This window comes from Malus sylvestris, chromosome 16, assembly GCF_916048215.2.
Source record: "Malus sylvestris chromosome 16, drMalSylv7.2, whole genome shotgun sequence".
Classification (NCBI taxonomy): domain Eukaryota; kingdom Viridiplantae; phylum Streptophyta; class Magnoliopsida; order Rosales; family Rosaceae; genus Malus; species Malus sylvestris.
In genome coordinates, this window is record NC_062275.1 from 13,100,002 (window position 1) to 13,219,796 (window position 119,795).

Sequence of the window (119,795 nt, forward strand, 5' to 3'; positions counted from 1 at the left end):
AAACAAGTAAAAAATTGGCTTTGGGCCGAGAACAAAAGGCAACCTAGCAAATGATTGATGATCATGGCTGCACGGGGCATCCCATGCAAGTAGGCAAGCTGCAATTGCAGCATGAAGTGGGCCAAGGGGAATAAACGGGCCCAGCAACACAGAAAGCAGCTGGAGGCAGGCCGAAATGTAGGAGCGAAGTCCAGAGGCTCGAAGGTTGCTGATTGGTGGGCAGAGGCTCAAAATAAACCTAGCATTTGCTAGTTTTGGTTTTGCGCCAGAAACCCAACGACGCACTGAGACATGGGCGGGAAGCCCAAGATGAAAAACTCAGGCAATCAGGCCTGGTCCAATACAAGCGCAACAAATCCAAACAGGGGCTGCTGATGTAGGACTGAAGTCGTCCGTGTCACTGGCTCAAGCTACAGGCTTGGCGTGGCTGGGAGCGGCGGCTTAATCGCAACTTCCCTAAATTAATATTTTGTTTTATTTTTCAACATCTAGGGTTTGAAAAACCCTAATTGCTTATAATTTATTCCAATTCTATACTTTGACTCACATATTTCACATAGCAAATATAATTGCGTTATGCATGAAACAAATAGATATATTGACAAATATATGAACATATACAATAAATATTGTAAGGAAAATATAAACATAGGGGGGTTCATGTATCATGGGGAATGTTTTCATGCTACAAGGTCATTTCAAATATCTTGCTTTATTTAAGCGTACCTGATTGGCAGAAATCAACAAAAGCCTTTGAATTTGTAGAAGATTCCTTTTGGAAAGCTAGAATTGCATCTCCAATGCGTTGTATCACGTTCAACACAGAAAAATTAAATTGAATCAATAACATGTATATCAATTCAATAAAATAATAAATTAATCATAAAAAGAATGATTAAAATGTAATAATCCCCTAGTTGATGCACAAAATCAGCGAAGACTTTGGTACAACAGAAAGTGTCAGGTTTTGTGACCTTCGCTTGGTTGCTTCGGTCACTAGTGAGGATAAGTACGTAAATGAATAGAGACAGAGAAGCAAACACAGGATGTACGTGGTTCACCCAGATTGGCTACGTCCACGGAGTAGAGGAGTTCTTATTAGTAGTGAAGGGCTTACACAAGTACAAAGGATCAAGCTCTCAATTTAGTGAGTTCTTGTGAATGATTTAACACAAATGGCATTAGGAAATATTGTGGGGGAATGACCCCTATTTATAGAAAAACTTGTAGCTTTGTCACATTGACATGTGTCATGTTATGATTGGTTCTTGATGTTGACACGTGCTGCGCTCTGATTGGCTTCTAATCTTGACACGTGTCGAGTAGTGATTGGCCTCCTGGTCGGAGGGGAACTCTTCTGGGTCCTTGACAGTATAGCGTTGGCCGGTGCTCGGTAGTTTCGGGATTGGTCAAGTATGGTACAAACAGTGCTCCCCTAAGTTCCCGAGTGAGGGAAACTCCTCGGTTGGGGACTTGCAAGATCCAATCCCTTGAGTAATCACGAAAATTCTAAGTACCGAAGTGTGGTCTGATCTTCATCTGCCCTTCTCTGGAAGTACTTTTCCTCCATCCGGGAATGGTGTATTTAGCTGATGTTGACGCACAAGGTAATGTATCAATTTCACTTGAAGCTTAGTTGTAGTTTCGGGCTTAGTCAAGTGTGATACAAACCCTATAGTAGGAGTCCCTCAAGTCGCCGAGTTAGGAGATCTGCCGAAAGAGGTGACAGACAAGGTAAGCAGTCAAACTTCCAAGTAAGCAACCCAGGATCAGAGGTTTGACTTCGGCTTCCGGTTGATTGTTCTCCTTCTCCTTGTCTCTCATTCAACTGCCAGGATAAGGAGAAGCAAATGGATAAGAGATGATATGAGATACTTTTGCTTTTGAAGAAGTAACTTTCCACAGGCTTATTCTTGAACTGTGCTGGAGGGTTTTCTGGTGCCCTTCAGAGTATAAGGCCAACTCAAAAATTTGAGGGTCAAAACAAGTCCATCAAATCTAGAGTACGTTCGACCTTGATGATATGGGATACTTTTGCTGTTGACGGAATAATGAATGTGGTATGGAAAGCTGTCGTGCTGTAGTGATCTGTTTCAGCTCACTGTTGAACCTTCTGCTTCAATCTTTTGCATGGCAGAAGTGGTGTGCAACCTTTGCATTTAAATGGTCCTTCAGAACATTCCTTCATAGTGACTCATCCACGCTTGGCAGCTTCAGTGTAAAGAGCCAATATCTGATCAACTGTCATGAGGTATTTGCCGGTGGAATTCGTGACCTTGACAGCAGTTGAGGATGAGTACTCGAGAGCAATGCTAAGTAAGCAACCAGGCAAAGGCTCCAGGCAGTCAGTTCCAAATTGGAGGTTTGATTTCAGGTTCCGACTGACTGCTCTCTTTCTCCTTGTCCTGCAGGTGTGGACAAGGACAAAGACAAAGACATGGAGAAAGCATGATATGGGATACTCTTGCTTTCGACCCTGATGATATGAGATACTCTTGTTCTTGGTGTGGCTTATTTGCTGAGGTATTATCGGGGGGAAATAAAGCTGAGTATTTCGAGAGGTTATGTTGATGGTGCCTTTTCGAATGCGAGAAAGGGTTGAGCATTTTTGCAGGTTTGCCTGTCCGTTGAGGAGGGAGGTCAATGTATATAGGGATTTCCCAATAACAAGTAGTAATGCTATTCCTTTACCCTTCTTGGTCACAGCAATGTAGTGGGAGCTGCCAGCTTCACGTGTTTTAATTTTGTCAGAGCACTTTGAAAAAGTGGTATGTGGTATCTGGAAAGCTGATGTTACGTGTGAAGATTACAGACAAGCTTTATCTAAGGAAATCTGGCTCTCGAAGTTCTGAGAGTTGTGCCTCTTCGGTTTTCGAACAAGCAATCCCGTCGAGGATCTGACTCTCGAGATTCGGAAAGCGGTGCTACTCCGGTTTTTTAGAAAGTAATTATGTTGGGAGTCTTTTCTCGAATGTGAGTAAAGGTTGGACGTTCTTGCCAACCTGTCTTGCCGCAAAACCCGGAGGTCGACACACATAGGGACTTTCCAGTTGTCAAGCAGTGGTGTTGTTCCTTTACCCTTATGGGTAATAGTAGGGTAGCTGAAACTTCGAAATTCTGGTGCCTAAACTTTGTCAGAGATCTTTGACAAAGTTATATGTGGTACCCGAGGAGTTGATGGTGCATATGGAGAGAGGTGATTGAACAGTAAGATTCACGTGCTTTCTACTTCACCAGAAATCTTCGACAGATTGCCCGTAATTTCCGCAAAGCTGAGTGTGCATGTGACAGGTGCTGACGAGGCTGAAAAAGCAGGTGCTTCTTCGATTTCTAAGATCGGCCCTCGTGGTCTCTGAGCAGCCCAGCTTTTGAGAAAGCAAACGCCTCTTCGATTTCTGAGATCGGCCCTCGTGGTCTCTGAGTAGCCCAGCTTTTGAGAAAGCAAACGCCTCTTCGATTTCTGAGATCGGCCCTCGTGGTCTCTGAGCAGCCCAGCTTTTGAGAAAGCAAACGCCTCTTCGATTTCTGAAGCTCCGTCGAGTGCAGATTTTTATAGAGGCTGGCATTAAGTTCCACAGCACACTTGAATCTCTACCAGTAGAAGCTCATTTCTTGCACTTCTAAGATCTTGATTTGTCTGACCTCTTCCTTCTTCAACACATTTGAAAATGTCTGGACCCTCCGACCGTCGTTTTGACTTGAACCTTGGAGAAGAGACAGCCACGCCTTCTCCAGACAACATATGGCGCCCATCCTTCATATCCCCTACTGGTCCTCTTACCGTTGGGGATTCTGTGATGAAGAATGATATGACCGCTGCAGTGGTGGCCAGGAACCTTCTCACTCCCAAAGATAATAGACTACTTTCCAAACGGTCTGATGAGTTGGCTGTTAAGGACTCTCTGGCTCTTAGTGTTCAGTGTGCAGGTTCTGTGTCTAATATGGCCCAACGCCTATTTGCTAGAACCCGCCAAGTTGAATCATTGGCTGCTGAAGTGATGAGTCTCAAACAGGAGATTAGAGGGCTCAAGCATGAGAATAAGCAGTTGCACCGGCTCGCCCATGACTATGCTACAAACATGAAGAGGAAGCTTGACCAGATGAAGGAATCTGATGGTAAGGTTTTACTTGATCATCAGCGGTTTGTGGGTTTGTTCCAAAGGCATTTATTGCCTTCGTCCTCTAGGGTTGTACCTGGTAATGAAGCTTCAAATGATGAACCTCCAATGCCTCCTCCTTCTGGGGTTTTGTCAAGTACTGAGGCTCCGGATAACCACCCTCCGGTGCTTTCTCTTTCTGGGGCTCTACCGACTGCTGAGACTTCCCCTAAGCAACCTTTGTGAAGGCTCCCTTTTGTTTGTTTATTTTGACTCATGTATATGTACATATTTGTGGCTTATCGAAAATATTAATAAATAAGCTTTGCTTCATTTCAACATATTGTGTTAAATACACCAAAGCCTTCTTCATAAAGTTCTTTGAATTTTTGCTTTTGTTGAAACCTGTATTGTTGAAGCTTTATGAGTGAAGCATGTAGTTTGAGGTAGTGTTCCCTTAATTTCCCGAGTGAGGAAAACTTCTCGGTTGGAGACTTGAAAAATCCAAGTCACTGAGTGGTTGTGAGACTGCCGAGTATTAAGGTGCAGTAGCATATGGTGGGAGTCCCCCAAGTCTTCAGGCGAAGAGAGTTGCCGAATGAGGTGTCTCGCGTGTTACTAATTTGTCAAAGTAACGAATTCTTGTTTCGATGTCACACATTCGTATATGCTTTATCTAAAAATATTTCCAACTTTTGTGTGTTTGATGCTGCATGCTATTGACTAGACAAGATCAAGTGCAATTAGTAGCTTTTCTCTCTTTTTCATCTTTTCTTTGGTGGAATTGCTTTTCGTTTCCACTAATCAGCCTGAGTGGATGCAAGATAACACCTTTCTCTATATCTCAGATTGCAAAGTCGTCTTCATGAAAGTTTTTCCTTATCTTGTGAACTACAACATATCCAAATTTGAGATCCATCGGAGTAGTACAACTTCAGAAATTCAAGTATGATGAGTAACTGTTCATCAATGTTCTGTTAATCCGTCAGACTTGTTGTGAGCTTCGAAACTCCATTTTCTCTTGTTCAGATCAACATACTTTCTTCATCGAAGTTGTTCCATAACTTGTGAACTACAACATATCCAAATTTGAGGTCCCTCGGAGCAGTATAACTCCAAAAATCCAGGTATGATGAGTGACTGTTTATCATTTGTCTGTCAACCCGTCAGATTTGTTGTGAGCTTTGAAACTCTATTTTCTCTTGCTCAGATCAGCATGCTTTCTTCATTGAAGTTGTTCCTCAGCTTGTGAACTACAACATATCCAAATTTGAGATCCCTCGGAGCAGTATGACTCCAGAAATCCAGGTATGATGAATGACTGGTTATTATTTTTCTGTCAACCCGTCAGATTTGTTGTGAGCTTCGAAACTCCATTTTCTCTTGTTCAGATCGGTATGCTTTCTTCATTGAAGTTGTTCCTCAGCTCGTGAACTACAACATATCCAAATTTGAGATCCCTCGGAGCAGTTATAACTCCAGAAATCCAGGTATGATGAATGACTGGTTATTATTTTTCTGTCAACCCGTCAGATTTGTTGTGAGCTTCGAAACTCCATTTTCTCTTGTTCAGATCGGTATGCTTTCTTCATTGAAGTTGTTCCTCATCAACTCTTTCATAACATATCAAAAATTCCGGATGAACTAACGGTTAAATATTTCCAGATCTTCGAAACATCACAACAGCTTCGAAATCTGCAAGAAGCCGACTATCATGTTTGGAGCTTCAACACTTTAATTTCCGTCGCTCAAACAGAAATGGTTCCTTCTTGAAAGTTGTTCATATGCTCAAGAACTATAGGGTGTCCAAAATTCAGCTCCATTGGAGAAGAGCAGAGGTTGCAGAAATTTGATAGATGAAAGGAGGCGGAAGAGGGAGAGAGAGAAAAAGTCTCTTGGGTTGGATTTCTATTTTGGGGCAGATTCCAATTTTTGTAGCACCTTCATTATTGATGAATTGCTTGTAATTTTGTCCATTATGAAACTTGGGACTTTGGCTTGTTGTTGGATCTATTATAATATGTTTGGGAACATATATAAGTGAATAAATAAGAAGGAAAATTTTGGGCCCTTGTGGGTGTAAAACAAAAAATGTTTATGTTTACCCAAGTGTTTTTGTACAAGTTCAAGGGCATCTTGGGTTTTGTGAACAAAATTTGTTTATTTGGAGCAAGGTTTTGTGTTGAAGCTTTGTAGGTGAAGCTTTGGTGTTGAAGCTTTCTAGGTGAAACTTTGATGGTGAAGCTTTGTAGATGAAGCTTTGTAGATGAAGCTTTCTAGGTGAAGCTTTGATGGTGAAGCTTTGTAGATGAAGCTTTCTAGGTGAAGCTTTGATGGTGAAGCTTTGATGGTGAAAGTATGTAGAGGGAGCTTTCTAGGTGAAGATTTTTTAGGTGAAGCTTTGTAGGTGAAGCTTTTTTAAGTGAAGCTTTTCGGGTGAAGTTTTTTTTTTTTGGTGAAGCTTTGTGGGTGAAGCTTTTTAGGTGAAGCTTTGTGGGTGAAGCTTTGGAGGTGAAGCTTTTCGGGTGAAGCTTGTTGGGTGAAGCTTTTTAGGTGAAGCTTTGTGGGTGAAGCTTTTTAGGTGAAGCTTTGTGGGTGAAGCTTTGGAGGTGAAGCTTTTCGGGTGAAGCTTTTTGGGTGAAGCTTTTTAGGTGAAGCTTTGTGGGTGAAGCTTTGGAGGTGAAGCTTTTCGGGTGAAGCTTTTTGGATGAAGCTGTTTTTTTTTTTTTTTTTTTTTTTTTTTTTTGGCGCTTGACACGGTCTTCATTTGCTTGTTTTGTAGTGACTGTGGAAGACGGATTGCTTTCTGATTGAGAAGGGTTCTGGCATCGCTTGCTATGAATGTAAAAGAGTGAGGGCTGAGTTGGCTAAATTACCTCTTTATTGAATTCATTGCCAAATGGCCTTCATTACATAGGATGCCGAACGGCTATAGCTCAACACTTGTACATCGTGAGTCTATTTGTAGTAGTACTTCAAGTGATCAGCGTTCCATGGATGGCCAATGGTCTTGCCATCAGAGCTTCTAAGTGTGTAAGAGCCAGGGCGACTGATGCCAATGACTTCATACGGTCCATCCCAGTTTGGACTAAGTGTGCCTTCACTCGGGACTCTGTCGCAGAGTAATCTTTTCTTTAAGACCCAGTCTCCTATTTTGAAAGAACGAGGCTTGACCCTAGAGTCATAATAGTTGGAGATGCGCTGCTTGTAGGCGACATTCCTCAAGTGAGCTTGGTTTCTGTGTTCCTCGACTAAATCCAAGTTGAGGGTGAGTTGTTTGTCATTTTCACTTTGAATGTAGTTCTGGACTCGGAATGTTGCTTGCTCGAGCTCAACAGGGACAACCGCCTCTGTGCCAAAGGCAAGTGAGAATGGAGTTTCTCCTGTTGAAGTCCGATATGAAGTGCGATATGACCAAAGAACTTGGGGTACAAATTCTGGCCAACAGCCTTTAGCTTTGTCCAAGCTGGTTTTCAAAGTGCGCTTGATTATTTTGTTGATGGCCTCAACTTGTCCATTAGACTGGGGATGAGCTGGAGAGGCAAATCATAAGTTGATGTTGAACTTAGAGCAGAACAACCTGAACTTCTTGTTGTCAAACTGTCGCCCATTGTCAGTGACTATCGCATTGGGAATGCCGAATCTACAAAGGATGTTCTTCCACACGAAGTCTTCTATCTTTGCCTCAGTAATGGTTGCCAAGGGTTCTACTTCGGCCCACTTTGTGAAGTAGTCCACTGCAACGACTGCGTAACAGACTTTGCCCTTCCCTGCCGGCATTGGGCCGATCAAATCAAGTCCCCACTGGGCGAAGGGCCAAGGGCTGATCATAGGAGTAAGAGGCTCTGGAGGGGAATGAGGAATAGTTGCATATCGTTGACATTTGTCACATGAGCGGGATATTTTGATGGCATCCTGGTGGAGTGTTGGCCAGTAATATCCTTGGCGAAAAGTCTTGTGTGCTAGGGACCGAGATCCAGCATGATCTCCACAGACTCCCTCATGTATTTCCCGAAGGACGATTTCCGCCTCGGCAGGCGTAAGACACCTTAAGTATGGCAGGCTAAAACCTCGCTATTGTGGCGATACCCTTGACGCGGGTTTGACCCACTGCATTGACTGCCTGGGGGCGAGCACTATTGTGGCGATACCCTTGGTTATCGGGATAGTGTCCCTTACTCTTTTTACTGAAAGGAGAGTGGTGAGGATGGAAATCCTTCCTCTTGCCTTGAAATTGATATGTCTGTTGATTCGGTGAAGCATTATGCAAGGCATGGGGAGGTGCCACTGCTGTTTGGAAAGTCGAGGTCATCTCATTTAGGTGAGTCTGGCTTCCACCTCCCACTTGTTGATAAAGGATGGTTGTAGGGGGTTTCTCCTGATATGTCTTTGCCTCGGCGGAGGCATGGTTATAAGCCTGCGCCATCACCTCAGAGTAAGTCTTCCAAGTATTGGCATTGATCATGTATTTAAAGAAACAATCACGTAGGCCTGCCGTGAAGGCTTTGAGGGCAGTCTTGTCGTCTGCCTCGGCACACCGGGAGTATTCATGGCTGAAGCGGCCAACATACATACGTAATGACTCGTCTGGTTTCTGGCGGATAGTGTACAAGTCATCTGCAGAGTGCAAGCGATCGGTTTGGAAAATGTGTTGGGAAACAAATAGTTTCCTCAATTCCTCAAATGAGTCTACCGTCTCAGGTGTAAGACGACAATACCAATTTAGAGCTCCACTAGAGAGGGTGGAGGGGAAGAGAAGACATCGCTCTTCGTCGGTGTGCATCCGGTATGCCATGGTGGATTCAAAGAGGTTAAGGTGCTCAATCGGGTCCTCTTTTCCAGTATAAAGTTGCAAGCCAAGCTTTTGCTTTGTCTTTGCTTGAAGGGGGGTGTTGAGGATCCTCCTTGTAAGAGGGCCAGGCCTGGGTTGGTTCCAGTCAGGTATTTCAGCCTGACGTTCAGCCTTCAACTTGTTTACTTCCTCAAGAAGTTGTAGGACAAGGGGGTCCTGAGCGGAGTTATGTGTCACTGGAGCTTTCCTTCGTAAATCTCCATCTCCTCTTGGAATTAGGAAGGTTTGATCAAGGGCATGTGATTTTTCCCTGGACTCGCTGTACTGGCTTCCAGGGTATGTCTGTCGGAACACCTCTGAGTCCCCTGTACCCTCATGTCTCTCTAGGACTTGTTGCCCCTTCCCCAAATTGGTGGCCGGCTTGGGCCGTGGCAGGGGACCGAGTCTCTCAGAAATCCTTGGGTCATTAATCTTTGAGCTTATATGGATGGAATTCTCTCGACATTGCTTCAGGAAATCCCGACAATCGCGAAAGACGGCTTTCGATCCTTCTGCCCCTTCAGCAAAGAGGTGTCTCCCTCCACTTCTCATGGTTCGGGTCGAAGCAACTGGGTTAAGAGAAGCCTCATGTTGATTATCAAGTCGAAGGGTAATCTGTTCCCTATCAGGGATATCTATGTCGAATGCATGTGACCCTCCATGTTGGAGGGCACCCAGTTGATGGTTGACTTCCACGGGGGCAACAAGCTCGCGTGTCTGAGCTTGCCTAGCTTCGTGGAGTGTCTCGAAGAGCTTCTCATATTGCTCCTGGAGGACCTCATTCCTCATTGCTATCTTGTTGTTCTGAGCTTCCAACTCATCGACTTTAGCTTGAAGAAGAACTCGTTTTCCTTCCTTCTTTCGTTGTTTCGCACTATGTGCAAGGGGGGTGTCATTCTGTGTGCTGTGGCTTCCTTCGCTTCCCATGTTGGAGAGGGATGCCTGATCAAAAGAAAGTGTACGAATGATAGAAACCAGCTTGACACAGCTGAAGAGAGTAGGAATAAGTGTCGTTTCCCACAGACGGCGCCAAATGTTGATGCACAAAATCAGCGAAGACTTTGGTACAACAGAAAGTGTCAGGTTTTGTGACCTTCGCTTGGTTGCTTCGGTCACTAGTGAGGATAAGTACGTAAATGAATAGAGACAGAGAAGCAAACACAGGATGTACGTGGTTCACCCAGATTGGCTACGTCCACGGAGTAGAGGAGTTCTTATTAGTAGTGAAGGGCTTACACAAGTACAAAGGATCAAGCTCTCAATTTAGTGAGTTCTTGTGAATGATTTAACACAAATGGCATTAGGAAATATTGTGGGGGAATGACCCCTATTTATAGAAAAACTTGTAGCTTTGTCACATTGACATGTGTCATGTTATGATTGGTTCTTGATGTTGACACGTGCTGCGCTCTGATTGGCTTCTAATCTTGACACGTGTCGAGTAGTGATTGGCCTCCTGGTCGGAGGGGAACTCTTCTGGGTCCTTGACAGTATAGCGTTGGCCGGTGCTCGGTAGTTTCGGGATTGGTCAAGTATGGTACAAACAAACTCTCTTTAGCGCAGCGTCAAGAGCGTGTTGATAACGTGTTGTAGGCATAATTTACTGAATAATTATGAAGGCCATAGAGAGAGAGAAAGGTGCGGCAATAGTAGAGAGAAAGAGAGAGATGTGTAATTGTGGGTGTGTGTTATTCCACCCTCATTGTGCTTTTATTTATAGTAGTAAAGAAGGTTAATTCATTACCCTTTTAGAACTACAACATTTAATACGTAATCTATTCCTAATAGGAATATAAGAGATATTCCAAGATATACTAGGATTTACACGATCACATTCCTAATCTAATAGGACTGCAACAGAATTAATTTACTTCTAATTGCAGACAGAATAGTGTTGTTAGATTTTCTTTCTTCCACGGAGCAAAAGATGCAGCTGTAAATCCTAGGAGGATCTTAGGGATCCTCCAATCACATTCGTTCATCGTACATTGTGCGATCAGAAATTATTGTAATTTTTTATTTAAAATTAAATATAAATAGTATCTAATAAAAACTAACCACACGATAAACGATAAACGAATGTGATTGGAGGATGCGACAAAGATCCTCTCTCTTGTAAATCGAAGTTAATGCTGGACTGATTCTACTTGCAAATAATTGGATTTTATTAATAAAATAATTATGAATATTGACATCATACACAGTTTATGTTACAAGTATTAAGTAAGGGTAATGTTAGGGAAACTATATTTGAAAACGAAATTTGCAAATTCATGTGTCACTAATAAAAATAAGCACATTTATCAATGTTTAAATAATAAATCAATCATTAACTTTCATATCATTTAGTTTTTAAAATTTTATCTCTAAATTTACTCTCTCTGCATTACTTATTAAGTAAGAGTAAACTGTCGATTTACTCCCTGAACTTTCACTTAACTTTCGATTTCCCCCTTGAACTTTTCTATTGGAAAATTAAGGACTCAAACTAATTTTTTTAGCCGATTTTCCCCCTACCGTTAGTTTTTCATATACTTCATCCATGTTTCTGTTAAGTGAGACCATATGCATAACATGTGAGGGTAGTTAAGTCATTTCACTCCTAAAAATGATTAAAAAACTAAAAATAAAAAACAAAAACAAAACCTTCCCTCTATTTTTTTTCCCGTAATTCCTATCCTCAATTTTATTTTTCCCTCTCATTCATATGCATGAGAAATGAACAAATTAATAATTTGACAAATGCTCATGGTGTTATTGTCTCCAAAGCAGTGCATTAATATAAGAAACATGTTCATAATACTCATAAAAAATGCTCAAGATAATTACATACTTTTCATAATGTCATAATAATCCCAATACAATTCCACAAAATGATCATTAAGAAGTTGGAAAACATAACACCCTCAACCTTACTCAACCATCAGAAATGAAAATAGGTTTAGGTACGAGATTCCAACCAAACGAGGAAGGGCATGTAAGTAGTAGTTGATCTCCACGTGTCATGTGCATTTCGAGAAGAATGTTTGTGCTCTTGTTTTGATAACTAAAACCTTATTTTGCTTGTGTTTGGTTAAGTGGAATGCCCTTATTTTGTAATCGAGATTCTATAGGTTATATACCTTATGGATGGTAAAATCTCTTATGTTTTCCAACTTCTTAAGGATCATTTTGTGGAATTGTATTGGGATTATTACGACATTATGAAAAGTATGTAATTATCTTGAGCATTTTTTATGAGTATTATGAACATGTTTCTTATATTAATGCATTGCTTTGGAGACAATAACACTATGAACATTTGTCAAATTATTAATTTGTTAGAGAAAATAAAAATTGTCACATCCCGACCTGGGCCCCACCACATCCCGGGCTTAACTCTGCTGTAGCACGATATTGTCCGCTTTTGGCTCTGACCACACCCTCACGGTTTTGTTTCTGGGAACTCACACAAGAACTTCCCAGTGGGTCACCCATCATGGGATTGCTCTCGAGCAAACTCGCTTAACTTCGGAGTTCCGACGGAACCCGAAGCCAGTAAGCTCCCAAAAGGCCTCGTGTTAGGTAGAGATGAGAATATACATATAAGGCTTACAAGATCCACTCCCATGGGCGATGTGGGATGTTATAATCCACCTCTCTTAGGGGCCCGACGTCTTCGTCGACACACTTCCGGCCAGGGATTGACTCTGATACCAAATTGTCACATTCCGGTCCGGGCCCCCACCACATCTTGGGCTCGACTCCGGCATAGCATGATATTGTCCGCTTTGGGTCCCAACCACGCCCTCACAATTTTGTTTTTGGGAACTCACACAAGAACTTCCCAGTGGGTCACCCATCATGGGATTGCTCTTGCGCGAACTCACTTAACTTCGGAGTTCCGACGGAACCCGAAGCCAGTAAGCTCCCAAAAGGCCTCGTGCTAAGTAGATATGAGAATATACATATAAGGCTTACAGGATCCACTCATCTGGGCGATGTGAGATGTTACAAAAATGGTAGTAGATGTTTCACGAAAAAAACTAACTTAGCTACTTATGATGACAATAACACCATATGTCATTTTGCATGCATAGGAATGAGAGGGAAAAATAAAATTGATGATAAGAATTAGCGGGAAAAATAGAGGGAAAGTTTTGTTTTTTTTTTCTTCAGTTTTTTAATCATTTTTAAGAGTGAAATGTCTTAACTACCCTCACATGTTGTGCACATGGTCTTACATAACAGAAATATGGATGGAATACATGAAAAACTAACGGTAGGGGGCAAATCAACTAAAAAAAATTAGTTTGAGTTTGTTGATGCATAAAATCAGTGAGAACTTTGGTACAACAGAAAGTGTTAAGTTTGTGACCTTTGCTAGATTGCTCCGGTCACTAGTGTGGATAAGTATGTAAATGGATAGAGATATAGAAGCAAACACAAAATGTACGTGGTTCATCCAGATTGGCTAAGTCTACGGAGTAGAGGAGTTCTCATTAATTATGAAGGGTTTACACAAGTACATAGGTTCAAGCTCTCATTTTGTGAGTACTAGTGAATGATTTAGTACAAATGACATTAGGAAATATTGTGAGAGAATGATCTCTATTTATAGAAGAGAGTTTCTAGTTTCATTCTGACATTGACACGTGTCGTGTTGTGATTGGTTGTCGTGCTGTGATTGGCCTCTTGGTTGGAGGGAAACTCAATGAGAGGGAAAAATAAAATTGATGATAGGAATTAGCGGGAAAAAATAGTGGGAAAGTTTTGTTTTTTTTTTATTTTCAGTTTTTTAATCATTTTTAAGAGTGAAATGTCTTAACTACCCTTACATGTTGTGCACAAGGCCTTACATAACAGAAATATGGATGGAATACATGAAAAACTAACGGTAGGGGGCAAATCAGCTAAAAAAAATTAGTTTGAGTCCTTAATTTTCCAATATAAAAGTTTAAGGGAAAAATCGAAAACTAAGTGAAAGTTTAGGAGTAAATCGACAGTTTACTCTATTAAGTAATAGCGCGGCGGGAGGGAGAGGGAGTGGGATTGAGTGGGGAGTAGACATGCAGGACACGCAGCATATAAAGCCTGAAGAAATGCAACCTAGCCCTGCTGGGCCAACATTGCATAGCATAGAACCCCTAGTAGCATTGTAGCATTGCCACAGAAAGTGAGAGCAGTTGAAGGAATCTATTGCAGAAGCTTTTCTTCTTCCAATTAATTGTTAAATTTACTATATTATATAAAAAGTAAATTAACCAAATTCATTAATATAAGTAGTTCATCTTTAGTACAGTGTCTTTTTTGTCAAACAAAATTACTTTCATTAATTAAACAAGAAATAGAAAGTTTAAAGACAATCTAAATACAAGCATAGCCTAAATGTAAATATAACAGAAAAAGATGATGCTATAGAGATCAAATTAATTTTGAAACCAAATTATGTGTCACTAATAAGCAATAAACATTTTACTCAACACTTAAATAATAATTCAATCATCAACAACCACATCATTTGGTTTACAAAATTTGATCTCCTTAGCATTACTTTAACAAAAAAACTCAAAAAGAGTAAGCTCACAACAACAAAAACCCTATATCTGGAAGAATGTAGACTCCACCACACTAGCTGGCCATCGCCAATCCGCCACCACAACCACCAAGAGGAAGAACTCATGAACAAACTGGATGAACGAAAAATGGAGGTGAGCAAGCCACCTGTGTAAAGACCGTTCTCATAATCCTACTAAATAGTGCTAAAAGTATTTTAACAACCACCCAACATCAAAGTGTACCGTAGAGGAAGGACACGCGATGAGCGGAGTATTAGAGGTTGTTGGAGGACTGATGATGGGGAGAAACATTGTAGGAAAAAAGGGATATAGAAGCCCATATCTTAGGCAATCTCAAGAAAGTTGGGACAAGGCTCTAGGGAACTAGAAATTAAAGACCAAAAGAAATGGATATGCAAAAGCCAAAAAACGCAAAAAAAGGGAGGAGACGAGTAAAAAGGGGGAAGCAAAGAAACAAAGAGGAAGGGTTCGGAAGGAAAAGGGAAAATCAATCATAGGAGAAGATGGGTGGGAACTGGGGAGAGGGAGGAGGGCTAGGAGACTTGAGAGGATGGAAGGCAAGCTAGCCGAAACCAGGGGTCGACGCCCAAGGGGCTTTCAAAGAAAGGGTTTTTGGGAGGGAGGGAGAAACATGGCTCCAGAGAGGAAAAAAAAAAAAGTTCTCATTTACACTCCTAACACTAGCTGATTGTCTAATACAGAAATTAAGAGATTGATTTTTTGTAGTCTAGTTTATTAAATAATCCAAAATTTACACTGTGTTAACATTCAATTCTTTGACTACTCAATGGTCTCGAAATATTGAAAAAAATAATTGAAAATTCACACTATATTTTATTACAATTGGAATATTGAAGTAATTAACCAAATTTTTAGTAGACTAATTTTTGCATAATAGAGCTTTGAAAGAGATCTAAATATAAATCAGTTCTAATTATCAAACACCACCATGCATGATAAAAAAAAACGTAAAATGAGAAGGTTTATAAAAAAACTTATGACTCTGACATTTTAATTTTACCTTCTCAGTTATCTTATCATCATGCAATATTATTACAATCAAAACCGTTTAATTTTTAAACCACTAGGATTAAAGACAAAAATGAATCCACGTAAAGTGCTGCTATCAAGAGATTTTTTAATATAACCAGTAGACAGAATAATACATAATATGTCATTATGTAAATGATAGTTTTATAGTTTCTTCGGCTTGGGCCGTCTTCAAATATATTCAAGTATTGGTGTCTTTTTACACACTTTTTTAAGTCAGTCTTCCACGTGCTCCTGGGGGTCTCTCTCTCTCTCTCTCTTCAGTGCCGTGATATATTATTTTCTCCCACTCAATTGCACCTTCTGACCATCTCTTCTTACCCTTTTCTCTGTTTTGTTTGCTTCCACCCCCCATCTCTCCATCCAGCACAGAAAACCAGAAAAACAAAAACAGGACCCCTACCCATTGTGTAGAAAGATCAAACCTACCTCCCCATAACGGAAAGATTTGATCTTGGCAAACAGATTTTGAAAGATATGAATGCTGTAGCTGATCAAGATCAAGACATGGGAGATGGAATGCAGTGCAGTGACCATCCGTACAGAAGCAACCCAGGTGGGATCTGCGCTTTCTGCCTCCAGGAGAAGCTCGGCAAGCTTGTTTCTTCCGCCTCCCCTCTTCCCATCCACGCTTCTGCAACCTCTTCTTCTTCCTCCCCTCCTTTTAGATCTGACATCATCAATGGCGGCAATGGAGCTGCTGCTGGTCCGTCCAACCTCTCCGTCCACCCAACTTCTTCGTCATCAGCAAAACCCAGAAGCATTGGTAGTAATTCCCGCCACGACGATGAGTTTTACAACACGAGGAGGGCCAGGATTTCTTTTCTTTTGGCTAAGAAAAAGAAGAAAGTGAATAATGGTGCTGCTACTACTGGGAACGGTGGTGCTACTGTTGCATCTTCCGATCGGGAAGCTGCTAACATGGTGTTTAACCGAAGCAAGTCTACCACCACCCCGCGGCGGGGCCACCATTTCCTGGATGGTTCAGAGGATTTTAGTCCAAGGAAGAGAGGCGGGTTCTGGTCGTTTCTGTATCACTCATCCACCAAGAACTCGTCGCACGCTCTGAACAAGAAGGCAATGGAGAAGTCCAGCTTCAGAGACAACTCCAACTCCAAGATCTCTTCCTCCTCTTCCTTCACGTCGGCGCAAAAGGACTCCAAATGCTTGGGCTCTTCTTCTCTGAGGAATAAAAGCGGACACCTGGCGGTCGACGCGGACGACGACAGCAACAGCAGCCAAGCCACCGCCGCCTCCGCCTCTTCCTTCGAGCGGAAGGTCTCGAGATCCAGATCCGTCGGCTGCGGAAGCCGAAGCTTCTCCGGCGACTTCTTCGAGCGGATCTCAACTGGGTTCGGCGACTGCACTCTCAGAAGAGTCGAGTCGCAGAGAGAAGGCAAGCCCAAAGCCGTGCACCGCGGCGGCGAACACAACCACCACAACAACCACTGCATGAAAGAGAAAGTAAAATGCGGCGGGATTTTCAGTGGGTTCATGATGACGTCCTCGTCTTCGTCATCGTCGTCGTCGTCTTACTGGGTTTCGTCCTCCGCCGAAGGGCCGCTCGTCCACGTCCGAAGCCGGAGCTGGGGGTGGGCGTTTGCGAGTCCGATGAGAGCATTCAGCAAACCTTCTTCGAAAGATGGGAAGAGGGAGATAATTAGACAAGCTTCAGATAAGAACACAGCTCCAAACTTGAATGCGATTCCTTCCTTGCTATCAGTCAGAAGTCGATTATCATCATCAGCATAATACACATTAAATTAAACTCTGCTAATTAATTACTTAATTTACTACTTGTTTATTATTAATTACTCTATTAGCGGCTCCCTGTGTTTATTTTGGCTTAATTTGTTGGTTGGTTGGTTGATTGCCATTCCATTAGTAAATGTAACACATTGTCTTGGTCTCTTACATCGTTTCATTTTTCTTTGTAGACATTATTTTGTCATATAAGCAATATTGTGCAATATTATGCGAGGCGGTCAGGACTCAGTTAGTTAAAAGCATTCACTCATGAACACACAAGTTATCCGTCGAATTGTACTTCAATATTCAATATTGTACAAGGAGCTTGGAGCTCCATCACTAAAATATATCACCCTCACATGTGGAGATTTTACATTACTATTGTGTTAAGAGTTTGTAGCTCGGTCGGTTAAAACTATTTACTACCGCTTTCGAAGGTCTGTGTGGCCTGTTGTACACCAATCTTTTGGCAAGGGACTTGTAACACATTGCGTTTAATTGTCGGTCTGAGGTCATGTGGTCGAATCTTCCCTTCTTAATAATCCAATAAAAAAGTAATTTTCAGACTCTCATTTTTTTCCCGACACTTCTCTCTCCTTCTCAACTTTTAATGAATAAGTCGAAGAAGAATTACAGGGTGTAAAAATCACAATTCATTTATATTTATTCTTTCTATAAAAAGAAAGATGAATATTGAAGGAATTGATTCCATGAGGAAAATACAGGTGAGTGTTGCACCATGGTGAAGTGATGGAGGGGAGAGAGCAAATGCTGATTTTTTTTTTTAACAAATGATATTATCTACATCAATGAGTATGAGAGAGTGGACTAGCAATAATATAGTTAAATTTGTCTTTTACGTGAATCAAATCTAATACCTTTCACTTACAATTAAAGATAAATATCAATAGACTGTAATACCAATTGGCAGAACAAATGCAGATGTTGACCATGTTGACCATCTTTTGATGAAATTTGGACCGTTAAGTTATGGCAAATGAAAGAGTTAAAAAAGTATTGTATGTGTTGTGAGTTTCAGATGTCACATGCACACATGTTTGATTGGGGTTTGGAGGAGCTGTAAGGTCTAAATAGATGGATACGTACAAATATCGGAGTGGCCCATTTTAGAGAATCCCCAGCACTATTTGGATTTTGGACTTACACTCCAATTATTTAATTTCTGTTATTTATGATGATCCTTTGACAATTATTATAATATACTTTTAATTAATTTCAATGGTCCCCACCTTCCAGTTTTTTTTTTTTTTAATTTTCAGAGTTTTTAAAGATGAAGATCAGAAGTCACTTAGTACTACAATTTAGTGATATTCATTTTCACTGATAAGTGAGAGGTTTTAGGTTAGATTTTCGCCAAATATGAATTTAAACCACATTATTGATAGCATATTGTGAGATTAAGCCCACCCCTCCTCTTTAGTATAGATAATATCATTTGGAAAAAAAAATGGAAATTAGAAATAATATGGTGAATGATAGAAGTTTAGAAAGCGCAAGTTTTTTCAATTGGCTAATTTTTAGACGGTAAATAATAATGCGTTTGTAATAGATTCTAAATTTTCAGGTCCAAGTATTGAAGTGGTGGCTTGGGAATAAGGTGATACCTCTTCTAACTCAACTGGAGAATGATTTTCAGAGAACGCAACTGCGATGATATTTCGAACTAAACAGATATTAAAAAAGTGAAACGTTTTATTTTTGAGAACTCACAAATATTGTCCACCACATCTCGAGCCCGTTCCACCACCGTAGCACGATATTGTCCACTTTGGGCTTACCATTCCTTCACGGTTTTGTTTTTGAGAACTCACAAGCAACTTCCCAGTGGGTCACCCATTCTAGGAGTGCTTTGGCCTCCTTCTCGCTTAATTTCGGAGTTTCTTCGGAACCCGAAGCCAGTGAGCTCCCAAAGGCCTCGTGCTAGGTAGGAATGGGAATATATATTTAAGGATCACTCCCCTGGGCGATGTGGGATGTCACACCTGTGGCCAAGTCCAATTTGGCTAGGAAAATCCTCAATTCGTCTTGAACTCGTCGGAAACCTTAAAAAGGGTGGTCTTCGATTCGACTTCTCCGGTGCTCTGCTGCCTCCAAGGTTGTTTGGGATTTGTTCCTAGGCTCAAGGAGAGTCTAATAGGGGTGGTGGTTGACGGACTTTGCTTCAGGAATGGCGGATCGCCGCCATGAGACCCAATTCACTTTGCACAATTTCCAAGCCAATTTCCGTTGGTTTTTTTAGTGGAAATGGAAGAAGGTAGGATGCTAGGTCGATTCCAAAGGGTGAGTAGCTTTAATTCGCTGGAAAAATCATCGTGAAAGGCATCAGGAATCATGGGTTCCTCCGGGTCGGATCACTGGTCGAAGGGGGTCCGGTTTGGCCGATTCCTCATTTTCTCTCTTCTCCCTCATTTCCCTCCCTGTTCTCCTTTCTTGATTGGGCAATCCCTTCCCCCATCTCTCTTTTCTTCCTCCTCTCATCCGTCTCTCTCTCTCCTTCCTCTTCTCCATTCTTTATCACAACTGTCCATGTGGTTCAATCAAATTACTCCAGAAAATTTGGAGCCTTCTAGAGTGAAGGTTAAATTTACTAAAATGCACCCGACTTTAAACGTTAATAACTCATTCGTTAAAACTCCAAATTACGTTCCGTTACGCTCACGCATTCGTAGTGACAAGCACTACGAGGATACACTAAAAGAATGTTTCCTACATCTCCCAATACAGTGGTCAACAAAAGTTGACACCCTTGCCTTTAAGGGCATTTTTGTCAATTCACTCATTTAAAATTAATAAAAACGTAAAATTAGGGACGGGTTGTCACAATAAACACATATAATTATCATGGGTACGTTCATAAAAAAATATTGGCACAAATTAAATAAAAAATATGGGTACATGTTAAAATTCAAAACTATGGGTACAAACTAAATTGAAAATATGGGTACATATTAAAATTCAAAATTATGTGTACAAATTAAAACTAAAAATATTGGTATAAATTAAAAAGAGGATACAAATTATAAATAGAAATATATGAAAAAAATACTAAAAATATTATATTTGAAAATGATTAATAATTTTTCATTTTTAAATTAACATATAATGACTTTAAATAATTTAATATTCAAATAATGACATGAAGAAAAGTCAAGGGACCTTGATCACAAATGAAAAAAGAATAAGGTTTCAATTAATGAGAATGAAAAATGAGAGATGAGAACCTAATCTATCCTTTTTTTAATATAAAATGTACCCATTTTTTTATGTAAAATTCATTCAATCTTTTCTCTAATCCATTTTTTTTATACTTATATGGGTACATTCTATTTCATTTATTTGAGAATGTATCCATGTCCAGTTTAATAGAAGAAATTTAATAATGTTATTAAGCCTATTTTTTTTTTTTTTTGAAAAATGTACCCATGTTTTAGTACAACAATTTTTTGGTTAGTTTTGATAAACGTACCCATGTGTGTGTACACACACACACAATATATATATTGGAGAGTATAATTCATCATTAATATTTTAATCTCATAAATTATGCGTTTTATTTAAAATCTCATTAATATAAATAACTACAAATTTCATTTTTAATTTAAAAATATAATAACCTACATAGAAATACATTATTACATTAATGTCAGAGACTTCGATCAAAAACTAAAAACCACGAAGGTTTTAGTCAAAGAACATTGGTAGTTAGGGACCGCATCCAAAATGTCCTAAAAAAATGATACATTTTTCATCTAACAAATTGGTATACTTAAGAATGGGTATATATAAGATTAAAAAATTGAAAATTTTTCATAAAAAAACTTAATGGGTACAAACTTATTCTAATTTTATTTTTTATATTTTGGAAATGTTTGAATTGAAAATTAATTAGGAGTTTAATAAGGGTATGAGTATTAAAACTCTAAATCAATTACTAATTTTTATTATAAAAAATATGTAACTTACATGTAATTCATTAATATATTAATGTTAGAGACTTTGATTAAATCTAAAAACTGATAAGATCTTAGTCAATAAACATTAGAAACTAAGGACCGAATACTAGTTTTTCCTTCTAACTTTTATTATATATATGGTTAATAGAAAGAGTTGTGAGACTTGAACATGAAACCTCAGATGCAAGGATTGATTGTCTTAATTAACCACATGCTTTGGAAAGAAATTGATTGTGTTCATGGACGGAGGCAGCATATGCCCACTGGTGGCAACTGTCCCCACTCAACTCTTTTTGTCATGAAAAATGCTCCAACTAAAATTATAAATTACCTATATACTGAGAGATGAAGTCTCAGTCCAAACACTCAACTCAAAATACCCTCTCACGTTCTATACTCTTCCTATCCTCTCACCCTTCCGAGCCACGTAATTTTTTCATTAGCTAATGGTTTAGTTTTACCGTTCTAAACACCAGTTGCTCAAAATTATGTTGTTGAAAGATAAGTTAATAGCATTATATCAAAATTTTAATTTAATGTTGCGCCACAAAAGAATATTTATGGCTCCGTCCATGATTGTGTTATCCCAAAACTGCCGTCACTCTTTCTTGGAAAACAGGATTGGGATGATTCCAAGTTAGTTGAAGATACAGTTATTGTCTTAAGACCAAATGGACTCGACACTGCAGGTGCCCTACCTCTCCACGTTCCATCTTCCTGTTACTTTTCCCACTGGACTTTCCATCTGCTTATCATGCACCAGCTGCTTATATGTGCCATGAAAATATCTCACTAAACTCTGCCATCATCCATCATCCATCATCCATGGCTAGGATCCAGGAATACGTTCATGTTTTCCCTGACCTCGTCGAACCCGCCACTGCATGTTATATGATGGCGGCGATTGCAGGCCTTGTTCTCATGTATCTTCTCCGCAAGAGAGAGCCAAGAATTTATTTGGTAGACTTTAGCTGTTACCAGCCACCAAAATCTTATAGGCTGACGACGTCCATGTTCCTAGAGAACGTCCTTCTGGACGGCACAGACCCTGAGAGCACAGCATTCCAAATCAAGATCCTTGAGAAATCCGGGTTCAGCGAGGAGACTAGCATTCCTCCGTCTCTCGCTTGCTTGCCTATCAAGAAATCACTCCAATTTGCGTTGGAAGAGGTCAAAGCAGTGATGTTTGGTGCAGTTTCAGACTTGTTCAACAAGCACAACATAAACCCTAGAGAAATTGATGTTCTGATTTCTAACAGCAGCTTGTTTTGTCCCACACCGTCTCTCAGCACTTTGATCATCAACAAGTTCGGAATGAGAAACAACATCAGAAGCTTCCACTTATCCGGGATGGGATGCAGCGCCGGACTTATTGCAGTTGGTCTAGCCAAGGACTTGCTGAGGGTTCACGAGAACTCATTGGCTTTGATTGTCAGCACTGAGGGATTGCATCTGAATTGGTACACCGGAAAAGTACCGTCCATGTTGCTGACTAATTGTTTGTTTCGGATGGGAGGAGCGGCCGTGTTGATGTCCAGTCGGAATCAAGACAAGAGCAGGGCAAAGTATGAGCTGCAGCATCTTGTCAGAACAAACAATGCACAAGATGATCAGTCTCATGCCTGTGTGTTCCAGGATATAGATCCCGAGAACAAACAGGGGATTTCGATATCAAAGAACATACTCCATGTTGCCGGAGATGTATTGAAAGCAAACATTGGTGCTCTGGGGCCATTGGTTTTGCCACTTTCGGAGCAGTTTCGATATGGGGTTTCGATACTCAGCCGAAAGGTATGGAGTGGGAGGAGGAAGATTCACGTACCGGATTTTAAGAAAGCTTTCGAGCATTTCTGCATACATGCTGGGGGGAGAGCAGTTATACAAGGAATAGAGAAAAACCTGGGGCTGAGAAAAGAAGACGTCGAGGCCTCAAAGATGGCCCTGTACAGATACGGAAACACATCGTCTTCTTCAATATGGTACGAGCTGAGTTACATAGAAGCGAAAGGAAGGATGAAGAAGGGCGATCGGGTGTGGCAAATTGGGTTCGGGAGCGGCTTCAAGTGTAACAGCGCGGTGTGGAAGTGTGTTTCCGATGTGGGAGCTGAGAGTGCAAATGTGTGGAGAGAAATAATCCATTCATATCCCATGGAGGTTCCAAACTGAGAGAGTATATGCAACTTTAGTGTTTAAAGCTCAAAGGACCAAACACAACATGTATAATGTAATGTAATGTAAGGAGCCTGTAGCTCAATCGGCTAAAGGCATTCACCCTTGGCACCCGAGGTGCGTAGTTCAATTTCCCCCTTCCCCATGTTTCCTAACATGTTTCTGTATCTGAGATGTTCAACGAGCTAAAAATGCTCGAGACACGAGACACGGGTTCAATGGCATCCAGATGAATAACTACAAACGTATATGCCCAGCAAACCCTAACTTGAAACCAAACCCTCCTAAAGATGCTGGCGATCGCCAAATTCTACAAGGGTTCAAAAACAAACTCAAACTGCTTATAAATTTAAGAACGCAATATCCTCTGGAAGAGTCAACGTAACTGTCTATCATTCCTTCATCTGTTGGAATGACTCGAGCCCAAAAGTCGAAGAATACGAATGCAGATGAAAGTGTAACTGCATCAAAAATCAAAGAAACAAAACAAAAACGACAACGATCCACCAAACGATGTTTTCTCTTCCATCTGACAAAAATGGTTCCCAATAATTTTCTGACTTTCCACATCTTGCCTATTCTTTAGCTGTCTTACTAGTTTTCTTGCTTTCTTCTGTCTTACCAATTTTCAGTGTCAACTCAAATTGGGCATGGTGGGACATCAAGGGTTGTTCCAGCTTGAATCTGACCCCAGCCAATAAGACGCCAATGCTTCTCAACACGTCGACTGAGGGCAATTTTCTCTCCTTTGCTGGTGCAAACTGGAGACGTGAGTTGCAACTTTGCCAAATCGTTCCTTACAGCAAGAACCCTAGCCCCTGTAGACATGGATCCTATATTCAACATGAGGATCTCGCCCTTGACCAGCTTTGAGACCTTTCCCTGCTTCTCAGACCCCTTTGTCCTGACCCCCAGAAGCCTTCTCAACAAGAAGAAGTTGACCTGTAAAATATACCACAATCTTCATCTACACCAAGGTTTTCAAGATTTGTCTCGTTCGGGATGAGAAAGAAGAAACAAAATAACTCAGAAAAATAAACATACTAAAAAGATGGATAAAGAATAAAGAAGAGAGTACAGTTAGAAGCCATGTCACATCCTCAAATGTAAAACAAAATGCACTGTCAACAACAAAAACACACAATTCCTCTACGATTGTTTGTAAAAGGAGCACTTGTGCGCGTGCACACGCACACAAAAAAGTTAGCCATTTTCTTAGAAACAGCATCCCGTCAAGCTTTAACAGTTCAACCAATTAGCATAATATAAAGTACTACAGCAGTATTGCTTACCTCAAGCTCAACAAATACTTCAGGGAGTGACCCAACTTCACCAAGAACTTGACCCACTAACCTATCAGCACGTGTCAAAGTGGGATCCATGGTTGTTCCAACACCAATAAGACCTCCTGGCACCGCAAATTGCAACTCATTTTGCTCAGCATACAATGAAACAATTCTAGAATATATTGGCGTGCACTTGATATTTCCACTCTCGTCTTTAACAACAATCCCAGGACGAACCTCAATAAATTGGTTGACTTTCAGAACACCCTGCCACGACCACATTGTAAAATACGTTATTCATTAAGCATTTAGGGAACTAACTACTTCAGAAACCTTCCCAAATTCCACAAATTATTAGATCCAAATCAAGAGCATGTGTTCACATTTTCACGACCCAAAACTTCTAACATTGAATGACAAAGCAGGACTAAAATTAGAAAAAAGAAAAAAGAAACCACAAATACCATGAGTTGACACCAAATGGGAATAATCAAACATTGTCTACGCTTTCGACAAAATACGACATTAGAAGACATACCCTGAGGATACTTCCACCAGCCACTCCACCTCTAATCTCATCAACCTCGTACCCAGGTTTATTGACGTCAAAAGAACGGATAACAATCATATTGGGAGGTGAGATAAAGTTCCTTTCTGGAATGGGGATCTTTTTTACAATGTATTCACACACGACGTCAATATTATACTTCAACTGAGCAGAAATTGGCACCACTGGTGCATTATCAGCTACAGTTCCCTGGTACACAAAATGCTTAACGATTAATGAACTGAAACCTATAAAACAGATGGGAAAAAAAGCTCCAAAGGAACTTACCTGAATAAACTTCCTGATTGCCTCATGTTGGTTAATGGCCACATTCTCCTGAATGAGATCAACTTTATTCTGAAGAATGATAATATGTTGAAGACGCATAATTTCAACAGCAGCCAGATGCTCAGAAGTTTGTGGTTGGGGACAGCTTTCATTAGCAGCAATGAGAAGTAATGCTCCGTCCATAATTGCGGCACCATTAAGCATAGTAGCCATAAGAATATCGTGACCCTATAAAAAAAGAATAACTTTTGAAGAAACATAACAAAATCAAATCAAGATAAACCACGAAATAATTTGGACAAGACATAGAATGTGAAATATGACAATCATTAATAGAGAAACCCTCTTGCAACTAATAATGTTGCAAGAACCCATAGGAAAAATCTAACTTCAATGCTACTAAATAAAATGTCATCCATGGGTATAACAAACAAAAAATATGCCGAGACAATATATATATATATGATCACGACAAAGTATCAGACTATCAGAAGCTTTTATCAAGCAAGGACGACCAGGTACACACCACCATTTATTCCCAACAATTTAGTGTAGTCATAAATATTATGGCATATAGAAAATGGTACAAACAATACAACACAAAGCCTTACCGGGCAATCTACAAAAGACACATGTCTCAACAATTTCATCCTGCAGTTCTCAAATCCAGGAACATCACAGAGAGGAGCATCTTCCTTTCCACTTCCATATGCCCTAATAAAGAAATGAATATGCATTAACAAAAAGGGTCGAATGTGATAAAAGACACTTATATTAACTGGATGCCTACTTGTAAGCCATCGGTCGAGGGCAGCGCTCGTCTTCACATATATATATCTTTGCATTGGCATATCCAAGCTTGATAGTAATGTTGCGCTCCAGCTCATTTTTAAAACGAACAGTCTGCATATCATTAATGTTTGATTTTTTATGTCTTAAAAATATAAACTTGCAATGGAATATCCAAGCTTAAATGTTCACAACACATAATTTGAGAAATATAGCTCAAACCAACAAACCAGTTATTGTACATGGTGCATGCAATGTTGGACCAATGTAATACACTATAGGCCCTTACCCAATAGCTTAAGGTTTTGGTATATAAAGTAACTTAGCAACAGTGAAATGAAAGAAGAATTGAAGCTCGGTCTATATCCACCGTTTACATAACCAAAGACACTATTAAATTTATTTTGATAGCAACCAAACTATCAAACCTATAGGGTAAGATTACATTTATCCCTCTTTTCTCATAATTTACAGACTATCATCCTGGAGAATATAGTCCATACTATAAGACAGCTTCCATTTTCAATGCTCCGCTTAAGAGTAAACATACATTCACCAAGAATAAAAGGTATATGATTCGTAGCCATCTGATACGATTAGCCACTTTTGTTAGTGAGCTGTAGAAATATGAAAATGCTCAACATCCTAAATTCTCTCATTCCGTAAACATAATTCATTAGTGTCCTAGAAAAATATTTCCTAATATATTTTCCTTGGCAGTGAGTGTGCATTCGTAGCTCAAAGAGAACAAGCAGCCATAACTGGATACAACTTTTTTACACCCTCGTGAGTGGAAACACAGGCTTGCTTGTCTTTACAATGTCCACACAGAAATAAACAGAAAAGATGCGAGCAGTATCAAATGCAAAATGGAAACAACTAATCACCTGAACACCAGAAATTGCTTTTACAACTGTTGACTTTCCATGAGCCACATGACCAATAGTACCTGAAAAACAACTCGCATAAATTGAAGCAAGCACAAAAATTAGGACCCCGTACCAACAAACCAATGATGGTCAAATCAATATAAGAATGGCCATAATAATCCCAGAGCAGTCTGAACATCAGAATGAAGATTACCAATATTGATAGTCGCCTGACGAGATATAACTTCAGGCGAGAGTGGATGCAACTTTGTTACATCCAGTTTACTCAGGTCTTGCTCCATCAAACCTTTCCTCGACATTTTGACAGTTACTTGAAAGTAAACAGCTAGCAACTGGGTGGTATCAAAAGTGACGAAATCAAAACTGTGAAAGACTGCATCAATTACCCAAATTGTTGATTAACATTAAGACTCGGTTGAAAACGGACAATAGTACACAAGTAATAGTATTTGCTGCAAAACCATAGAGGCATTTAGTGCAACACCACTTCAAATTTACCATGAACAAGATTATGAATAAAATCCTATCAACAACGAAGACGAAAAGATAAATGAAAAATTAGACTAGAAACATTCATTTCAGAAGAAAATTCCATGTCCACATCCTAAATTTCGACCAAAAAAACATTTTCTATAAAATGACCAGTAAAACAACAAAAAAGAAGAATAAAACCCTAATTTCCACCGAAATGAAATTCATTGACGGCGGCCAACAGTAAAACCCAAGATGCCAAAACCCTAAAATCTCCAAAAAGTAAAAATGCTCCTCTTTTACACCAGACAAACAACAAATTGATAATAAAATACAGCAACTCAAACAATAACACACTCGTATCAAACAGCTTGAAAATCTCACAAGAAAATAAAAATTAAAAATTAAAAAATACAAATGAAATACCAGTGGCTGTAGAGAGAGAGAGAGAGAGAGAGAGAGAGAGAGAGCGAGATTGGTACAGACCTGGACGATGCGATTAGGGCAAGACGACGAGAGTGAGCGAGGTTTTCTGTTGAGCTGGAGAGAGAGACCAGGTTTAAGGGGAATTCGCTGCTACCTTCTAGGGATAGTGTTTCGCTGCATCTTTAGAGCAGCTCCAGCGGGAGCTCCTGCTCGAGGGACAGGCTCTGGAACAGGGCTTGATTGCCCGAGGGAGGAAGTCCAGCGTTGGCTGGCGAGGGAGCCCGAGCACCCCCGAGCGCCAGGCCCGTCGATTCTCGCCGGCCCGAGAGCCTGAGGTGGGTCTGACGTTAGCTGACGTCAGACGCCTGTTTTAATGTTTTTTTTTCTGTCGAGCCTCGAACTCCTCCAACATCTTGCCGATCTCGTCCACTATCCCATCCTCTCCAGCTCCAGCGGTGGTCACGGTGGAGGAGGAGAAGGAGCTGACGGAAGATTCGGAGCATGCGATTTCGGCACCAAAATTGTGATCTGATGATGCATGCAAGAGAATGAGAGAGATTAAAGAGAGAGAGAGGTTTCAGAAATGAGGGGGGTTGCGTCGTAGAGAGAGAGAGAGAGAAAGGAGAGACAGAGGGCTAGGAAACATGAAGAGTGTTCTGGAAAAAAATGAGAGAATGGTTGTCGGTTGAGTTTGGAAAAATGAAATGGAAAAGGAATAGGAAAAAAGAAAAAGGAAAACAATTAAAAATGATTTTGTATTATTTTATAAATAAAAAAAATACTAATATTTTATTGCCAATTGCCCCGGCTATTCAGTGCAGGGGTGGAGATGCAAAAGACAATTGCCAGGGGAATGCACTATTTATTAAATGCGATTACTGTTCATTGGGTGGATTAAATAGTGAATAGCCTGGGGGGAGGGCTCCTACACTGGAGTTGCTCTTATGTTCGCAAATGGCAACTGAGGGTGTTTTCGTAATTTGACGGTTGTTTGGTGGTTCCTTTCTGCGTGGCTCAGGCCCAATATTTCATATACTTCTTCTCCAAGTCTTTCCAAGCCCCATCGGACAATTTTTATTTTTTATTTTTGGTAAATAGATAATTAAAAAGGCAATAAAACCAATAAAAAAAATCGTTAAAGCCACTTTAAAAAATTAGAGGAGCTGAGATTTCTGTTTGATACGTGCGGCCTAACTCAATTTCTCACCCTAATATCGTTGTATATAAAAAAAAAAAATGTTATGTATGACCATATTATATTTGTTGTTTAAACTCAAAGATTTAATAGTAGCTCATTTTCGTTTAGATGTTGTTTTTGTACAAGTTGAAGAAGAAGGGGTTTGAGCACTAGACTCGGGGGAAAGAACAATTGATTTTAACCTTTTTCAGATAACAATATATATTTCATTAGACATATATTAACAATTTTTAATAGCATGTTAGTGCGACATAGCGGGTACAAAAATAAGAACACTTAATTAAAAAAGAAATACACTAAATTAACAAGACAATTATTGGAATCTGGCAAAGACCAAAACTCTATAATATATAAGAATTGATCCCTATACAATTCTCACAATAATCTTCCATTGCCATATAAAGAGTAATTAACCAAGAAACTCCAAGTACATATAAATATTGATCAGAAACTCAATTTTATTCTAACTTTATTTTCCACAACTATATCTTCTTTTTTTCTTCTTTTTTTCTTCAAACATACGTAAAAAATCTCATGCAAAAATATTACATAGCGGAGCCCGCATCATTGACCTTGGAGTCACCAAAAATACGCTGCCGGAAGTCGTTAACCATGAGCGGCAGCCCCTTGCGGAGGGACACGGTGGGCTCCCACCCCAGAAGCTCTTTCGCCTTCGAAATGTCCGGCTTCCTCTTGTGTGGGTCGTCTTCTGTGTTGGGTCTGAACTCTATTTTTGCATTTGGATCTATTGTGTCTTGCACAACCTGCACATACAAGCAAGAGTAAGGGAGCAGGAATTCAAACTCGGGACCTCAAGTTGTGAATTGTTTGTTTGTGCAGTTAATGGGGTTGATTGATTTTACCTGAGCAAGTTCTAGCATGGTGAATTCGCCAGGGTTGCCAAGGTTGAAAGGTCCCACATGATTTCCTTCCATCAGCCGCATTAGACCCTCTACCTAATTCAACAGAAGCAATGCACAACACAAATTGTTTAGTAAATTTCAGTTTGATAGTTTGAATCAATCAAGAGAAGTGATATGCTTTATATTGCTACCATAAGCATTTTAAATTCTTAGTCGACACTACATTGTTTTCTTGTACAATGTCCGAGAATATTGCATTCAAACATTAGCCTGGTGGTGGCCTCTATCATGAGAAAAGTAGAGTGTCCGACCATGTCACTTGACAATTAACTTTCACAAAACTATGTGACCTCATATATTTTGATCTCATTCGACCTCAAGCTAATCCCATTTCGTTTAAAAGTTGCCCTAATCAGATAACTCTACCGAAGTTTTTCTCCTGTATCAGATCATAACTAAGAGAGGACACAGATATTCAAACAACTTTCACCTTAAAACAACATTGACCTAAATGCTAATTTAGACAAAGACATGATTTATGTAAGTTAATAATTGGAAATTCATAAACCATAGGAATAAAGGAGAAGAAATATAGTACCAAGTCAGAAACGTATTGGAAACTTCTGGTTTGCTTGCCATCTCCATAAACTGTCAATGGCTCCTTCCTTAATGCCTGTGTATTCCATACACATCAAACTTGCAGGAAATATTATTATGTGGCAGGCCAGAAGTACCAAAAGAAAAACTACAAAATTCCTCACCTGAGCTACAAAATTGCTAACAACCCGGCCATCATCAATGCACATACGCGGTCCATAAGTATTGAAAATCCGAGCAATCCTCACCTGCAACACATTCTATACATTAGAACCCTAACTGCAACTGTTATAATATTCGTCTCAATTTTGAGTTTGATCTGGAATCATTTGAAACCGAAGCACGTATAATGTAAATGACATGGAAAAGATTATTAGTATCGGAGAAAATTAAGGTGACCTCAATGCCAAGCCCTCTGTGGTAGTCCATGGTCAGAGTCTCTGCTGTGCGTTTTCCCTCATCGTAGCAGCTCCTTACACCTGCCAATGTGATTAGTAAATGTGGTGAAGTTTGATATTCTCGCGCAGAGTTCCATCATGTCGGGGTCGAGGGGAGACATAAGAGAGTGGGAGAGTGACTCACCGATGGGGTTGACATTGCCCCAGTAGGACTCGACCTGAGGGTGCTGCAAAGGGTCACCATAAACCTCACTGGTGCTTGTGAGCAAGAAGCGTGCGCCAACCCTTTTTGCCAGTCCAAGCATGTTCAGTGTTCCCACCACATTCGTCTTGTGAAGCCCCAACTCGCACAACAAATTAAGGACCCCAAGCAATACCACATGCACACCATATATATCTTTTTTCCTTCAAAATATCTATGTGATTTTCGTTATATGTATAGTATCTACTATTACAAGTACTTTTTTTACTACAAAAAAAAAAAAAAAAAAACCTATTTTATATGTGAAAATATTAAACATGCACTCAATTTTTATGTCATAATCAAATAAATTTTAGGTGTTGTTTTATTTGTGGTGTAGTTCTTTTTGTTACAAGGAATTAGATAAAAATACACTTTAGTGATAAAAATTCCAACATTTAAAAATCATTTATTTTGATACATTTTCTTTACCAGGAAAAAAATAAAAGAAGAGTGAATGTAAAAAGATTATTTTAGAGTGTAAAGAAGAGTTATATTTTTTTTCATACTAAATTTGAATATTCTTTTTCCTAACTCCATTTATACAAGAAATACAATTGTATATTTTAAGATAGTCTACAAATAAAAAAATTACATGTAAACTATATCATAATATTATAGGGATTGTTTGGAATTGCTTTTAACTGTTTTTTTTTTTTTAATTTCAAAAACACTTAAAATGTTTATGTGCTTCTTGTATAAAGCAATAAAATACTTTTTTAGGATTACATGTTTTTTAGTTCCAAAAACGTTTTCTTCAAAAGTGGTTTCAAACATTCCAAACAAGCTCATACTTATCCCAAATAAAGCATATAATAACCAAAATGCATATAAACACAAAAAAAAATAAAAATAGAAAGCAGAGAAAGGATATAATTGTCTTGACCGGATTGAACTTGTAATGCACAGGGGATGCCGGGCAAGCGAGGTGGTAGATCTGGTCAACCTCCAGCAGAATCGGCTCGACGACGTCGTGTCGAATCAGCTCGAACTTCGGGTTCCCGAAGTGGTGCACCAAATTCTCCTTCCTCCCAGTAAAAAAATTATCAAGCACGATCACGCTGTCCCCTCTCGCGATCAGACGGTCCACGAGGTGGCTCCCCACGAACCCGGCCCCACCCGTCACAACAATCCTCATGTTCTTCTTCTTCACCCCCAGCGGCACCTTCCCGCCCACATTCCGCGTCTCCAACAGCACTCTCCGGGCCGGGTTGGCCGGGAGATCAATACCCTGCCCGGCAAAATTCGACCCGGATTCAAAACCTGAGTTCTGTGCGGACTCTAATTGTGGGTTCGGTACCGGGAAGGTGGTGAAGAAGAAAACGGCGATGGCGATGCCGATGAGGACGAAGATAAAGCGCTGCTCGCGGAGCACGTAGCGAATGGGGTTGGCGGAGGAAGTGTGATTGGTTTGCTGTTCGAGAACGGGTTGTGATAGGTCGTCATTTTGTTGATTGTGGTGGGTTCTCTGAACTAACGACGGATTATCGGAGCTTCTGGCCATAGTTTTCACTTGGGGTTCTGTCTAATTTTCCCTCAGATTTTTTATGGGGAAGTTTTTTGAGTGATGAAAATTTGAAAAGGGTGGGCAGAAGAGGAGGGGCATGGGGGGAGGGAGAGCCGGAGAGAGAGAGAGAGAGAGTTTTTTGGGTCGAAGTGGTCGGTACGTGGAGACATTCATGCATGAAATTTGGCCGTATAATCGTTCTAAGGCGCGTGATTGGAGCGTGCATCTATATAGGCTTAGGCTTTTTAGGTAATAAGGTGGTGTGGATTTACTTGCCTACTTTCCCACTAAACTAGATTGTAGTTTTTTAACTTTTGGTAAGGTAATAAATAATGCTTTTTTAAATTAGGTAAGTAATAACTAATGAATTCTACTCATAAATATTTTCTCTACAAAGTAATTTTACTGTAAATATTTAGCAACTTTTACGTGAAATTTAAGTGCATCTTCAAAATTCGTTTATATAATTCATAAACTCTTATATGTTCCCTTGTCAAAATTATAAAAACAATTTTAATTATCAAAATATATTTTTAGCCATTTCAAAAATAGTACAAAACACACCACATTTTCTTAAGAGAACGTTGGGATTATTTCACGTCTAAACTCACTTTGGAGTTCATTTGTTCACACCAAAAAGAAGTTACCATCGTAAATACGCTACAAATTATGTAATAATAAATTGGGTGTTTCTAATATTATTCTTCTTAATATCCTAACCTCCGCAATCCCCATGCTATAAAATTCGTGTTGTGTATGGACAGGCGGTTTTGATGTCTTAATTTCTGTGAATTGGTCAAAAATTAAAGAAATTTTTCATTATGACCGGAATACGAATGGTACACAATGTATTTTTATATAAGTGGTGGAAAATTTTACTTTTTTAAGTTATTAATTTTTTAACACACATATTTCATCATTTGTATCATAACACGTAATGTATCACTCCGTGTTCCGAGCACACTGAAAAATCTCTCCAAAAATTCATGCAATGATACAGACATGTCATCTAAATGCATTCACAGAGCACCACGTGGCAGAGATGGAAGTGCCAAGTGTGCCCTTCGGGACACGATCTAAGGCTGGTTTGTAGTCCACTCCAAATAAAGTGCTCTAAACCTAACATTTTTACTCCCACAAGGATAGGAAAGAATGTAGCGTTGCCACATGCACAAGCTCACTAATTATGAAAAAACAACGTGTTAAATTGGATTGGAGGAAGAAATTTGCAGAAGTTGAGGTTAGGCTTCGCGAAGAAGCAAACGATATACATATCTCAGTTAGTTAAGAGAAAGGGCGGAATTAGGATTTCCTTTTAAAGGTGGGCTAATATTTCTTCTTTCCTGCAAAGATGTTAAGTATGTTTTTAACTTTTCTTTGTAAGAAGAAAGCTTCAATGCATTAGCCATGGAGGAGGTTGACTGGCCTTCCATTTGGGGAGAATTTTGGGTAGTGGGGTGGCTAATTTCTTCTTAGTAGGCTGGGCTAATTCATGCAAAATGGTTAGGAGGTCTAGAAATTAGTATATTCATCTTAATTTTCCAAACTTTTGGTCTTATTTTGGGTAGTGGGCTGTCGCTCAACATGTGAATCGCCTCCAAATTAAGGTTTTAATCTTGGCTCCAACGCATCAAATCTCGAGTAGCTTCGAGTTTTGCGGATGGACCACGTAGCTCTTCGTTTAGCCGTATTCTCCCCTCGTCCATGAGGCTGTTGAATCTTTTGAGGTTAAAAGAAGAACAGAAAACAAAAGTCCACAATAAATTGCATGATTTTCTAGCGCTCAAAAGAAAACCTCTGAAACTAATATAACGCATCAAAATTTGCACAGTTTATCTCATAGCAACGAGCAGCACAACCACCGTAACAAGCCCTCGCTAAACAATTAAATAGTCCATCACTTGTGAGATAAAATTAAGCACGTCACTGAACAGAGAGCAACTACAACGAAGGATCACCTCTAGAACCGTCGAATATCCTTAGGGGGCCTAAAGTTGAGAGGGTGAGTTTCCGGAGTGGCATTTTCATCTTGCCTCCACATCTTGATCGTCTTATCGGCTTCACAACTGACCAGCCTCGTACCGGTGACATCGTATGAAAGCGCATATATACCAGCTTCACTATCCAACGAGCCTGTAATAAAAGCATATTTAGGGGTTAGCATCCCTCCTTGCTACAATCAACCGCAAAAGTGGGGTAGAAGATATAAAATGATAACAGCGCATGAACAAAATAAACATACCGGGTTGTACAATTGTTTGGGATTGCTGAAAATTGTGGCCGCTCTTCCAATCCCAAAACCACATGCTCCCATTATCGCCTTCAATAAAAAAACAGGGGAAAATTATAATTACCAAGTTCTATGAGACGAAAATTGGAATAAAAGAAGTTTCGGATCATTTATTTGACAAAAGAAAGACTATCCCAGATTGTCAAGGCCTTGTTAGGCACATAAATATATTCTCCGAACTGTGGAAAAGAGAAAAGGAGAACACACTAAAATCATCCCCTTATTGTCCTTTAACATGTAAAGAATCCATACCTCCTGTGGCCAAAACCCCATCTTCGTTGACAGCCATTGCATTGATTATGGTTTTCTGCTGAGACCTGCCCAAATACAACCAAAAATTTTTGGAACATTATAATTAAAAATATCACTAGATATATTCATATTGATATAGTACACATTAATAAAATAAAATAAATACTCAATTCACGATACATTCAGTCTGTCAGGAAAAGGTACCAAACTCTAAATATATACAAGACAGAGACATCCATACAATTTCAAAGTGCTGCACTATAAATACTTTAATGTTAATAGCATGAGTATAAAGCTTAGCATGCATTGCTACAAGTATATGCAATTAAAGCCATGAGTTGGAATTATATAACACAACTTATCAACTGATGAGAAAACAAGTATACACATATCCAAGTAAGCGACACAAACCACTGCAGCATATGCTTTATGTGGTTCAAAATTGTGCAATTAACGAACCATGTGTAAGTTTACAGTTTCAATGGATCCATCGCAAGCAATGTAAGGTTAAACAGTTCCTATTACTCTGCAGATCAGAAGTTTTGCATTGCATCTTGACTGATGTGATGGTGCCTGTGTGTTGAGCAGCCTAATTGACTTGCCACAAAGGGAATGTGTGTGCCCCACAAAAAAGAACATAAAAAGGGGAGCACAATACCTTACGACACACAAACAGACACATTTGCCAACTATTTATCCATGACAAGTACATTACCTAACTGGCCTTGAGCAGACAAACATGCAAATCATCAATCCTAATATTGATTACTTGTCATTCTTCGAACAAAGAATACATCACAAACATACAATAGGAAAGGAGAGCAAATGGCAAATCTATCATTCCAGGAATATATGAAGAGAATCAGTCTATTCAAACACTCACAGCATGTTGTGTAAAAATTCGCCTCTTGGGAGGTTGAACTTCTTAATGTTATCAGCTGATGCAGATGCGAAACAATGCCTGAAAAACCAAACTCAATTAGAAAGAGCAAAGCATATAATTGCGCGTAATGACAAAGACAACTGGAATAATTCACTACACATGAAATACAAAGTACATGTATTGGCACATACTCTCTAGGATGCTGGGCCATTGCACGCACAGACTTTTTATGGTGTGTCAGAGTTGACATTGTTTTTACTGCAACAAATGCAAACTGATTATTAAAAAAGAGGGAAGTACCAAAACTGAAATGAGTTTGAGCTACTTATAGAACATAAATTACCATATCTAAGGTCCCAAAACTTGATTGTTGTGTCGTGAGATCCAGTGACAACTTGTGGATCCTGCACACAGTAGACAAGGTAACATAAGGAACATGGCCTATTTTAACAATAAAATGAGAAGTGGCTGGAAGAAAAAAAAAACTCAAAGTTATTATGTTTAGCGCAAAAGTAGAAATTCAAAGTGCCAGTGAATTCAATTCTCTGCAACTTATTAACTGCTACAGGGAAGAAATGAGAACTAAGGACTAAATATTACAAGACTAAAAAAAATTAAAAGAATGATATAGCACTGAAGGATACCTAACATAAACGTACAACAATTCTCACGAGATGCCAATATGAATTGCTAAACATTTGAATTTTTTGCCAGATGGGGAGACCAAGAATTAAAGGAAAAACTGCGACCCTAAATCCCAATCTCTAAAGAAGACATCGATAATATATAAGCTATTATGAATTGCTTGAATCTAAATTGTTGTCAGCATGGATACTCCACAATATAGTCAGAACACCATAAAGAGAACAGGAAAGAGTTTTTCATACTGTTGGTCGAGTAAAAACGGAGCAAACTGTGTTGTCATGCCCCGACAATGCATGAACTTGCGTCTTGCTTCGGATATCCCAAACCTGAAAGTTTTATTGCACCAAAACAAAGGTATTATTACCACAATACAACAACAACAACAAAGCCTTTTCTCACTAAGTGGGGTCGGCTATGTGAATCCTAGAACGCCATTGCGCTCGGTTTTGTGTCATGTCCTCCGTTAGATCCAAGTACTCTAAGTCTTTTCTTAGGATCTCTTCCAAAGTTTATACCAAAAAAAAAAAAAAAAAAAAAAAAACCAAACGTATTATTACCACAATACCACTCTGATACAAATTACAACAATCCCTTTGCCCAGTCCCCAAGAGTGCTTCCTCCATTATATTATGCAGGATTTGAATTTTACCAAGAAGATAATTACATACCCGGCATACAGAATCACGTCCCCCGGTAAGTAAAACATCAAGAGTCGGATGAAGAGCCAAGCAGTAAACGCCACTTAAATGACCATGAAATGAATGGATAACCTATACAACAATTTATATGATGTAACAACCAGCATTACTTACAGAACACAGTTACAATAAAGATCTGAAAATTATTAAGTAAAAGTATTAACCTTATTCTGTTCAAGATCCCAGCATTTAACTAGTTTGTCATCTCCAGCAGAGAACATAGAGGTATGCCTGCTGCTAACTGCAAGGCCTGCAAAAACCCAACCACTTGTTGTTAACAACACCATTAACCACAGCATGGTTAACCAAAATCAAACATAACGAACAGCAATAATTCAAGAGAAATCAACCTCGTATTTGCTCAATGTGTCCTGTCGCTGTCAGTTGTAGAGTTCCAGTTGCAACATCCCAAATCTGATCAACCAAAATCAGAACACAATCCAAAAGAACATAAAATAAACACTCAAACAATAAGAAAAAGAGAACACTAAATAAAAAAATAAATGGCAAGTGATTTAACTTCTAGAGAGAAGAAAACATAGAAGGAAAGTGGGGAAGGAAAACAACTCAGATAGACCAACTCAGACAAATGAAGCATAAAGTTACATACCTTGATAGTGCGGTCTGCTGAACCAGTGCAGAACCACCTATTACTTGGGTCAAAGGCAATAGATCGTACCCATCCCAAGTGACCGCTAATAACCTGCATAATCAAATGAAACAACATGGCTTATAAGAAACATTATGCATAACCATTTCCTTTCTTCGGATAAGATACAATAGCATAACAGCAAATGTAAACAACTCATGTTCAAGCATACAAGAGGTGCAGGGCAATCTTATCCACTCATTAGCCAAGAAAGAGCTAAACAGAGGACAACAAAAATTGAAAGAAGCACCCATATAACATAAACTCCCATGTCAGATCCCATTCATTTCCATCTAATAAGAATCTCCAAGTCACCCAGACAATATAATCCCAACCACTTTCCACACTGCACCTAACCATCTATCATAAACAACGCATTATGCTTACTCTGTAAATCTTCCAAGGAGCATGCCAATCGGGACATGGCCATCTGCTGGAAATTCTTTCCATCATGGCCGATGTTGAAAACCTATAGAAGAGAAAAGTAATAGTTAAAGCAAAAAATGGGATAAGTTTTCCTTAGTAGAATTATCAAGATTTGAAAAAATGCAACAAGATGGGATAGTGCATCATGCAGGTTGCAATTTTTAGAACATTCGGTCCCTCTATATGTCCCATAAAAAAGCCTAATAAAAACTTCAATCTAATAACATCATGAAAGCACAAAATATGATACATTTAATACAACTTCAACCCCACGTAATGCATGCAGATGAGGCAAAATGGTAAGGACATTCTTAAATTTCAAGTAGTGGAATAAAAAAACAGCAAAGAAAGAGAATTCAACAATATCAAAAGGAATTTATGACCAATGTAATACTTTACACTTAAAACATATCTAACTCTTTGAATATTTTAATAGGTCCTTTATGTTTCAAAAAACATTCCAAACAAGTTATATGTTTTCCTTACCAACCCTAAGCCAAAAATTCATAGTGCGCTAATTAGATGAAATACTAAAAGCTCTCTAATATGGAATACATTTGGAATAAAAACAAAACTGGAGCAGGCTGTACACATTGAATTTAAAGCAAATCAGAGGAGGACAAAACTCAAACCTGTGAGATGACCCTGGAGCAGAAACAGCTACAGTGTCTCTGTCCGAATTACCAACAGTATTCCTGAAAATAAAGAAAATGATTAAACAATTCAGTCCACAATTAAGGGCACCATGAGTACAAGAAATCAAAATAACCAATTTGCATCCCAGCAACATTAGAACAAAAACTCTGTTAATTTTGACAATTCACTCATACAATTCTGTTCAATGATCCAAATATTTAACCCAATCACTTTGGAAAAAAGAAGCTAATAATTGCAAACCATAGTCCGAGAATGTGGAAAATATATATCAAGAAGGATAAGTTGAAACATTGCAACATAGAGATATAAATATACACGAAAACAGCCATTAATGCACCTGCAAGCAAGAAACTACTCACGGTGCCCTTGGTGCAGATGGACTGACAACCAAATCGTTTTGAGCTCCTCCAGTCTGCATTTCCTTAGAATCTTCATGACACACATGGTATTAAACCAACAAAACAGTTTAGCAGGTTACAATTGCAATATAGAATACCCAAAAGGGACTTAACTTCCCTAAAACAAGAAGCTAAATCTTCCCTACTTCTAACTGATTATTAGAAATTTCAATTAGAACAAATAATACCTGTGAGGGCAAGGGCATTGGAAGGCCCTTCAGAACCACTTCCCAGCGCACCAGACTCAGCCCGGCGAGGCGGTTTTTGGCTAGCCATGGGTTGAATTCCTACATACTCCATGCTTATCTAATAATTCAAATCAAAATTTTCATTCAAATGCAACACTCTTCAAATCAATAACTCTTCAAAGCTTAAATTCACAAAAAAATACTAACAATTTCAACTCAATATGTTCACTAACCTTATGGCTTGTGCGAATTGTTTTACTGCAAAAAACAAAAAAACAAAAAAAAAAGAGTAGCAAGAATTAACGCACAAATTTTCAAACAAAAAAACCCACATTCAACTCAATAATTTCACAAACCCCAAAAATTAAAGAAAGTAAAGGCAACGGCGGTACCTCTCGGGGTCGGGAGGGGGGAGCTCGCCTTGGGCCCGGGAGAAGAGATCGAGAGATCGTTTGAGGGATTTGAGACTGAGCTTCTTCAGCGACTGCGGTTCCACTGGCTCCATCTCCAATGTGGGCCCCGGCATGATGTTCTTCTTCTATATACTGAGAAGGATTTGGCGCCGATGACTTCTCGCTCCCAAAAGCCCTATCAGTTAGGGGAAGAGGGAAGCGAATAGAGACGACAGAGGAGAATAGGCTAGTTCGATATACGGTTGAGGTTTTATACTTTGTTGGCCCGCGAAAGGCAGCCAGGCTATCTCCAACTAGGAATGGTATTGGTAGTACGATTATCTTACCAAAACCCATATACTAATTCTTATACCAAATTTTTGGTATGACAAAATCTATTACTATTATTATGCTAAACTTTTGATATACCAAATTTCGGCATGTCAAATAGTTTGGTTGGTATGATATGATAATGGTAATTACCATTTTATTTTGAGCCATTTTTTTGGGCCAAAATTTGATTTTTTTTTTTTTTCAACCCAATTCAAGGCCAAAACGTGTTTTGACCAATGTCTTTGGATTTCTAAAACTTTTTTATTTAATTATGAGAATTTTATAGATATTCATTTAAGAAACAAGAAGTAAATAGATGGAAGAATTGCTTAAAGAACCCAACATCCCCAAAAAAATAGTACAAAGATTCATAAATTTCATCTCTACATTCTTTAAAATTGTACAAAAATTAACTTGATAGACGAAGTCAGGGAGAAAGACATCTCAATTTGATGAAGGAAAAGATGAGATGGATTGCGAAGAGAGAGATAGAGTTGCCAAAATGGGAGCAACATAAATGAAGCCAATGGCTAGATGAGTGAAAAGATGAAGAGTCGCAACGCAAGAAGGCTTAGGTCTTTTTATTGGGAAAGTAGAGGCTAGAGAGTGAGATGATTGGATAAATGACTAGAAAAAAATATATAAAGTGCATATATAATGATAATAATATCTAATTATATAAATAAATAAATGATATAATATTAATAGTAGTGGTACAGTATGGTATACCACTGGTAATAGTTTTGAATACTGTTTATACCATACTTAGGGTCTCTGTATTTAGATATCGTATAAATACTCGGGGGACTTAAGTGTAAATATGTAATAAAGGAATTGGCAAATATGTAATAAGTGAGGAACCATTATTCTATAAAATGACTCCTGACTCTCCTCATTGAGGGAGGTCAATTCCTAAGCCTCCTTACATTCCCTAAGTTCTAAGCTCTCTCAAAGCTCTCACTCTCATATTCAGAGCTCTCTCTCCCTCAGAAATACAATATTAGTGTGGACGTAGCTCAAACCTTGGGGTGAACCACGATACATCTTGTGTTATTTACATTTCTTAAAGTTTCACGATCAGATTTACGTTGTTCCAAGACCTCTGATTTTGTGCATCAACATTTGGCGCCGTCTGTGGGAATCGACACGAAAAGTTATATCAGTTCTCTTTCATTTTTTTCACCTCCGCCATGAATCCGCATAAACCCAAGAACCTAGAAAACCTTCGCAGACTCTGCAGTTTTAAGAAACCATCCAAAAATCCATTTTCCATCTCTCTCTCAACAACACAGCTACCACTGCGTCTTTTCATGTCTCTGACTTCTTCTCTTTCCTATCCTCTCTCTCTCTCTCTCTCTAAACAATATAATCAGTTCTAGGTGTAAAGACAGAGAGAGGCCTAGGTTGGAATTTGTGAAAGGATAAGCAAGTAGAAGCAAACCCATCATCTTCTCCGGCAAGAGGAAGAGAAGATGAAGGAGAATTTCTGCACTACTGCCTTCAAGACCCAGAACCCAGGAGGAGCTCGATTGGATTTAACAGAGTAGCCTCGCAGTACTACCCCTGCGCTCCAGTGGAACCCTCAGTGGACTCCTGCACTCGACTGCCGGCCACCATCACTTTTTTCACCAAAATCTCAGCAAGCCACCAGCATCCATCTCTCTCTCCCGGCGAAGGACAAAAGTGAAGTCATGGAGGAGCTCGCAAAGACTGAATTGCTGACTTATAACTCATTGCTGACTCATAACTCGTTTGCGGACCTTGGCGCAAAAGGTTTGTTGCGACAGTAGAGCTGACGAAGGTCACGGCGGTGATGAGAGGGAGCGTGCAGAACCATAGGACGGTACAGAGACTGCAGCAGATGCTCGAGCTCGCCTTGGCGGAGAAACTAGATGAGCTGAACGGGGTCGCTGCATCCAAGCCAAGACTCGGTGATTCATGACGGGGAAGACGAGCTGCTTGCTTCTTGAAGTTCTATGATTTCAAAAAGGCTCCTTGCTCGCCCGAAGCTCGCCTATGACCTCTCTCTCCACCCCTCGCCTAAGGTTGCGGTGAAGGAGGTTATCGAGAAGGTTCTGGCTGGATCCATACGGCCTCATTTCGTTATGGCTAATATTGGAAGTGGGTTTGGTTTGTATGACATTCCCAAGTTTATTTGTTTCAACACACTTCTCGAAATTTGGAAGATGCTATGGTGATATTTTCCATGATCTAAACAAATAAACTACACTGGCATTCTCGTGTTGATGCACAAATCACCTCAACTGCATCATCACAGCCCTTCCACCATCTCAGCGGTTACAGTCCTCAATTCAATGTATTATTTCAACCGGTGAGACCACACCCCCTCCAAGGCTTCAGTCAGCATTCTCGCTACGAACGGAGTCTAATTCGCAACCGCGGAGGGCGGCCAGGAATGAGGAGGTGGTTGATGTTCTGCCACACGGGGTTGATGATGATAGGTATATGGTTAGGCACTCTCATATGAAGTATGAGCTCAAAGATACACCTGGTCTTGGTGGTTTTGCCGGTCGAGTCAAGCAAGACTGAAAATGCTCCGAGGAAGTGTGCAACTGTTGGGACTGTGCAGATCCCACAAGCAAGGAAACGAAACGAGGAGACAATAGTGTCGGCAGCCCACCAACCCCAAGGTCCCCAATTGCTCGACTTGGGCATCGTAGACGCTTAGCTGAGCTTGAAGGCGTTGGGCTTGTGGACCACATCCTAAGCGCCATTCACAGTCAGACATGTACCAACCGAGATCACATCACGCGGCGTTGACAAGTGTGTCCCATGACTGTCTTTTAACTAGAACAACTTTTCCTGTTTCAAGACGAACCAGCAGTGCCTCCACGTCTTGATATACTCGCCCTTTACTTCTTCTGCACCACCCCCAACGTTCTGTTCAACCAGAGTTTTGATGACAAGGTCGTCACCGTCGCGCTGGGATTGGTCATTGTCGTGGCACTGGTATTCACTCACATAGGTTTAAATGTGCTGGTGGCGCTGATCATCGCCGTCGTAATTATGGGGCTCCACGCGGTTTAAATGTGTTGTAAACCAGCAATGCAGCAGGAAGGGCTCCACGCGGTTTAAATGTGATGTAAACCAGCAATGCAGCAGAAAGGGCTCCACGCGGTTTAAATGTGAAGTAAACCTGCAATGCAGCAGAAAAAATGAAAAAAGAAAAGCAGTGGGAACAAAAAAGCAAAAAGAAAAAGGGAAAAGATAAGTGAGAATAGATAGGCACGACCAAAGCAAAAGATACCTTACAAAACAAGGTGGACAGAGAAGGAGCGGGGAGATCAAGAAAAGCATAAAAAAAAACAGAAAGAAAAGCATAAAGCAAAAGCAAAGAATAAACACCCCACCAGAATGATGTGGTTTACTTTCCTTATTTTTTTATGATGTAATTTATTTTTCGTATCTTTAGGAGATATTTGTATAAACCCATCAGAGGGTAATAAAAAAACAAAACGGCAAAGCCCAAAATAGCACCAACCAGGTGACCAAAAGTACGCCCAGTACTTATAAATTATACATGAGCACTACTCATGTCAATCAAACATAAACATTCATGAACGTCACTCATATCAATCATACATAAACATTCATGAACATCATTCATGTCAACATTCATGAGCATCACTCATGTCAACATTCATGAGCATCACTCATGTCAACATCCATGAGCATCACTCATGTCAATCAACATAAACATTCATGAGCATCACTCATGGCAATCAGCTTCAAAAGTTTCATTTACAGAGCTCTAGCTTCAAAAGTTTCATTTACATAGCTTTAGCTTCAAAAGCTTCATTTACATAGTTTTAGCTTCAAAAGCTTCATTTACAAGAGTTCTAGCTTCAAAAGCTTTATTTACAGAGCTCTAACTTCAAAAGCTTCATTTACAGAGCTCCAGCTTCAAAAGCTTCATTTACAAAAGCTCCAGTTTCAAAGCTTCACTTGCAAAGTTTCACCTACAAAGCTTCAGTGCAGTTATACAAATACCGCATCCGAACAACCGCCACTTCGACCCATACATGGATTCAATTTGAAGTCTCTAGCCAACAGACTATATTGAACGAAGACTTGGAGGACTACACTATGTACCATATATTGGACCTCAACTGGGCCTCATGAAAAATACTTGGGGGACTTAGCCCATCACTTATGTATTGAGGAGCGAGCCCTTATTCAATAAAAGGGACTCCCTCACCTTCAACGCCACAAGTCGAGCCAACCAAGGCAACATAAGCCACAAGCAAAGCAGCCTCACAACATGTGCTACTTCTAGTTGAGCATCATTTCACTTTGAGCACCGCCTCATATCAAGTATCAGTTCAAGACGACATCTAGTTACTTCGGCCAACACATGGACTGAATTTCAAGTCTCCAGCCAAAAGACTCTCTTGACTGAAGACTTGGGGGACTACTGTTTATACTATACTTAGGGCCTCCGTATTTAGATCTCGTATAAATACTCGGGGGACTTAAGTGTAAATATGTAATAAAGGAATGGGCAAATATGTAATAAGTGAGGAGTCATTATTCTATAAAATGACTCATCACTCTTCTCATTGAGGGAGGCCAATTCCTAAGCCTCCTCACATCCCCTAAGCTCTAAGCTCTCTCAAAACTCTCACTCTCTCATAAATACAATATCAGTGTGGACGTAACTCAAACATTGGGGTGAACCACGATACATCTTGTGTTATTTACATTTCTTGCAGTTTCACGGTCGGATTTACATTGTTCCAAGATCTCCGGTTTTGTGCATCAACAAATACCACTGGTAATATAAAGTGCATCAGTCAACATGAAGTTAGCTATATCGATAAAGAAGTTACACTTAATTTAATTAAGGAAGCAATTATGTATTTGAGAAAATAACATTTTAGTTAGATTCATATAGGAACAATATTAATTGGAATAGCAGGATTAACCAAAGTACAAGTAGGCACAAAAACATTAGTATACATATATGATGGTAGGTGGGATAATCACCAACAAGCAGCAATAGCAACAACTGAAGTAGACTTAAGTTCAAACTTAGCAGTCATAGGTTGTATTCCAAATTATGTTATGACGATTAATGAATTTAGTAAATATATTAAAGTGAGCATAAGAACAAAAAATTATAATATGAAAGGAGAGTATAAAAATTTATGTATTAGCTTAATGTATATAGGTAAAGTATCTGATAGATATAATCATAAATTTAACTTAGAGTTTCAAAATTTAGTTCAAACATTTAGTAGTAAACATGTAAATATGATAGAAGCAAATCTCGTAGATAATAACTTTTTAAAAGGAACTCAGTGGACATTATCTAATTTACAAGTAGCAAAAAATAGACAACCAGATAAAGTACAAATATATGAAACTAGTACATGTCAAGCAACAATTAAATTTAGTAATTACAAGCAACTAGAAAAAATAGAAGAGGATGAAAGTGAAATCGAAAATGAGAGTATACATATGACTTTTGATAATCTAGATATTAATTTAGTTCAGAATTTTTTTTATCATATTGTAGATAAGCTTATAGAAGATATTAACCATTTAGATGAAGAAAAGTACAAAGAAAAATATAGGACATATGATTTAGAACTACATAGAATTTCAGATAAAGAGATGAAAAAAATTAATTTTTAAAAAAAAGTAGAACATATTTTAGGATCAAAAGAATATAATAATTTATTAGAATTGAAAGAAGAATGTAATCCAGTAGAAGAAAGTAGTACATCAGGAGTAGAAAATCCAGGACACGCAAGTAGAATTGATCAACAATTTTTTAGATCAACAAATGAAAAATATAATGAAAAAGCAAAAGTAGATTACACATAAGAAATTATGATAAAACCATCTAGAAAAAATAGGATTCCATATTTAAAAGGGTTAGAGCAAATTAATATAGCTGGTAATATATTAAATTTAGATAATGTAGATCCACAAGATTAGGAAAGAACAATTGAGAGATGAGAAAAAGGATGCGTACATGCATTATTAATGTTAGATTTTAGTAATTCATAAAATATGTTAGATTACTTTGAGCATACTTTGGATGATTTAGTTTTTTATTATTTCTAGTAATGGAAAGTCCAAAATCTAGAACAACATCAGACAACTAAAACGCATTTTAATATTGATGGTTTTGTTACTTTGATTAAACAAGAGTTTTTAGATCATAATAGGTTAGATAATAGAAGCGAACAAGAACAAATAAGAACAATTAGAAATTTAGAACAATTACAAATTTGTGATTTAAAATATATAATTGAGTATACCACAAAATTCTTTAAATATTTAGGAAGAGCAGGTATAATTAGTGATATTAATTTATTAGATACTTATATGACAAAAATAAAAGGACCAACAGGAGAAAAAATTTGGAATGAATGACAAAAGCATCCAAAGAAAAATGATATTGCAATACGACCTAGAATTCAACATGTATATGATATACTTAGACAAGAGTGTAGTCAAATAAAAATTAAGAGACAAATTAGGAAACAATTTTACATGAGTGGTAAAAATATAGATTTACCACAACAATATGGTTGTCATAAGAAAAATAAGTATAAGAAAATATACAAAAAGAAATATAAGTCATATAAACCCTATAAACAGTATAAGAATTTCAGTTTAAAACCTTCAAGAACATATAAGAAAAGAAAATATATTCCAAAACAATTTAGAAAAAGAAGTGGCAGACCTTGGATTAGAAAATATAAAGCGCCAAAAGATAAGAGTAGTTGTAAATGTTATTCATGTGAAGAGACTGGACATATTAAACCTAAATGTCCAAAATTAAGTAAACAGCCGAGAGAAAAAGTACATTTGATGGAGTTATTTAAGTTAGAAGAAGATGAGTATATTCAATCAATATACAATTTAGATGATTTAAGTGATAATGAGAGTATTTATAGTATAGAGAGTATTAACATGATAAATTCAGACTCAGAAGATTCAAGGAGCACAAATAGTGATCTAGAAGAGTATATGTGTGCATTCATAGAAGAACAGCATGAAGAAGAATATAAATACATTAATTTAGGTTGGTCAGAAAATTGTCATAAGTGTAGTAAATTAGTTGCAAATAAATATTATAATACATATTCAATATTATGTGAAAAATGTTATAGTAATATGTTATTAGAAGTTAATTTAGCAGGATCAGTAGAATCACAAGAAAGTACTAAATATTAGGAAATATTGTTCATAGTATATAAAAACAAAAAAATTAGTTCTTTAATTACCATAAATTGTGAAATAGAATTAGCAAAAGAACATAAGATACAAACAGCAACTATGATAAATACAGGGAGTACAAAGAGTGCATAAAAAAAGAGTTAGTACCAGAAAAATATAGACAAAAATTAGTAAAACTAGTGAGAATAACACAATTTGATGAGAGGCTAGTTTACTTAACACATTGTATAAATAATGAGTTTATTAAAGTAGAAAAACAACAATTTAATTTAGGGTAAATTACACTTTTATACATCAGGTTTGGACTCTATTTCAATTCCTTACAACATCTTCAAAACATTTCACTTTCATACCTTAAGTACTATTTTATTTCAAAATAATACATCTGTTACATTTTTCATCCATGGATTCATTAAATGCTGACGTGGCTGTCACATATATGCCACATGGCTACCAAATGTCTGCCACGTGGCAAGTAAAATAATTTTTTTTTTTTTTAAACCTGAATTTTTTTTTTCTTCTTCTTCTTGCAGGTTTTTTGGTTCTTCAGGGATGTGGGTCGCTAGGGGGAAGAAGGAGGAGGAGAAGGAAGAAGAAGGAGGAAGAAAAGAAAAAAGGGAACGCGAACCCCCTGCAACCCCGAAGAAGATGAAGAAGAAGAAGAAAAAATAACCCCGAACCCCCTGCAACCCAGAAGAAGAAGAAGGAAGAAGAATAAGAAGAAGAAGAAGGAGGAGGAGGAGGAAGAGAAGAAGGAGGAAGAAGAAAAAGAAAAAAAAAAGGGAACCCCGTGCAACCTAGAAGAAGAATAAGGAAGAAGAAAGAGAAAAAAAATTTAGGTTTTTTAAAAAAAATTAAAAAAATATTTTACTTACCATGTGGCAGACATTTGGCAGCCATGTGTTATATATGTGGCAGTCACGTCAGCATTTAACGGATTTATGAATGGAAAATGTAATGGATATATTATTTTGAAATAAAATAGTACTTAAGGTATGAAAGTGAAATGTTTTGAAGACGTTGTAAGAAATTGAAATATGCCATAAACCTGAGGTATGAAAATGTAATTTATCCTTTAATTTACCATTAACATTTGTTTCACCAGTAGGATCATATCCATTCATTTTAGGTTTAAACTTTTTGAAAAGTTTATATGGTTTTTTTTATTTATGAACCCTAACATAACATTTTTCAAAAGAGGCATTACAATAACTGACCAAAGTGATACTGTAGAAGCATAAAAAAATGTAAGCATAAAAGAGTCTAGTGGCTAAGATAGTTATCATTTAGAAAACTCAAAAGAAAATGATGAGTGTAATAACGTAGAAGAGTTTGATGAAAACATATTTGAACATGAATAACCGATTTTAGAAGAAGGAAACCGTATAGAAATATTACAATTAAGTAAACCAATGAGTTTAGAAGAATTATTACAATTAGCAGAACAAACTAGAATTATAGGAGAATACCCATAGTTACATTGGAGTAAAAATAAAATACTAGCAAAATTAGATATAATTAACCCATATTTAACCATTAAGACGGCTGATATGTCTTGTAGTTTAATAGATAAATAAGAGTTTGAGCAGCAAATAAAAGAGTTGTTAAATTTAAAAGTAATTAGACCCTCTAAGTCTAGACATAGATCAACAGCATTTATTGTGAGAAAACATTCAGAATTAAAAAGAGGTAAGGCTAGAATAGTTTATAATTATAAGAGATTAAATGATAATACATATGAAGATAGTTACAAGTTACCAAATAAGGATGAGCTTATAAATAAAATTCAAGAAAATAAATATTTTAGCAAATTTGATTGTAAATTAGGATTTTGGCAAATACGATTAGCAGAAGAATCAATTGAGTGGACAATTTTTACTTGTCCAGAATGACATTTTGAATGGCTAGTTATGCCATTTGGATTTAAAAATGCTCCTTCAATCTTTCAAAGAAAGATGGATCAAATTTTCAAAAAAATATGATAATTTTTGTAGTGTTTATATAGATGATATTTTAGTACATAGTAAAAATAAAAATGAACATAGGAAGCATTTAGAGATAGTATTACAAGAATTTATCAATAATAGAATTGTGATTAGCAAAAATAAAATAGCATTAGAAAATCAAGATATAGAATTTTTATGAATGTATATCAAGTCAGGTACAATACAATTACAATATCATATAGCTAAAAAGATCTTAGAATCTCCAGACAAATTAGAAGATAAGAAATAGTTATAAGCATTTTTATGATTGTTAAATTATGCAAGAAATTTTATCCCTGATTTAGGAAGAAAAATAGTAGTATTACATAGTAAAACTTGCAAAACAGGACAAAAATATTTTAATAGTGAAGATATTAAATTAGTTCAAAATATAAAAGAAGAAATTACTAAACTTAAGCCATTAACATTACCATTAGATGATAGTTACAAGATAGTTGAAACCGATGCTTCATCACTAGGATGTGCATGTATACTATACCAGAAAAAGCATAAGGAGTATGACGAACAAGTTTGTAGATATTCATCAGGAAAATTTAGTGATGTACAGTCAAGATTACCATCAACAGATTTAGAAATTTTAGGAATAATTAATTCACTTGAAGTATTTTCTTTCTTTTTACATAATGTAGTATTTATAATTAGAACATATTGTCAAAATATAGTTTCTTATAAAAAAAAGATACATGCTAATAAACAGGCAGCTTGAAGATGAGTTAATTTTGTTGATTCAATTACAATAAATGGTTTTAAACTAATTTTTGAACATATAAAAGGTAATGACAATATATTAGCCGATATATTATCAAGATTAAATTGTTAAACATATATGGAATATTGTGGACCATCATCCTCAAATAGCACAAAATCACAAGGCAGAATAGCACCGTTCAGTAGCATAATGATGCATCATCAACCTCCACCATTTAGTGGATTCCAAAATAACATAAGTAGACCATCATCACCACCAGTACCTACTTTCAACTTTAATGGCAATATTGTTGAAGGAATCAGAAATCCAACTTTGAGGTATAAGTCAAAGGTACCAGGGCTTTCTGATAGACAACAGGTTCTCTTAGATAATTTTTAAAATATCCGAATCAAGCAGCCAAACATGAGGTTAAGTTATGAAAAATTAATTAGAGCCTTATAATAAGAGTTTGATAGTTTTAATTTTAATTTCCATCAAAGCCAATATCATATTCATTATCTTGAGCACAACCTTCAAGTCATCTCTAGGAACCATGAGTTATTACTTAATAAGTTTACCAAAATGAACCAAGAACTCAAATCTCTTATAATACAACAAAAGGCAAGTGACACCTTGAAAAGAGAATTGAAAATAGTTTTAGAAATTGATCATGATAAAAATAAAGAAAAATAGGTTGTTGAACACATAGAACAAGAGGCTAATGAGCCCATAGAAGAAATTAAGATTGAGCTCTTAGAATAAGACACTGAAATGGAGCAGCATCAGCATCTGAGTGACAAAGAAAAACAAGAAAGATATGAAAGTTTTCTTAGGAACATATCTTTAGACTTAATATTAGATGATATTTTATTGGAAGAAATTTCAAAATCAAAATTAAGAATAATGCCACCAGATATGCAAAATAATATCCTGAGCAGAGCATCACAGTCCATGAAGAAATTACAATTACAATTACAATGTGCTTTGTTTGAATCCATCTTTGATCCAAAACCAGAGACGAATATTATTACAAAGATGTATCCACCATGTCTTTGTGAAAGTACAGAGAATTGTATTTGTAAACCAGAGGTTAACATAACTGTGCCCAGGATTAACATGAGAGATTTTAGACCATGTCATTTTAGTTATAAGAATCAGAAAAAGCATAATGTAGTAGAAGTTACCCATGCCTTACTATTAGAGTTTGGCTATCTTGATAAAATATTCATTAACCGTATTTCCCAACTAGAATCATTTTCTGAAAAACTTATAAAAGTAGTAGAAGATTATTTGGAAAGGTGGAAAGAAATTTGCATAAGCTTTATTAGTAGTTATCCAGATTGGTATGTACATATGCATAAGCAAAAAGTTAGGCATATAGCTATGATTAATGAAGAGTCCTTTAGACTATCCCCTATTTCCTCACATAGGTGGACTCCTTCGTACAAATATATTTTGACATTTAGAGGGATCCAAATGTTTGCTTTAGATGAGTTTGAAGATTTTAAGTATGATATGATATTAGTAGCAGAAGAGGAAGATATGTATACTTACAGTAAGTCAAAAGCCAGTAATCAATCATACTTGAAACCTCAAAATTTCAAAGAAGAAACAACAAAAATGTACTGCAAAGTAAAAGAAGATAGAGAGAGATGCAGAGTTGGTAGAAGGCGATGAACAGTACTGGAATGATTTGACAGAAGAAGAGCTACATAACATTGACAACATGATGGAAGCTTGAAGAGCTGGCAACAAATTAGCAAAAGTAGCATAAGATGAATAGCATCATGCAAAATAATGTATTGTAATCAGACAAAAATATCAACATCATTATGGACCCAGCTACAATAATGAAATAATGACATAAGAGTAAAGGGAAATTTTATTTACATCCAACTATCTTATCTTCAAACCCAACTTAAATATTTTTGCCATTAAACTCTCCATTTTGCCCTGACGTTATTTAAAAAGTAAAAATAAATTAAAAGAACATAAACCCACGTATCTGCCCACCATTTTCCGGCGTCTTCTTCATTGACGCCGGCATGAATCTCTTGTTGCCAACACCTCTAAACCACCTCCTCTTTCGTATTATCTCTCTCCTTTATTTCCCACGCTCTTCAATCATAACGCCGGCATCGGAGCTTCTCACATATTTCTTGCGACCATAGCCTTCTTCACCGTACTTAGGACGCTCAGAATCAGAATCATCGTCGCCGCGCCTCTCATAACCACCAGGGCGGCGATACTTCTGCTCCTCGCTCCTCCCATAACTGGGCTTTTCATACTCCCTACTTTCCTAGCCCTCATAGCCGGGCCTCCCATAGCTTGGCCTCGGGGGTGGTGGCTCATCTCCATAGCCGGTCCTCCTCAGCGGCTCTTCGTCGTAACCCGGCCTCTCAAACTCAGTCCTCCCATAGCTCGGCTTCTCCTCATTTTCTGGCGTCTCATAACTGGGCCGCCCATAGCTTGGCCTTCTCGGTGGCTTTTCTCCATAATCACCTTCTTCACCATAGCTCGGCTTATCGGCGGTTTATCGCCATAACTAGATTCCTCACCGTAGATCGGCTTCCGACCATTCCCAGATCCGAATTCAGCTGGCGGTGCTTCAAACTCAGGCTTTCGACCGTACCCAGATCCATATTCGGACTCCGATGCCTCGTACTCGGGCTTTCTCCCGTACCCATATTCATACTCTGGTTCCGGTGCCTTATACTCGGGCTTTCGACCGTATCTAGATCCATACTCCGTTCCGGTGCCATATAAGGCGGTTGTGATGCTAAAAGAATTTGAATTGAAGTTTCCATGGAGAATCGCCGGTGAATCTTTTGTGGGGTTTGAGGTGGAAGAGAACCACTGGGTGTGGAAAGAGATTTCAGTTTTGTTTATTTCTTTTTTTTTTCAGTTTTAATCAAAGGGTGAATTAGGAATTTTAAGAAAATATTTTTTGTTTTGAGTGTAGAAATAGGTTGAATGAGTTCCAATAAAATTTCTCAAGAGTAAATAAAGAAAAAAACTTGGCCCATTATAGACTTTTCATACATAAAATATCTTTTTGATTAAAAATAAACAGTGAAATGCCCTTTTTATTAGAACTCCCCAAAAAAAGACCTTATTTATTATTATTTTCTGTTCTTTTTTTTCTCTTCCAACGAACCGCGAAAGCCGAAGCGTTTCTTAAACCCGCACAGCAAAACCGGTCAATGCAGATCCCAACTCAATTTGCATCGAAATTAAAATAGTCTCCAACTAAATTCAAATATTTCAAATAAAAAAATTGGTCTACCCACTTCCGTTCAGGTGAACACTCTGTCTGTCTCCACTGATTCTCTGGTGCGTTTCTAGGGTTTTGTTCCCTTCAAATCTCCAATAAAGACATTCTCTTCCCCCTTTTCCCCTGTTCATTCTCTACGCAGCTTACCCAAAACCCTAATTTTGGATTCGATTGCGTCACATTTAGGGTTTAAGATTCGCCAGCTGATTGTTTCCCTAACATGGTTTTCGTCAGATGAGGTGTGAATTTCTAGCGTATTTGAGCTCCGGGTCTGTCAATGGGAGCGCTAACCAGCAATCGTAAGCGAGGGGACGAGTGTTTGAGCTTCAGTTGTGCGCACCCATCTCTGAATTTGCCGAATTTTCAAAGCTCGAAGCGACCCAGATTGTCTCATATGAATCGGAGCCCGATCCGACTCATTATCTCGTCTAAAAGCCCCGGTTCAAGGCTCTCTCGGTACCCGGATATAAAGCCGCCATTGCCTAGAGTTCACGCCCCTTGCAGAACACAAAAATTCGGGTCCTTTCGCGATTCGAGTTCGAAATCCAGAGGGGTTCCTGGGGAGCGGTCGTGTGACGTAATGGGCAATATACTGAGTTACCATTTGGACAAGGCAAAGAGCGATGCCTTTGGTGCATTTCGGTATTCAAGCAAGGACAAGGAGGTGATTGAATCGGATAAGGAGGTTGAAGATGACCCGGTTTCCGAGGATTCGAGCATAGAGGAAGTTGTGGCTATAGAGGAAGACGACAGGGAGGGGCCTTCTGTGGTGGATTATGGGCCGGATTTGGATACGAAGATGGTGGATTGTGGAACTCAGGTTACTCATCCATCGGCTGCTTCAGTGGTTCCAGACTTGCCCACAACTACGAACGCCCCTTTCAAAGTGGACAGTGCAGGGAAGATGTTGGACTCACTGTCGCTGAATCACGAGGCAGGTGTGCCAAGTAAGGCAGCATACAAGCTGTTGATTGAGAGTGTAGAGAGGCGGACGCCGAAATTGAAACATTTGGATTCCCAGATTGACTTCCATTGGAAGAAACGGTCTATGCTTGAATCGCTGCGTCCACAAAAGAAACAAGAGGAGGTGAGTTTTTTTTATCGTTTTGCATTAACTTTCTACCTGTTGTAAACTATAAAATATCATTTTCATTTCTTTGGTTATCTGGGGTAAGCTTGGTTTGTAGTTTGAAGTTGTTACCGATTCTGAAGTTAAAAAGCTTGTATCAACCTGTAAGTAATGATTGGGAACGAATTATGTGCTCGAGAGTCTTAATATGCTGTTCCCATTTCTTTTTAGGTTGTGCCCATTGAACCATTTGTCGCTCTTAGAAAGGAGGAAGTGGCCCAGATTGAGCAAGCATTTTCTTCCTCCAACCGGTAGGGATTTATGCATATATATTGTTTCATTTTGAAATTGGTGTGTGGTAAACTCTTAACGGTGTTGGCGTTCCTTCAACAGGAAGAGGGTCTTGGTAACTCATGAGAACTCAAACATAGAGATAACAGGTGAACTTCTGCAGTGCCTTAGACCACGTGCATGGTTGAATGATGAGGTATTATTAGGTTACATGTTTACGTTTTTTTTTAGCAATGACAAAAATTAGTTTCATCATTAGATTTTGTTTTTAATGGTTGATGGGGGACTTATACGGGTTTACAAAACTAGTAATTTATTTTCTTGATAACGTGGACTTTCTTCCTTTTCAGGTCATAAACGTCTACTTTGAATTGCTTAAAGAGAGGGAGAAGAGAGAACCGCAAAAGTTCTTAAAATGTCATTTCTTCAACACATTTTTCTACAAAAAGGTTTGTAATTTGCATGTACTCTTTCTTCTTCCATCTTTTACTCGTGGTTCTCGGCACATATTCGTATATGCATATTCTGTTTAGTTCTCTTTTTTTTTAAAGTCAGAAGAGTTTGGGAAATATTTGTTGATGTCATTAGTTTGTCGTCTAGATAAGTGCGTACTGTTATGAGTTATATAAATTCTTATCACTCCTTGATTTACGAAACTTCCATGAGACAATTTATGTTTGGTGAAGTAGAAAATGTTAATAATTTGTAAAGCTCTAATTCCAGTTTGTTTCAATTGGTCTCATGGTGGTGCAATTTCATCGATCTTTAGGACAAGTCTCGTCTGAGTTGTGGCTGATCTAAAAAATTTGATTTGAAGTTCAGGATAAATCAGCCTGATATAAGCCTGACCCGATATGCCCCAGTCGTTTCTCTCATTGTTTACGTATATTATATTTTAATCAACTTTCGGCCTGAAGATTGGGCTGGTTGAGAGCTCAGTCATGTGCTCATTAGGCTAACCGCAGACAAGGCCTGTCAGCTCAGCCCATTCACACTCCTAGACTCCTAGTAATAATTTGCATAGATTGGGTACCATATTGCTGTCCGATTTAAGATATTGATTTGTTTTATGTGCTCTTATTTACTGAAATTCAATGTGCAGTTGATAAGTGGTAAAGGTGGCTATGATTATAAATCTGTCAGAAGGTGGACTACCCAAAGAAAGCTGGGATACAGCCTCATTGATTGCGACAAAGTAACTTCATTCAAACCTTTTGCCCTGGACCATATGCTCAATTCTACTGAAATTACATTTATTTCATAAGTGGTTTTCTTCTCAGATATTTGTTCCCATCCACAAAGAAATACATTGGTGCTTGGCAGTTATTAACAAGGTGGATCAGAAGTTACAGTATCTTGATTCACTCAAAGGAAGGGATACCCAAGTGATGAGAATATTGGTACGTTTTGTTGTCATCTTTTGTTTGGCTCTTGATAAAATTTATTGATGCATGGTGCTTGCCCTCGTCAACATCTGTTTGATTTTATTTTTTTGTGGTAAGTGGGTGTGGGACATTTACATTTTTTTATAAAACTAAAAGTTTTGCCATTAGTCGGTATGCCATAATTTTCTGCTACTGTTTACTGAACCATCTATATGAATTGTCTGGGTTTTAAAAGTGTATAAAATCATCTTGTTAGCCTTGCCGGAACTTGGGAAGAATATCCCTCCCTGCATTCTTGATGTGTTATGCAATATGCACATAAAATTATTGAATCCAAAGCCATTCTCTACTCAGAAACATTTTTGTCGTCATGCTGTCTGAGCAACCATTTCATCAATTAACTCTTCATTGTAAAAAATGTTAATTGGTGGCAAGTGATGTTTAAAGTAATTGTCTAGAAGTTTGAAGGCCGAAAAGTAGTGCAGACAGTACACTTCTCATTTCTTACATAGTCGAACTTAATGATTTCCCAACCAACCCTTTGAATACTATAGTTTATTTGCCTCATTTTGACGGACAAAAGAAAGCCGGAAGATACTAGGGTCACCTTTTAGTTTATTCATCTTTTTCTTTTTCCTTTTCTCGATTCTTATGGCAGGCCCTCAAAATGGTAGGAAAAGTAGCTAGTTCGTTCAATTAATTGAGTTGCAGCTAACGTTCACTGTGTATGTTGGCAGGCTAAATACTACATTGATGAAGTGAAGGACAAGAGTGGAAAGGATATCGATTTGAGTTCTTGGGAATTAGAATATGTTGACAACCTTCCTGAGCAGGAGAATGGGTAGGCTAACGTGTGCATGTCTTGACACTTGCTGCAAATAATTTTTATTTTCTTTTGCGAACTCTTTATAATCAATTGTTCTGATCAATTATAATAGGTATGACTGCGGCGTTTTCATGGTTAAATATGCTGACTTTTATAGCAGGGATGTTGGGCTCTGTTTCAAACAGGTAAAGCTCATAGAGATGCTTCTGTTGCTAATTCATATTTATTTGACTGCACATGCATTCAAACCATTAGAATGGGAAATCATAGCGAATAATTCTAGGGGGGAAATCTCGGGAATGGCTCCTCCTGTTTTATTGCTCTTTCCTCTCCTAGTAGTATGCCATAGAATGATGAGCAGTTGGATAGATTTCCATGAAAAACTTGCACTACCAACCATTCCTCGTTGTGCTGAACAACTTTTAATTAGTATGATTCAACCCTGTTTTTATTGTCAATGCAGAAACACATGCCATATTTTCGGTTGAGAACAGCGAAGGAGATCCTAAAATTGAGAGCAGACTGATTGTGTCTACGAAGCTAGCTTTTGACATGCTGTAGTATCAATTAAGAGAGCGATTAGCAACTAATAGATGTCATCAGGAAGTAGGTGTACCAATCAATGTGTACATTTCATTCATATAACGTTAATGCCAGTCACGTGCCAGCTTCGTATTTTTTGAATGATTTGAGAGTTGTCTAGGCGAGGTGAGTGAGTCCTGTAAGTCGAGGCTTATCAAAGCGTGATGCAGAGAGTTTCAAAAGCTTTCGGTATAACCTGAACACAAGTCCTAGACTGCAAGTTTCCTTTTGGTCCTTGTATCCTGGCCATTTGCCTTCTGTCTGTGATTTAAGTTGGTTTAACAATTGTAAGACAAGTTTCCTAAGGAATATCAAAGTTTCATCTGTTTGGGCCAATATTTTGGCGGTAAACTGCATCTACTAATTGCCCCTTGTGTATTTAGCTTGAATACTTACATGCATCTAATACAATCAGCATCTCGATGGTCAGATGACAATTGTATTAAATATATATTCGCCTCTTCCAAGATTTAGAAATATAAACAAGGCAAGGCACCTAGAGTAGCACTCGACCCCCCTCGCGAGGGTCCATCAGCAGTAATCGAAATCTCAAGTGGTTAAAACTGTAGGACCTGCAAAAGTAAACGCTCTTAATCATTTGAACTCCGAGTCCCTTGCAAAGCTCTTTTGACATGTCCACATTTTGGCTACTTAATCAATTGTGAGATCTATATTGGAATTGCATGCTTACTCAATGAAAAGCAAAAACGAAATAAGATGATACTGAGGACGGAGATGGAGCAATGAACATTCTATTTTCATTTTTTCTTTACTAGAAAATAATACATTATGCAATCAAATCTCCAGACACCATTACACAACGGCCGAAATCCACATCCCACCATTACACAGCGGCCGAAATCCACAACCCATTGAAACTCGGCAAGAACACATCGACCGACTTACCAAAGAACTACAAATGAGTACACAAGTCTGGATGTGAACAGTCAGGAGTCTGCAACGCCTCAAATCTTCTCCCACAGGCTCCTTCTTTGTAACTGTACCGGGACCATAACATGACAGTTAACAAGGACGGAGTTTACTATGAATCCTTTCCACCAGGGGTGCGGTTAAAAAATGAAAACGAACATATATGAGAGTTCAGATTACAATACAAGATATAGTGCCACCATTAGCGCAGCGAACAGAGTGCCTGCCTTAACGAGGTACTCTCTTCCGACTTAGTATTTCCTGTTCTTTTAGTCTATGCTGGAATCTTGCAAGGCGGGCTTGAAGGCTAACCAGACCAGCTGCCTTGCGGGAAAGAACAAAGCTCAACTGGGTCACATAGTTGTCTATGAGGCTGCCCGGTTGGTCCACTTCTGCCAACAGTTTCATTTCCTGGTAACCAAACACCCCCGGATGAGCACCATGTGAAAATATGAAAGAAAAAGTCATTCAAAATTCATATACGTACAAAATCAAACAATAACTTACAACAGAGAGTTTGGATATTATGTACGACTGACAATAGCAAATCAAAATATCTTTAAAAGCAAAAGACGAAAATTTTCACTTACTTCGCGAACAATTTCCATTGTATCCTCAATTTCTTTCCTATGGGCAGCAATTAGGGCCTCTTCTTCCTAGAACAGTCCAAAGAGATCAAAAGATTAGCTAAAGGTGCAGGAGACTTAAAAAATAACTACCCAATTAAATGACTGAAGCCACATGAGTACCAACCACGAGAATGGCATTGATATTCCCATCAGGAAGTTCAGGCTCAGATTGTCTGGATCCAGCATTGCTTGCGTTATAGACTCCTGTACTTTGCTGCTTAGAGCTTGCAGTGGAAAGATCCGATCCACCCTTTTTGAGCCAGTTACCCAACCTTTCTGATTTTTCATCCTTGGTTACTTTCCTACGAGGTGGTGACACCTTTTGTACTTTCTCTTCTGTATCAACTGAGTTTTGGGAATAAAAGGGCATCTTCTGACTATAATTATCACCGTAAGAATTATTCATTTCAAATCTCTCCCGGTCCACTGAACCAGAAGCCATCCGACTTTCTTCCCGGACATTGATGGGATTACTTGATGATGACTTTGCAGGCTGCTTGTTAAACTCTGGAGTAGGAGGGATATATGAGACACTTTCTTTCTCCAGAGCTCTTCTACCTGTATCAGCTACTTTAACTTCTTGATGTTGCTCACGGACATCCTCTACCTCAGCAGAAACCAGTGTAGAAGATGCTGATGAAACATCCTTATTAGCTGGTGGTAATGAATTTACAGCTTGATCCTTTCTAGCATTGCCACCTTTTGAAAGACTCTTCACCCTGGTCGTTTAAATTAATTTTTTAGTTTGAAACGTAAGCGTAATCATTAAGCACTAGTAAAGTAATGAGGGTTAATTAAGTTGAAAATAGAATTAGGCATACCGATCTGCATATCTCAAAGTATTAAGTGTATGCTCGCATGACCCTGCATTTGGAGAAATGCAAGATATCATGACAGTCCTTGAATTTCCAACAAAGGAGTCACGGAGCACTTCTGTGAGTTTGCTTCCACGGAAAGGTATATGGATCTGATCATTGTCCAGGGCACGAATGCACTCCTTTAGTGCCAAAAGGCTCTTATTAATTTCTGCTCCTTCAATTCTACAATAACCCATTTTAATTCAAGAAAATGCAGTTGTCAGTAAATCATCATGCCAGTATAAGACTTGCATTACAATGAATGCGAAAACAATAATGGTTTATTTTTATAGCCTAAGAAGCATTATCCTGATGGAAGAGGTACAGCCCAAAACAAGATAACTCTGAAGATTACCTTGTTTGTCGGTCATTATCAGTGGTGTCAGCACCTCTTTCACTACCAGCAAGATCAATAAAAGAGATCTTTCCCACAACCTTCCCACTTCTAGATTCATTTACATCAATGTTTCGCCTGGAATCTTTTACCTCACTGTGCTTTTTAACTACAAGTTGTAAAATAGCATGAGACCTAGAAGACTCCTCATTAGCACCAGTCGACCCAGTACTTCTAGCAGCATTCCCCCTTTCAATAAATTCTTTAACAATTTGTACATCTGAAACTTCAAATTCTTGCAGTCCAACAATGCAAACTTGTTGTCGTCCATCTTCTCTCATACATAGTTTCCTATTACAAAGAAATGAAGTCATTCATGTCATAATGTAGTTATAGAATTACACCACCAAGAACCAAAATTCACATCTACAGATAAAACATGTACAATATTATGTATATCTAAAAGGCATGCAAAGAAATGTGTTGCATATAATAGAAGAAGATGCTCAATGCATGTCAAACCCAGAATTGCACAAATCATCCATAGAATCTGACTTGCACCCAGTCTTATACTCATCTAGACAATTATAGTGCACTAACAAAGCCTATTCCCCAAGGTATCTACAAGCCTATACCTCCTCTAAAGAGGAGATCTTGAGTTCAAATCCCGTTCAAATGTAGTAGCAATTTAAACTTAAAATTAAAAAGAAACAAATAAAACAGTGAACTTAAATATGTTCATAACATTAAAATAAAAGAACCAATGAAGCAAAGAGATATACTTCCTATCACTGAGAAGGTCAAAGAGCTTTCCACCATAAATCTCAAAATAGCTAAGCCACAATTTGAATCTCTGGTTACGGTAAACTGGCTGATGTAACAATCTGACGAGGTCTTCTGCAGCTCTGATAGGTAACGGTTGCATTGTGAATGTCTTACCACTACCTATGATTCAAATCTCATTAGTTCTTTAATCATGCAGACATTTAGCTTCATTGAAAAGGATCACTTAGCAACAAGTAAAACCACTAATATAATGTCTCAAATCTAAACTCCGGTTTCCGTGCTCCTTTTTCTTTTATTGTTCCTTTACAAAACAAAATGAGTAGAGCTAATAAGCATGAACGCCTGAATTTTGTCCAAAGGTAACTTTCTAAAAGTATATAAAGCTAAAGGAAGGAGGACCAACTTAGCACTCAACTCAGTCTAGGAAGGAATACAATATGCTTTTAGAATTATAATTATTTAAGTACATATCACAAGGTTAGTATAATTAAGAACTCTACCAATGAAAAGATACTGCATTTTGATACTGTCTAATACGCATATGGACAAAGAATAAAGTATCAACAAGGATAAACTGATAATCACGTATTGTACTAAAGGAAAGATCATATGAACCACCTACCTGTTTGACCATATGCAAAACATGTAGCCTTTGTTCGCTCAAAAATTATGGGAATAATTGGTTCTACAGTAGCCCGATATACCTACTCCAGAAAGAATTTAAAATCATCAAACTTTTTCTATCCAACTGAGAAACGATCATAGAGGAAACAAGCACACAAGGAACGTGCCCAATATGCAACAGTATCCTAAAAATTAAAGGAATATTAGGTCAACGTAACTATGCAGTCTACATAAAAATATCAGTCTACTGAAAAACTGTTACCTCATCATTTGAAACTTGCTCGTTCAGTACAGCATCAAAACAAAATTCATGCTTCTCCACGTATGCAGTCAAGTCCACCTATCATATGAGAACAAAAAGTAAAACCCAAAGAGAATATGTGAGGAAAAAAGATTTCAATCCCAAAACAAAATTCAGCTAAAAGTTAAGTAGCATCTGGTGCCTCGTGAATGCTGAGAACAAACCTTTAGTTTGGGTTCATGGACTGTCAAATAAGCATTGTCATACACAGTTACAATATCCTCCTCCTTCCGTGAAAGCTCCTTCTTGTTCAAAGGTCTTTTGCGTACCTAATGTAACCATTAGAACACAAATATTTCAAAATTTCCATGAAAAGTAATACACATGTCATCCATCATATGCCTCCAAATCACACAACACGAGAAGACGCCAAAAATGATATATGATACAAAGCGTTCAAATAGAATGAGGAACCAAGTCATCAAAAACTTGATATAACCACACATATCCAACAACATTCAGCTGCCAATTGAACCACATACCACAACTTTAATCTTAGCCACATTATTTTCCTTTGTGCTCTCCTTTTCACTCTGGGCTAATGGAATTGATGGATCTGGATCAGGTAGCACCCTTTGCTGCCTATTACTTGTCAAATTCAACTCATCCTCAAATGCTTTACCACCAGGCATAAATGGTGATGGCTCAAAGGGTTCAGAGATGGCATGCTGCACATGTAAACAATACCACACTTTATCAACAAAGAAAGGAACGGAAATGGTGATGGCGCAAAGGGTTCAGAGATGACATGCTGCACATGTAAACAATACCGCACTTTATTAACAAAGAAAGGAACAGAACAAGAAAAAACAGAAATTATAGTTCTTTTCTTCCTATGGCCCTATAGCTGTAATCTTTGAGCACAACATTTCCAAAATAAGTTAGGATTTAACTCCTCTTGCTTCCTAGTCTCCAACAAAGGTACAAACTGTTTTTCTGCAGCTATAAAATAAATCTAAAACACAAACTAATAATTGATAGATAAAGGAAACAAAAATGGGACCGTGCTAGCCATAGAATCAAATATTGGCCATCGCATAGAAGTTAGACTCAAATGACATATTTGGGTCAAAATATAAAACTTTTCTCCAATGCCTCAAAAGCCCAAATATAAGTTTTTTGCTAAATCCAAACACAAATTTAGGTTTCAATTCATATAACACAAATTCATATGGTGGGGTAGAAATATAACATAAAATAAAACTTTTTCCTTGTCGAATCCAGAATTTAGACTCAAACCCCGAATCTGAGTTTAGCATTTGGGTACCCCATCAACTTTTGCAAGTGATGAATTTCCAGGGAATCCCATCAACCCACCTAGAATTTTCAAATTAGTTAAAAGCTTTTAGCTCATAAAAATTGGGCCATAAGTTCAGACCAAAATAATGGTGTTACAACTTGGTATTCCAAAGTGTGCAACCAGTCAGAATTCCAGCATATATCATTAAATTATAACATGGTGCGTCATAAGACAACTTCAAACAACATGACTCAATGTCACAGATTAGTTATCTATACCATCCTTGGACAATATCCTGTGGGCATGGCAGCTAATATGTACTTTTTTTTTTTTTTTTTTTTTTTTTTTAAGAATTTTACAGAACCAATTCATGTAGAACTTTCATGCTAAGTTAAAGGCACAATATTCACGAACTAGTTAATAAACTATACCTCGGTCAGAAGCTCTGTATCATCCATAGCATGAAGATCCAACAACCCAGCTCCGAAATCACCCCTGAACTCGGGAGAATATAAACCATCTAATGCAGCCCCTCCCGAAGATTGGGCAGTAGGCATGTAAGGCTCAGAACCAGACTCCCCATTGAAATTAAGATTTCGCATTAATTTGAGAAGCCTCTGTTTCTCTTCGGCAGATTGAGCTCCATAACCCTAAGGCAATATCAAACAGTTATGCGTCAGTCATCATGTAATTCCACAGGTAAAGATAGCGCAATCTTTTTGCCAATGGCTACAATACAAGTTAACAATACCTGCATGAGGAGATTGGGGAGAAGACGATTGTCGATGCCCGAGGAAGCTGGTGAGGCCAGATGCTGCAACCCGGCGGACTGGAGCCACCGGGCCATGACCGCGTCACCAGCATCGCCTGCCGGGCCTGCATTGTACAGAGGCCCCGCGGCAGCGCCAGTGGCATGGTTGTACAGAGCGGTTGCCGCGGCGGCATTGCTCTGCTGCATCTGGCCACCCATGTGGCGCTGCGACCGTCTTTGAGGAGCCAATTTTCAAGATCTATATACCAACAACTGCTCCACAAAGAACACACCACACGAATGCGTTTATATAAACACGTAAAACGGAAAAGGCACAAGAATTTCAACCGATTTAAAGCACGGTGATCTGCATGGAACTATAAATATACTCACGGGGTGGAGAAAACTCGAATTCGAAACGGGACATGAAAGTAAAACCAAAGGAAATGCGATTTCGAACCCTCAGAATCTGCAATTCGATCCAATCCGACCGCAGAAATTCCACACTGAGCAATGCAGAAAATCAATCAATTTCTCACATTCGCAATCAGACGAACCGAACCGGATGAAATCAACGCAACCAGGATCCGCGGCTTCTCAATTGATCATAAGAATTGAAATTGCGATCACATCCGCGAGTGAAATGGGAGAAAGCAAAACCCTAAATTTAATTGCAAAGAGGGAGGGGAGGGAGGGTTTGTTAGAATTTGGTTTCGGAGCAATGGGGTTGATGATGGTGAGGAGCTCCACGTAAGAGAGAGAAAGTGAGAGGAGAGAGAAAGTTTTGTACGCCTTGCTTGGATTATAAAGTAATTTTCCTAACGACAACAGGAGAGAGAAGTCGGACAGAGAGAGATAGAGAGGAGAACGATGTCGTTAATTCTCATTTTTGGTGGATTATAATTTTCAAAATGATTTTTATCAAGTTGGATCTGAAAATTAAATTTTACCTCCAAATTAACTTGGTACTTAAAATAGAAAATTAATTAATTAATTAGGTCTCTAAAAATGAGTTTGCAAATCAATTTGATCTCTAAAATGAGTTTGCAAATCAATTTGATATATCCAATTATGTTGCCACCTAGATTAATAATCATACAAAACGATTTAAAAATAAAAACTAAAAACTAAAAGAAAAAAAAAATCATGACTCATCCAACCTACGGTCTAATCGTGTTCCTCTTCACTAGTAACTGAGAAGTCTTAGATTCGGTACTCACTAAAGGAAAATTTGAACAAAATCATTATGGCAAACCCAGTGCGAAGCTTAGTCCAATCCTCTATCCATGTACACAACATCGTATGTATTTAAAATAAAAAAATTGTGTTCCTCTTCGCTAGTCCATCTCTTTTTTTAAGCTAGTTTATACATATATTTTTTTCACTATCTTTAGCATTAAAATTAAAATAAAAAAATAAATTGTTATCAAAATTTGTTTTTTTTTTGGGTAAAATAAAAATTTGTTTATATGCAAATCATGTGCGTACTTTCTTCTGCGCAGAGAAAAGAAAGACTCTACAGAAAAAGGGCAGAAAGACTTTTGCGGCCAACAATATCGGAGGCTTCGTATGAATATTATATGTAGATACTTTAATTTAAAAAATAATAATTTAAAACATTATGTGTGTGGTCTCCTGTCTTTTTCTTATAGGAAAACTAATGAAAATGACTTGAAAAACTTTGAGTTTTAATGATAAGGACAAAATAAAGGGTAAAGTGAATAGTATCAGGATTGACTTTTTAGTGTAAAAATGTGGTTTTTCGTTAAAGTGAACAGTACTGGGTGCTTTTCGTTAAAGTTCCATTTTCTTATTTGGCGAAGTGAATGTAATTCAATTTCTTTTTTTGTACTAAACTTAACTCAATATGTAATTATGTTTTGCTAGCCAGAATTTAAAAAAAAATTGTAGTGTTTTGAAACATGCGATACTGTTAAATGTTAAATTTTGATGGTTAAATAAAAGTTTAATAATCCAATAATTCTAAAAGAAATTTGTACGAATAATATGGCTGGATAATCACACATGTAATGTAAGATTCCACATCACCCAGGGAAGTGAATCCTGTAAACCTTATATGTATATTCTCATCTTTATCTAGCACGAGGCCTTTTGGGAACTCACTAGTTTCGGGTTCCATCAGAACTCCAAAGTTAAGCGAGTTCGCTCGAGAGTAATCCCAGGATGGGTGACCCACTGGGAAGTTCTCGCGTGAGTTCTCAGAAACAAAACCGTTAGGGTGTGGTCGGGGCCCAAAGCGGACAATATCGTGTTATAGCGGAGTCGAGTCTAGGATGTGGTGCGGGCCTTGGCCGGGATGTGACAATTTGGTAGTCCAAGGGAGTGGATCATGTAAGCCTTATATGTATATTCTCATCTCTACCTAGCACGAGGCATTTTGGGAACTCACTAACTTCGAGTTCTATTGGAACTCCGAAGTTAAGCGAGTTTGCACAAGAGCAATTCCAGGATAGGGGACCCACTGAGAAGTTTTTGTATGAGTTCCTAGAAATAAAACCGTGAGGGCGTGATCATGGCCCAAAGCGGACAATATTGTACTACATGGAGTCGAGGCTAGAATGTGGTGGGGCCGGGCCAGGATGTGACATGTAAAATGCAATGTGCTAAATATGATAATATAAGTGTATATGCAAATGCAGTTTTCTTAAAATGATGTTATTCACATACTTTTTTTTTTTGACAAGTTTTTTTAAATTTTTTGATGTCAATTTGAATGAATGGAAGAAAAGAAAAGTTCTCGAATTTTGAGATGTCATTGATGCTGGTCAAAGTAATTGGCGTGTGTCATCCAAAATACAACCGGCTAAACAAACGATCAATAAGAGTAAGAGACCGACAACTTATGAAATTTAGAAATCTTTATATATAAAGCTAACAGGCCCCTTTTGAGGTCATGGCTTCACCAAAAAATTTTGGACAAAAATGCCCGCAAGACAAAAAAAAATCAAAAGCAAACCAAAATAATGCAGGGTATTTTCATCATATAAACAATGTTTTTTTAATAATTAATTTTATTTGCACAGTTTTTTATTCTTATTTTTAATAATTAGTAAATCACAATGGGTTAGCAATAATGTGATTGAATCAATTATTTATTAAATATTATTTTCTCTATTTTTAAAGACGTTCAAAACATTTTAAGGGGTTCGCAGTGACAATTATAAAAAAGGATTTTCGCACACGCATAATAATATGATTCAATTAGTTGTCAAATGATTGTTTTTTTTTTAACGCTAAGGGGGAGGGGGTGAGCTTAGCTTCACAATTAGCTAGCAATAATATTCTTCAATAAGTTGTTTATTAAATATTATTTTCTCTATTTTTAAACACGTTCAAAACATCTTAAGAGACACGTACCACCGGCAATAAAAAAGGTCTTTCGCACATGCACAATAATGTGATTCAATCAGTTGTTCATTAAATATTATTTTCTTTATTTTTAAACACTTATGAGACGCGTAGTGTCGGTTATAAAAATAAATTAAAAAATGTCTTTTGCACGCTCATAATAATGTGATTCAATTAGTTGTCAAATGATCGTTTTTTTTTTTGAACAAATGATGTTATCTATACTAAATGAGAGTGGGTGGGCTGAGTCTCACAATGGGCTAGCAATAATGTGATTCAATCAGTTATTTGTTAAATATTATTTTCTCTATTTTTAATGTAAATTCAATATAACGTAGATGAAAATTGAAAGATTGATTTTATTATGTGAATTCAACTGTTTTGATTGGATTATGAGGAGTTTCTTCTAGCATGGTCTAATTATTCATTTAGTCCAAATAGTTGACTTTCTTTTTGTCATAAAAAAATGTTAAATCAATTCACGCATATAAATACATTTAAAATGTGTAAATAGCACGTAGCACGTCGTGATTTTAAAAATAAGCGCGTGCATGAAGGGTAGTTAACATTAAGATAATGGAATTTTACAAATGTACAATGGAGCCAAGACGATTAGGCTAAAAGGTCAAACACTAAGGTCTAAAAATTAAAACTTGAGACGTTGCTTTACCTTATTAGACAATTACACATTTTTAGGGTTCTCACCTACTCTTTATTAATTTCTGTCGTTTGATTTTCTTCAATTCATTCGATCAGACTATTAAAAATTAAAAATAGACGTGAAAAGTAAAAACAAATGTATGAATAACATATCTTTTTTATTGTCCGTAATTACCCCCGAAGGGAAGCTTTAGCCATTTGGTGGTGACACGTAACTTGCATGATTAATTATGGGTTTCTACAATCATTCATACACGTAGTGATAAAGAGGATGATGACAGCAAATATTATACATAAAACCGAACGCTGTACTTTTCTTGGTGGACTTTTTTGAGATAAAAATTAAATATAATTACGAAAAGACCTTGCTTTTCTAACTTTGTGTGTTCTATCCGAATATGAATTCAACATAAAATTAGTGAGTCACTTTTCCACGCGAATCTAAGCATCCACCATCTCTTATTTTCTCTTTCTTGTATTTAGTAGGGATCGTTTTCTCACTCTATTAAGGAAAAGCATTCATGGTATAGTCGTTTTCTCACTCTACTTAAGGAAAGCTTTCTGTGATTATGGTTGTAAGATGCACTCTGACTTTGTTGAGGTTGGTTTTTTTTCGTAGCGGTTGTGGTTTGTGCACTTGGCAGAAAATTATGAAGAAGAAGTTCGACATTTGTTTGAAGTGACTCGTATATGACTTATTTAACAGCGATGCATTAAATGGTGTTATGATATTTTTCTTGTGGTGCATTTACGTCAGTTCTCCAACTTACAAAGTTTAGTCATTGTGAGTGTTTTTTTTTTTTTTTAATCCTCTAGGGTTAAGAAATTATATTGTATTTCAATTTTTTTTTGTAATTGTGCAGTTGTGATATCAATTTTAGAAGTCGGGTGTGGATTCCAATTTTGGGAGAAAGAAGAATTTGAAAGCAAATTTTTTAGTAGTCAAAGAATCAGTATCAATCCTACTTTGATTTCTTAAACATTTTAATTACCAATTCTCAATCAGAATAAGGACATACAAGGTGATGTGGAACACAATAAGATTAATATATAATAAAAAAATGATAATGTTAGGTAGACTAAATTTGTAAACTAAATAATATGTCACCAATAGAAATAGAGCATGTTTATCAACGCTTAAGTAATAATCTAATCATCAACTTCTATGTCATTTACTTTACAAAATTTAGTTACCGAATTTAGTTTCCTTAACATTACCCGTATAAATATCATGAAACATACTTTTGGCTCTATATATATATATATATATACACACACTTAATTATCATAGAAATGATTTAATATCTAATAATCTAATCTATTAATTAATTAATTAATTAATTTAAGTTTTGTGGTAAATTGGATCTACAGTCATATGCTGGTGGACCTCCAACTTGAAGAACCCCAAACTTTCAAATCGGTTCCCCAACCCATCACCCTTGTGGTACACTTCTCTTTTGACAAAAAAGCTTGCTTTAATTTAAAGCATGTGATTAGGTTGAGATCCAGTGGAGGTTTTTAATTTGAATTAAAGTTTAATCAAATATTAATTAATTTCCACACCCAATTAGCTCTCCCACCATCTTTTCTTTTGGTGGTCAAATTTCATAATATTGGCTCCGGTGGACCCCTTTCTAATACGACAATAGGAAGGTGTTTTTTTTTGGAAACTAGGAAGGTGGTGTTATGTATAAATAAATAGTTCAACTACATTATAGGTAAATTAAGTGTTGTGAATAAAAAGCAAGCTATCATAACTTAAACACACTTATTTTTTGGGCAAACGAATTGGGTGTGCATTCATGAATTATGATTAAACATAAAGTTAGATGAAGGGGGGGGGGGACAAGAATCAAACTCTTATCATAAATGTAGAAATACATGTACTTTATTAAATTATTGTTGTAAATGCTCTATTGTTGCAATTAATAATAAACTTTCAATTTATGAATTCTCAAGATTATAAAACAAAGTTAAAGTTTTAATAAAAAAATAAAATCATGTATTCCACCATTACCAACACTATTGCTGTCGTTACCACCACCATCAGAACATTCTCCACTCCCTCACCATCATCAACCACTGCCACCCTTTTTGACACCGACATCACTCTCACCATCATGTGCACCACCACTTGTACATTTGCCACCACCACCACCGCCACCATATTATCCACCTTCATTACCCCAACCACCATGTCCATCACCACATTCATTGTATGACCTACGCAGCCATCATCATCACGACCACCACCGCCATCATGGCCACCACCACCATTATCAGATTCTCCACCCCCATTACCCTCACCATGGCCACCACCACCACTTTTACCATCTCTGCCACCATTGTGGCCACCTGCCGCCATTACCAACAACACTACTTCCTCCACCCTTGCCCTCTATTGTCACCACTACTACCGCTACTCTAACTATCATTGCTACCAACACCACTCTCATCATAACCACCATCCCTACCACTACCATTACTATCAAACATAAATTCACTTATATATTTTTTACATTTGGTATCAGATGCGTTTGTAGTGTTAACATTCTCAAAAATCATTCTCGAATTAAACTACCAAATACATCCTCAAATTATAAAAAATTTAAATCCTATTTGTCATTTTCATTTTACAAAACAATTTTTAAAAAATGTTATGTAAAACGTAGACGGTCTCTTATAGAGCATGCCCTAAGATTTCAGGGGCCTTGTGCGAAAGTGAATTGGAGGCCTAAAAAGAACTAAGAATTTATTTTTTTTATTTTTTCGTTCAAAAATATAATTTTAGTTTTCAATTGAGCTTCTATAAATTCTAATAGCACAAACAAATTTAACAAATCAACAAGTGGAAACGTGGCGTATTATTTTTTCTTAACTATTTAGAGGGTCAGGGTTCGAATTTTTATGTTATTGTGTGAAATTTTTATATTATTTTTTGGAAGCATATGCATTTAATAAAAATAAACTGAAAAAATGATGAAGATGAGTTTCAAACCCATCCCCTAGGCTGATGTAAAGAAGCAATAATAACACTTGCGCTAAGACTCAAGTTTGTAATATTCTACTCATACAGCTATATATACGCATATGCATGCAAAATTGAAAAATCAAGGGCCTCTTCCATTTTGGGGGCCTTGTGCGGTGGCACCACTTGCACACCCTCAAGGTAGGCCCTGTCTCTTAGTTTGCCAAAATGAAACCAAGTGGACAGAGGGTTTCACTTTTTCTCTATTTTCCCGTAGGTTAGAAAATCATTTCCCAAACATTAAAAAGACAACAATTTTTCATTGAGAAATGCTAAAGAGATTCTCTCAAAAGTGAAATTCTCCATAGACTCTCTACCACATCATATTTTTTGCACAATGTTCAATTATTTTGGCACGAGAATTAACGTTAAAACTGTGAAGTGGAAAAAGTCCATGAAAAAGCTCACTTTAAGAGAGTATGCTTAGCATTTCTCTGTTTCACTTCCAAGTTCATTTTTACACAAACAGAATCCACGTGTCCAAGAGTTTGAACTTCCTCCTTCATGGGATTGATATGTTGCAGGTTTCATTGAGTATCTAAAATGCAGTTGAAAGATCATAAATACTTTATATTTTGTAACCTTGACTTCCACATATAAAATGCGGTTGAAAGATCATAAATACTTAATTATGTTCTAAAATTTCAAAAATCGACCTCTGCTAACACTTTTGATTCGAAGTTTTGAGGTGCTACGTACACATAAAGCTGAGCATAAAAACACTTTTAGATAGTTGAACTTAAGATCTCAGCTATAATGATAAGTGTTCTTAACCACTTGAGTTATAAAACTCTCGTTTGAATTTTCGGATCGGTTTAGTCGGTGTGAATGTGAGTGGAGTTGGGCAAAAGATAACCAACGTCTACACTTGGGCCAAGACAGCCACTCAGTTGGACCTCAAACCATCTCAAAAGCCGGACAGTCATAGATCCGAGCCTAATGGGGCGCAACGAACGACATCCAAGCAGTTGCCAAAAATGTAGGCATGTATTACAGTATCAGCACTTGACTGCGGTGCATACGACCAGGCTTACGCACCACCAAGCTACCATCCACTGCATCCCTTACCACCACGAGCACACACTCCCAATAAATTAACCTCAAACACCACCTTCTAAACTCACATCAATTACTTTATGGCGGAAGGTGTTAACAAGAAGCCGTTGATGCTAGTCGCAGTGGACGACAGCGATCATAGCTTCTACGCGTTGGAGTGGACTTTGGATCATTTATTTGCTCAGGGCACCAACCATCCTTTCAAGCTCGTCATTGTTCATGCTAGGGCTTCTCCCTCATCTGCACTCGGCGTCGCCGGATTCGGTAATCTATTAGACTAATCTAAATTTATTAATCACTTTATTCTGATTCATTAGTTTGTGAGGATTTTTTTAATTTTCTGATTGAAATGCAGGGTCTGGGGAGTTTATAACTTCCTTGGAGTCGGATATGAAGAAAATATCTAGTAAGACAGTGCAGAAGGCCAAGGACTTTTGCACCAGTAAAAAGGTAGTTGAAGCGTTGCAAATAGTAAATACCGTTCATAAGTATCACTTGACTAAAAGCTATAATTGATACATCGACTGTCATATGATATGATCAACTAATTAATACGATTTATCGAGTCGATGAGGTTAATTAGTGAGCATGCAGGTGGAAAATGTGGAAGTGGAGGTAATGGAAGGTGATCCAAGAAATGTTATGTGCGACGCTGTGGATAAACATCATGCCTCCCTTTTGGTTCTTGGCAGTCATGGTTATGGAATCGTAAAGAGGTCCGTTTCTCCATTTCTCAGTTCTCATGTTTTGTATAAGTGGAAATGTTATGATCAAATCGTATAAATCGAGTTCACGAAATTCAAATGATCGTAACTAACTCACGTGCATATGGACGATTAATCTTAACACTTGTCTCATATAAACAATGTGTTAGATAATTAATCCGTGACACAGTTCAAATACATATTTGCAGGGCGGTTCTGGGAAGTGTAAGCGACTATTGTGCCCATCACGCAAAGTGCTCCGTGATGATTGTGAAGAAACCCGCCAAGCATTAAGCCATTTCTTTCAGCATTACATATAAATAAGAAAAGCTATTCGGCTCTAAGAATAGTGATACTGATAGGCCATATTATTTGGACTTCAATTTTTAGGGTAATTGAATGACGAATTGCAGTTTGTTTTGTAACCATCTATTGTTGGATTATGTTGCATAATATTGCGCTATATCTCACATTGCGGATGAATTTTTGCAACATAACGTGAAAATTATTTTTCATGCCCAAACCTCACTCTTCTCACATACACAGCAGCGGCGTCTCCTCTCCTTCCTTCCTCCATGCCTCTTTCCTTGGCGCCTCTGTGCCGGGTAGGGGCGGCGGTTTAGACCGAACCTGTTACCCAACCCAACCCACTAATTACAGTTAATATTTGGTGGAATGCTTAACGGGTCAAGTTGTTAACGGATGAACTTGTTAATTACCATTAACTAACAGGTCATTTTGAATTTACCTCATGAACACGTGTCATTTTGAGTTTCCCCACAAACACGTTAACACCTGGTAATTGAGAGTTTAATTTCAATAAAGGATAAAAAACTGTTTACTATTCTCATGTTTCGTGGTTTTCAACATTTAGTAGATCAAGTTTTTTTCGTCCCTGACTCATATCTAAAGTGTAAATTTTGGGATAGTCTCATACATCCGTTAGTTAAACTGTTAAATCTGACGTTAATTGTAACGTGGCGCTCATGTGGACAATGACTGGGCACCATGTGTCATCCACGTTTTGTAATTTTTTTGTTTTTTTTGTCTTCTTCTTATTCTTCTTTCTCTTTCTTCTTCTGGGTTGCAGAGGGTTGGGTTTTTTTAGGGGGGGGGGAGAGGGGGACGAAATGGGTTCATTTTTTAATTTTTTTTTTCTTCTTCTTCTTCCTCCGAATCTGAGTTGCAGATTTGGTTTTTTTTTTCTTCTTCCGTCTTCTTCCTCCTTCTTCTTCTTCCGAATCTGGGTTACAGATTCAGTTTTTTTTTTTTTTTCTTCTTTTTCCTTCTTCTCCATCTTCCTTCCCCTTCTTTTCCTTCTTCCTTCTTCTTCCTTCTCATTCTTCTTCTTCCTCGAATCTAGGGAAGATGAAGGTTTTTTTTTTTAATATATATATAATTAATTATTTATTTATTTTATATATAATTTATTTTTAATTTCCACGTGGATGACACGTAACGTCCAGTCATTGTCCACATGGGCGCCATGTCATAGTTAATTGTAGACTTAATAGTTTGACTCACGCCGTCACTCGCCACAATCCACCTCCCCAGTCCGTCGCCGCGATCCACCGCCGCATAATCTGATCCTCGTGGCTTTTTTCAGTCATCTTTTTTTTCTCAATTTTCGACGGAGATTATTTAGATTTGTGTTGATATTTGTTATTCCTCCAGCCTCCATGCCAGGTCATCATGGATTTTTCAATTATTTTTTCTTTACTCCTCCTGTTGTGTATGTTACATGTATCATGTGCTGGGTTGTTTGTTTTGTTGAAAAATATGTCAGATTTTGCTAACAAATGGGCTAAAGAAGGTATGGAAATGGACTTGGATTCTACATGAAATTCTTGAACTTTAATTACATAAATTTTGGTTTCTTTATTATGCATGAATGTGAAATTTTTGTTAATTAAATGTGTTTTTGGTGGAAGAATAGATATTTTTATTCACTTGTGCGAGAATTTTAGCTAAGGTCACACAATAAAGATGAATACCACTAAACAAACTAGGAATTTTGGCTAAAGCCACAAAATGATTAGGTACTCGACACATCAATCATCTTCCATGAGAGTCAGATGGCATTTTTGTAATAGAGATAAATACGACTCAACCGTAGTGCTAGAGTTTCTCAATCCAAAAGTCAGATGGCATTTTTGTAAACAAGGAAAAACAAGGCTCTGTACAAACTGAATGCCTGGTAGGGTTATGAAACATCCTTCTATTACCAATTCCAACTATTTTCACAACTGTTTGCAGACAAACGAAAGTAATTGATTTCAAACACAATATTATTTCTCAACCAAAATTTAGGACCAAACAAATTAGAGATCAAAGTCGAAATACCATTAAAACCAAGATAGAAGGCATAAACCCAAGTCAACAAACACGCAATATTCTAACGAAACCAAGCAAAAATACTCTCATCCCCCAATTTTAAACATAAAAAAAGAAGAAGCAATAATAGAGACTAGGATTACAACAAGCTTGGAGCTTACTATGCCAATTGCTTAGCACTTGATCTCCTTCAAACCATGAGCAAAGTAGATCAATGTTGGGTCGGTCGCACCCTCCCTGTAGTAGGCAAAGACCAAACAACCATCATCATGCATGCTTTCCCCAACAAAGCTGCAAAAGAGCATCCGGTTCAATACTTCTATCTTTCAAGTAACAGATTATAGTTCAACTGATGCAATACTTTTGCAACATAGGATTACAAATACAGGACGGAATCAACAAAACTTACAATTGGAGGTCGCTGAGCTTCCCAAGCAGAAACTTGGTTGCTGCCTCTATGTTCTTATATACCTCTTGGCTCTTCCCATCCAACTTGGGTGTCAACAGTTTGATGTACCTCTTCACCCATGTGAAAAACTGCTTCTTGTAATATGGAGGTTGCTCCTTTAAGCATCAGACAATAACTATCAACTTCTACTCGCAAAGAACCTTGGAGAGCAACAGTACAGTGAGCACCACATACCTGAAGTCTAAATGTGTCGACAATGTCAACAACCTTGACGGCTTGATCATCAACACCTTCATCCTCACCACCACCTTCAGCAGAGGGATTTGCACCAATGTCTACATCAACAGCTCATTGAACAACCCACTGCAAACAAAAAATAATTCAAACAACTTAGTCAATCAACTATGCAATTCATAACAATCAACATATTAACCTTTTACAAGTGATCCAGATCAGAATAAACCCACAACCGCAACGATCAATAACCACCACCTTGACTACACCCTGCAGGGAAAAAGATTAATACCGACCAGGCAACACAAAACCCTACTATATATTATACTTTCATATTACATTGCGAACACAGGTAAATCTCTCTAACGAGTAGTTAAACTTATAATAAAACCATAAAGACATCTCAACAAGTGGGGGACCAAAAAAAAAAAAAAAAAAACCAAAGAATTGACCAACTCACCTTTCCGTCAACTTCCCAAAGCACTCCATTGTGGATTTCCTTGTATGGAAACAAGTCCGAGAGAAGCTCATCACCTATAATAAAGGAAACTTTAACGAAAAGCTTCCGGTACTATTTACTTTAACGAAAAACCACATTTTTACACTAAAAAGTCAATCATGGTACTATTCACTTTATCCTTTATTTTGTCCTTATCATTAAAACTCAAAGTTTTCAAGCCATTTTCATTAGTTTTCCTTATAATAAAAGCATGAATCTGGTCACCAACTTGATAAAAGAAATTTAACTAAATATATAAGTTGAAGAAAACAAGAACATCATATAAAAAAAAAAAAGCAGATCCAGCAGAACATCATAAACAAATCTATAAACTTTACTAAGTACAACTGTTCAAGTAATTTACACAATTAAGTTCAAAAATTGCATCAAAATATCCAAAGATATTTTCAACCTGAATATTTACAAATTACACGGACTATGCCACCAACATATCAAAATTTTAAATTTGTAACATAAAATTCAAAAGCTTCACTATAATTTAATATGCAAAAGTACCCAGTACCAAATTACATAAAATAAATACCGAAAAGAGTTAGAAAACCATAAATCGCGGAGCAATATGAATTCAATCTTTTCTTAATCATTCAGATGAAATCCAGTAGCTTCATAAATTATAAACAACAAGCAAAAGCACCCAGATTACACAAAATAGATGTACATAATCACCACCAAATAAATCAAAACAATTAGAGCAACAGTAGATCGAATAATTTGTGAAACAGTACACACGGGCGGGAAAACAAAAATTTGGCACCAGATCCGTACCATAACCTAAAATTTGGAGATTAAACAGAGATCCAGTTTCGTTTTTTTTTTTCATAAGATCAGTACCGACGAATCGAAACCTTAATTTTGGAACCGAAAAAAGAAAACGAAAACCCTAATTTAAGCATACGTGGAACATTGGGAGAAATTTTTTACCAGTAAGGAGATCTTGGTAGACCAACATGATTGCAGCTCTCGGATTGCCCCAACAAGAGATTACGACGGAGTTTGGGAGGAGAGCAGAAAACGACGCAACAACGATAGCCCCAACAAGATTACGACGGAGTTTGGGAGGAGAGCAGAAACCGATGCAGCAACGATAGCACGAGGGTTTCAAAAAGCCCCGGTAACTATTAGGCCATCTCCAACCGATGGCTGGGCAGAGGGCTCCCTCTAGCCCTTCAAGATCATCCAAGATATTAAAATTTTAATGAACAGTATAGGGTTATATTTGCCTCCGTCTCCAACCGAGGGCCAAAGGGCCATAAAGCCAAACATAATTTATTATTTAAAAACTACAACTTAAATTCAAATCCAACGGCTAAGTGACGTCAGCATGACGACCGCTGGATTTGAATTTTTTTTTTGCTATAAATAGGGTGGATATTGGGATATAATTCACACAATTTTGAATTCAATCTATTTCAATTCAATCTCTTTCAATTCAAGTTTGCAATGAATTCCAACTTTGCATCCTCTTCAACTGGGGGTCCTCATCCTATTCCCAAAGAGAAGCAAAATAGGCGCAAATGAGACGAGAAGATGAGAAGTCTAAAGAAGAAGTTCAAGTAAGGCATAACAAACAAAACAGAGCAGCAACCATAACTGCAGCCATGGTGTGTCAGCCAATTGAGGAACAACCTTAATGTGGTGGCTCTATTATTGGTCGCTTTTACAAACCACGAAACAGAGCGATGATGCATGCTAATCTGATGAAAAACTACTTCAACCCTAACTCGGTGTACACAGAAGAGGATTTCTGACGTCACTTCCCGATGAGGCGTTATGTCTTCGAGCGTTTACTTCGTGATGTCCAGTAGGTCAATCTGTACTTTGGATAGAAGCGGGACAGAGCAGGCCGCCCTGATTTTTCACCTCATCAGAAAGTTGCTGTTGCATTCCAAATGATGGCATGTGGCTCCCCAGCTAATTCGATGAATGAAACCCATGGTATGTTTGAGTCTACATGCCTTGATACTCTTGAACAATTTTGTGACACAATTGTTCAGGTTTACAAAGACGAGTACCTCCGCGAGCCAAATAAAAAAGATCTGAATCGGCTCATTCGCAAAGCTGAAGACTGTGGGTTTCCGAGCATGATAGGGTCATTAGATTGCATGCATTGAGATTCGAAGAATTGTCCCACTGGATGGCAAAGAGGCTTTAGCGGAAGGTCGAGAAAGCTAACTGTTGTGTTAGAGGCAGTTACCTCCTATGACACATGGATCTGGCATGCTTTCTTTGGAGTCCCTGGATCCCAAAATGACATTACATTTCTTGGGCGTTCGCCCCTCTTCAATAACTTGACGGAAGGTAAAACACCTCAACTTAATTACTACATCAACGGCCGTCAATACAATATGGGGTATTACTTGACAGATGACATCTACCCAAAGTGGGCGACACTTGTCCAAGCAATTCCAAACCCTAGGAATGATGCAAAAAAGTTGTTTACCTTACACCAAGAGGCATACTGGAAAGATGTTGAGAGGGCTTTCGGTATTCTACAAGCACGGTGGAAGATCATCAGCGAACTGGCAAGAGGGTGGAGTCGAGAAAATTTGGACTCTATCATGATGTCTTGCATCATATTACACAATATGATAGTGGAGGATGAGCGAGATGGGCATATTGATGGAGAATCCGATGACAACCAAGAAGATCCAAATAGGTTAAGAAGGGCTCGTGCAAAAATATATGATGGGCCTAATTTGCCTTTCAATCCAAGAACTGGTAGTATCTCTATAAATGAGTACATGATGCGCTATAGAATGATACGTTCTCGTGCCCAAATAAGTACCTACAACATGATCTTGTTGCACATCTTTGGGCTAAAAGAAGCATGGAGTAGGAGTTTAAGTTTTATGTTGTTAAATGTTTTTAAAAATGTTGTTTAAGTTTCATGTTGTTAAATGTTTTTTTTTATGTTGTATAATTTGTATGTTGGTTAATTTTATTTAATGTTGTTTCATATTGTTTAATTTTGTTTCATTTTACTTAATTTAATTTAATGTTGTGTAATGGCTTAGGAAGTTATAGGAAAAATATATAATTTAAAAAAAAATATGAAACCAATTTTGTGAAATAGAAGTTATAGGAAAAAAATAGAATTTAAAATAAAATGAAACAAATTTTGTGAAATAGAAGTTATAGGAAAAAAAAAAGAATTTAAAATAAAAGGAACAAATTATGTGAAATAGAAGTCATAGGAAAAAATGGAATTTTAAAAAAATATGAAACAAATTTTGTAAAATAAAAGTTATAGGAAAAAATAGAAGTTATATGAAAAATTTTGTAAATAAAAAATAATAATAAAACTGTAAAAAAAAAAAAATTCAAATGCAACGACTAGGCAGCTAGTCATTGCATTTGAATTTTTTCTTAAGAAATCCTGTCGATTATAACCGATAGGAAATCCGACACATTTAAAAAAATTATGGCCCAACCCGGGGCTGGTTGGCTGGCTGGAAGTGGCCAGGCCTCTAGCCCTTTGGCCCTTTCCAATTCCGTGGGGCCCTCTCAGATTTCACAGTCCTCTGGTCTAGCCCTCGGTTGGAGACGATTTTCGGACTATTTTCGGTCCTCTGGACCCTTCGGTTGGAGATGGCCTTATATACAGGCGAGGCAAGGGTTTGGGAATAGCACAGCAAAATGCTACGCAAATGCACTTGATTTTCTGTAAAATTACCCTGTAAGCCCTTTGGGATATTCGTTTCCGAATCCGAGTAGAACGAGGTTTCTGGATGGTCGGGTCGGACTAACTCTTAATTTGGGCATGTTGAAATTTGTATTGGGCTAAATGAATTAAAGAAGATTAATGAACAAAAATTAACAAGAGCGTGTGAAAGGTAAAAATGGGTGTTTGAGTAACACTAGGATATTGTCTACTAATTTCAACATTTATCAAGGTTGATTTGGTATTGCTGTGCTTTGAAAAAAAACTGCTTCTGTTGTGTTGTGAGAATAAGCAGTTGTGAAATAAAGCAACAGAATGTTTGGTAAACTTTTTTTTGTAAAAGTGTTTTTGGAAAAAAAAAAGGCAGTATCATAGTGTTTGGTAAACTTTTATGTAAAACAATTGTGACTGTGTGAAATGACAAAAAATGGTATAATACTAGATTTGCCATTAATTTAATTTTCTTAACAAATAAAGGTGAATTACTAAATATACTTTATTTAAAAAAAATATATTTATAAACTTTATCTTAAATATTAATTAGTATGACAAACTACTTCAATTGAAATATTTTAGACTGAATAGTTATGATTCATTAGTACAATATTGTTAATGTACTTGAAAGTAGTTTAATTAGATGCATTCATCAAACTTACCGCTATTCTATTTCTTAATGCTTCTATCTCATGTGATTCTTCAATTTGATAATTTTGGTATTCTTCATCATCATCATCACTACTATTGCTTTCTTCACAAAAGTCCCTGGGGTCAGCCTCTTTGAACATTTTTGGAGAGAGAATCCCTTTGATATAGTACACGAAAGCGACCACATGTATAATAATAAAAAACCTGCAGAAGAAAATATAGCAATGATAAAACATAGTAAGAAACATAAGGCTATAAACTGCACGGGATACAAACTATCTGGAAAAAATGAAGAAAACAGACTTCTAATTAGTTCCAAATTCAAGCAATCCCCTTGTTTAAGTTCTACTAATTGCAAAGCTTCTCCATATTTGCTAACCTTCTATAAGAATTATCTAAGTCCATTAAGGAGCAACCATATCCATTAAGGAGCAACCATATACTTTGAAACTGCTTAATGAAAACCAAACTCTTATAACTTTATAAGTGGCTCAGTCCAAAAAAAGAACACTCTTACGAACACGTGAACTAGCATCTTCAGAACCTTATTAACTCAGTATGAAGACGTCTTTTACAAGTGTTTTGAAAATAACCGAAAGGTAAGACAAGCTCCAGTATCAGAAAATGAAAAGTCAATGAGAAAAGAAAGTTGGGAAATGCTCACCAAAAAGGATGCAAAATGTTCTGATGTCATGACTGCATTGAATCCAACTACCGGCACCAAAGCGGCTAACAATGTTCCCAAGACCACCTACATTAGCAAGGCTACGATGTCAATAGGAACCAAGAGTCATTTAAATGTATCAATTTTATAGCCACCATTCTTTTTCATCTAGTATTTCTAGCTACAAACTAACAAAGCGCGAGAATGTTAGTATGCTATGGCATAAATAACATTAGAACATATACTTACCATGTAAAAGTATGCTATGGCAGTAAGAGTTGCATAAAAGAGGGATCCTGTATTCAGTGTCTGCATATTGCATAATGTAATCAGAAGATATTGAAGCACATTAAACATAATCCCTGCAATATATAGTATATACTAATGAAGATCCATCAGAAACAAATTCATAAGGTGATCCTACTCAACAGTCAACAGAATCAGATCATTCTTTGAAACAACCATGCACCTAACATAATAAAATAAACTTGTCTTTTACCCAACCTAACCTTATATATAGATACAAAGTGAAGACCAAAGCAAAAATTGCCACAACTTCATTGTCATAGCTTCCAGCCACAGAACAAGAAATATGTGATGGGCCCTACAAATGAAAGCATAAAAAAGGACAGTTAAGAATTTGCATTACCGTGTCCATATGTTGTAGAGTTAAAAATACCCGCTATTGTAATTTACCATGGCTATAAAGAGCTGCAGCTGTTAGTCCAGCACCAGCACCCTTAACTTCCTGAAGAAAGAGGCAATTGAACACCATCAAGAAATTGGAGGAAGATAACCAAAATCTACAAAAATAACTAAGGCAAGAATACGATACAAATACAAGTTACTCTCCTTTTGATTACTGAGAAATGTAATTACGAATGATAAAAATTCAAAGTTACAACAGTTAGAACACAACAATTTACAGAATAACACAAAGGTAAACTAATATGAAACACCATTCGGTTCGATAATTCACAAGAGTAGATAATCAATTGTAAAGTTGTATGATTTGCACAATAATATCCATATATATGTACATCAATAGATAAATAATTTCAACACTGATGCCTTTTCCTGCATTTTCTAGGCTGCCAAACAAGCAACACCGGATTTTGACATCAATAAGCAATAGATCTACATAAACTGGAGAAAAGATAGTGATCCAAGAGCTCACATAGAAGAGCCGGATTGAAAATGCGAGAACGCCGATCAGGATGAGGATGAAGAAGGAAATGACATTTCCGAAAGCATGCCTCAAGGTCGTCCCGTTAGGCCGCCATTGACGGCCAAATCAAGTTGCGAGCTTCTGGAAGAGCGATGAAGGAGACTGAGGTCTGAGGAGAGGAAGGGCTTTTGCGGGGGCAGTAACGAAACCAAGTAGGGGAGAAGGCCTAGAGGCTTAAGCTGGGATTGAAGTTTCAGGTCTGGTTCTTCATGGGTTTTGCGAGAGGGCGTGCGAGAGTGAAAGTGTGAGGAAGGCTGGAGAAAAGAGGGCAATGTTGGTAAATTGAAAAATTCATTAATGAATTTACTGTTCATTTGTTTTTTCAAATAAGCTGGTTTTTGGATTTTTTTTCATCCTAAACTTTGAAAAAAAAAGAAGCTGGTTTTGGGTGTTTACCAAACACCAAAAACTCTTCCAACTTTCTTAGATACCTATTTTTTTTTTTTAAATCACCTCAGTACTAAATTAGGGCTCAATAACATGATTTATCAACCATTTTCTTGAAATATCATCTATGTCCTTATATTTCTTGTTTGTATCCTTAATTGCACTAAATTAATCATAACCTTTACCCAGCCTTAAATGATGATTCCAAATTAGTACTAACATTTACATAATAAGAAGGCGTTACACCCTTGTTGGAGTTGATTCAGCCTCATATACTCGATCGCTCCAATATTAGGATTTACTTAACATCCACACAAATGTATGTGTTCAATTTTGAGTTTGGTTGTGTCAAAATGGTCACGTAATCTTTCTTTTGCCTTTTGAGGTTATTTGAGCTCATTCAATTGCGATAAAACTAGTATCAACAACGAAAACTTAGCGCAGTGATATTTTTAAAGTTTTTACCACCAAATTTATTTTCCTTTTCCAGCTGCCCAATACAAATATGAAAATTGCATTATATGACTTCAATTGTCACACAAATTTCACGAGGATGCAAATAAAGCCAATAAAGTGTTCAAGTATTGACTGACAGACATCAACTCTTAAGCGAATAATATCATCACTCTAATAACAATTGTGTGGAACGTACTACACCATTGTAACGCTCATATGTAATTTTTTAAATAAAAAATCAATGTATTTTGTCGAGCGTATCGAAGATTAAATCTCAACCATCAGATTATCATTGGCCCACTCATCATCCATACAAATAAAAAATGTTCAAATGTTGTCTAAAAGCACACCAAGCCTACACATCCAAACATCAACCAACCAATCACCATCCAACATATCGGAAACTCCTCCACGTGTCAAAGGGGGCGTTTCACCGTGTCAATCACCCCCATAGACTCGACCACAGGAAATCAATTCCTCTTTTAATTTGCATGGATAAAACAAGTTACCGTACGTAAACGCTGGAGAAAACCCAAATCGGTTTAATTTTTGCTCCCTTCAGAGTTTTTCCCACCTCTGCTTTTTCTGCTCCTCTTTACATAATCTCTCTCTCTCTCTCACTCTCTCTCTCTAGCAGAGCGTAAATGGATTCTCCAACATCGTCCGTTTTGTCATCGCCCTCAGCCGTGAAATGCTCCATCTGCATGGAGGGTGTCTCCGACGACTGTGGCCGCACTGTCGTCAAGCTTCAGTGCTCTGACTTGTTTCACCTTGGTGAGCTGATTTTCACACCCTTTTTTTCTTCGCATGCATGCGCGCATTATTTCTGGCCATTCAGTCGAACTGAGTTTGAAGAATCAATGAACAAAAAGAAACCACGATGTGTAGAAAGAGAAAAAAAGCGTACAAAAGTCACTTTCCTTAATTTGATATCCTGTAATTCATAAAAAAGGCTATCTGTGTTGTTTGAATAAGGATTAGGAGAACACTGGAGGATTTCGAAAAATCGGGATGTCTAAAATTTGTCTTGCGACTCTGTGTGCCTAGGCTGTTCGACGAACTAGCTGTTTTAACAGCATTGATGTAAATAATAGAACTTAAAGTAGTTTAAATTGAGTTAATTAGAAATTATAAGATTTAACATTTTTCTTGGTGGAGCTATAGATTGCATTGGTTCTGCATTCAATGTAAAGGGTATCATGGAATGCCCTATCTGCGGCGAGATTGAGGATGGCGTATGGAGGTATTTTATATCTGGTAGCCCTGACCGCGAGCTCAACGTATCTGAGGAAGAGATGGATTATGAGGACAGTCCTATGGAGTTCTTTGACATGGTAAAAGCAATGACAACAATTTTGAAAATTCTTTTTTTCACATCGAACAAGCTTCACGGAAGGTTGTTAAATTTTTCGTGAAGCACGAGTGTCGCCAATATAAAATACGATGTGCGCACACCTGCACAACAAGATGTAATAGCTAATGTGCGTAGTTTATAGATCTGTAAATGGATAAAACCATTTTATGTTGTAGACTGTAAAATTCATCCATTTTTTAGTTCATAAATACGTTTGTGACTGTTTCAGGGGTTACAGGGAACCATGTTACGCGGTTTTCATCATGGTGAATGGTAAGCATTGTTTCTACTGTGCAAGCTCCTTACTTTCCTTCTGCTGCATTTGTGTTAGATTGCCCTCATACGATCTTAAGTGTCCTCTGACTATACAAAATCGTTCTGTTTCATTGACGTGAAAAATGTGTAAGTTTGTGTTGTTTAGGCTGTTTATTTAATAGGTAAGATTGATATGTTAACTCGTGTCCCGTTACTTTAGTAAGCGGTTGCTAGTTGTGCTTCAATTCTTTCCTTTTGATAGCTTTTATATGAAACAGCAATGATCAAATTGATGATATTCTGATTCTTCTCCAGAGACTATGGTCCAAGAGGTAGGAACATAAAGAGAGATAGTTTCCGTTTGCACTTTGAGCGAAAACAGAATTACCGGAAAAAAGTTGACGTATGTAGAAAACCTCGATTGTCCTAGGATTTGAACAATCATAAAACTCATATCTATTTCCAGGCAGTTTATTGAACTTTACAGCATGATTAGTGCCTCTATTGGTCTTTGTCTTACATCTGTATGTTTCAAAACTTGCAGGGAAATGGGATGGTTACCGCCTACCCATCGCGGTAAGTTCATCTTTTTTTTTTTTCACCTTAAATTCAAATTACCAGTTGATGTAAAACTAGTTTCATGACAGGCTCAGAACCACATTTTGGAGGGAATTTGCTTGCCCCCTATTCGGTCTTTCCTGGCTATCCTTATACCAACAATCGATGGAATGGCCCTCCCATACCCAGCGAGGTATTGCCTTCGAATCCTTCCCAGATTTATTGGAGACCCGAACCTTTACTTTGTGATAGCTATGCCAATTTGTTTTCAACGGGCAGCTATACTGGTGGTGCTAATTGGTCTTCAGTTCCTTCCGCAACCTTGAGTTCCGGGGTTGATTTTACTGGCATGCCAAATGCACCATTTGTTCCTCAAATTGCTGACTGCGGGTAAGCTTTTGATAAACTTAAAGCCCCCCGAATCATTTTGAAAGCTAGATTTTGTTCGTCGTTCTTCAATTTTCTTAAATAGCGTATTGAATCTTTAATCGCATGCTCCTTTTCTGTGTAGCATGCGTTTTCAAACCAGTTATGAATCTCCATTTGGTCTTGCTTATCAAGGAAGCAATGATCCACTTCATCCCAACTTCCAAATGATGCAGCAGTCGCCAACCAATTTCCCTTCACAAGTGGCCCAAGCTTCCATGGGAAGATCAAATGACGCGCCTTCACTTGGAAGTTGGGCAGGGCAGCCTAGCTTGATGGAAGTTGGAGTGTCCGTGCAAGTGCAACCTAGCTTGATGGACTGGCTTCGGGCAGGGCAGCCAGCACCTTCACTTGAACAGGCTGCAGACTCCAATTCATTTTTCGTCAACATGAACTCTGGCCTGTCGGAATCAGCAACCGACGGCCATCGCCTTGTGCAGGAAGGAAACGAGGTCCAACCATTCCATCTTTTTCCAGAAGACAGCGGTCCTTTGACTTATTTTTTCCCTGACGTGAATCAGTAAGTCGATATCGTAGCAGAAAACGCCTGAGTTGCAACCCCGTCAAAAATTTATTACCGCAGCCGCATTGCCTCTTTCTATGAGAAGCATAAACTTCAATGATGAACTGAAAAACTATAGATATAGTTTATGAAGTTGTTATTTCATGCTTGTTTTATGCAAGCAACCAAAGTGAAATTAGTATATGTTGAAATAATTAAGGTGAGTATAAAATGTATATTGTGTTTCTATATTATGATTTACAATAGAGATGCTCTTTATAGGAGCCAAAGGAGCGGACAACAACTAATGGAAATAGTAAAGAAAGACTAATGAACAATTAGTGGACTAGACAAAATTATGAAAGGCATGTCTAATGGAAGTACTCATGAAAGGCTAGTGGACAAGCAATCAATGTGTTGAGAAGAAGATTCCCTTTTACGCCCCCGCAAGACGGTGGTCCCGTCAGAGACACCGATCTTGGATCGTAACAATTGGAAGCGTGGACGAGGAAGAGCTTTTGTGAGGACGTCTGCAAGCTGATCCTGAGTAGAAACATGTGAAACTTGAAGAAGCTCGCGATTGACGCGATCACGAACAAACTGAAAATCAAGTTCAATGTGCTTCATGCGAGAGTGAAGAACAGGATTGACACTATAAAAAGTTGCCCCAATATTGTCGCAGGAAATGGTTGGCTTATCCATTGAGGAGACACAAAGCTCATGGAGAAGGGATTGAAGCCAAGCTAGTTTAGCAGTAGTAGAGGCTATGGCGCGGTATTCTGCTTCCGTGGACGATCGAGCGACAGAACGTTGTTTGCGAGAGCTCCAAGAGATTAAGTTGCCACCCAAATAGATGACATAACCCGTGGTGGACTTACGGTCATCACGATCACCAGCCCAGTCAGCGTCTAAGAAGGCATATAGACGAGATGAGGCACTGCGGCGGAAGAGAATGCCATGAAAAATAGTGCCTTTTAGATAGCGGAGGAGACGTTTCAAGGCCTGCCAATGAGACTCAGTTGGTCGATGCATGAACTGTGAGAGTTTGTTGACGGTAAATGAGATGTCAGGGCGGGTGAGACTGAGGTATTGGAGACCTCCAACAAGTTGTCGAAAGGTAGTAGCATCAGTGAGAGGAGAGCCATCAGAGAGAATCAAAGGAGTAGAGGTAGCCATTGGTGTGGTCACATCCTTAGCACCATCCATTTTAGCTTTAGCGAGAAGATCATGGATGTATTTATGTTGAGAAAGAAACAAACCCGTGGTGGTGGGTATCACTTCAACCCCAAGGAAATAACGAAGGTTCCCCAAATCTTTGACAGAAAAACGATTTGTCAAGGCTTGAATGAACGTAGATAGGAGACTGGTATTATTTCTTGTAAGAACAAGATCATCAACATAAACTAGAAGGAAGATCACATCATTATCCTGACGAAAAATAAAGAGAGAGGTATCTGAGATGGCATTGACAAATCCTTGATTGAGCAAAAAGGTGCTCAACTCCTTGTACCATGATCGGGGTGCCTGCTTGAGGCCATATAAAGCTTTGCGAAGTTTGCAGACATGTGTTGGAACAGTAGATTCACCGAACCCGGGGGTTGAACCATGTAAACATCTTCAGAGAGTGATCCATGCAAAAAGGCATTGTTCACGTCTAATTGACGAAGAGGCCAACCATGAGTGAGAGCCAAATAAAGAACAATACGGATGGTGGTGGGTTTGACAACTGGACTGAAGGTGTCTAAGAAATCCACGCCAGGACGTTGGTGAAAGCCTTTAGCAACAAGGCGTGCTTTGTACCTATCAATGCTGCCATCAGAATGTCTTTTGATGCGGAAGACCCATTTGCACCCGATAAGATTCTGTGAAGGTTGAGGAGGAACAAGCTCCCATGTGCCATTGCGGATTAACGCATTGAACTCGTCGGACATTGCTGCACGCCAAAGAGGATCTTTGATAGCCTGAGAAACACATGTTGGTTCAATGGGAGAAGGAAGTGGGTGTTTGGTGGCAGTGCAAAGTTGTTTAGGTTTAAAGATATTGTTTTTGGCTCTGGTGGTCATGGGGTGATGGTTGAAATTATTTGGTGGTGGTGGTGAGGGTAAAGGAATGATAGATGTGGGTATGAGATGATGTGGGGATGGGGGGTGAGCAGTCGCAGATGGTGATGGTGTAGGGGAGAGACACAACTCCGAGACCTCCGAAGATGTATGAGTGGCAGCATGCTGAGAAGAGGTGTGTGATGGGACCGGTGGCACTTCGGCAATGTGAGCAGGAATGGAGATGGCGGCTGGAGTGACAGCAGACCATGCAGTAGAGTCGGGGGAAGGAACTGAAGGGATGACAGAGTCACGAGAAGAAAAAGGAAAAGTGTTTTCATCAAATCGAACGTGACGGGAAACAAACATACGACGGGAAGGGAGATCAAGACATAGATAAGCACTTTGAGTAGAGGAGTAACCAAGAAAGAGACATGGACGAGATCGAGGAAGAAGCTTGTTGGAATTATAGGGTCTTAACCAAGGGAAACATAAGCAACCAAACACACGAAGCTTAATGTAGTTAGGAAGATCACCAAAGAGAGCTTTGTATGGAGAGATATTATTGAGAACATGAGTGGGCATCCTATTAATAAGATACATAGCAGTTTTGAAAGCATATGACCAATAAGTTAGGGGTAAGGATACTTGGTGGAGAAGTGTTAACCCTGTTTCGACAACATGGCGGTGGCGGCGTTCAGTAACACCATTGTGTTCAGGAGTGTGTGGAGGAGTGGTGGGGTGAGTGATGCCATTTGTGGAAAGAAAATGTTTGAGTTTAACATATTCTCCTCCTCCGTCAGAGTAGAAGGTGATTATTTTGGTGTGGAAGTAGTTTTCTACAAGAGCTTTAAAGGTTGTGAAGATTGAGAAAACATCGGATTTGTGTTTCATGGGATAAAACCAAATATATTTCGTGAAATGATCGACAAAGATAACATAGTATGAAAAACCATCAGTAGATAAATAGGGAGCAGGGCCCCATACATCACTATATATTAGTTCAAGGGGACGCTTACTAACAAGCGTAGAATGACCAAACGGGAGCTTGTGGCTTTTATTGCAATGACAAGAAGTGCAAACAGAAGGAGTTGAAGACATAGGAATTGAGAAGGTACGTTGGATTTGAAGATAGGTTCGATGGTTGGGGTGACCAAGCCTACGGTGCCACACATTGGAGGAGTCCATCACACTGCTCATAACTTGTTTTTGAGGCATCAAGCACGGCCACTCATATGTATCGTTCTTATTCGGGCCTCGAAGAAGTGCCGCTCCCGTGTTGAGATCCTTGACAAGAAATGAATCAGGAAAAAATTCAATAGAGGTGGCATTTTGTCTATTAAATTTGGCAATGGAAATAATATTACGGGAAATGGAAGGAACACACAAGACATCATTTAAGTGAAATGGGGTGGTAGAGGAAGAAGAGAGTGATGTGGAACCAACATGTGTAATACTTAAACCTGTTCCATTACCAATAACAATCTGATTAGGACCATCATAGGTAGTGGAGTCCGGGATGTTCCTGGAGTCAGAAGTGACATGGTGAGAGGCACCCGAGTCGAGCAGCCAAGGAGATGATGTTGAAGGGCGGATAGTGGTGTGGTTGACCGTGGGTGGAGCGGAAGAAAGTTGAGGGCAACGTTTTGCACTATGCCCTTGAGTACCACACAATTGACAAAAACCACGATACCCCGTAGTAGAACGACGATGATTGGAGTTGTGGTGGTTAGCACGGTTAGAGTTGTAGGTGGTATTTGTGGGACGTTGTTGGGAGGTTTGTGTGGCCCTGAAGTCACGCTGGAATGAGCGGGGAGCTTGAGCAACAAGGGCAGTCATAGGAGTAACAGCAGCTGGTAGTGCATCCTGTTGGAGGAAAGTTTCATGTTCAATGAGTTTGTCATACAGATTTTCAAAGGAGATGGAGGTATCGCTAGCTCGAACAACGGCAACGATTTCTTTGAAGGCAGGTCCAACACCATTGAGGACGTGTAGAACAACATCATCATTGGAGCGTGGAGAATCAATGATGGCAAGCTCATCAATGATAGCTTTGATAGCTTGTAGAAAAACTGACACAGGTTGTGTATCACGACGTATGAGCGTAAGACGCTCTTTGAGGTTGAGAACCCGAGAGCGTGTTTTGTTGGCGTAGAGCTTGGTGAGCTTGTCCCAAGCCTCCTTGGATGTTTTAGAGGAGGAAATGAGAGATATAATCTGTTCAGAGACAGGAGCTAAGATAACATGTAGTTGTAGCTGATCTTGACGAATCCAGAAGGTGTAGCACACAGTAGAGGAGGCAGCATGACGTGGTTTTGATCCATCAATGTAACCCATCACGTCATACCCAAGAAGCAGGGCATTGAATTGAGCTCGCCAGGAAGGAAAGTTGGTGGGTGTGAGTTTTAGAGGTAACTGAGCAGCAGCGTTAATGGTGACAGGGGTGGGCAAGGGGGGTGAGTTGGTGGATTCAGCCATGAGGATCGGAAAAAAAAAAATTGCTCGATAGAGCTTTGTTGCTCTTGATACCAAATTAAGGTGAGTATAAAATGTATATTGTGTTTCTATATTATGATTTACAATAGAGATGCTCTTTATAGGAGCCAAAGGAGCGGACAACAACTAATGGAAATAGTAAAGAAAGACTAATGGACAATTAGTGGACTAGACAAAATTATGAAAGGCATGTCTAATGGAAGTACTCATGAAAGGCTAGTGGACAAGCAATCAATGTGTTGAGAAGAAGATTCCCTTTTAGAAATATCTCTCAAAATCTCGAACTTCAACCCCAAATCAATCATTTTGTTTTTTTTTGGATACGAACGATATCGAAGGACGGCCAAACAAAGATGGAACTTCGGATCCTTCCGCCAAGGGCCACGGATTCGGCATGTTTAGCCTATAACTAGACGAATGAGGATCCTTTCTGAATCCTCCTCTTTGTGAGGATCATCTCTGGATCCTTCAATCATATCCGTTCATCGTGCAATCAGTTTTCGTCAGGTATTGTTTATATTTAATTTTAAATATAAAGATTTACAATAATTTCTGACCGCACGATATACGATGAACAGATGTGATTAAAGGATCCTTGAGACCCCCACAAAAAAGAATCCGGAGGGAATCCTCATTCAGGTTAGACCTGCACCACTTGTAGGAAAAAAATTTTTAGTGCCAATGTGGGATTTAGTAAGGAGTGAAGAGTCATTCAACCCTCTTAAGTAGCTCACGGTTGTTCACATGATAAATGTAGATGAAATAATAGATGAAAATTTAAAAATCTAAATGAGCATCACCAAAGGCTAGGCAAATGAGAACGGTGCATAAAATTTTTCCCACGTGATAAATTCGGCAAAATGTCATATCAGTCCTCACTGTTACCATTGCCATTATAGAACGGTACATAAAATTTTCGCTTTATACGGCTTCTTGGGTAAAAAATAAAGGGAAGATATTTCCTCCGGATCTCTCCCACCAAACCCACATAATCAATTAATCCGGACCTTTAAAATTTGATTCAACGATTACAAACAGAGAGTTCCTTTAAAGTTATAATAATTTTAACCGTTATATCAAATTTTAAGGGTCCGTGTTAATTGATTATGTGGCTTTGGTGGGAGAGATTCGAAGAGGATCTCTTCCCAAAAATAAATATAGGGACCACGTCAATATTCTTTTTTTAATATAGTTATGTATGTAGGATGAATAACTATCGGCTAGAAGTTAAATTGGTTTCAAGATGTATAATTTATGTTGAATACGCTACTAGGCCTTGATTCTCTTTCTTGGACAGCTCGAAAGTACAACATTCCCTCAAACAATTGCCTAGCCTTTGGAGATGATTAGATTTTATTTATTTATTTTAACAAACGATATTATCAACATTAAGGAAGATGTGGATGAGCTTAGCCTCCCAATGACTAATAATAATGTGATTTAAATTTGTCTTTGGCGACAATTGAACCTAAAACCTCTTACAAAGTAAAGAGAAAAATATCACTAAACTGTAGTATTAAGTAGCTGAAGATGATGAGATTTGACTATGGTTAAAAAATTAAGAAAATTAAAGAAAAAACTTGAAAATTTTGAGTTTTAACGATAAAAATAAGATAAAAGATAAAGTAAATAATATTATAATTGAATTTTTAATGTAAAAATATAATTTTCGTTAAAATAAATAGTAGATTGAGTTTTTCGTTAAAGTTTCTTGAAAAATTAGGTAGTAATTAGGAGTAAATAAGGAAATAAATAAAAGGGCCAAAAAACAGTTCGCTTTCAGTTTTATTTTCCCGAGGAAAATGAAGACCAAATTAAGCGGGAAACCCAAAATTTGAAAATCAGGTCCAACCAGAGAGAGAAGGGAGTTTCATTCAGCCACCAATTTTCTTCAGACACCTCCACACCAAAGCAGCCATGGAGGAAACCATAACCCGAATAGTCACGGAGCTCGAAGAACTCCGCCGCTCCGACAACCCCTCCGACCCCCAAATCCAACCCATATCCGATTCCACCCTCTCCGACCTCCAAACCCTCTTAGACATTGCCCTCTCCGACGATGACCCCGAACTCATGGACCGCCTCTACCACGAGCTCTCTTCCAAGTCCATCTCTCTGTCCAATCTCGTCCGTCCGATCACCTCCGCCATGGATTTGGGCCGTGCCCATCTCGCCCTATCGGCTTCCAGTGTCTACCTCTCTCTTCTCCTTTCTCCCAATTCCCCCGTCTGCACTCTCTTCACTCCCATGGCCTTTCTCTCTCTCCTCCAGTCAATTCGCCGGTCGCTCAAGCACCGTCCTGCCGGTCAATCGAGCCATGGGTCCCACGTTGCCGGTAATAAGAAGAGAAAGGGCCGGTCCATAAATCAGGGTTCGAAGAATTGTGCCAAGAATGCTATTGATGAGGATTGTGAAGGCGAAGAGAGGGAATTCGATATTCGGGTCTTGTTTACTGTTCTTGAAAGGTTAGAACTTGTAATTGGTTTGATTCATTTGGACCGGTTTCCAGATAGTTTGAAGTCTTTGGTTCAAACTGTGGCTGAAATTCCAGTAATGGGGCTCGAAGTCTGCGGTAATTCAGGTAGCTATAGCAAACTAACCGATTTGTGCTCACGGATTTTGCTTAAAGTGTTCATACCTGAGCATGGCGACCAAGCCAACATTGCAGCCGAGGTGTTGAAGTCATTGTCTCCAATGATTCTTCAGTATAAGTTGCAGGTTCGGTTTTTTGCATTGGGGTTTGTGACAAATCAGATGATGAGTGCGGCTAAAACACTTGAAGGCGTCAAGAAAGCAGTAGTGAATTTTCCAAGGTATTTGGTACAGAAGTCGCCGGAGAAGTCAGAGCCTCGGGCTTTGGCTGTGGAGTCTATAATGGAGGTTGTAAGAGTTATGGAGTTTGAGGACCAAATTGGATTTGTGGATTATGTAGTGAAGATGACTCAAGGTAAGGCGAGCTTGAGGCTTTTGGCGGTTGACCTTATTCTGGCGCTAGTGACATCATTGAGAGATACATTGGGATTGAATTCGGAAATTGAAGTGATTGATTCATTGGGGTTCAAATGCTTGGAGGCTTTGATTCAACGCTGTTCGGATTCAACCGCTGGAATTCGAGGTCGTGCTTTATCAAACTTGTCACATCTCGTGGGCTTGTTGTCAAGCGATGAGAGGGGCCGTGATGTGCTGAAACAAGTTATGGGGCTTGGCAATGCAAGTGACCAGAGGCCTGACGGTTGGGTAAATGAAATTTTGATGAAGAGGTGCATGGATGAGAAGGCAGGTGTGAGGAAGGCTGCACTTCTTTTGATTACCAAGTTGATAGCCATTCTAGGCAGTGGCTTTGATGGAGCCTTGCTCAAGACAATGGGAATGGCTTGTTCTGATCCACTTGTTAGCATACGCAAGACGGCAATTTCAGCTCTTTCAGTGGTAAGTTTCCCATTGTTCTTCATCAACCAAATGTTTTGGTTATGGTTTCTAATTGGTTTATATATTTTGTGTAGTTAGTTAATGTTCAAAATTATGAGCATGTAATTGGCTTGGAATGCTTTGTTTAGCTTCCCATGTCCCATAAACCATTCAAAAAATGTGTATACTTTTGGGAACTTATCTTGAGTTTATCAAAAGGATTGCCATGTTAACTTCTTACCAGCCCCAGGACCACAATTTCTAACTCACAATGGTTCTCTTAGTATATATACTTTCATAAATCCGAATTTTTATTTGACGGAAAAATCTCAATTAAATTTCTGTCAACCACTTTGTAGAAGCACATCTGTATTTGCTGACAATTTTTTATCAAGTCGTTATAATATTCTTTTAGTGTACACTTTTGGCTGATGGGTAAGCTAAACAAATGAGATATTATTGGTTTCAATGAGATACATAACTTCTGAACTAAAGACCAAATCAGATAAATAAAGGGAAATATGCTTCATTAAGTTTCTCTTCGTGGAAATTATTTGGTTTGAAAAACCACATGGATGCCTGCCTTAGAGTTAGTGCATATGCTTGTGATCACTTTACAAGTTCTTTTTGACTTGTACATGTAATGGACTTATTTTTGTGCAACTCCTGATATTATTTGTTGGACCTCTGCATTGACCTCTTAGGCCTTTAGAACATTCCTGGATGAAAGGGTGGCAACTGAGTGGCTACATTCTGTTCCACGTTTAATAGCTGATAATGAGTCTAGCATTCAAGAAGAATGTGAGAACTTGTTTCTAGAGCTGGTATTAGAACGGGTATCTACTGTTGATTCTGTTAGTTCACTTCACGATGAATCTGTAGCAAAAGACACGGAAATGGATGTTGATTTGGTGTTTCCTGAAGGTGTTTTGTGTATATTGAAAGAGATTTGCAATGGAGAGGTGACACCTTGGGTGAAGAAAATTTGCACAAACCTGGGAAAGAAGAAACTGATGAAGCCCAAATTTGCTATTTCACTTCAAAATATCATACGAACATCTGAGTCTCTCTGGCTGAGTCAATCCTTGCCAATAGAGAAATGGACAGCCCCACCTGGTTCTTGGTTTCTTCTATCAGAGGTGTCAGCATACCTTGCAAAAGCAGTGGACTGGGAGTTTCTTAATCATCATTGGCAGCTCTTTGACAAGTATGGAGTGGGAGGAGAGGTTCAAAGGCCTACAGCGCAAGGATATGCACATGAAGAGGAAGAGGGTATTGATTCCAATTCCGTTGCTTGGGCGGGGGATCGTGTTTTTCTCCTGCAGACAATTTCTAATGTTTCTGTTGAGCTGCCCTCTGAACTTGCAGCAGACTTAGCTCACAACATGCTTAAAAGAATTCATGAGTTCAACATGCATTCAACAGAGGTAATATCTGCTGGTGTGAGCATATTGTTAAAATGTGCTCTTTTATTTAGTTGCTTTATGTAATGACAGGTTAATGCTCATGTAAAAGCACTTAGAACATTGTGCAAGCGGAAGGCTTCAAACCCAGTGGAGGCTGATGCCCTTGTTGAGAAATGGGTGGACAGGCTCATCACAGAAGCTTCTACGATTTTAGAGAAGTATATTTCGGGTGATTCAGATGCAGTCGGAAAAGCTGACTTCTTTACGCCACCTAGAAGTGAGACTAGAAAGGGCAAGAGAGTATTGGCCATGTCCAGGTCATTGTCAAAAGCAGTCACAGCAGTTTACACCATTGGGTCCGTGGTTATCATTTACCCATCTGCTGATATGACCACCGTCATTCCACTACTGTACACTATCATCACTTCCGGAAATCCTGATCCAAAAGTTAATAAATTAACCGGGCCTGAAGTCTCTCTAAAGCAGACAGCCCCTTCGTTATACATTCAAGCATGGCTTACTTTGGGGAAGATCTGCCTTGCAGATGGAAAAATTGCAAAGAGTTATATTCCGCTGTTTGTGCAGGTTTGTTCATTGACTTTGCATTTTTTCTGTTGTAAAGTCTTTAAATGCTTTCTGGAAAGAGCTATGCTTCAGATTTCTAGGGTACTTAAAACCTAGAAACTGTTTTGCTAACAATTGTACTCACCTGCAGCCTACCAGTTTTACACCCTTATCAATTATTCTGACATACGTGCACTTACATATATGTATATTAGTCATATCTGCGTGTGTCAGCAGTTTCAAAACTGTTCATTCTTAAATTCTTTGCTTCTTGTGTCTATATAAGTAATTGAGTTCCAAACCTCACAACATTCTATAGGAACTTCAAAAGAGTGATTGTGCTGCACTCCGCAACAACCTGGTAGTGGTGATGGCAGATTTTTGTGTTCGCTACACTGCTTTAGTTGATAGGTAAGACCTGTGAAACTGTACCTTAAAAAACTTGAGTTGAGTAATATCTTTGACATTTACCTTTGTAACTTTATTGTTTGCTTTTTAAGTTTCTCAATAGTTTTTCTTGAATCAACAGTTATATACCAAAGATCACAAAGTGTCTCCGTGATCCATGTGAACTTGTAAGAAGGCAGACATTTATACTTCTCTCGAGATTATTGCAGGTATATGTTGGTTCTGCGTCCTACATTTCCATTTTGATTGAAATCTAGGCATATAACTAATTCTGTGTTTTATTCTGTGCTGGCATATTCAGAGGGATTACGTGAAGTGGAGAGGTGTTATGTTCCTCAGATTTCTCTTGTCAATTGTTGATGAGTCAGAAAAGATAAGGCAGCTTTCCAGTTTTCTGTTTAACAATATTCTGAAAGGTTAAAGGGCATTCTCTTGCTAATCAAATTTCCAGTTGTGAAATTGCGGATGTCTTTGTTAATGAGATTTGACCGTTCTGTTTGATTTTTTGTCTTTCAGTGAAGGCACCTCTTCTAGGATATAACAGTTTCGTAGAAGCAATTTTTGTTCTGAATGATTGCCATGCCCACAATGGACACAGTAATGCTCAGGTATCACGAGCAGAGGGCCGACTTTTTTCCATCAGGTAAGGTGTGTCTATCATCAATTGAAAGTCAGCAAGTATGAAAAAGAGATTATTATCTTACATATAGTTTATGTGATTGTCCCCAGGGGCAATGATGAAAATTTGAGGTCTAAAAGAATGCAGATCTATGTTACTTTGCTAAAACAAATGGCTCCAGAGCACTTATTGGCTACCTTTGCAAAGTTATGCGCAGAGATTCTCGCTGCAGCATCTGACGGTATGCTCAATATAGATGATGTTACCGGACAATCTGTTCTGAAGGTATTTGCTGCCTCACATGTTCAAAATCTTCTTTCTCTGTATGTCTGTGGAATATGTACAACTGTAATACGTTATACTGACACATTTGTGTATGTAATGGAACTTATACAATCTGTGTCCTTCCAGCTTAACCTTTTGAGTCTTTTTATTGAGTTTCTTAGTAAACATATTTCTAGATTTCTGATTGATCTCCTTTTTTATACGTGCTTTCTTAATTTTGAGAGCAGGATGCTTTCCAAATTCTTGCCTGCAAGGAGATCCGAATCCCATCCAACCGCGGATCACCAACTGACACTGGAGAAATGGACGAAGATAGTGGTGATAACAGCGGGGCATCTGCTAAGGGAAGGATAACTCAAGCAGTCAAAAAGGGGCTCATCCAAAACACAGTACCCATCTTTATAGAGCTGAAACGGCTACTGGAAAGCAAAAACAGCCCCCTTATCGGCTCTCTCATGGAATGCCTCCGAATCATTCTCAAGGATTACAAAAATGAGATCGAAGACATATTAGTCGCTGACAAGCAGCTCCAGAAGGAGCTCGTATATGATATGCAGAAGTATGAAGCATCAAAGGCCAAAACAACAGCTGCAGAGGCTGTTGCCATCAGCAAAAAAGCAATCAGCTTCAACTCCCCCGGCATGTCTAAGATTGCTAGCTTGAGACATGCACAAAACAAGTTCAGCAGCAAAATGCAAGGTGACACACAACTGGCTTCAGCAATGGCAGATGCTGCAGCTGAAGCCACCGCACGGTCAGTGCTGAAGGAAGTGAACAGGGGGCTGCAGTCGCCCCCTCTTAGCGCGCTGAGCGTGCCTAAACTCAAGACATGCGAAGGAGGACGCAGCGCTCGCAGTGACCGGCCCTTAGATGTGTTAGAATCTGTGAGGAGAAGGCAGAATTTTGACCTTGATGAAGTGAACTAAATTAGGATACCAGCCCATGGAATAAAAGGCTGCTAAAGTTGAATTCTTTGTACTTCAATGTAAATATAAACAAAATCAACGTAAATTCAGTTTTTCATCCCACTTGTGAATTGCTTCCGGTTGACTGCTAGTTTGTTATGTACTTATTTCATAACAAAAATGTGAGGAATTTTTAGCAATGTTTATGAAATGACTAAAAACGTTGTTTTTTTTTTTTTTTTTGTAATACCAAACTAATCCTAAGTGCTTGCAGTGTTTTCAAATGAGTATTGATAAAAATGTTAGACGTGCATATAAGAAAAAGTGCTTCTTATGCATCTTGTCATGACTCATAGTCAATTAAGCTTGTATGTTGCCCGAATCATGATTTTAATCCCTGTGATTTCACCCTCACATTATGACACTCATGAGCTAATTTTTGAAATATTGAATTATTGTTCAAATAAAAAATTGTGACAATTAAAACCTTTTTTCTTTGAGTAAATTGTAGCAATGGTCTCTTAATTTTAATCAAATTGGAATAATGGTCCCTCAACTAGAAATCTATTACCATTGGAGTACAAAGACCAAAAACCACATAATATATCACTCATAATAAATTGATTCTCAACCGTTTGTTTGAATTCTCTCTCTCGTTTCTCATCTTCTCGATGTGCAAGTTGAATTAGACCTAGACGATACCAAGCCAGCTACCACCATCACTCTATTGCCATTCTCCTCTCATTCTAAATGACGGGTCAACCACTACCACTCTGTCTACTCCATTCTTAGATCAACCACCACCGCTGCACCAACACCACTTTCTGTTTCTCTCTCAATCTCCAACCTATTCCTCCATCTCTAAAACCAAACAAATCCTGGTTTGGGACGAAATTCACCTCAAAATCCAATTTTTCACCTTCAATTACATCAAGGATTCAAGATAAGTGTTTGAAATTGTGAAATTTCAAATTAGAGTGTTTGATTGTCGAATTAGGGGTATGAATTTGTCTAATTGAGGATCAAAATTCCCTGAGAGCGAGTTAATTTTTTATATTACCGAATTTTGGGATCTGAAAATTTTAATTCGATATCGATATATAATTTGTTTGAACTGAAAATTTCGATTCATTTTGATTTTTGGAAGAATGATTTTGGTTTGGTTATCGAACCCAACCGAACCCTAGACTTGGTAAAAAAAGAAAGGGATCTTTTGATATAGGCGCCTCAGTTTTGAATTTTTTAAATCAAACATCCATACATTTTAGTGAGTTGATTAAACTTTTTTTGTCATAATTTTGGTGCTATATGCACATTATATTGTAACAAATTTCCTATAATCTAGCCTTTTAATTGTAACATCCCAAATTGCCCAGGGGAGTGGATCCTGTAAGCCTTATATGTATATTCCCATCTTTACCTAATACGAGGCCTTTTGGGAGCTCACTGGCTTCGGGTTCCGTAGGAACTCCGAAGTTAAGCGAGTAGCGTGCGAGAGCAATCCCGGTGACCTACTGGGAAGTTCTTGTGTGAGTTCCTAGAAACAAAATCATGAGGGCGTGGTCGGGGCCCAAAGTGGACAATATCGTCCTACGGTGGAGTCGAGCCCGGAATGTAGTAGGGGTCCGGGCCGGGATGTGACAATTTGGTATCAGAGCCAATCCCTGACCGGAAATGTGCCGACAAGGACGTCGGGCCCCCAAGGGGGTGGATTGTAACATCCCACATCGCCCAGGGGAGTGGATCATGTAAGCCTTATATGTATATTCTCATCTTTACCTAGCACGAGGCATTTTGGGAGCTCATTGGCTTCGGATTCCATTGGAACTCCGAAGTTAAGTGAGTTCGCATGAGAGCATTCCCAGGATGGGTGACCCACTGAGAAGTTCTCGTGTGAGTTCCCAGAAACAAAACCGTGAGGGCGTGGTCGGGGCCCAAAGCGAACAATATCATTCTACGGTGGAGTCGAGTCCGGGATGTGGTAGGGGCCCGGGCTGGGATGTGACAATAATTACACTCTCCTCCGTTAGAGATAATTGTAAAAAACAAAGAAACTTGGTTAGATTCAATTTATTTTCACAATAATGCTACAATTTAGCAATAATTATCTACGATTTAAGATATTTTCTTTCCAAATTTGTTTAAAATATTTTTAAATCCCACAAAATCAAACGTACTGAAATAAGTTTTTCTTTTAGTATGTTAAGAGAAAATAGGATTGAGAATAATATAAACGTACCAATACACAATGTGTACAAAATAAAAATAATGTACCAATATTAACAATATGTATCAAATCAAACGTACCAAAATTGCAAATAACATACTAATTAATGATTTTTATAAATTCAAACGTACTCGCTGATAATATATACGTAATGTATTATACCTAATAATAATTCGTCAACAACTATACTTAAAAAAAACAGCAAAAAATAAAAAATAAAATAATTTCACAAAAAAATGAAAAAATTACACGGAGGTTTTATGTTGATCACCAACTATTTGAAAAAAAAAACCATTTGGAAAAAGAAATAATATTAAATGTTTGCATAACAAAAAAAAATAAAAAATTGTGACCGAAAAAACATATCTGGAATAAGAGAAAATATTGGTTAATTACTAATATCTCCACTAAATAAGAAAAAGTGCATCATGAAGATAAAATGATAAATTCAAAAAGCACAAATGTTATACAAAAATTGTAGAGAATTCTAATTTTCTCAAAAAAAAAAAAAAAAAAAAAAGTGGAAGACCCTATTTAACCCAACCCAACCCAACCCCACCCCCCCCAAAAAAAAGAAAAAAAAAAGAGGAAGACCCAATTCAAGTCCTTCTGCACCATGTGCCTGCGTGGCGTGGTCCAATTGGACGGAGATCAAATGAGACTCGCTGTCGAGTCCCTTGACGCACCACTCCTCTGCTGTTGTGTTGGTACCGCTTGTTCGTGTCCCAAACTCGAAACCTTGTCTCTCACACGAATTCAAGCACTCACCTTTCGAGGTTTCGATCCATTTATCAGGTAATTTTTTCATCAACTAAAACCTTAATTTTGTTTCAATCTCTGTATATGTATGTCTGCATCAGAATCTAATCTGCATTATTCCCTTTAATTAGGACGAATTGAATTCACGGACTGGATAATCGGAACCGAAAGCCCCATTTGTGGATTCGAATCGAGATTGGAATTTGCTCAATTCGAGCGCTGGTTTGTCCATGCTGGCATTTATTGTTCTTGTTATCGAGTTTTGGGAATTGGGTTTGTTGAATTGTTGAATTAGCAGTAGGTTTTTGACAATGGAAGGTAATAAGGATGAAGCTTTAAGGTGTGTTCGGATCGCCAAAGAAGCAATTGCTTCCGGCAACAAAGGGCGTGCCTTGAAATTTATTAAGATTGCACAACGGCTTAATCATAATTTGCAAGTTGATGAACTTTTGGCTGCGTGTGAGGCAATTAATTCGGGGTCTTCCGCGTCTTCTGTTGATGAGAAGGGTGCTGGTGAGATTAGGAATGAGCCGGGCGTGGAGAAATTGGGCTGCGGTTTGAATGGGGAAGTTAGTTATACCGAAGAGCATGTTCAGTTGGTTAGGAAGATTAAGAGAAACAAAGACTATTACGGAATTCTTGGTGTGGAGAAGGCTTGCTCGGTCGAGGACATTAGGAAGGCTTATAGGAAGTTGTCATTGAAGGTTCATCCTGATAAGAACAAGGCTCCCGGTTCAGAAGAAGCGTTTAAGATAGTAAGCAAGGCTTTCAAGTGTTTGAGTGATGGGGATTCGAGGAGGCAGTATGATCAGACTGGATTGGTTGATGAATTTGAGTACAACCAGCAGCACAATAATACGAGGAGAAGGAGGAGGAGAGGTGGGAATGACTTTTTTGATGATGATTTTGACCCCGATGACATATTCAGGGCGTTCTTTGGTCAATCAGACATGTTTCGGTCAAGTCATGTTTATAGGACTAGTAGAACAGCTGGTCATCAGAGGGAGGAGTCTCAGGGAGGGGGACCTAACATCATGCTTCTTCTTCAAATAATACCTTTCTTGGTAATTTTGTTGTTGGCATATCTGCCCTTTTCAGAGCCCGTCTACTCTTTGCAGAAGAATTATAACTACCAGATTCCCAAGACGACAGAGAAATATGGAGTGGAATTTTTTGTTAAATCGCAAGCATTTGATGAGAGTTATCCCATTGGAAGTGCTGGTCGAGTTAACGTTGAGAGCAGTGTTATCAAGGATTACAAAAATGTGCTTGCACACTACTGTCGGGTTGAGCTTCAAAGGCGCCACTGGAGTAAGAATCTGCCTACTCCTCACTGCGACAAACTAAATAAGCTTGGAGTAGCATGAAGGTAAGCTGTGATATTTTCTTTTTCAAAAATAGAGATCTGTAACTTTTACTTGTTCGTTGTGTCAAATGGTGCCAATGTTTTCTGTTCATTGTGTCCTTGATTAGAACGTGTCTTCCACTTTCCTAACCTATTGTATGAATTACATGATCCTGTACGGGAGTTTAATGTTGCTCTTTCCTTTTGGTGCTATGTGTGTTTTCAGCACAAATTCATATTCAGCACAAGTTACTGACCCCTACTTATTTCTCAGCAACTGTAAAGTTGTCAAATTTAAGTCCTTTGAAGCATAAGTTGTGGACAATACCTAAGTTGCAGGGCCAAACACGAAAAGCAGTTTTCCGTGTTTGAGTACTCTTTGAGTGCTTTCATTTTAGTGTAGAACTGTATATGCTTCCCAGCCTTGTTTCTACCCCTGGCCAAAAAAGTTAATTTGAATCCATGTGTCCTGTTTCTTTGTTGGTTGGTAATATGGTATCATATTTCAAGTTAACCATTTTAACTGACATTCCGTGTTTTGACTTTTTATCAAGCAGAGGCTATATGGCTGAAGTGGATGTTTAGTGCCACTATGTTGAGCCTGGACTTCAAAGTACAGTGGGTTGATATTGTAAATGCTCCAGTCGACTTCTTTGGAAGTAACCAAGGATTGCTTATCCTCTCCAATATGACTGGCTGGCCATACAGCTGTTCGGGAATGTCATCCAGGATAGTGGTAGCGAGGGTTTTCAGCACCCTAATGGCATATCATTTGGCTAGAAATAATAGTGTACACAACTCTTGAAATTACCTGGGAGGTCAATACTAGTTACGAAAGTTTATGAAAAGTTGAGCAAGAGGTTTGTGATAGTGATTATTTTCGCTTTATAACACTACATTTTCTATGTATTCTTTTTATCAGACTATACGGTTGCTGTTTACAGTTTTGTTTTGTTTGGTTCAGATATTAAGCATGCATATATGCAAGTAGCGAGCCGTGCAGCTTAAGCATCAGCCCTTATCGTTCGTTATTTGTTGTTTTGAAGAATTTATATCGTTTCTTAGCTGACTGTTAAGCATATCTTGTCCTTGACCAATGCATATAGTATGGAGGAAACTATGTTGCTTTGATTTAGCTCTATTGTCTTATGCCAGTGTCTTGATTTTCAATAGAGTTGTTAGAGAACAGTTTAATCCTCAGCGTTGCAGACAAGTCCTCGTCCTCCAAGGATACATGTGATGTATAGCGCAAGAGTCTGCTTGCCTCGGAGTCGTTCAGGGTATCGAAACAGAAGGACACTGGTGTCCTATGGATGAGTTAAAGAACATCTCTGATGGGAATGTAGGATATCTTTACAGTTTTAGTTCTGAATGAAAATGCATGGTTGCTCCTGTTCATTGCAACTTCATGAGATGTTCAATATCAGAAATTGAGATACCTCCCTAACTGACTTCTTTTACTGTGCTCGGGTCATCCGTCTAAGTAGGGGCGGACGCACGTTAAGGCAAGAAAGGGCAGCTTCCGGTTCGGAGGCCGAAGTTCGACCATTCATTCGATTAAGGGTCTTTGGGTCTGAATTTCTATCACATGCCTTTGTAATGTTTATATGATACATTCCTAATCTTTCACATATAACATTTTGTGAGCTGTTCATTATTAACACGACATCAATCCCTTGGCACTTGAAAATTTGTCACTCAAATATGTCATCGACATAACGCAAAAGGGGAAGCGAGCCATGAGGAGTGAGAGGTGGCATTGCCCTCGGGGGCGGCTGTTCTTTATGTTTTTTTCAGTTAAAAAAAAAAAAAAGGTTTTATGATTAAGCCACGTGTCACCATTTGATTAGATAAGTGGATTCACTTGTGTGTCACATCAGCACTCTAACAAAACAAAATTGACATAAGGTTAAGAGAAGGACCAGAATAATTTGGAGAGTCATTTTTCAAGACCAAATTGATGAATTCCCTATTTCAAAGACTATTTTAATTGGAATGGTCAATTTTAGAGACCAACTGTAAAACTCACTTAATTATAATTGGGTTTTTATCACAAATAGTCTTTGAAATTGACTCTCACTATTAAGATGGTCCCTGAAATTGAAAACCAATCAATGTAGTCCTTGAAAATATGTGTCGCAAATCAATATGGTCATTTTTTCACAATTTTGTTAAAAATTCCATTAAGTGTTGGTCTAGCATATAAATGAGTCCCATAAGTCCTTTTTTCTCACAAATGGTCATTGAAATTGACATGTGATATCAAAATAGTCCTTGAAATTGACTTGTGACATCAAATGGTCATTGAAATTGAAAATCAATCAATGTATTCCCTCAAGTAATTGTCCCAAATCAATTTAGTTATTACGTCACAATTATGTAAAAAATTCTATTATGTGCTGATGTGACACATAAATGGATCACACAAGTCTAATTAAATTAAATAAAAATTACAAATATGTTTAATAATTTAATAGTTAATAAAAAGTTATGAACCAAAAAACCCAGTCCTGCAATCACCTCCGATCCTAGTCCACATTTCTCTACCTTCTTCATTGTCTATTCTCTAAAAAAAATCTCAATACACTCATCTTTACACATTTCGACACCCTTCACCGAATTGAATCTAGATCGAGATCACCATTGGTGAGGGTCAATTTCATTGTGCAACCTAGATCGACACACTTTGACACTCTATTCGGAGTAGGTCCTACTATAAGAAAAAAAATTCTATTGTGCAAAAAGGTATTTGGACAGCTCTTTTAATTTTTTATTAAATCTACATCAACACATAACAAATTTTTTTATAGAATTGTGGCGGAATGATTATATTGATTTGCGACACATATTTTCAAGGACTACATTAATCGATTTTTAATTTAGTGACCATCTTGATGGCGTGGGTTAATTTCAGGGACTATCTTGATGGTGTGAGTCAATTTCAGAGACCATTTGTGATTAAAAAAAAAAAAACCTGTAAATCTTGTGGGGCCCATTTATGTGCTACTTCAGCACTTAACATAATTTTTAATAGCAATGTGAATGAATAACCATATTGATTTGCGACACATATTTTCAAAGACTACACTGACCGATTTTTAATTTTAGAAACCATCTTGACGATGAGGGTATTTTCCAAGAATCATTTTTGATAAAACCCCATTATAATTTTGTTCAAAGAAGGAAGGATCTTTTGCTTCTTTCTCCATCAATTTTGAATTTCGTATCATGTTCCACTTCACTTTCTTCCGGATCTCAGATTCGCAAAGATCCCCATTTCTTCACTACTTCATTTATTGATATAATTACAGACTAATGAACTTAAAAAAGAAAATCATCAATCTTGAGCCCAATGCATTCAAAACTAAAAGAGATGAGATCAAAAGGAGCGTCCACGTGCACTCGTGAAAGAAAGAACAATTGAGGTAATTTCTTTCCACCATTTTTCACTTTTGAACACAATTTTTTAGCCGAGCGATTGAACAAATCTAATAAAAATCAAGAACCAAAATTAAAAAGGAGTTCAAAACGTAAAAATGAATGTACAGAAATTACTTCCTTCAACACAAAAGTACAAGTCGCAAAGAGACCGCAGGCAACACCGCGTCTCGCACCGGCACTGTCCCTCAACTATTTTCAATGACCAAAATATCCTCATATTATCACCCCTTTCCATTTGTCACCTGGTTATTCCCTCTAATTACAATTCAACCCCACTCCATGTTTATTCATACATGATAAGAAGTTCAAGTACGTATCCCAATACTAGTACTCCTGTATCCCTTCCAAGCTGTATAATTCTCTGTAAATAAATACACACTTACAAGCATTAAAACTCGGCAGAATCCACGCCGTAACTACTCCTCCCCTTCGTCGTCGCCGCCGCCGCCGAAGATCGAAACCTTGTTGTAAAGAAGGAATAAAACGAGGCAGAGAAACAATGCAACCCCAACCGGCGACGGCGAGCCACTAATGCTGTGGGTGGTGTAGGGATCCCCGGTCGAGAACGAGGAGACGAAGGAGCCGCTGGAAGACAGGAACTGAATGATGATCACGAGGAGAATAATGGGGAGAAGGAGAAAACCCAACTGACTCAAAAGCTCGCTGAAGGCTTCGATTATGGCCCCCCCTTGTTCACCTACATAGGACGGCACCACGAACAACGCCACGACCACCAACGCTAGTAGAATCCCGTGGGGGGCAGTTCCGGCGTGCCTCTCCTGATGTATCATTTTTGTGTGTTGTGTTTTTTTGGTAAGACTTTTGTGTTTTGGTTGGGCGGGTTGGAGGGATTAAAATAGGGTGGCTGTGATGCGTTTGGCTGAGGTTGTGACTTGTGAAGTGGTTTTCTAAGGAGTGACTGGAGACTGATAAAATTGATGTGGATGGCATGTGTTATTATATGTTTGCTATTTGGGTGACTCTTAGATCTAAATTTGAGTTTTTTATTTGGGTTGATGATGATGATGGATTGGAACAATCAAAATTCAAATGGAACTTTCTTTTTGTCTTTGGTTATAAAAAGAAAAGAAAAGGACTGAATTAGGTTAGGAATTTTGTTTTGCTCCGGTGATTTGTTTGTGTCGCTTATGCGATTTATGTGGCCTAATTGTCGATGGTTTTATGTCAGGTACCAGTGTTAGGATTATCGCGTCTGCCTTCTTTGTGATAGTTTTATCTGGGGCTCCTGTTCGTGGTGGTCTATTGTGTAGACGTATAGGGGTTTAAAATTATTTGTATTTTTTGCAAACTATTTCCAGATCAAGAAATTCGTCACTGGAGAAATTGTACCCATCTGGCACCTCTTGTGTTTGGTTGTTGATAGTAATTAAACATTCTATTGCTTATGTCAAAAAATAAAAAAGAAAATAAAATAAAATGATTGAATTATTATTTTGGCCACTGTAGTTTCAGTTTTCACGATTTGGAAATTACAAAATGATAGTTGTAGCAATTCAAGGACAATAACTTGTATTTTATTTTAAAGAAACTATAAAAAAAAAATGGGCACATAAAAGGTGTTATCTACATGTAAAAGTTTATCTTATCCTCACGCATGCTCTAATTTTATCGGAAATTAATTTATTGTCCTTAAATTACAATATTAGTAAGCAACATGCATCATGAAAACGATATGGATGAAAGTAAAACTCCGCCCAAACTAAAGCGACCAAAACCATAATTTAGCAAAAGAGAAATATCAAATAAAAGAGGCATATGGTGTGGAAGAAGAAAATTACATTCCTTTCCAATTTTCCAACAAATGCTAAGGGACACATTTGTTTCTTGTCAATTGGTAATTAAGTGACATGGTTTTAGACTGCTTTTTTGTGTGGGCAGAAATTCTCAGAAAATGTAATGGATTGTATTTTGATTTTACTCGCCTGACCGAGTAACCGAGTGACGAGTCTGTGTATGGAATTGTGAAATTACACAGAAGGTTCACACCGTTTAGGACCAGACTAGGAAGGTACCTGCAGAATGCAGGTTGCAGCCATTACCACAAATGTTGGAGTCACATTCAAACAAAAAATCTGGGAATTGGGAAGTGAATGTGGGAATCAAAAGCATCAAACATTGGGATTTCAAGGGTATTAGCAAGGAGGTGGAGCTTCACATCTTGGACTCATTTGAGACAGTTTCTTCCAGAGACCTCTAAAGCAATAAGGTTGAGTTTGTTCAAATTCGACATATCCATGTCACAAATTGACAAGATTGTGGTTAGTGCAATGGAGACAAAATTTATCAATCCATTCCTGTAGGAGTAGAACATTCGGGATCTATTAGACATTTGTTGGTTTAAATTTTCATGAAAAACTTCGGGTTTTTCATGGGTGCAATGTTTTAAGAAAACATCGGGTTTTCAAAGCATATTCAAAAACTTCGGGTTCGAAAAATATATGAACTTCAGGTTCATGGGTTTCTGCAAGCAAACACAATATATACATAAAAGTATGCAATAGATAAATGCACGTAGGTCTTCAGGGCCTACGACAATAATTTTATGAATTGATGATTTTTCGTTATTGAGCTTCGGGCCAATAAAGAGTGATGATCAAAAAGTAATAAAACCCAATAGTCCTCAACCTGTGAGGTCTTGTTCGACGATCTGCTTAAGATGTTGAACTGCTTGTGGAACCCATGTAAGGGTGAAAGTGGGAAACGTAGTGAGCTACTCCCAGACCTTCTTTAAGTATTGCACCATCCTTGGATGATCCGTCATGTGCTCTTTTGAGGCTTAGTTGGTGGCCAGCTGAAAATCTAAATGGATTGCAAGTTTCTTCACCGCTAAGTTTGTCGCTAGCCAAGGGGGTTGCTGGTTAAAACCTCATGTTTTGCTTCGTCATTGAATATTTTGAAGCCTAGAGTGTCATAGGCCTGGTCGGCGCAGCTGGGAGTTGCGGAGCATGAGTCCACGTGATCGGGAGCCGTAAAGCATGATCTGGCATGACAAGGAGCCGATGTGCATGATTGGCACGGCTGGGAGCTGTGGTGCAAGATCGAGGGCATCCAGGAATTACAGAGTAGGTAGGCACGACTGTGATGGTTTTGCCCTGTGCATTTAGGGTATGTACGCGCATCAAAAGTTTACCAAAAATTGGTGGAAATTAAGGTATTTATAAGAGGAGGTGACCGACCATAGTGTTAGAGTTTTGCCCACACATGGCGGCATCCTATTGGCCAAGGTGTGTCAGTCATTGGATGAATGAGGAAAGAATATTCCCAATATATTAATTAGGAGGTAATATCTTGGGATAATGGTGGAAGTATCCTTGATTGGTTATGAGGAGGATTCCTTACTTCATGTGGTTGATCTTCAACTAGGAATGTATAAAAGATAGGATTTGGTGATTAATCCTATTTTTAATGTCTTTGACTTTTCCATGCCACGAGCAGAGGAGCTTTGAACAATCGTAGTCCATTGCTTGAACTTCCAAGGATGTTGAGCTGTATGTGGGACTATTTGTGTGTTTGCCTATTTATTGAGGGCAATCTTGTCTTCTCGGGGATAAAGTCCACATGTCGTCTTTTGGATTTTTGAGATTTTTTTTACTCCACAATAGCCACGGGCTGGTGTTTAGAGCAACTCCACCGTTGCAAAGGCCCTATATGGCTATTCACTATTTAATCCACCCAGTGAACAGTAACTGTCTTTTGCATCTCCACCCTACACTAAATAGCCCTGGCAATAGACAATAAAAAATTAGTATTTTATTTATTTATAAAATAATACAAAATAATTTTATTTGTAATTTCGAATAATATTTTTAATTGTTCTCATTGCGTCACGTGTCATTATCCGAAAAGACAATTATTGATGATGGATTTCGATAAGATTTTTATCCAATGTCGTCGTGCCATGTGTCATTACCTTTTCAAAATCGTTAAGGATAGATTTTCGATAAGATTTTTAACCAATTACGTCGTGCTATGTGTCACAATCTGTTTACAATATTTGAAGATAGATTTCGATAAGATTTTTAACCAACGACGGCATGTCACGTGGCATTATCTACAACCTAATCCTTTATGAATCCTCCACATAATCCATTGTCCATCCTCATAAATCTCACACTAATTTTCTCAAGATCTCTATCATTATTCATAGTTTTTGCTTATTTCTTCACCAAAATCAAAATTTGTATCATTATTCATGGTTTCTGATTCCTTCTTACAATGTCTTATTCTTCAAGGATGATGTGGGAAATCGATCAGTAAGAGGAATAATTGTTTAACCAACCAAAAGGAATGTTCAATCTCCAGATGACCTAAAATGAGATGGAAGAGGATGAGAAGTGTAGAAGGAGATATGACGAAGCAAGAATGACCAGACCTTACATTCCCGTCGAGTCATCCAAGTTGTGACTCAGATCTGCAAGCCCAGCAGTTCCACAAACCTTGATAGAAGCAGGCAATGACGAGGTACAGATCTCTTGGATGATTATTTTGTCCGTAACAGTGCATTCCTTGATACATACTTTAGACGTCGCTTTTGAATGGAACAACATTTGTTCAACAAAATCATGATTGCTGTTTGCAACCATGATTCTTACTTTATGCAAAAGAATGATGCTTTTGGTGTTATGGGTTTCCTTCCTAAGCAAAAAATAAATGATGTCTTGCGGATGCTTGCATATGGAGCATCTGCAGACTAAGTGGATGAGATAGTAAGGATGGGGAAATCAACCATTCTTAAGTCCCTGATGAGGTTTTGCGGAGCAATCGAATCCATCTACACCGCAGAGTACCTCTAGAAACCTACTGAGATGGACTTGTAAAGGCTTCTGAAGAAGGGCAAGATGCAAGGTTTTCCTAGGATGATTGGAAGCATCGACTGTATGCACTGGACCTGGAAAAATTGTCCAAGTGCATGGCAAGGCGCTTATGAAGACAAAAAAATGAGCAAAGAGTATCATTTTTGAGGCGGTGACATCTTTTGATACATGGATTTGGCATGCCTTTTTCGGGGTTCCTGTAGCTTAAAATGACCTCAATATCCTTGCCAATCCCCAATATTCAACGATGTCCTGCAAGGAAAAGCACCAAGAGTCATGTACTAGGTCAACATACATAAGTACCACAGGCCGTACCACCTAGCAGACGACATTTATCCAAGGTGGTCATCGTTTGTCAAAATAGTGCCACGTCTGCGAAGTGCAAAGGAAAAACACTTTGCAAGCTATTAAGAGGGGTGCAGGAAAGATGTGGAGCATTGTTTTAGTATCCTTCAAGCTCACTGGGCGATTGTCAGGGATGTTGCCATAATGTTTGATTGAGAGTCGCTTCGATCCATCATGATGATGTGCATCATTCTTCACAATATGATTATGGAATATGAGTACGATTATGATGCCGTTGATGAATATGAGCCAAACACTTTGCAAGTTATCAAGAGGGGTGCAGGAAAGATGTGGAGCATTGTTTTAGTATCCTTCAAGCTCACTGGGCAATTGTCAGGGGTGTTGCCAGAATGTTTGATTTAGAGTCGCTTCGATCCATCATGATGATGTGCATCATTCTTCACAATATGATTATGGAAGATGAGTACGATTATGATGTCGTTGATGAATATGAGCCAAACACGATGAACAATTCCAGAACATAAATACATTGTGTTCATGACACCAACGAAGAACCCGTGCAACATGAGCCATTAGAAATGGATGAACGTTACAATGAAAGACTCATTCAATGATATACTGCACTTCAGGAGTCATATATGCATAATGCCCGTCAAATTGACTTGATAGATCACCAGTGGGAAGTCAAACAAGCTCAAGATACTTAAGTTCATTTAGTGTGTTTGTTTTTATTTGGTGTGTTTATTTAATTTTATTTGGTATATTTTTTTAAGTTCATTTAGTGATTTTTTTTATTATTTGGTATGTTTATGTAATTTTATTTGGTGTGTTTATATCCTTTGAATAAAGATTGTCTTAGTTTAAATAAATTACCAAATTAAATAAATATACTCTTAGTTTAAATAAAGTACTCTATTCAATAAATAAGAAATTACAACCCAAAGTGATCGGAAAATTATGGGCTCCGATTACAAACAAAGTGATTGGAAAATTATGGGCTCATGAATGGAAAATCATCACCTAACCAATTTGTGGTGCTAGGATCATCTCCTCTTGCTCTCGCTTCTCTTGCACGCCTCATTCGCACCACGTCCGCTTTCTCCGAATTCCAAAAATATTTAGATTTCAGAGACTTCCCTTCTAAAGGCGTGTTCATAATGTCATTATCTCGTTGAGCCCTTCTTTCTTCTCTAATCTCTTCCCTTTCTTGCCTAAGTAGCTATCTTTCTCTCTCATTAGCTTGAAATACTCTCTCAACAGCTGCAGCTTTTGCCTCATCTCTAGCCTTATCAGCCTCAAATTTAGCCATTTCCCGCACCAAGTCAATTCACTTTGGCGAGCAAGTTCTTCTACTTTGCATAATCATTCTTGGAAGCACACCATTTTCTCTTTAAAGCCTTCTTACCTTGAGGCCTAATTGGATAATGGGTAGACCTCGACGCTTGTTCAGGGGGGCATATCCGGCACTTCTTCTGCGTCATCTTCATGAACATGCGAGGCATGATCGGGCGTAGAGTGTAGAGGGGTGTTGTTCATGACAACCTCTGGACCGACATGCACAACTCTGAATTTAGGACAATCTTTGACAACATTCCAACATTCCCACCGGGTGAATGATTGCTTTTTGTTTTTGGATTTGGCATTATACCAAACTTGTGCTTGAAGTGTCTGCACAATGCAGAAGAAGAAATAATTATAATCAAAGTAGTTAATGTAAATTTGGGTATAGTACAAACAAATAAATAAAATATTGTTACCTGATCCGCTAAATTTTCCCCACTTCGAAGATTACTGCTCGCTTATGCCAAGGCGTCTCTCCACATACTAAACGATTGGCTGAGTATTCTCCAACGACTGGACATTGATTCTTTAGTTCTTTTCCCACCAATTTTCTCAAGATATTTGGTATGAATAAGACTCCACATTTCTCGCAACTGCATCTCATTACCCGTAATCGAATCATGAGTAACTTCAACCCAGCTAGTGCACAACGTAACATCTTTAATAAGCGTCCAATTCGTACCTGCATCATTAGTCATTTTGTTAGGAAAAAAATTGGATTGAAACTTTGAGAGAAAGATAAGGATGTGGTTGGAAGTAGTTGAGAAAATATGAAATTGTGGTGTAAGGTAGAAAATAATGAGAAGGTATTTATAGAAAAGTAAAATCAATTTTTTTTTAAAAATTTTTTAATTTTTTTTCTTCGGATTTTTATTAATTTTTTACATTTTTAAATTTTTTTTATTCATATAATTAATCTATGATGTTGGATTAAAAATTTTGAAATCCAACACTCCAGATTGTGCCATGTGGCACAATGGTAAGATTTCATAATTTTAAACAGCTTTTTCTTTTTCTTTTTTAATTTATAAACCCAAATAACGTGGACCATTGATCTTAGATACAACGGCTGAAATTAAATAAGGTTTTAAAAAAAATTACCATTGGAAATCCAACGGTCCATAAAATGTTGCCGTTGAAATCCAGCGGACATGGGGAAGCCATGTGGCCTCCCCAACGGTAACATATCAGAAAAGCGCCACGGGCCCCATGTCTAAAACCGTGTCGGACGACACACGCCAATGCGTGCTTGAAGCGCATGCGCCTGATGCAAAAAAAAGAGAAAACATGGCTGACGTCGCCGACGTCAGCCTTGCGTCACTTGGCCATCGGGCTCTCGGGCCAACTACTCTCGTCGGGCCTCTCCCTTAGGTCCCCCCGAGCTCAATCGCCAGCTTGGGCTGGACCTTCTTGCTCGGGTGTTTTAGCACTGTTTGATAGCCAGCCCATCGGGCTATCAGCTCTGGTGGAGCTGCTCTTATGGGCCGAGCAAAAGAGATGCAGCGGGCTGCTGCAAGCGAGCTCAATAATATATTTTTTTAATTATAGTTGCTGCAGGCAGAGGTACCATGCCTAGTTTTGGGCTCAGGCTGACTAGAAAAACACCCTAGCGCATGTTGGGTGAGTTCACCTGAAAAAAAAAAGACCGGTGCCGCCGCTATAGGTGGCCGTGTTTTATTTTTTTTGTATGACTTTTGTGTTTTGGTTTGGTAGGTTGGAGGATTAAACTAGGGGTGGATGGCGAGTTTGGCTGAGGGTGTGAAGAGCTTTTCTAAGAAGTGATTGGAGAATGAGAAAGTTGATGTGGATGGCATGTGTTATTATATGTTTGCTATTTGGGTGACTCTTGATTCTACGTTTGAGTTTTTAAATGGGTTAATGATGATGATGATGGAACTTTCTTTTTGTCTTTATTTGGTCGATTTTGTCTTCTGGTTTTAAAAAGAAAAGGACCATATTATAATATGTCTTTTGGTTAGACAAAGAAAAAGACTTTAGAATTATTATTTTGGTCAATGTAGTTTCAGGTTTCACGATTTTAAAATTACAAAATCATAATTATTGCAATTAAAGGACAATAATTCATTATTTTATTTAACAAAATTATCACAGGTGGGCACATATTTGTTGTATACATGTAAAAGTTTATTTTATTCTGACGCATGCTCTAGTTTTATCAGAAATTAATTTATTGTCTTTAAATTGTACTATAGTAAGCAGTATGTATCATGAAAATTATATGAATAAAAGTCAAACTTGGTCCAAACTAAAGAGACTAAAACCATAATCTAGCAAAAAGAGAAAACATCAAATAAAAGAGCATATGGTCCGCAAGAAGAAAATTACATTCGATTCCAAATTTTCAATAAATGTTAAGTGACATATTTGTTTCTGGTAAATTATTAATTAAGTGACATGGTTTCTCAGAAAAAGTAATGCATGAACTTGTTACTTCCAGACTAAGAAGGTACCTGCAGAACGCAGGCTGCAGCCATTACCACAAATGTTGGCGTCAAGTTCAAACGAAATAGCTGGGAATTGGGATGTGAACGTGAGAATCAGAAGCATCAAACTTTGGGATTTGCAAGGTTGTACCGTTGGTCGTAATCGGTATTTTATTTTATACAAGCGAAACTTATGGTTGAGGAATCGAACATGAGAACTGACATAAAATTAAACGGGCATAATTTTATTTAACTGAGCTGTTAACATTAATGTTCCAACCAAACCCAAACATATAATATCCGTTATATGCGGCTTTCATGTGTTATGTAGTATTTTGAAAGAAATTGGTGTTCCATTATAAAACTAATTGACAATATTCGGAATGATGCACTTATAATCTCAAAGCAAGGTTTCTCCTTTCGCCGATGTGAGATTCTTTTACCTTTGCATCCTCACACGTCCTCTCATGTGTGGTGAATTTTCAAGTCAAACACGTAGACAACACACACATGGATAACACAAATTGGCGAATTGGAGCACATGTAGCCATTGGGATTCACACTTGGGCCAACTTGGCTTTGACACTATGAAGGAAGTTAAAGTTCTACCATGAAACCAATTGGTAATATGAGGAGTAACTCAACTTATAAGCTCATACAAGATTTCTCTTTTCTCGGATGTGAGACTTTTTTACTCTCACTTCCTCACAGTGTTACTAATTCAAAAAGTTTCACATAATTAGGGTTTTGCTTACTTGAAAGTAATACAAACGTTTGGCTTTCACTACTTAGTAATAAACCCTAACCACATAGTGCATATTAGGATCAGCAGAAGTGCAGCTATTATTATCACATCATATGCTTTAAACATTTGATCTCTCTAGCATTTTTTGTATATTTTTACTTGTGCAGGAACTTCCTCAAACACAGGAAGGTCAATAATTTTGAATCAAAATAGAATAAGAATAGTGTTCAAAGCAGCATGTGCAACCGCGGAATAGTGACAGTGGGATCATCAATATATGGAAAATCAAATGCCAATTATACTGGCCATGTTACATCACATAAAATAATTAGAATTTAGATCAACAAGGCAATTCTAAATTCTTTAATTACAAAAACAAGCTTGTGATGATTACGATGAGATCGGTATGAATTTGTGCTCATAGAATTTGATTAATTTGACTTTTTAAATCACAATTACAACCTATTATTGAGCAAGATAATACAATTTTAAACAATGGTGCAACTTTGCTTAGTTTCACCTTGCACCATCCTAGTTTAGGCTTTTAGTACGTAGTAATAGTTTGGTTTCTGTCTTTTTTTTTTCTTTTTCTAAATGACAATTCATTATACAAAAATTACGAATTCTTACACTATTGGTTCCTCCATTAGTGTAACAGAAAGCTAGCTATATTGTATCACTTCTTTTTTTTCAAAAGGGGAGATAATTGGTGGCAATCCACAGTTATCCATCCCTTCTGAATCCGAAGAGGTCATGTGGAGAATTTCATCTTACCTGTAGCTACAATCAAGCAAAAATATATTGTATGGTATCATAGCTTGACCCTTTTTTTCTTGTATAAAGTCATATAGAAGAAAAATAACAAAATTTTCCCATAAAATTTCAGCTTTATTTGGATTCCCGCGCGCTGTTGCCATCGACAAAGGAAAGTTGGAGCGCGTCGACTTAAAAAGTTTAATCTTGCACGAGAATTTATTTCTTGCGCGATACCTTGATCATCCATCCATCACAATCTCTCGAAAACCAAGGCCCCATGCGAATAGCCGTCCCTCTTTGCAGCCATTAATTCAGTTGCACGAGAGCTTAGATGTCATCGGCTTGGTTCCTTCCTTCCACCTAGCTTTTCATATGACCAGGTTATAGACTGAAGTTTCTGATACTATCCTAGTCCAGCAGAGGTCCAACTGAAAAAGGTCAGAGCCCATCCTAGCCTGGCCACATATACTGGTGCATTTGTTACGCTAGATTATTTCGGACTAGACTAGTTTCAGAGATTAAGTTCGATTGGCTTGACATGAATTAAGTAATATAAGAATGAAACGTCTGATGCAGTATCAGCCTAAGTCACAGACTAACTTATTTTTAGAACTTAAATATATTTTTTTGTTACTTTTTAATCATCTTATCAATATTTTATAAATTTTAACCCAAATATTTTCACTTCATTTAACCTGATTTCAACTCCGCTTGCGCACACGCGTTCGTAGTGACAAATACTACACGAATACGCTAAAATAATAGCTCATACGTGTCACGACATGAGGGCCAACCAAAGTCAACATTCTCGCCTATAAGGGATTTTGGTAAATTCCCACCTTTCAAAATAAAATACCATATAGTTAGAGATGGGTCCTAACAAGGTACTTTCTGGAGGTAATAGCTTCATGGCTTCAAATGGAGTTACTGAAATCCTATACTGTCTTGCAAAATGCATCACGACTTTAGGGAGCATGCCAACATGTTAGGGTTGTAACTTTTAAAATATTGGATTCTACTGTGTTATACATAGTAAGGTAAACAAAAGCTGGGTGAAATATATATGCAATCTTTCTGGCAGATGTTCGCATTTTTTTCTTTCCAAGTTTTCCTGTTGATGTGCTTCTGGCAGCTTTTCAATTTCGGTGATTCTAAATTCTCAAAACAAACATTGATGTAATGATGCGCTGCAAGAGTTCTATTTGCAACTCATATGTATCCCTTTTCATAATTTCTCAAGTTCCAAAGGTGCTTGCAATGACTAAATACTTGCAGATGCAGGTTGAGAGTTTCAAATTTGTCTTAGCTGCAGGATGTCGAGGAAACCGAACCGGGTTGTAATAGCAGCATTAACTTCAGTAACAGTTATTCAGGAGAACAAACGGTGCTTGAATATAGTGCTTTGCCGATTATTCCAGTTACTTGGTTCAGTTGAGAAATGCAGATGTGTGTTGGAGTTGATGAGCCTCATAAAAGATATCAACTTGAAAATAAGAATGCTTGAACACAATGCAGTTTGTAGGCTCAACTCAGTTAACAATGAGTGATGCCAACGTATTCCATTTATAGGGATTACAAGGTATTCAGTTACAAGGAGATTTATCTCCTATATCAAAACATTTACAAGATAAACATATTTGATAATTATCATGATCAAAATTGTGCAACATACTTGATAGAGAAGAGGTTGATGCTTATCTAAACTCTACTTGCAGGTTTGAATGTTATACGTGGGAAATGGTGTTGCTGTTAACAAGTTTGGCTGACTGGATTGCTGATGTGGATTAGACTGCTGACATGGTTTATCACGGCCCCTCAAGTTAAACGGGCGGGAACAGATAGGAAGCTTGGATACCAGAAACATAAATTGTTGGGATGATAAGCCGTGAAAAGATTAGTGAGCTGATCGGTGGAAGCAACATAACCAACAACAATTTCTTTTCGAGTAACTTTTTCACTCACATAATGGTAATGAACTTCGACATGGCGCATCCTAGCTTGATAGACTGGATTAGAGGCAACAACAATAACGCTTATATTATCACACCAGAGACGTGGAGGAGAAAGATGAAGATGAAGATGAAGATCACGGAAAATGTTTCTGAACTAAGAAAGAGTTGCTAAACTGTAAGTAAGTTAACGGTATTCTGCTTCTGTGCTAGAGTGAGAGACCCCTTTTTGTTTCTTAGAACTCCACGAAATGAGATTGCTGCCAAGGAATATACAGTAGCCTCCAGTGCATTGTCGATCATCTAGGTCCCCAGCGTAATCAGCATCGGCATACGCAGTAAGAGTGAGAGGACTGGCAGTGTAGACAAGGCCATGATCATGCATTGCTTTTAAGTATCGAAGGATGCGTTTGACAGCAGCCTAATGAGTGGTTGTCGGTGAATGCATATATTGGCAAACTTGGTTAACTGCAAAAGCAATGTCAAGGCGTGTGACGAGAAGGTATTGAAGAGCACCAACAACACTTTTGAATTTTGTT

General features: G+C 38.1%; 13 protein-coding genes, 2 long non-coding RNA genes and 1 pseudogene across 18 annotated transcripts; 8 read left to right on the top strand and 8 right to left on the bottom strand.

The window, feature by feature from the left end:
• Positions 1–4,532: 4,532 nt before the first annotated feature.
• On the top strand, positions 4,533–6,482 carry LOC126606840 (uncharacterized). Its single transcript, XR_007617389.1, has 5 exons — positions 4,533–5,224; positions 5,308–5,385; positions 5,568–5,587; positions 5,763–6,321; positions 6,378–6,482. It is a non-coding gene; the product is annotated as an uncharacterized LOC126606840 (long non-coding RNA).
• A 9,289-nt stretch (positions 6,483–15,771) lies between these two features.
• On the top strand, positions 15,772–17,450 carry LOC126606286 (uncharacterized). The gene has a single exon (XM_050273654.1). The coding sequence runs from the start codon at positions 16,014–16,016 to the stop codon at positions 17,286–17,288; it is 1,275 nt and encodes a 424-aa protein (XP_050129611.1). The 5' UTR covers positions 15,772–16,013; the 3' UTR covers positions 17,289–17,450.
• Positions 17,451–22,084: 4,634 nt separating this feature from the next.
• Positions 22,085–23,425, top strand: LOC126609126 (3-ketoacyl-CoA synthase 7-like). The gene has a single exon (XM_050277127.1). The coding sequence runs from the start codon at positions 22,085–22,087 to the stop codon at positions 23,423–23,425; it is 1,341 nt and encodes a 446-aa protein (XP_050133084.1).
• Positions 23,426–23,747: 322 nt separating this feature from the next.
• Positions 23,748–28,306, bottom strand: LOC126607905 (eukaryotic translation initiation factor 2 subunit gamma-like). Of its 2 annotated transcripts, none has more exons than XM_050275610.1 (9): positions 28,186–28,306; positions 27,422–27,560; positions 27,226–27,287; positions 26,340–26,452; positions 26,161–26,263; positions 25,550–25,777; positions 25,253–25,471; positions 24,721–24,981; positions 23,748–24,370 (listed from the first exon to the last, which is right to left on the bottom strand). In XM_050275610.1, exons 2-9 carry the CDS (start codon positions 27,525–27,527, stop codon positions 24,068–24,070), a joined length of 1,395 nt encoding a protein of 464 aa, XP_050131567.1. In that variant the 5' UTR covers positions 27,528–27,560; positions 28,186–28,306; the 3' UTR covers positions 23,748–24,067. The 2 variants fall into 2 exon arrangements, with proteins under 2 accessions (XP_050131567.1, XP_050131566.1); XM_050275609.1 differs by having other exon boundaries at positions 27,422–27,601.
• A 1,330-nt stretch (positions 28,307–29,636) lies between these two features.
• LOC126606488 (UDP-glucuronic acid decarboxylase 2-like) lies at positions 29,637–33,124 on the bottom strand. Its single transcript, XM_050273875.1, has 7 exons — positions 32,296–33,124; positions 31,366–31,512; positions 31,183–31,262; positions 30,948–31,031; positions 30,785–30,859; positions 30,187–30,279; positions 29,637–30,087 (listed from the first exon to the last, which is right to left on the bottom strand). Exons 1-7 carry the CDS (start codon positions 32,924–32,926, stop codon positions 29,869–29,871), a joined length of 1,329 nt encoding a protein of 442 aa, XP_050129832.1. The 5' UTR covers positions 32,927–33,124; the 3' UTR covers positions 29,637–29,868.
• Positions 33,125–34,432: 1,308 nt separating this feature from the next.
• On the bottom strand, positions 34,433–40,667 carry LOC126609387 (protein pleiotropic regulatory locus 1-like). Of its 2 annotated transcripts, none has more exons than XM_050277322.1 (18): positions 40,408–40,667; positions 40,249–40,273; positions 40,016–40,133; positions 39,789–39,858; positions 39,405–39,467; positions 38,734–38,815; positions 38,308–38,400; positions 38,048–38,111; positions 37,862–37,947; positions 37,668–37,769; positions 37,242–37,325; positions 36,698–36,758; positions 36,546–36,612; positions 36,355–36,432; positions 35,472–35,536; positions 35,172–35,249; positions 34,888–35,062; positions 34,433–34,639 (listed from the first exon to the last, which is right to left on the bottom strand). In XM_050277322.1, exons 1-17 carry the CDS (start codon positions 40,539–40,541, stop codon positions 34,890–34,892), a joined length of 1,443 nt encoding a protein of 480 aa, XP_050133279.1. In that variant the 5' UTR covers positions 40,542–40,667; the 3' UTR covers positions 34,433–34,639; positions 34,888–34,889. The 2 variants fall into 2 exon arrangements, with proteins under 2 accessions (XP_050133279.1, XP_050133278.1); XM_050277321.1 differs by lacking the exon at positions 34,433–34,639 and adding an exon at positions 34,702–34,806.
• Positions 40,668–53,798: 13,131 nt separating this feature from the next.
• LOC126607176 (ubiquitin-like-specific protease ESD4) lies at positions 53,799–58,427 on the top strand. Its single transcript, XM_050274670.1, has 9 exons — positions 53,799–55,010; positions 55,224–55,303; positions 55,386–55,479; positions 55,634–55,732; positions 56,386–56,478; positions 56,564–56,683; positions 57,406–57,509; positions 57,607–57,679; positions 57,958–58,427. The coding sequence occupies exons 1-9, from the start codon at positions 54,201–54,203 to the stop codon at positions 58,018–58,020; spliced, it is 1,536 nt and encodes a 511-aa protein (XP_050130627.1). The 5' UTR covers positions 53,799–54,200; the 3' UTR covers positions 58,021–58,427.
• Positions 58,428–58,812: 385 nt separating this feature from the next.
• Positions 58,813–65,299, bottom strand: LOC126607175 (kinesin-like protein KIN-13A). 2 transcript variants are annotated; one of them, XM_050274669.1, is made up of 14 exons: positions 64,922–65,299; positions 64,529–64,801; positions 64,209–64,427; positions 63,020–63,205; positions 62,702–62,806; positions 62,499–62,576; positions 62,231–62,316; positions 61,609–61,767; positions 60,848–61,177; positions 60,457–60,675; positions 59,760–60,354; positions 59,597–59,662; positions 59,192–59,417; positions 58,813–59,074 (listed from the first exon to the last, which is right to left on the bottom strand). In XM_050274669.1, exons 2-13 carry the CDS (start codon positions 64,745–64,747, stop codon positions 59,235–59,237), a joined length of 2,445 nt encoding a protein of 814 aa, XP_050130626.1. In that variant the 5' UTR covers positions 64,748–64,801; positions 64,922–65,299; the 3' UTR covers positions 58,813–59,074; positions 59,192–59,234. The 2 variants fall into 2 exon arrangements, with proteins under 2 accessions (XP_050130626.1, XP_050130625.1); XM_050274668.1 differs by having other exon boundaries at positions 58,813–59,417.
• LOC126609127 (uncharacterized) lies at positions 64,918–70,922 on the bottom strand. Its single transcript, XM_050277128.1, has 2 exons — positions 70,575–70,922; positions 64,918–65,034 (listed from the first exon to the last, which is right to left on the bottom strand). The coding sequence occupies exons 1-2, from the start codon at positions 70,920–70,922 to the stop codon at positions 64,918–64,920; spliced, it is 465 nt and encodes a 154-aa protein (XP_050133085.1).
• A 1,634-nt stretch (positions 70,923–72,556) lies between these two features.
• LOC126607177 (universal stress protein PHOS32-like) lies at positions 72,557–73,828 on the top strand. Its single transcript, XM_050274671.1, has 4 exons — positions 72,557–72,905; positions 72,997–73,091; positions 73,236–73,357; positions 73,555–73,828. Exons 1-4 carry the CDS (start codon positions 72,722–72,724, stop codon positions 73,637–73,639), a joined length of 486 nt encoding a protein of 161 aa, XP_050130628.1. The 5' UTR covers positions 72,557–72,721; the 3' UTR covers positions 73,640–73,828.
• A 1,838-nt stretch (positions 73,829–75,666) lies between these two features.
• Positions 75,667–77,907, bottom strand: LOC126606467 (translationally-controlled tumor protein homolog; annotated as a pseudogene).
• A 3,911-nt stretch (positions 77,908–81,818) lies between these two features.
• Positions 81,819–82,727, bottom strand: LOC126609021 (uncharacterized). The gene is made up of 3 exons (XR_007618074.1): positions 82,322–82,727; positions 82,062–82,121; positions 81,819–81,899 (listed from the first exon to the last, which is right to left on the bottom strand). It is a non-coding gene; the product is annotated as an uncharacterized LOC126609021 (long non-coding RNA).
• Positions 82,728–84,519: 1,792 nt separating this feature from the next.
• On the top strand, positions 84,520–87,033 carry LOC126606897 (uncharacterized). The gene is made up of 7 exons (XM_050274286.1): positions 84,520–84,657; positions 85,048–85,223; positions 85,467–85,510; positions 86,037–86,068; positions 86,140–86,440; positions 86,580–86,714; positions 86,787–87,033. Exons 1-7 carry the CDS (start codon positions 84,528–84,530, stop codon positions 86,998–87,000), a joined length of 1,032 nt encoding a protein of 343 aa, XP_050130243.1. The 5' UTR covers positions 84,520–84,527; the 3' UTR covers positions 87,001–87,033.
• Positions 87,034–93,340: 6,307 nt separating this feature from the next.
• On the top strand, positions 93,341–99,329 carry LOC126606320 (uncharacterized). Its single transcript, XM_050273686.1, has 9 exons — positions 93,341–94,942; positions 95,626–96,348; positions 96,418–96,912; positions 97,211–97,302; positions 97,421–97,508; positions 97,601–97,715; positions 97,816–97,942; positions 98,029–98,203; positions 98,431–99,329. Exons 1-9 carry the CDS (start codon positions 93,431–93,433, stop codon positions 99,127–99,129), a joined length of 4,026 nt encoding a protein of 1,341 aa, XP_050129643.1. The 5' UTR covers positions 93,341–93,430; the 3' UTR covers positions 99,130–99,329.
• A 2,614-nt stretch (positions 99,330–101,943) lies between these two features.
• LOC126608714 (chaperone protein dnaJ 49-like) lies at positions 101,944–104,453 on the top strand. Its single transcript, XM_050276705.1, has 3 exons — positions 101,944–102,130; positions 102,226–103,463; positions 103,997–104,453. Exon 2 carries the CDS (start codon positions 102,406–102,408, stop codon positions 103,459–103,461), a length of 1,056 nt encoding a protein of 351 aa, XP_050132662.1. The 5' UTR covers positions 101,944–102,130; positions 102,226–102,405; the 3' UTR covers positions 103,462–103,463; positions 103,997–104,453.
• A 2,523-nt stretch (positions 104,454–106,976) lies between these two features.
• On the bottom strand, positions 106,977–107,810 carry LOC126608618 (uncharacterized). The gene has a single exon (XM_050276575.1). The coding sequence runs from the start codon at positions 107,669–107,671 to the stop codon at positions 107,297–107,299; it is 375 nt and encodes a 124-aa protein (XP_050132532.1). The 5' UTR covers positions 107,672–107,810; the 3' UTR covers positions 106,977–107,296.
• Positions 107,811–119,795: the final 11,985 nt, after the last annotated feature.

Bases quoted from the DNA above. Each gene is read 5' to 3' on its own strand.
- LOC126609127 (XM_050277128.1), bottom strand. From the start codon at position 70,922: ATGGCGGCAGGTGGCCACAATGGTGGCAGAGATGGTAAAAGTGGTGGT. The intron at 65,035-70,574 runs GTAATGGTGGAA...TGCATTGCTCAG, and splicing joins TAACGACAGCAATAGTGTTG to TGTGGAATTTCTGCGGTCGG.
- LOC126606897 (XM_050274286.1), top strand. From the start codon at position 84,528: ATGGATTCTCCAACATCGTCCGTTTTGTCATCGCCCTCAGCCGTGAAA. The intron at 85,511-86,036 runs GTAAGCATTGTT...CAAAACTTGCAG, and splicing joins GGTTTTCATCATGGTGAATG to GGAAATGGGATGGTTACCGC. The intron at 86,715-86,786 runs GCCTTCACTTGG...AGTGCAACCTAG, and splicing joins ATGGGAAGATCAAATGACGC to CTTGATGGACTGGCTTCGGG.
- LOC126607905 (XM_050275610.1), bottom strand. From the start codon at position 27,527: ATGTCGAGGAAAGGTTTGATGGAGCAAGACCTGAGTAAACTGGATGTA. The intron at 27,288-27,421 runs GTAATCTTCATT...GTTGTTTTTCAG, and splicing joins TCAGGCGACTATCAATATTG to GTACTATTGGTCATGTGGCT. The intron at 25,472-25,549 runs GTAAGTTCCTTT...TTTGTGTACCAG, and splicing joins CAATCAGGAAGTTTATTCAG to GGAACTGTAGCTGATAATGC.
- LOC126606488 (XM_050273875.1), bottom strand. From the start codon at position 32,926: ATGGCCAGAAGCTCCGATAATCCGTCGTTAGTTCAGAGAACCCACCAC. The intron at 31,032-31,182 runs GTCACCTTAATT...AATGTGTTGCAG, and splicing joins ACAGAGGGCTTGGCATTGAG to GTGAGGATTGCTCGGATTTT. The intron at 30,088-30,186 runs GTAAAATCAATC...TTGTATGTGCAG, and splicing joins CCATGCTAGAACTTGCTCAG to GTTGTGCAAGACACAATAGA.
- LOC126609387 (XM_050277322.1), bottom strand. From the start codon at position 40,541: ATGCCGGGGCCCACATTGGAGATGGAGCCAGTGGAACCGCAGTCGCTG. The intron at 39,859-40,015 runs GTATTATTTGTT...TGTGTCATGAAG, and splicing joins CAATGCCCTTGCCCTCACAG to ATTCTAAGGAAATGCAGACT. The intron at 38,112-38,307 runs GTATGTAACTTT...TTGGTTGATCAG, and splicing joins CAGCAGACCGCACTATCAAG to ATTTGGGATGTTGCAACTGG.
- LOC126607176 (XM_050274670.1), top strand. From the start codon at position 54,201: ATGGGAGCGCTAACCAGCAATCGTAAGCGAGGGGACGAGTGTTTGAGC. The intron at 55,011-55,223 runs GTGAGTTTTTTT...ATTTCTTTTTAG, and splicing joins CACAAAAGAAACAAGAGGAG to GTTGTGCCCATTGAACCATT. The intron at 55,480-55,633 runs GTATTATTAGGT...CTTCCTTTTCAG, and splicing joins GTGCATGGTTGAATGATGAG to GTCATAAACGTCTACTTTGA.
- LOC126609126 (XM_050277127.1), top strand. From the start codon at position 22,085: ATGGCTAGGATCCAGGAATACGTTCATGTTTTCCCTGACCTCGTCGAA.
- LOC126608618 (XM_050276575.1), bottom strand. From the start codon at position 107,671: ATGATACATCAGGAGAGGCACGCCGGAACTGCCCCCCACGGGATTCTA.
- LOC126606286 (XM_050273654.1), top strand. From the start codon at position 16,014: ATGAATGCTGTAGCTGATCAAGATCAAGACATGGGAGATGGAATGCAG.
- LOC126608714 (XM_050276705.1), top strand. From the start codon at position 102,406: ATGGAAGGTAATAAGGATGAAGCTTTAAGGTGTGTTCGGATCGCCAAA.
- LOC126607175 (XM_050274669.1), bottom strand. From the start codon at position 64,747: ATGGGTGGCCAGATGCAGCAGAGCAATGCCGCCGCGGCAACCGCTCTG. The intron at 62,317-62,498 runs GTAACAGTTTTT...TTTCTGGAGTAG, and splicing joins AGCAAGTTTCAAATGATGAG to GTATATCGGGCTACTGTAGA. The intron at 61,178-61,608 runs GTATATCTCTTT...TCTTTGTAATAG, and splicing joins GACCTTCTCAGTGATAGGAA to GAAACTATGTATGAGAGAAG.
- LOC126606320 (XM_050273686.1), top strand. From the start codon at position 93,431: ATGGAGGAAACCATAACCCGAATAGTCACGGAGCTCGAAGAACTCCGC. The intron at 97,509-97,600 runs GTATATGTTGGT...TGGCATATTCAG, and splicing joins TTCTCTCGAGATTATTGCAG to AGGGATTACGTGAAGTGGAG. The intron at 98,204-98,430 runs GTATTTGCTGCC...TTTTGAGAGCAG, and splicing joins CCGGACAATCTGTTCTGAAG to GATGCTTTCCAAATTCTTGC.
- LOC126607177 (XM_050274671.1), top strand. From the start codon at position 72,722: ATGGCGGAAGGTGTTAACAAGAAGCCGTTGATGCTAGTCGCAGTGGAC. The intron at 72,906-72,996 runs GTAATCTATTAG...ATTGAAATGCAG, and splicing joins ACTCGGCGTCGCCGGATTCG to GGTCTGGGGAGTTTATAACT. The intron at 73,358-73,554 runs GTCCGTTTCTCC...ACATATTTGCAG, and splicing joins GGTTATGGAATCGTAAAGAG to GGCGGTTCTGGGAAGTGTAA.